Raw genomic sequence first — 144,179 nt, forward strand, 5'->3', positions numbered from 1 at the left:
GTCCTGTTGGAACAGCAAGTTCCCTTGCCGGTCTAGGAATGGTAGAACGATGGGTTCGATGACGGTTTGGATGTACCGTGCACTATTCAGTGTCCCCTCGATGATCACCAGTGGTGTACGGCCAGTGTAGGAGATCGCTCCCCACACCATGATGCCGGGTGTTGGCCCTGTGTGCCTCGGTCGTATGCAGTCCTGATTGTGGCGCTCATCTGCACGGCGCCAAACACGCATACGACCATCATTGGCACCAAGGCAGAAGCGACTCTCATCGCTGAAGACGACACGTCTCCATTCGTCCCTCCATTCACGCCTGTCGCGACACCACTGGAGGCGGGCTGCACGATGTTGGGGCGTGAGCGGAAGACGGCCTAACGGTGTGCGGGACCGTAGCCCAGCTTCATGGAGACGGTTGCGAATGGTCCTCGCCGATACCCCAGGAGCAACAGTGTCCCTAATTTGCTGGGAAGTGGCGGTGCGGTCCCCTACGGCACTGCGTAGGATCCTACGGTCTTGGCGTGCATCCGTGCGTCGCTGCGGTCCGGTCTCAGGTCGACGGGCACGTGCACCTTCCGCCGACCACTGGCGACAACATCGATGTACTGTGGAGACCTCACGCCCCACGTGTTGAGCAATTCGGCGGTACGTCCACCCGGCCTCCCGCATGCCCACTATACGCCCTCGCTCAAAGTCCGCCAACTGCACATACGGTTCACGTCCACGCTGTCGCGGCATGCTACCAGTGTTAAAGACTGCGATGGAGCTCCGTATGCCACGGCAAACTGGCTGACACTGACGGCGGCGGTGCACAAATGCTGCGCAGCTAGCGCCACTCGACGGCCAACACCGCGGTTCCTGGTGTGTCCGCTGTGCCGTGCGTGTGATCATTGCTTGTACAGCCCTCTCGCAGTGTCCGGAGCAAGTATGGTGGGTCTGACACACCGGTGTCAATGTGTTCTTTTTTCCATTTCCAGGAGTGTATTAACCGGTCCCTACTGAAACATAGTACTATGTTGAAAAGCACCTGGTTTTCTGATGGGAACCTTTAGTAAATTCTCCTGAAGGCAGTCACGGTCCCTTGTTAAGAATTAGCCATTTTTTTTTATCACTCAGTGTCTTGTTCGTGAAGTTTCCCAAGTCATAGGAAGACTTAGTTAGTTTTTCGAAGAGTGTGTAAGTCGACAGCTCTTCCCCTTTTTCGTATGCCATACAGATGTCGACATGATCGGTGGCTTCATCATGGCCAGCGGTATTTGAAATTGTAATTATTCTCTGATCATCTTCAGCAGGTTCCTTAACAGATGCCACATAATCTGAGTCACAGTCAACACAAATCATTGGGCTGGAAGTACTTCCAGAAGGCTGAGCAAAAATATTTGCCAATTTGGTCAATTTTTGTGTACTCTCTTCTTTTTCCTGACGTTGTTTCGCTGAAACGCAACACTGGGTTTCTTTTTTATATCCGTGATTTTAATTCACTTCAACAAACACCTTGCACACTAAACAAACAGTTCCAACGCTTTGTTACCCGTATATGCTTGAGTCGAGTACTCACTGCGCTGGTCCGACTGTATACGTTCTTAAAAATAAAGTGATGTAGACACTGTGCTATATGTACTTCCGCGTTTGCTGTGCCTTATTGGCCTGCCGCTACCGTGGAGCATTAAGCACGCCCTCTAGAGTACGCTGAAATCAAATGATAATAAGTCAAGTTGTCCCATAATGTCGCCGGTACCCCAGCTAAGTCATAGAAACGACGACAGACAGGGAAACAACAAAACAGCAAATGGTAGTTGATTTTAAGACAACGAATCAAAATTGGTAAAACTTCGGAAATACGCACGGTAACAGCCAATTGGAACTCATATGTCGGTTCAGAAAGAGCAGGTAAAAAACGTGATGTCACTGAAGGCAGTACACACCGTTATTAACTCATACGGTAATCTTTTAACTCCATCGATATCTGAATCTGATGGATACAACCATACTGGTCACCACTGAAGCTGTTATTTGCTACACTGATGACGAGCCGATCAGTAATACGAACCACAAAACCATCCAAGACCAAGATCCGCATTTTCTCTTCTTTTATGAAGTTCAAAGCGCAATTGGTCAGAGCACTTCATCGGGAACAGTGATTAAAGGTTATTCGCTTAGAGGAATTCCCTATACAAGCAATTGGGTTACCACGCTTAATGCCGTATTATTATTTGTCATCTACGTCGTGGCCCCTCGCTGTTTTCGAAGAATTCTGGGACCGTGCGGAGCAAGGCCTTGGCAGATGCGGGGAGGAAAGGTCGCGCAAATACCTATCGTTGTCGACGTTGGAACTGACGAACAGCAGTTATAATGTTCCTTATTAATAGGAGTACATTACAGAAATATTCAATCGTGGTCACACACTGTATTGTCAAGCACACTGCTAGTAATTCAGCGCCAGTCACTGTTAGTTCTCAATGGTTGGCAGCCAAGACAAGTCTGACTTCAACCGACGAGACCCGAACGGCAGCACGGCCCACGTCTTAGCGGACAGACCATAAACCCTGTTATGTTCATGTTCTGGAGGTGGAAGAAATTTTTGTCATTTCAATGACTGCCATTCGAGGTTTGTTGGTCAGGGTCCAAAAAGTTAAAATTCGAAAATTCTTGATTCAACTAACGTCGTTCATGGAGGCCGAACGGCCCCTTAACTTTGGATGCCCTGGGGCACTGCCCCGCTTAGCCGTATGGTAGCTGTGCCACTGGATATGCTCAACCTAATGTATCAGATTCACGAAAATAGAGAATGACGCTATTCATTTTTAAATACTTGTAAAATTTCGTGATATAATATGTTAGCAGCAAAATACCCGAAACTGAAGACCTCAGTTACCACGTGTGCAACTATAATCAAAGTTAGTGCAGAGTTCAAACCTTTCTCAAACGATCTAGAAAACGATATTAGCAAGCCACTCGGAGTGGTGAAGCAGTTTGAGGCGCCATGTCACGGATTGCGCGGCACGTCCCGCCGCAGGTTCGAGTCCTCTCTCGTGCATCAGTGTGGGTGTTGTTCGTAGCATAGTTAAGATAGTTTAAGTAGTGTGTAAGTCTGGGGATCTCAGCAGTTTGGTTCCTTAGGAACCCTCACTGCGGTGTTCCCCACGAGACAGTAGAGGAGCCGCTACGCACACCACGCGTGCGATAGACGTCCCTTAGCCGGAGGAGTCTGACGCAGGCACCGAACGTGCCCGCTTGCGGCGCTCCGAGCTGTGGTGCGCAGCGTCGACCACAGACGTATCGACTCGGGCGCCAGTCGATTGTGGTCGTGACAACCGCTGCAGGGCGTCCTGTCAGCAAGGCTGCTAGTGGCGCGGGTAGCTGTCGTGCCCCTGCGGTGTCTGCGGCAAGGTGCCTCAGACCATCCACCACACACGTCACCGCAGGAGGACGGGAAATACGCCGCTGCCCGTTTGGATAGCATCGACTGCGCTATAGCGGTCGGGATGTTCACGGGGGAGTCACGAGTCGATTTAGAGAAATATCTACTCTGAAATTCCGAGTCTCCTTCTTTCAGGATAAAAGTAGAGCTCACCGGGCTTTTGGCTAACCTATATATACATCGTGATTTCTTCCATCGTATACAAACTCCAGGGATTGTCGATGAGAGGACAGGGTACAAAAAAGGTCTAACGAGCTTATTTCCGGAAATTCATGGTTTCCATGCTAGCGAAAATTTATTCAGTCATACACTAAGTGTTCAAAAGTATCCGGACACCCCCAAAAACATACGTTTCATTCTAGAGAAGCTACACGGTCATCAATGGTATCTGTTCTTTCGAGCTCAGCTTAGTCTGGCGTGAGTAATGAGTGAACGGGCAAATATCTTTTAGGAACACTACGAATGTAGGTTGTGGAGAGTTGGGAATATGGTTCTCACGGGAGGCGTACAAGGGATAAGTCAATGTAGTCGCACTATCCTCTGTGTGCTCGGTAGTTCAGATGGATAGAGCGTCTGCCATGTAAGCGGGGGATCCTGGGTTCGAGTCCCGGTCGGGGCACAAATTTTCAGCTATCCCCATTCATGCTTATCAACAACATCTGTCGATAGCCAAGGGTATCGATTCAATTATCATTTCACATATTAGGTGCATTGTGTGGCTACCTACTGCCAGGTACTCCAAATCAGCGCCCTCAATAGTCAGTAGACATCGTGAGAGAGCAGAATGGGGCGCTCCGCGGAACTCACACACTTCTAACGTGGTCAGGTGATTTGGTGTCACTTGTGTCACTTGTCCACTGTCTCCGATATGATAGTGAACTGGAAACGTAAAGGGACACATACAGCACAAAAGCTATAGATCGATCTCGTCTGTTGACTGACAGAGACCGCCGACATTTGAAGAGGGTCGTAACGCGTAATAGGCAGACATCTTTCCAGACAATCACACGGGAATTCGAAAATGCATCAGGATCCACTGCAAGTGCTATGACAGTTAGGCGGGAGATGAGAAAACTTGGATATCATGGTCGAGCGGCTACTCAAAAGCCACGCATCACACTAGTAAATGCCAAACGACACCTCGCTTGGTGTAAGGAGCGTAAACATTGGACGATTGAACAGTGGAAAAACGTTGTGTGGAGTGACGAATCACGGTACACAATGTGGCGATCCGATGGCAGGGTGTGGGTATAGCGAATGCCCGGTGATCGTCATCTGCCAGCGTTTGTAGTGTCAACAATAAAATTCGGAGGCGGTGGTGTTATGGTGTGGTCGTGTTTTCCATGGACGGGGCTTGCACCCCTTGTTGTTTTGCACGGAACTATCACAGCGCAGGCCTGTATAGATGTTTTAAGCACCTTCTTCGTCCCACTGTTGAAGAGAAATTCGGGGATGGCGACTGCACCTTTCAACACGACCGAGCATCTGTTCATAATGCACGGCCTGTGGCGGAGTGGTAACATCCCTGTCATGGACTGGCCTGCACAAAGTTCTACCTGAATCCAATAGAACAACTTTGGGATGTTTTGGAAAGCAGACTTCGTGCCAGGCCTCTACGACCGACATCGATAACTCTTCTTAGTGCAGCACACCCTGAAGAATGGGCTACCATTCCCCAAGAAACCTTCCAGCACCTAATTGAACGTATGCCTGCGATAGTGGAAGCTGTCATCAAGGATAAGGGTGGGCCGACACCATATTCAATTCCAGCATTACCGATGGAGCCACTGTGAACTTATTCCATATCCTAATACTTTCTTTTACTGACCTAGCGAGGTGGCTTAATGTTAACATACTGGACTCGCATTCTGGAAGGATGACAGTTAAAACCTGCGTCCTGCCATCCTGATTAAGGTTTTCCGTGATTTCCGTAAACTGCTTTAGGCAAATGCCGGGATGCGTGCGTTGAAAATTCCCCATCCTTCATAATGTGATGGAACCGATGACTTCGCGGTTTGGTCCTCCTCCCAAATCAACGAACCAAACCTCTTTCACTGATGACAGCAATAATGTCAACGAATTTCATTTATCGTCCTATATTTTAGTGCTAGACTTGAACTTCTCGTTTATTATCGTCCATAGATTAGGTGCGAAAGACTAAGAAGCGTTCGGGTTAGAAAGGGTGTAAGACAGGCTTGGAAGCAAAATAACATAAGGTGGAAGACACAGGCAGGTCATAAAACGACCAACATATGGACAGAGGGTATTCGTCTAGAATCAACTATCAGTTTTAATTTCAGAAAGTACTGGTTAGCATGGCAGTGAATTATGGACACCGGTAAGAACAGAAACGTCCGCATCTCGTGGTCGTGTGGTAGCGTTCTCGCTTCCCGCGCCCGGGTTCCCGGGTTCGATTCCCGGCGGGGTCAGGGATTTTCTCTGCCTCGTGATGACTGGGTGTTGTGTGATGTCCTTAGGTTAGTTAGGTTTAAGTATTTCTAAGTTCTAGGGGACTGATGACCATTGATGTTAAGTCCCATAGTGCTCAGAGCCATTTGAACCATTTGAAGAACAGAAACAAAGTAAATCGAAACGTTTGAGATTTGGTCCTACGGAAGGATGTTGAAAATAGTGTGGCCTGGTAAGGTAAGAAATGAGGAGGTTTTCCCGTAAAAGAACGTAAGGAAAACGCTGACAAAATGAAGGGACAGGATTGATGGTATATGTCAAAACATTAGGGAACAACTACCGTGATATTATAATGAGCTGCAGACGCTAAAAACTGAAAGGTAAAGGAGACGCGGGATTACATACAACACATATGAAAAGGTTGGCACAGAAGAGGGATTCATGGCGGACGACATCGAAACAATCGGAAGACTAACGATTCAAAAAACAAGGTTGGGGATACCACTGAACGAATTTAGAATGTTTCAACACCAGTTTGTGGAAGTCATTTTGTACATTTGGAATAACTGAAGTGTTATAGAGTATTTACAGTATTACATCTAGTATTGCTTTGTGTTTCATGTTCGACGTGATGCACTCGTATATTTTCTTTACACCAATGTTTAGCGGCTCTCACCTGCAACGATATGTGCGGACAGTTTTGTGATGCTGGTGGTGCGTTTTATGGAGCGTTAAGCCACAACATTAATTTTGTCTCGTGCATTATTTCGAGAGGCGGTGGGGCATGTTTTCACATTGGGCTCTGAATGATCGGTAATCTCTCGATCGCTAAAACAGGCACCAGCAGCAGGTTGACATCGAAAATTTCGCCGTTTAACATTCATTAAAATAATCAGCACCATAAGGAGTATACCAAAGCGTGCTTGCAATAGATCGTAGACTACATAATGTTTTGTGAAAAGTGCCTAAACCAAAGAAAAAATAGTGAACTCCATGGAAATTTTGAGGAAGGTAACGAAAAAAATACACAGTGTTGAGCCAAAACAATATGAGCACTGCCCACTAAAAGACTGAATGCAGCCTAACGCAGTAAGGAAAATATACTGGCTGTATCAAAAGGTATGTTATAACACATGGTGTATGTGGGATGGGTAGCGTGTGAGTATATTGCACGATTCCACCTATGTTCGAGAACTCATCCAACTTCGATGCAGTTTGTGTGTAGCCTGATGATGTCTTACCAAATCCTTAGATATATTCCCGGTATAACAGGGATGACTCAAGCTGCTACTTCTATTCGTGCCTTGGGGACTCCATGGCCGTCTCATTTTTTTTTTAATCATCAGTCTTCTGACTGGTTTGATGAGGCCGGACATGTATTCCTCTCCTGTGCTAACCTCTTCATCTCAGAGTAGCACTTGCAACCTACATCCTCAGTTATTTGCTGGATGTCTTCCTCTACAATTTTTGCCCTCTACAGCTCCTTCTAGTACCATGGAAGTCACTCTCTCATGTCCTATAATCCTGTCCCTTCTCCTTATCAGTCTTATCAGTGTTTTCCACATATTCCTTTCCTCTCCGATTCTGCACAGAACCTCCCCATTCCTTACCTTATCAGTCCACCTCATTTTCAACATTTGTCTGTAGCACCACATCTCAAATGCTCTGATTCTCTTCTGTTCCGGTTTTCCCACAGTCCATATTTCATTACTATACAATGCTGTACTCCAGACGAAGAGTCTGAGAAACTTCTTCCTCAAATTAAAGCCGATATTTGATATTAGTCGGCTTCTCTTGAGCAGGGATGCCCTTTTTGTATTGCTAGTCTGCTTTTAATCTCCTCCTTCCTAGGTCCGTCGTTGTTTATTTTACGGCCTAGGAAGCAGAATTCCTTAACTTCATCTACTTTGTGACCAGCAATCCTGATGTTAAGTTTTTCGCTCATTTCTGCTACTTCTCGTTACCTTCGTATTTCTTCGATTCATTGTCAGTCCATACTCTGTACTCATTAGACTCTTCATTCCGTTCAGCAGATTATGTAATTCTTCTTCACTTTCAATCAGGATAGTAATGTGTTCAGCGAATCGGATCAATGATATCCGTACACACTGAATTTTAATTCCACTCCTGAACCTTTCTTTTATTTCCATCATTGCTTCCACGATGTACAGATTGAACAGTAGGGGCGAAAGACTACATCATTGTCTTACACACTTGGCTGTTGTAGATATTGTATATGACCCGTCTCTCCCTATAGCTTACCCCTACTTTTCTCAGAAATTCTAACATCTTGCACCATTTTGCATTGTCGAACGCTTTTTCCAGGTCGACAAATCCTATGAACGTGTCTCGATTTTTCTTTAGTCTTGCTTCCATTATTAACCGCAAAGTCATCTAGCGCATCCTCAATTTTCTTTTCCATTCTTCTTTATATTATTCTTGTAAGCAACTTGGTTGCATGAACTGTTATGCTGATTGTGCGGTAATTCTCGTACTTATCTGCTCCTGTCGCCTTCGGAACTATGTGGATGATGCTTTTCCGAAAGTCAGATGGTATATCGCCAGACTCATACATTCTACACACCAACGTGAATAGTCGTTTTGTTACCACTTCCCCCAATGATTTTAGAAATTCTGGTGGAATATTATCTGTCCCTTCTGCCTTATCTGATATTAAGTCCTCCAAGGCTCTTTTACATTCTGATTCTAATACTGGCTCCCCTATCTCTTCTAAATCAACTCGTGTTTCTTCTTCTTTCACATTAGCCAAATCTTCCCCCTCACAGGGGCTTTCAATATATTCTTTCCACCTACCTTCTCTCTCCTCTGCATTTAACAGTGGAATTCCCGTTGTACTCTAAAAGCTATCACACTTGCTTTTAATGTCACTGAAGGTTGTTTTGACTTCCCTGTATGCTGAGTCTGTCTTTCCGACAATCATTTCTTTTTTCGTGGTCTTCACATTTTTCCTGCAACCATTTCGTCTTAGCATCTCTGCACTTCCTGTTTATTTCATTTGTCAGCGACTTGTATTTTTCTGTGCCTGCGTTTCTCGAACTGTATTCGTACTTCCTCCTTTCATCGATCACTTGAAGAATTTCTTCTATTAGTCATGCTTTCATCGCAGTTAACTTCTTTGTACCTACGTTTTCCTTCCCAACTTCTGTGATGGCCCTTTTTAGAGATGTCCATTCCTCTTCAACTGTATTACCTACTGAGATATTCCTTTTTGCTGTATCTAAACCCGTAGAGAACTTCAACCGTATCTCGTCAATCCTTAGTACTTCCGTATCCCACTTCTTTGAGTATTGATTCTTCCTGACTAATATCTTAAACTTCAGCCTACTCTTCATCACTACTATATTGTGATTTGAGTCTATGTCTGCTCCTGGGTACGCCTTACAATCCAGTGATTTCGGAATCTCTGTCTGACCATGATGTAATCTAACTGAAATCTTCCAGTATCTCCTGGCCTTTTCGAAGTATACCTCCTCTTGTGATTCTTGAACAGATTATTCGCTATTACTAGCTGAGACTTGTTACAGAACTCAATTAGTCTTTCTTCTCTCTCATACCTTGTCCCAAGCCCATATTCTCCTGTAACATTTTCTTCTGCTCCTTCCCCTACAACTGCATTCCCGTCTCCCATAACTACTAGATTTCAGTAACCTTTTACATACTGTATTACCCTTTCAATATCCTCATACAATTTCTCTATCTCTCCGTCTTCAGCTAGGGACGTCGGCATGTGTACCGGAACTAACGTTGTCGGTGTTGGTTTGCTGTCGATCCTGATAAGAACAACCTTATCACTGAACTGTTCACAGTAACACAATCTCTGCTCTACCTTCCTATTCATAACGAATCCTACTCCCATTATATCATTTTATGTTGCTGTTGATATTAACCTGTATTCATCTGACCAGAAATCCCTGTCTTCTTTCCACTTCACTGACCCTTACTACATATAGACTGAGCCTTTGTATTTTCTTTTTCAGATTTTCTAGTTTCCCTTTCACGTTCAAGCTTCTGACATTCCACGCCCCGACTCGTAGAACGTTATCCTTCCACTGATTATTCAGTCTTTTTCTCATGGTAACCTCCCTCTTTGCAGTCCCCTCGTGGAGATTCCGGAATGATTTGCCAATGAAGAGATCATCATGACACTTCTTCAATTACAAGCCACATGTACTGAGGATACACGTTATGTGTCGTTAATGCAGTGGTTTCTATTGTGTTCTGCATCCTCATGCCGTTGATCATTGCTGATTCCTCTGCCTTTAGGGGCAGTTTCACACCCCTAGGACCAGAGACTGCCCTGAACTTCTGTCCTCTCCTCAGCCTTCTTTGACATGGCCGTCGGTGGAATGAGGGGTGACTTCTTATAACGGAAGTGTTCGGCCGCCAATGCTAATTATTAATCAAAATTTAAGCAGCGGCGGGATTCGAACCCGGGGCCGTAGACATTTTTATTAGGAATCAAAGACGGTACCCCTAGCCTGAAAAATGAAAATCTACGGTGTTGGGCCCCCATCTCCAATCTATCTGTTGTTAAATGTGTGATTCGAGTGGCCATCTACCACACTGTCGAGGTGTGATGGAACTCCGATCTTCTGGAGCCACATGCCACGGCAGATGTCCAAATGCATCTCTTCGGACAACCCAGATAAGACCTCATTGGGACAATCATCACTCACGGACATGAGGTATGGACCTATGATGTCATAAATGAGATCTGACCACACAATGAGAGCAACGTGATGTCGATGAGACTGGATATGCAGCCCTTTCCATCCAAACAAGGTTGTTTCTGATTTTGGTACACTCATCAGAAAGTGGGATACATCGTAGAAAATAGGAATCCTGCATACTTAGTTGAAGCAGCCACGGGCAAAAGTTGACACAACAAGGAAAGTCATTCCGAATCATCAAGCGAACTTCTTGAGTTTCTAGGGATGAAGGTGTTCACCATGCACAACGTGCTACATTGCCGTGTAGTTTATGTCCATGGTGTGTTTTGCAGCTCGGGTGCTTATTGAAGGCTGCTCTGCAAAACGTTGACGTACAGCTTACTGAGACTTTAATGTACCGTGTCTCTGCAGGCGACCCATGACAACCGTTAGGACGTAAGTTGCCCATCTCACGTAAACGTCTGTACAATCTTGCAATCGTGATCTGGGCTAAGTGACAACTGTCGTGGTAATGTTCTTCATAGAGTGGTCAAGCCTTTCTTTCTTTACTTCGGGATTCCCCATACACGTGACACATGTCAGTTCGCTCTACAGTTTTGTACACAACCGCCATTGTTCATTTCCGTTTGCGATAGCCACACGAATGACTGAAAACTACAAACAGAATGAAAGTATGGAATACAAAACAGTACCGTACTCTAAAGTTGTCTACTTGAGATTGTGGAGTGCCATGTGTGTAACTTCAATCCACCTGTTACTTGGGGTAGTGCCTCTGACTAGTAATCAAACCGTCCTGGGTCCTGGGTTCGAACCACGCCATTGTTTAAATTTTGAATTAAAATCATCAGCAATGTCGGGCGACGGCTTCTGGCGTAAGAAGTAAACCTCATCCTGACAACGGCCTTGACCAAGAGGGCGGAGGAGCAGGCAGAGGTTGAGGGCACTCTCATGTTCTTGGAGTGGGAAACCTCCCCTAAAGGCGGAAGAATCAGCAGTGATTAACGGCATGGGGTGCTGAAGGCAATAGAAACCACTGTGTTAAAGACATGTAACGTTTTTCCACAGGACATGTGGCCTGTAATTGAAAAAGTGTCATGATGATCTCTCCATTCGCAAAAGCTACTGGAATAGTCCTCCACTCGGATCTCTGGAAAGGGTATGCCAAGAGCGAGGTAACCATGAGACAAAGATTCAATAATCAATGAAAGGATAACATTCGACGAATCGGAGCGTGTGTCAGAAGTCTGAACGTAGTAGGGAAGATATAAAGTCCGGAAACTGAAATGCAAACGCTCAATCTAGATGAAGCAGCGGACAGTGAAGTGAAATGAAAAAAAAAAAAAAAAGGATTTCTGGTCAGGCGAATATAGGATAACATCAACAGCAGCAGAAAGTGGCATAACGGGGGCAGGATTCGTTATAAATAGAAAGGTAGAGCAGAGAGTGAATTTTAGTGAGCTTTTCAGGGATAGATTTGTTCTTATCACAATAGACGACATCACAGATAGAAGATGAAGAGATAGAGAAAGTATATGAGGATGGTGAACGGGTAACTCAGTATATGAAGGGAAATGAAAGTCTAATAGTCATGTGGGTGTGGAATGTGGCTGTATGGGAAGGTGCACAAGAAAGTATTACGCTAGAAAATGGGCTTGGTAGTAGGGATGAGAGTGGTGGAACACTAATTGAGTTCTGAAATAAATTTACGATAATAGCAGCGAATATTCTGTTCAGGAGTTACAAGAGGAGGAGACATATTTGGATAGTAAAGCATAACCAGGAGCAGATACAGATTCCGGTCACGATTTAGTAGTTTTGAGGTGTAGGCTGAAGTTTAAGATACTGGTCAGGAAGAATAAATGTGCAAAGAAGTGTGTCACAGACTGAGGAATGAAGAGGTGTGCTTGGAGTTCTCTGAGGCTATAGATACTGCGATGATGAATGGCTCACTAGGCTGTTTAGTTGAAGAGGAATTGCGATATCTAAAAAGGGCAGTCACAGAAGCTAGAAATAAAAACATGTGTGCAAAGAAGGTTACTGAGAAGAAACTATGAGAAACAGAAGAGATACTTCAGTTAATCGACGTAATTAGGGAATACAAAAATGTTCAGGGAAAGTCAAGAATAGAGAAATACAAATAATTCAGGAATGATGTAAATAGGAAGTGCAGGGCAGCTGAGATAAAATGACTACATGACAAAAACAGAAAAAAAATTCTAAAGGAAATGATGTAGGTTCGACTGACTCGGTATACTGAAAAGTCAAAACAACCTTCGGTTAAATTAAAAGGAACGACAGTAACATTAAGAAAGCAATGAAAATTCCACTGCTAAGTGCAGAGGGGGAACGGGTAAGAGGAAAGAGTACACTGAAGTGGGAGAACTGGTTAGATGACGTGGTTGAACAAGAAACAGGGATCGACAGAGAGGAGATAGAAGCAGAATTAAAAAAACTTTGGACGTCTCAAGGTCAAATACGTCAGAAGGGATGGGTAAAATTCTAACGTAATTACTAAAATTATTGGGGGAAATGGAAACAAAACGACTACCCTCGCTGGTGTGTGTGGAGAGTATGAGACTGGGGGTATACCAACAGACTTTCGGGAAAACATCAGCCACACAATTCCGAAGATAGCAAGAGCCTACAAGTGCAACAATTATCGCCCAGTCACCTTAACATCTCATGCTTGCAGTATACTAACATGAATAATATTCAGAAGAATTGAAAAGAAAATCGAGGGTCTGTTAGACGTCTATCGGTTTGGACTTTGGAAAGGTACAGGTAGCAGAGAGGCAGTTCTGATGCCACGATTCTGACTTTGCGGTTGATAATGGTACCCAGACTTACGAAAAATCAAGATACATTCATATGATTTGACGACTTGAATGAAGTTTTTAGCAATAAAAAATGGTGCAAGATGTTAGAAATTATGAGAAAAACATATGTCATCCATAGGGAAAGACGGGTAGCATACAATATCTAGAAGAACCAAGCGGGAACAAGAGCGAAATGCTCGTATTAAGAAGGACATAAAGCAGTGTGGAAGTCTTGGAAGTATGAATTAACAAACGCCTTCAGTCAAATTTTCGTGTTTTATTAAGTACACGCTGCATTTCGAACCCTGCGGATCCACCATCAGGTGTTAATTTGTCTTAATATGTGCTTCATTTTTTTCCCTTGAATGATGTGAAATGCATATCCCCGCCATGAAAAGTTTTGGTGTTAGGTGATGAATTTCGTCAGCCAAGAGCGGAAAACATGTGTGAAACAGTGGAAAAGATGGACAGTGTTAACTTAACACATAACCTAAGAAAAGCGTTTTTATCACTTTAGCAACAGCATACATTCTTTCTCCATCGTTTCTGTACACATCACTTCATCCAAGAGGCACATTTCTATATACACGTTTGTAAACACCTCACAGATGTGTTTGTACGTGGTGTGATCAAAGATGAGTTTATTCGTAGTGCTAAAGACATAATTATTAAACAATTCACATCTGCAGGAAGAGTAGGTATTTAAAATTACTGTTGTAACTGTAGCTTCCGAAATCTGTTTGTTCATTTAACATAAATTCTGATTTTGTTTTTTTATTTTGTGGATATCTCCAGTTGTTCTAACAGATTCATGGTCTTACCATTGGCAGCATTATGTAGTACTATGAAATTGCTTTCTAGACTGTTGATGACGTGTTCCTGAGGTGTGGCTGGCTCATGTATGTTATTCGTTGGATTGAACCTTGATTGCTATTCTGTGTTTAGTCTCCCGCAGTTATCGCGTTTATGTTGTTATCCTCTCTCTCCGCAAGTGGCGGCAGCGGTGTGTATCGATATTCGCACCTTGCACTATCGTTGGTCTGGCGCTTACAGTTTCCGGCTGTGCTGTATTCGAGCAGTTGGTCGGTTGGCGTAGAGCAGCGACGAAATCTCCGCGGCGCGTAGTTTGGCCGAGGCCTCTGGCGTCGTCCATGCGCGGTGGGAGTGTGTAGTTCTGTTCCCATTGCTACGAGGTCTGTGGCTCACCAATCATGGACACTAAAGTTGAGTTTTCACTTAATCTACCGGCAAGTCACAGCTGTTCACATTGTGTCGCTTGGATTACGTTATCGGCTGTTGGGACATTCCCGCGAGCAACAAAGTGTGTTTTCTTGTTGGCAATTTTTAGCCACCTTCCGGTGGAGTTTAACTGTACTTGGTTGTTTTTAATTGAAGTGTACCAGCTGAATCTTCTGCCTTGTGGCCGTTAACGTTACGGTTACCTGCCCTTGCAGTTCACGTAAGTTCAGGCAGTGTTGTCACTGTCCAGCATGGTGTGTAGTTTGACAGCTCAATGTACAATTGGTTGTAGGCGCCAATACTTTCTACGTTGTTCCATTGAACTCACCGTTGTGTGCTGGTCGGGTGGAGTGGAAGTTATCTTGTCGGTGGGTCCGTTGACTGTCTGTCGGGTGCGTTGTCGTCGGATCGAGAGTGGTTGATCCGACTGCCTGTCTCACCTAAGCGAGCGTTAGTGTTTGAATTCCAGGTCGACCCTCGGAAACGTCTGAGCGCCATTAGGTGAACTGCCTTTTGTTATTTGTTCTTGTTGTTTGTATTTGTATGGCTTATAGCCAAATTTTTAAATTAAGGTTGTTTTGCCCTTAAGGCGTAAGATTGTTTTCACCTTCAGCCTAATTTAAGGAACTGTTTTAAGGTAAGGTCATTGGCATGTTAAAAATTTATTTTGGTTTGAGTGTTGATGGGCCTTCAGCCGATTTTTAAATTAAAGTTGTTTTGCTATTAAGGCGTGAGATTGTCTTGGTCTTCAGACTAATTAAGGAACTGCTTTAAGATAAGGCCTTTTGCCTTTCAAAAATTTAATTTTGCTTTTGGTTTTAAGAGATGGGTCTTCAGCCGATTTTTTTAAATTAAAGTTGTTTTGCTCTTAAGGTGTGAGTTGTTTTAGCCTTCAGCCTAATGGAAAGAACTGATTTAAGATAAGACCTTCTGCCTTTTAAATTTCTGATTTTGGTCCGAGTCTTAAGTTATTGGCTTTGAGCCGATTTTAAATGAAAGTGTTCTTGCCCTTAAGGCATGAGATTGTATGGCGCATTCAGCCGGTAATAAAGTTCCAAAAATTAATGATGAATTTTCTTTTCATTTTCTTGCATCTTGTAATGTTTGTGTATTTGACCAAAGTTGTATGTTAGTGTATTTGACAGCCGCTTATTTTGACCCCTATTCACGACTTAAACTACCTGTCATGTCCTGCGGGTTTATCACGGCGTCTCACTGATAGCAGAGCGTGGTTGCCATTCTAGTTGCTGTCAGCTTCACTCTTTTTTCGTTTGTGTTCTGTCGTGCCATATTGTTTTGGCTGTTACTTGTTTCAGGTGCTTATCGTAATGGCAGTCACAGTATCTGGGGATCGACCTGCTCAGAAAGGACCACATCGTTTACGAGTTGGCAATAGGGCGCCAACCGATTGAGAGCAGTGTTCCGGAATTGGTAGGTCGTTTGCGCGCTGCCGTTCTGCAGCCGATTGACGTCATGTCGGCCGTGGTGGGTGAGACAGGAGCGGCAACTGAATTTTTGTTTGAGGCTATTAAACGCATTGAGGACACTATTTTGGAGGGAATCCAACCTAGTGACCGTCATCTGTATAGAGTTTGGGCACAGTTAATGCAATTTAACTAATCGGATAGGAGATTTAAGCACGTTTGATTTGGAATATCATCACAAAAAATTAACCGTTGAGTTGGGAACTTTGGTGAGCGCATTACAGTTTAAGCTTACGCGTTTGGAGTTGGATGGGAGGAATGATGAAGATAGGGACTTGCACTGTCAGGGATAGGGTGAGAGCTAGCCAGGGATGGCACTGTTACATCCTCTGTCAAGTTAGATGCTGTGTTTGTGAAGTTGCCAAATCCTCTGGCCTATTTCTTCCGTCATTTTACTGAATTGGTTGTGGAGCGAATTGATCAGTTGGAAAAATTACTGTGGTTATTGGTTCACCTAGAACAACACGCGGCCACCTTTCGCGTTCCGCACCAAGTGATTTTGTCGTTGTTGTACCCCTTAAGCCGGCCAGGGAGGCAGAGTGGTTCTAGGCGCTACAGTCTGGAACAGCGCTACCGCTACGGTCGCAGGTTCGAATCCTGCCTCGGACATGGATGTGTGTGATGTCCTTACGTTACTTAGGTTTAAGTAGTTCTAAGTTCTAGGGAACTGATGACCTCAGACATTTAGTCCCATTGTGCTCAGAGCCATTTGAACCATTTTTTTGCACCAGTTAGAGGCGAACTGCAGAACCTCCTCTCGCGAGCCATGGCGGAAGGGTTTCCCTTGCAGCAATTAAAGGAGCTCGTAATAAGGGAAGGGCTGACCACCGAAGTTCGTAAACAGCTTGGGTGTCGTTACATTTGGGAAGTGCAGCGGCATGAGGAGCAGTTACATCAGTATGTGCATAAGAGTCCAGAAAGCCTCGTTGGCCTTGCTAATTGATTTGGTCTCTACCGTTCTTAGGGGAATGCGTGCGGCGGATAAGTCACATTTTGTCTTCTGCAAGCAGCCTTCAACCTGGGAAGAGCTCCGTGACGTGCTCATAGCAGCATCCGCATTACCACTTGAGAACCATGAACGTCACGAGGTTAAGGGGCGAGACGTCGGCGCTGATTCCGTAGTTACTACATCTGCTGAAGTTACCAAAAGGGAACCCCGGCGTTGTTTGGTTCAAACGGTTCAAACGGCTCTGAGCACTATGCGACTTAACTTCCGAGGTCATCAGTCACCTAGAACTTAGAACTAATTAAACCTAACTATGGACATTCTGCCCGAGGCAGGATTCGAACCTGCAACCGTAGCGGTCGCTCGGTTCCAGACTGTAGCGCCTAGAACCGCACGGCCACTCCGGCCAGCCGGCGTTGTTTCAGGTGCGCCAGTACGGTTCATTTGGTGCGCTCTTGTGTGCAGCCACGTGCACCCATAGCCAACAGATGACGCAGGGGTGGGCCGCGAACTCGGGTTCAAGCTTTCAGACCTTGGCGTACTCGGGTGGTCGCTCCCTCATCACTCCCCTTGCCTTACGTTTGTTCTCGGGAAGGTGGCGAGCCGGTTTGTGCTCTTTTCAATTCTGGTAGTTCCTTTTCATTATTGAGCTTCGAGTGGTTTTTGGAATTTGGCCATCTTACGAAACTTCGGTCGGTCCGTTCGCGGGTGCTGAGACGTCGGGTGGCCAATGGCCATGTGTTGCCTCTGCATGGTTTGGTCCGGGGAAGTATATCGGTCGGCGATTTTTCCTGGCCTATGTCTTTGGCCTTGGTTTATGAACTGCCTGTTAATCTAATTTTGTGGCGTGATTTCAACAATAAAACCGGGTTGGTCTTAGATTATTCCGGACACACCTCTTCCTTAAAGGTCGCCCCTGAAGAGAAGTTTGGCCTTCGCAAATCCACTAAACCTATTGTGCATAGAACTATCGGGTCGTTGGACGTTGAGGCCGTAGGTAATGAGTTTGATCTGGCCCATCTCTTGCCCCATCAGGCTTCTCAGTTACGCGATTTGTTGCACAGTTTTCCCCGGCTCCTTAGCGATAACCTGGGTGTTACTAACGTTCTTGATATTCATATCCGTCAGTCCGATAATATTTCGGTAAGGCAGTCCCCATACCACCTCTCACACCCTAAGGTTAAGATACTCCAGGCTAAAATATCTCAGATGCTCCAACAAGGAGTGATTAGGCCTTCTACATCTGCTTATGCTTCCCCAATATTTCTTGTACCTAAATATCAGGGGCACGTTTTCAGACCTGTGGTTGACTACCGCGGTTTATCCGCTATAGTTGTCCTTGAATCGGTACCTCTACCTGATCTGCATAATTCTTTTACTTGGTTTGCCGGCGCTAATTGGTTTACGGTCCTTGATTTGAATCAGGCCTATTATCAGATTGGCTGAAGAATGTAAACTTGTTACAGACTTTTGTACTGATTGGAACTTGTTTGAGTTTAACAGTGTTCCTTTTGGGCTGGCAACTGGAGCGGCCGTGCTTACTAGTTTTTTGGATAATATCCTTGGCGACTTGTAGTTAGTCTGTTTGTATAATTATTTGGACAGCTTGGTTATCTATAGTCATTCGTTTCAGGATCATTTGGAGCACATCCAGCAATTTATTTTGAGATTACAGGGGGCTGGGCTGACCGTTAAGCCTTGTAAGATGACGCTAGCCAAGCAGCAGGTATCTTTCTTAGGTCATATAGTGTCGGGTCAGAGTATATGCATTGTTAAAGAGCGACCTAAAGCCTTACGGGCTTTTCTTCCGCCTACTGATAAGCGGGGAATTGCTAAATTCATAGACATGGCAAATCACTTTAAAAAATTTAATTGCTTTAAAAAAATTTAATTACTTCAAAAATTTAATTTTGGTTTGGGTCTTAAGAGATGGGCCTTCAGCCGATTTTGTTTTAGTTAAGGTTGTTTTGCTCTTAAGGTGTGAGATTGTTTGGGCCATTATCCAAATTCAAAGAACTGATTTAAGGTAAGGTCTTCTGCCTTTTAAATATCTGGTTTTGGTCTGAGTCTTAAGATATTGGCTTTGAGCCGATTTTAAATGAAAGTGGTCTGGCCCTTAAAGCATGAGATTGTATGGCGCATTCAACCAGTAAATAAGTTCCAAAAATTAATGCTGTATTTCTTTTTAATTTTCTTGGCTCTTGTAATGTTTGGTCAAATAAATAAAGTTGTATGTTCGAGTGTAACTGACAGACGCTTATTTTGGCCCCATTCCACAATTTAAACTACCTCTCATGTCCAGCGGGTTTAGCAGGGCGTCTCACTGGTAGCAGAGCGAGGTTGCGTTTGTGCTTGGGGCCTGATACTTTCTACGTTCCACTGTTGTTGTTTGTTTGCGTGTTTGATTTTAACATAAAATGATCGCAGTGTATCAGGCTCCAGTTTTCCTGCCTACTATGTAGCAAAAACAGGCAGAAACTTCAAAACCCGTTTTCAGGAGCACGTAAATGATTTCAGGCTAAACCATTCCGAAAATTATGTGATTGCACAACATATGTTGGAAACGAAACGCGTCATCAACAGTCTAGAAAAAAATTTCATAGTACTACATAATGAAGCCAATGTTAAGATCCTGAATTTGTTAGAACTGGAGATGTACCTCAACAAAATCTAATAATTCAGAATTTATGTTAAATGAACAAACACATTTGGCAAGCCACAGTTATTTCAGTAATTTGAAAGACCTATTCTAAAGTTCTTTCCTGCATATGTGAATTGTTTAATAATTATATATTCAGCACTACGAATACACTCATCTTTGATCACACCATGTACAAACACAACTGTGAGGTCTTTACAAACGTATGTTTAAAAATGTGCCTCTTGAATGAAGAGATGTGTACCAAAGCGATGGAGAGAAGAATGTGTGCTGGTACTGTAGTGATAAATCGCATTTCTTAAATTCTGTGTTGAGTTTACACTGTCCGTATTTTCTACTATTTCGCACATATTTTCCGCGTTAGATTCATGAAATTCATAACCGAACACCAAACCTTTTAATGACAGGTATATGCATTTCACCTCATTCGGTGGCGCAGTGGTTAGACACTGGACTCGCATTCGGGAGGACGACGGTTCAATCCCGCGTCCGGCCATCCTGATTTAGGTTTTCCGTGATTTCCTTAAATCGCTCCAGGCAAATGCCGGGATGGTTCCTTTGAAAGGGTACGGCCGACTTCCTTCCCCATCCTTCCCTAATCCGCTGAGACCGATGACCTCGCTGTCTGGTCTCCTTCCCCAAAACAGCACAACCCAACCCAACACCTCATTCAATGAAAAATAGCCTGTATTAAGACAATTTACACCTGATGATGGACCCAAAGGTCCGAAATGCATCGTGTACTTAATAAAACACGAAAAGTTTTGACTGAAGGCGTTATTTAATTCATACTTCCACTGTATTGAATACAGTCACGTTCGAAGCTGCTAAATAGGAAAAAGATCAAAGTGTTGTAGTCTTTTGGTAATATTGTTCAGTCTCTGTACACCGAAGAAATAATCACAGAAATAATAACAACAAAAAACGGTTCAAATGGCTCTCAGCACTACGGGACTTAACTTCTGAGGTCATCAGTCCGCTAAAATGTAGAACTACTTAAACCTAACTAATCTAAGGACATCACACATATCCACGCCCGAGGCAGGATTCCAACCTGCGACCGTGACGGTCGCGTGGATCCAGACTGAAGCGCCTAGAACCGCCCGGCCACCCCGGCCGGCACAGAAATAATATTTAAAGGGGATTAAGATTCGACGATGCCATTGCTATGGTCAGTGAAAGTGAAGAAAAATTACTTGTGTTGAATGGAGTGTACAGTCTAATGACTACAGAATACCGACTGAGACTAAACAGAAGAAAGGCCAAAGAAATAAGAAGCAACAGAAATGAGAACAGCGAGAAACTTAAGGACAGACGTAGCGCAAAATGCGTTCTTGTACATAAACATTTTCTCCAAAAATATTGGAACTAAAACAGTAATACTTGACACTTATGTAGAACATAAAGCTTAATATACATCGCATTTTTTTAAATGCGCATCGACATACATTTTATAATGAACTAAATAGTTCATCACTATTGTTTATATAATGTACCTTTCTCGTAAAACAATCAAGCAATAACACTGGTATTTCACAGTTCACATCTGCATAAGAGGCTAATAAAACCCGTGGAACAGGTTTACGGTCATAGTTGCTTTGAAATTAATATTTCAGTTCTGTGTTACCCGGCACTGCTCTATTTTTCTCAAATTATAAAGGAGAACTTTTCTCAGAGAAAAGATAGCGGAAAAGTCCTGCACATGATTATTTAGTAAATAATTCTTAAGAAATATGCCAAATTTCAGGATGTTAGCTTTTATAGCTCCTGAGATATGTACATATAGCTGAAAAAAGTCAGTTTGTAGTAATTCGCATTTAAAGTTTTGTTTTCAGTTTTTGACAATATTGCTATACCTCTAGTGACTAATGCTGTTCATTTCCATGATCTGTATTTTCTCCCTCGTCTTGCTGGGGTCATCTCTTCCCTTGCCTGCCTTACCTAGCCAATTTTTGCATTTTTTCTTCTGCTGCCTGAGCTTTGTCTAGTTTGACTTCATCGATGCTTCTGAGTATCTTCAGTGTAAATGGACCTGGGTAAAAGCGTAGTATCTGCAAGCACTTAATCCTACCAACATTTCCACTACTAAACACTAGAGGGGTCAAGTGAACAACTGAGGACACAAATACTGATTTCGGACAACGCATCCATACAAAGTGATTGTAGCTTTCATTTGTATTCTATGTTTTTGATGTACACACATTTACTACATGTCCACGTAATCTAAATCGTACGCGCAAGTATTTCTAATTCAGTTAACCTAAATCCACAGGAAATTTCGTCTTTGGCATTGGACACAGCGTCATCAAATCATTGATTAATTTTTTTCTTCGATGAACTCAGTGATTTTCTCGAAAATAGTTCTTCAGGCTTAGAGGCAGCACCTGCAACATTGTTATTTAATTGTCCTGTACCCATTTCGAGCAAAACAGATTGATATTCGAAAAACCACGAACTGAATTAAGGTTGTAGCACGCACTATTAAAACAACCTCGTCGTAAACAAAGAAACAAGCAAAGAGAATTTTTCTCATACACTTCTAGACTCATTTGCAGTTTGTTTCGATTGTGTGAGTGAAAAATTAAGGCACAAATATTTGTCGCGTAGAGAGGGTGCAGATCACAGCATAGAAAGAGGGGGAATGGCAGGTGCATACGCACAAAGTATTTTTTAAACATTTTTCTATCTAGAAGTAGATTATGCTACTTTGCGATTTTATTCTTAATGAATCTAATAATTTACGCGATAAAAATATTCCAATTATTTTGCAATTTTACCCTACTTCTGCCCTTAACAAGAGAATTGGGTATCACGAAATAGAAGTTCAGGAACTGTGCTACCTAGGTACAGTAAAATAGCCCATGATGGACGAAACAAGTAGAACTAAAAACCCAGGCCAGCACTGGCAGAAAGGGCATTGTGGCTTGGCCAAGAGAAGTCTGTTAGTATCAAACATAGCCTTTAATTTGAGGAAGAATTCTGAGAGAGTACGTTTAGAGAAAGTATTTTATGATAGTGAAATCAGGACTGTGGAAAAACCAGAACAGAAAAGGATCGAAGCGTTTGAGATGTAGTGCTACAAACGAATGTTGAAAATTAATTAAATTAATAAGGTATGGTTCTCTGCAGAGGAGGCGAGCAAAGGAATGGTTATAAAGCTCTGATAAGAACGAGGGAGAGGATGATAGGACATGTGTTCAGACATCAGAAAAAAAAGTGCCACTAGAGGGAGCTTAGAGGGTGAAAGCATAGAGGAAGAGAGGAACTGAAATGCATCCAGCAAATAACTGAGGACGTAGGCTGAAAAAAATGTCATGACGTATGAAGCAGTACCACTGGCAAACACTCCGACTTCGCAGTGCAAACACTGTGCTGCTTGTCTGTCTTGGTTTGTTTATCTACCGTCCCGTTTGGAATGGCCTAACACGTCAACTGTCCCAAAATAATATCAGTTGACATTGCCTCTTTTACTTCAAACTGACCACATCCTACTTCACATTTCAGAGACACTAGCACGCACATGAAGCGTTTCGGAACATATATGTACTGCTAACATAAGCTAAGATTATACCCATCAATCAACCACGACGATTTGTAAAACACCTTTTAATACAAACTGGATAAGTGGAGCAGAAGCAAATGATGAATCAGAAGTGTACGCATTCCTATTACTGGTCGCTAATTTGGGCGAGTACGAACTTCATCTTTATGATAGCTTGATCTTTGCTAGGGACACTGTCATGAAATTTCAATTTGTCTGTGAAGGATTGCAACACTTCCTTCCTCAAAAGCCGAATTCAGTGTTAGTAAATGATCGTGGACACTGAGTGACCGGAGCGAAGATTACGTTGCAACTCATCCCAAATTATTTTGTAGTTCCATCCTTGTAACAGACGGTTACTAGGATTTCGGCTGTTCAGTATAAAATGAATATTAAAACACCTGCAGCGCCCTCTTTAGCATTTCATCTATTTACGCAACCTGTTTCCGTGTTCCGATACACCATCCTCGGGCCCATTGATCAAGGTAAATTGGGAGGAATCCAGTCTCATGTTCAGTCATAACAGCACCCAATATTAAATAACCGGTGTCCATAGATCTCTGGTTTACACAACACTATCCCTTCGTTGTCTGTTGTTTGATATTGATTTCTGTTATGACTGCACACGAGACTGGATTCCTCCCATGCCTGGTCAATGGGCCTGAAGATGGTGAAATGGGAAATCGAAACCGGTTGTTTAAATAAATTAAATGCAAAAGAGATGGCTGGAGGTGTTTTAATTTTCGTTTCATGCGACCAGGTTCAGGCTGGGTCTCTATGCAGAGCAGTCCTTTCAGGAATATTTTGGTGGACAAACCATTGCCACTGGAGGCATTGTCATTCAAATACAGAGAATCATTGTCTCTGCAATTTTCCTCTGCTGTACACAGCACACAAAGCTGTACAATGTATTCATATTCTTTTCCGTTTAGCGTTTTCTGTTCTCAATAAAGAGACCATATTTTAACCACGAAAAACGCTTCCACACCGTAACATCACCTCCTCTGTACTTCTCTGGGCATTACGGATGACAGTTCTAGGCACTTCAGTCTGAAACCGCGCGACCGCTACGGTCGCAGGTTTGAATCCTGCCTCTGACATGGAAGTCTGTGATGTCCTTAGGTTAGTTAGGCTTAAGTAGTTCTAAGTTCTAGGGGACTGATGACCTCAGATGTTGAGTTTCATAGTGCTCAGAGCCATTTGAACCATTTACGGATGATGGCAGGTAAATTTCACTAGGCATTCACCAAACGCAAACCTTTCCATCGGATTTCGGAGGAGTGGAGAGAGTTTCATGACTTAAAACAACTTGGTTCCAGCGTCCCGCTGCCCAGCGTTATTGCCCTTTACATAATTTGAATCGTCGCTTTGCACTGGCTGCAGAAATGTATGACTTGTGAGGAGTTACTCTTTCTTTCTAGCTCCCTATGGACTCTCATTGTGCAAGCTGGAGTGTGGGCACGATTTTGGAACTCACGAGTTATTCCTTCCGCTGTTCTCATGCGACGTTTCTACTACCGCCCTCCTCAATGCGCGACGATCACCGTCCGTCAGTACGTGAGGTTTGTCTGGTCTTTGTTATTCTTTCTCGTCTCAACTTCACAGCAGCAACTGACTGGCGCAACCTTAAAAGGAAAAGTCTTCGATGTACTCAGGTGGCAACCGATCAGTACTCTACGTTCGAAGTAACTTCATTTTCCTGACCGAAGTTAGTCCTTTTCTGACGGCACAATAATCTCTCTACCTCTTCATACTGTCGACTGTGCTTCTTGTGACATACAGTGCTAAATTCCTCATTACACAGGATATCCGGATACTTTTGCTCAAATACATGCCAATTACATAAAACTGATCAACCTTTCATGCAATGACTGGAGAAGTGCGAATATCTGTATTTCTATGGACAAGGAAACAAAAGAGATAAAAAAAAACTATTCTCACGTGTGGATAGTTTAAAGCATCGAATGTGTGCCTGATTCTATCCAACTATCTTTTAAGACATTTTAGGGAGTCATGGGTTACCTTTCATCCAGACAGTAACCTGGAATTGGAACAATAATTCTCCAATGAGCAGTTGGCGTTAAAAAAGAGCGACTGCCGAAGGACGACATCCTACATGCGATTCGTCATTGTTCACAAAAAGCTGCAATATCGGTATATAGTTGCAGGGACGGAAACGCAACGAGAATTACCGAACTACATGTAGTGCCCTTGAGAAAACTTTTGCAGAGGTGCATCATCTTCGAATCCAGTGCACTTTGACACATAAAAGTAAAGGTAATAAAATTGTGTCGTTAAGTGCTGAGAGCTATTTTCTTTTCACGTCTTCTATGCCCTAAAAATATTTTTCTTTATGGTCACTGTGGGGAAAACGCCAATAAAAATATTTTTGTCGCTATACTCGTTTCATGTGATGCATGAAAAAGCAGCGTCAATTTGTTTTGAGCTATGTACCGCCTGATTGAATGCTGCATGATCTGGCGCAATGGCATGATTCTCTGCGGGGCTTCACGAATCATATTCTAGGAAGTTGGCAATCCTACCACGTGAAACTTATTCTTTGTAATTATATACTTGTCGGAAAATAAATTAACGAAATGGAGCGATGGTTGACATTGTATTGTGACTTTTATTGTGTTTTAAATCCCCATCTGGCCAACAAGATGTAGATTTTCGCGAGCTAGGATGGAAACCCAGCTTCGGAAGAGAAAGAAACCGTCACTCCTGATTTCGGCTTGTTAATGTCCAGACCAACCAAGGCAACTTCTGGCGTCATTCGCGATACCAGGTTGATGTGCCCGCGTATTCGCTAGAGACACATGTTGCACATACAGCCTCGGCCCCCTCTCAACGTCCATCTCTTCTTCTCCCATCTCTCTGTCCCCTCGTCCTCCTTCCTTCTTATATCCCTCCACTCTCTCTGACTTTTCATCTCCTTTCTTCCTCTTCTTTGTCTATCTCTTCTGCCCACTCTGTACTACCACACCCTCCTCCGCAGTTTGCCTGTCAATATTCTCCTCCTCCCCTCTCCAATAATCTCCTCCTTCCCTTTCCCCTGTAAATCTCCACTTCATTGTCTCTGTCAGATCCCTTCCTACCCCTCTCTCTTCCCCCATCTCCACTGCCCTCTCTGTCCATTACCTACTCCTCCACAGTCTCACTGACCACCTGTTCCCCTGACTGTCCTTCTCCCCACTCTCTTTGTCAACGTCATCAAGCCCCTCCCCACCCGCCCCCCACTCACAATCCCTTCTTTTCCTGTGCTTCCTCTCTGCTGACATGCTCGTGTGCATGTGTAGCCCCTACAGGATGTGCTGACACTACCTGCACAACACACCTGTTAAGAGTAGAAAACACTTTTATGCCTGTACTTTCGGTCACATATGACCTCCAAATACCTGATTTTCATGTAACAAGCGACATGTGTACCAAATGTGATTGAAATCGATCCACTGGCTTAGTAGGAGAAGGTCACTAAATGTGCACACACACACACACCTTTTCCCTTCTTCATGACTTTCTTCTCCTCCTAACTTTCTCTACCTTACACTTTTCCCTCCTACCCATGCCCATATCCTCCTCCCAAATACTCTCTCTGCCCATCTTCCTCTCGAACCATTTCACCCTTCGACCTCCTCATCCATCTTTGCCCTCCCACCTCTCTTCCCATCCCCTTTTTGACATCTCTACCTGCCTGCATCCACCTCCTAGTCTATCCACTTCCTCCTTCCGCCACCTTATAGCCTATCTCCTCCCCCCTCCGCATCACCTTTGTCCATCACTCATCCCCCTCTCTCCAATTCTGCCCATCTCTCTCTCTCTCTCTCCATTTCTTCCTCCCCCATCTCTCTACCACCTCGTTCTCCTACAGTTTCTTCTGTACATCCTGCTACCCTATCTCCATATCCAGTCCCTCCTACCCATCTCAACCTTCCGGTAGTCTGCATATGTAGTCATTCCAAGAGAGACCAGTACCACTGCCACGCAATACGACTATTGTCTAATGCAGCCCATACAGCAGATTCTCAAGGAAAACAGTTTTCCCCTATCTTTGATCAAATTGGAACGACATAAACCCTCAGTGCTGATACTCATGAAGCTCCCTGTTTGTGTTCCACATTTGGTTGAAGCTGATCGAGGATTAATCCTGCTTCCTGTCCATCTCTTCGTCATCCTCCTCTCTCTCTCTCTCTCTATCTCTCTCTCTCTCTCTCTCTCTCTCTCTCTCTCTCTCTCTCTCTCTCTCTCTCTCTCTCTCTCTCCACTCTCTATGAATCTTCTCATTGCCAATCTCTGTATTCATTTGCCTCAGCAGGGGTCAGGAGGAGATAGAGAGGGGGGGGGGGGGGGGGGGAAGAGGATATGGCCAAAGAGAAGGATGCAGGAGGAGATGGACATTCATAGGGAGAAAGAGTTTACAGTTGCCAAGAGAGGGGATAGGAGGAGATGGACAGGCCGGCCGAAGTGGCCGTGCGGTTAAAGGCGCTCCAGTCTGGAACCGCAAGACCGCTACGGTCGCAGGTTCGAATCCTGCCTCGGGCATGGATGTTTGTGATGTCCTTAGGTTAGTTCGGTTTAACTAGTTCTAAGTTCTAGGGGACTAATAACCTCAGCAGTTCAGTCCCATAGTGCTCAGAGCCATTTTTTAGGAGATGGACAAATAGAGAGATGGTAGAGGGGAGGTTGATAAAGACAAGGGGTAGGAGCAGATGGGCAGGGAGAAGGGGCATGAAAGATGGGTACTGGGAGATGTTGAGGGGCAGGACAAGATGGTGATAGAGGAGAGGAGAAGAGATGAACAGAGGTGGAGGTGATAGAAAATCTGGAAAGGAAGATGGGCAGAGAGCAGGAGGAGCAACTGGTGAGACAGGAGCAAAAGGAGGTGGGTAGAGAGAGAGAGACAGTATAGAAGGATTTGGAAGAAGAGAGAATGGACAAGAGGTGAAGACAGATGGATGGAGGAGCAGATGAGCAGGGAGATAGATTGAGGTGGAGAGCTGGAAGGAGGAGATGGACAGAAAAGGGAGAAGGAAAGTGACAGAAATGGGGAGGAGGAGGTGGACTGAGAGGAGGATGGAAGGGTTGGACAGAGGGATATGGAGGATTAGTAGCAGAGAGAGGTGTGGGGAGGAAGAGCTATACTCACAGACAGGGAAAAGGAAATAAATGTAATGTATTTGTTGGAAATGTATGCTAAAGAAGGCTGCCATATAAATCAGGGTGATGCTACTCCAACATATCACATGTTGTTCCTGACATGTAAGCTGACTATCAAAGCAGGTAGATAGGGGCAGATGATGATACTATTGTGCGGCACTGTATTCATGCATGGCAGCCTGTATGGCAGGGGCTGGATGCTGCATCGTATTTACAGAATAATCTAGGTTTTTCCTCTCAGCTTTGCTTGTGTACACATTTGAGATGTATATCCCATAAATCGCCTAATTCTCCATTTCTGTGTCTACCATCCGACATCACTCTTTCCACCTCCCTACCCTCCTCTCTGTCAATCTAGCTCGTCATCTCCTCTCCCTCTCTTTTTGCAAATCCTCATCCCATTACACTGTCCATCCCCTGCAGCCACCAATTCTATTTTCACATGCTCATTCTCTCCCCACCTACTCCCACTCTTTCCACCCCCATCCACCCTGTCTCTTTGTCCATCGCCTCTTCCTATCAGTCTGTTCAATTCCTGCTCCCCACCTCACACTATCCATATATTCCTCCACCTCCCCATCTTCCCTTCCTTGTCCACATTCACCTTACCCTCTCTCTACCCATATACACCTCCCTCTCTTACTTCTCCTCCTACTCACTACCTGTCTACACTTTCCACCCTTCTTCTGCATACCATGCTCCTCCTTAATCGCTCTAATCATGTCCTCCTCCCTCCTCTCTCCCCTCCCCCATTCTGTTCATCTTCTCTGCCTACCCCATCCTCAATCCCGTGTCTCCCTTCATATACCATTCCTCCCCACTCTTTCTTTCTGCCCAACTCCTCCTCCCCTCCTATCTATCCATCTACAAATCCCTTCTTCCTTCCCATTTCCCGCTATTTGTTTCCTTCTTTTCCTCCCCACTCTATCCATTCTCCACTCCTCTTTATTCATCTCCTACTCTGTCTTTCTCTGACTTCATGTCGTTGCCCTCCATCAGTTTGTCCTACTTCTTCTCTTCATTTGTCTCCTCCTCGACTCCCTATATCTGTTTGCCTGCTCTGTGCCCTCTCTCTGACCATCTGCTCTTTGCACCTCTGTCCATCTCCTCCACCGCTACCTCTGTCCACCTGCTCCTCAGCCTCTCTCTGTCCATCTCTCACCTTTCCACCAGCCCACTACCACTCTCCTTTCTTCAAAAAAAATGGTTCAAATGGCTCTGAGCACTATGGGGCTTCTGTGGTCATCAGTCCCCTAGAACTTAGAACTACTTAAACCTAACTAACCTAAGGACATCACACACATCCATGCCCGAGGCAGGATTCGAACCTGCGACTGTAGCAGTCGTGCAGTTCCGGACTGAGCGCCTTAACCACGAGACCACTGTGGCCGGCTCTCCTTTCTTCACCTGCTTCCTGCACCACCCCCTCATCACCCTTTCTCTGTCCTATCTTCTCTGTCCCCTCTCTCTGTGCACCCATTCCTATCCCACTCTATGGTCTCCGTATTCCTCTGTCTCTCTATCTCTCTCCCTCTCTCTCTCTCTCTCTCTCTCTCTCTCTCTCTCCGTTCCTGTCTCATACTTCCCCTTCTTGTCCCTCCTCCCTTTTACCATGTTTCTGTGCAATCCCTCCAACCACCCTCCCACCCTCAGCCCCTTTTCTCTGTACATCCTTTCCTGTGATATTCTTTCACGAAACCATCCCCTACTACCTACTCACTCTGTCCATTATCACTTGTATCTGACTCATCTGTACGTCAGCTGTTTCCATCTCTATGGGACACACCAGTAGAACAGGTCAAAAAATCAGTCTGATAATATTCCCACAATATGCCTGACAAGCAGGGTAGCTTAAAGGTCAGAGGCTTGAAAAGAGTTCTTGCCCACAACATGTTGGCTGGCCTGAAAAGTGTGTTGATAAAGCATGCTGACATTACACTCATACAACACGTCTATCATGTATCGTAGCTTGCACATAAAGAGCTTTAAAAACAGTTTTTGCCCATGTCTCCTATGGAAACTAGGGGGTTCTAAGCCCCATAGTACTGATTCTCATGAACTGTGCGGGTTGTCTGCCATAGTTTAATTCAGCAATTTAGTAAGAGAGTCTGAACACACATAACCAAGTGCTCCTTCATATATGTTACCCATGGCTTCAGTAGCATATGTGTTTAACACATATATTGATCATGTCTCTTCAGCCCCCCCCCCCCCCCCCCCGTGTGCTTCTCTTCTGCCACCAGTTTCTATGTCCATTTCATCCTCCTCCTGGCTGTCTCTGTTTGTCCATTTCCTACTCACTGTTACTCTCTATCCCTCTCCTACTGCCCTCTCCCACTCTGTGACCATCTTCTGCATCCCTAACCTCCCTGTCCATTTCATTCTGCCCCGCCCCCCACTCCCTAACCATCTCCTTCAACCAACTTCTCTTTATCCATATCTTCCTGTCCACCTTTCTCTATACATCTTACATCTCCTCCATCTCTATCTGTGTCGTCCTGCCCCTGCGCCTTATCCACTTCCTCCTGAACCCATCATTCTACCCATCACTTCCTGCCATCTCTCTTTGTCCTACCCTCCTTTCCCCATTTCCATTTTCTCCTGTTCCTTCTCCCTGGTCCTCCAATGCTTCCACTACTCTCTGTAGACATCCCCCATGACCTCTGTCAGTCCTTTCCTTTGTCAACCTCAAGTGTCCCTCAGCAATGCCTATCCATTGATGTAGCCCTTACAAAACAGCCTGATGTAGGCTGATGCTACTACCGCAAGATAACTATATTACACCCACAACACAGTTCATGTGTGGGGTAGCCAACACGTCAAGTGCTTGAAAAACGTTTTCTGTTGCTGATTTATAGGCTGCCCTGCAAACCAGGTCGATAAGGAAGGCCTATACTGATCCCATGCAACGTGCTACTTGAGCAGGGCCACCTATATTGCTGGGGCTGGAAAAACATGTTCTTGAAAATAACTCTGCTCCTGTTAGAGCTAATGGATTATAAGCCCCACACTGCTGATGCTCTTAAAGTTTGTGCCTAATTTGATTGAATCGATCCAGGGATTTAGGAGGAGATACTGCATATACACACATACCTGATGCTTTCTGTGTGTAGAGACTAGCCTGTTTCACCTGGCTTCACCAACATATACATCTCACATATATATGTATGTATCTCTATTCCTGCTCTCCATCTGTCCACCTCTGCCTCCCTTCATCTCTCTGTACACCACACACTTCTATCTTTCTGCCTACTCCCCCATAATCCCTTGGCCTGCCCAGCTTTTCCTTTCCCATCTCTTTATCCAAATCCCCTACCCAGTCACTCTGACCCCACCTCTGTCAATCCCCTTCTTCCCCTCTCTTTCAGCTCCTTCTCCTCCCCTACTTTTCCATTGCCAATTTTCCTACTACATCTTTTGCATGCCTCCTGCATCTCTGCTCCTCTGTCTCTTTGTCCATCTCTTTCTCCTCCTCTTTCTATCTTCTTTAAGCCCTGCTCTGTGTCCAACTCCTCCTGCAGCACACTCTCTTTACTGTTATCACTGAATACTTGTTATTCTGGTCAGCCTATATGACAGGGGCTCAAAACACATTGGCTCACATCTTTGCTCCCATTGGTGCTAGGAGGTTATAAATTTCACAGAGCTGATACTCATCACGTTTCCTGTATGTGCTCCATATATGGTTGAAGTCTATGCATGGGTTTGTGAGGAGATTCTGGTCACACACACACACACACACACACACACACACACACACACACACACACACACACTGAGTCTGCTTTATATGTATATGGAATGAGGTAGGAGGAAAGGTACGTTCTATTTGACTTTTGTACGCTTTTCTTCAATAACTCGAAAACCGCACACTCCAACGAAAACGTGTCTCGCTACACAATTAAACTAAATTAAATTTGCTATAGAAAGAGTCTTATTTATTTTTTGTCTAGGACTAATACATGTCTATCCAGACATTTAATGTAACTACACCCAAAAGGATAGGCGAAAAACCTCTAATAACTGTAAGGTAGATTGGGCCTGTTACTCTGTTTGCCAACAGATATGGCTCAATGATATGGTCGCCCAGATGTTAACATCTCAATTGTTTTGGTAGGTCTGAATCACCTATGCATGCGGATTTTCGAGTGCCCAAATATACATATTTGACAAGTTTAAAATGCCTTCTCTAATAAGCTGGCCGTGGTGGCCGAGCGGTTCTAGGCCCTACAGTCTGGAACCGCTCGACCGCTACGGTCGCAGGTTTGAAACCTGCCTCGGCCATGGATGTATGTGGTGTCCTTAGGTTAGTTCTGGGGGACTGATGGCCTCAGAAGTTAAGTCCCATAGTGCTCAGAGCCATTTTAACCATTTTTGAACCTTCTCTAGTAACGTTCATTCAACCATGAGTAGCACCAAGATCGGGGATCGTGACTGGAGCGTGAAACTGCTGTACATACCACTGCACAAAGTGCACCTGTTGTGGGTAATACTCCTCGTGTAATGCCTGGTCTTTCTGCAGATCATACGGATGGAGCCATTGTTCGTGGACAAAACACCACATGGCACTTTCACCCATGTGCAGTGCTTACTACTTATCGATTGCTAGTGGCTGGTTCCACTTCGAACATTGTCAGCATGTTGTTCTCCAATTGTTTCGTTCGAGCCGAGTGTGAATCACATACATAATATTTCGGTACCTACCAGACGATAAATAGTAGACTGGCGGTAGTGTTTGTAAGTACCAATCATAAAGTACTACTACATTACTATATAATGGATACATCTCAGGTAGAAAATACCTATGCACAACTTTCCGAGTCTGAGGGGTATCTCGATGGCAACGAAAGTGGTATTACGTGGGATATATCTGTTTGGAAAACGTTCCACAAAGAATTTTCCAGCAAATCTAATTGAAATACGCTTTGCATGAGCAAGCACCATGTCAATCATTTCAGTAGTTGTGCACAGGTACATGTCAAATTGCTGTCAACAAAGTCACTGCACTGGCAGACCATAGAAGGTCCGAAGTAGGATGCGCACAGTGACTGTATAGCAATGTAGTGCATGCAGGCTCAGGTCGGCCATCCGCACCACACAGTGGGCTAAAGGGATATATAGCTTCCGTATTGAGACAGAAATGACCAGGAACAAAGTGTCACAATGGTCTAGCCCTAGCCTTCGACACTCTCCAGCCCTCACGCGGATATGGGTTCCTTCTTGAAACTCGACCATCAGTACAAAATAGTTAGCGTTGCCTGTGTTTTTGGGTCATACTATGTATGTATAGTCATGCTCAAAAGTATCTGAACGACCTGAATTGCATTTCGCCTGATTCGCATGCAATCCACATAACGCAGCTGTCTAGCAGGTCCTCTAATCGCGCCTTGGTACAGTCGTTTGACTATTGAAAATGGCTCCAACAAGTCACCACTAGAAAACACTGCTCTGTATCGCAATAACTCAAGATGTAAAGTAATACTACGATACTACAAATATCAGGGAACACCTTATCACAGGTAAGACTGTTCTTAAGGCTTGTAAGCTCACATTTATTACAATAAATGACATACCTGAAATGTTAACACTCCCATTATTATGGGTTTGTTGCACCAGCAGCGACATGTGAGCGTGTTTGAACTAGAAATAATATGAGGAAGAGTTCAGTGCTGACTGGGAATAGAGCTCCACACATACCGTTGTTGACTACACACAAAGAGACGTCAGCTACCGAATTTTTCTCCACCAGCAGCTCAGAACAACATCTTGAACTTACAGTGATCTCGCAAATAGTTCTGTCTCTCACTGGGAGTCAAAAACGTCAAATATCGTTAGTGTTGACAGCGAATGAAAATACATTAAAAATGGAAATAATTATCCATCAGCAGATAGGTGTTCTCATGCTAGAGCTTGATAATACATAATGAAATCATTAGTGCGGGGCCAGGATTCGAACCCATTTACGCGCAATATGTGGAGATGTTGAGAAATCTGCAGTTTTGAACAAACAACAAATTGTAGCCGAGCTGTATTGTCACGAAGGGATCAAATTCCGCGTCAAGGGTGGTCTGAGTTACATTCCCAGTTCAGCACCAATTTTATCGACATACAGAAGCTCAGATAAAAGGTGGAATAAGTGTCCTGTGAGCCTACATAGCGTTTGTTTCATCACTAGAAATAAATAACTAGTATAATAAGGGTAACTGGTGATAGTTTCCACATGTCGCCACTCCAGACTTTGTGGCTCAACCTAACGTCTACTTGGTAGAGAAGGAATATCATTTTTAATGTGAATTTCAGACCACAATATCTTCTTCACTTGTTGTAGCCAGAAGAAAATGAAATCTGTCTCTCCCTATCTGAAATCATTCAACGAAGTTGGAATCGAACCCAGACCACAGATATATGAACCTATCATCAACACAACTTTTCTTTTTTTTTCGGGCCTCCTTCCTCCCCTACAGCCCGTCCTTCCGCTCGGCATCTGTGCCTTCTTCGGCTAGCTTCTGTGCTATGTTTGGTCCATACGAGATAGTTGACTGACGAAGTAAATGTATACAAATAAATAAAATCCCTTCTTTTGGGGTTGTGGAAAGGAAATAAGTCCGTTACATTCGTCCATCATTGTGCGGGAGCGATTTTTATAGGAGAACCAGGCGTACTTCAGTCTGCTGGCGTCTCATGTTTGCGTCAGCAAGCTATTAGTGCTGCTACACGGGGGCAAAGGATAAACGAAATAGCAGACTTGTTGACGTAAAATGAATGAGAAACTTAATAGATAATTTCACAAAAAAAAGAATCCTGAGATTGAACAAAATGTCGTTCGATCGTTCTTCAGCTCTGTCGGTAAGACAATGTTCGGTTCAAGAAATTTGCGTAATTATCTTTGTATTTCGTTTGTCGTTCGAGCTTTTGATGTTCTGTCATCAGGACATTCAATAATCTGCTTCACTCTTCGTCATAGCCGTTGAGATGTAATGGACTGTCAGTCCTTTGAGCCAGTTGGCTGACCTTCTTTTAGTGTTAGGATATGGCACGTCATCAGGCAGAAAGAGGTGTGTCGGTGTAATCGTATTAGGTGACGTGCGGAGCACATGTGCTAGTTTTTGCCTGAAGAGATTCCACACGTCTTTCACATCGTCAGAGACGAAGCGATGTTCTTCAGTGTCGACGACATTGCAGCTGGAACAGTTTGGTGTGTGTGCCAGACGTATCGCGTGCAATTTGGAGTTTGTGGGGATTTTTCTATTGATTGCGAGGTACCACGTCGATCGCACATTGCATGGTAAGATGGGGGTCAGATATGTTGTCCCATATGTTTTTCCAGTTATAATGTCGAAACTTGTTTTCTATTCGATTGCGCAATTTTCCTTCCAGCAAGGTGTTGTAAACCTCCTTAACCCGATATATGTCGTACATAGCTGTATTCCACAAGAAAATGTTTATAGTGGTACAGCTCGTGGGAGATGTGATGCACATCGATTGGTGGATCTCTGCTGACTGGGGTGATTTCACGTAAGAGATGAGCCACTAAGGTCTGCGGTGATCGTTGCCACTGTTTATAAGTTTTGCTACGTATAGCGCTTGCGCTTTAAGGTAGATCTCTGTCAGATATAGCCCTCCATTGCGTGTCGGTAGCGTCAAGGTATCATATGAAACCTTAAATATCTGACCTCTACTGACAAAATAACCAAGCGCTGCTTGCATTTGGTGTGCTATGGTTCGTGGCAGAGGCAGCACTTGAGCAACATAGTTGACTTTGGAAGTGATATATGTATTGGCCAGTTGCACTTTTTGTATTACGTTTAAATTACGCAAGCTGTGTTGTTTTATGCTTGTCCGTAATGTGGCAAGTAATTTTCTATAATTGAGAGCGGCCGTGCGGCGGATATTACTCGTATATTCTATTCCAAGGCATTTTATTTTTTCCACAGTGTTGATACGTCCAGCGGCTCTGATCTCTATACCCCGATCAAGAATCATAATATCAGATTTATTGCGCTTGAGTTTAGCTCCTGACGCCAGTTCGTAGGTCGCCACAAGTACCCCTACATCGTCCGCGTAGGCTTGACATATGATCTTCTGTCCGTGTATATGTAGTCCACGGAGTTGCCGAGTCAGGGATACTAACAGAGGTTCAAGCACAATCGCGAGAAACGTCATGGACATGGGGCAACCTTGTCTTACCGAACTCTGAATATTGATCGGGTGACTGAGTTGTCCGTTGACACTGATTCTTGACGTGCTATTCGTCAGTATGTTTTTCACGGAGGCTATAATTTTCTGGGGGAAGTGCATGGATGTCATACAGCGGAACAGGTACGAATGATTAACTTTATCAAAAGCATTTTCAAAGTCAAGCGACATCAGAGCACAGCGAATTTTACAGGCTTCCGATATCGCTATAATGTCTCTGTAGTCGCATAAGGTCTGAAATATCGTTCTATCCTTTCCCACACTTGTCTGGTAAGCTTCTGTCACTGTACGAATAACTGAATTGAACCTTTGCATCATGATACGGGCGAAGATTTTATAATCACTATTGAGAAGAGTTATAGGTCGAAGATTCTCCACGGTTTTGCCTCCTGGTGTTTTGGGGACTAAGACCACTGTACCTTCACAGAATTCCTTCGGAAGGTCAGTGTCGGCATTTAGTATTTCATTGCAGACGAGTGTCAACTTAGCAATTGTCTGTTCGCGAAAAGTTTGATAAAATTCAGCGGGTAGCCCATCTGGTCCAGGTGATTTATTCTTTGGGCTCCTCGAGATGGCATCTACGACGTCTTCGTCCGTTATTCTTGCTGAGAGCACATCAGCTTCTTCTGGAGTGAGTCGCTCTGTCGTCCTAGCAGTGAGAGCTTGCTGCGCTGTTTCATCTGTGTGTGTATTGGCCAGCAATGCACTAAAGTGTCGATGGATCTCGTCGCGTATTGCAGCTTGATCTGTCAAGAGTCTAACGTATGAAGTTTTGAGTTCCGTCAGAATTTTCCGTTTTTGTCTTTTCTTCTCTTGGAGGATGTAGTACATCGATGTTGTTTCTTCTCGTGTACCGTTCTGCAGACGCGTTCGTATTTTACAGCCTTCGAGATGGTGTCTCTGCAGGGTGAGTAATTTTGCTTTTATTCTGTTGATTTGCCCATAATTTGTTATGACTGTAGCATCCCGAACGCACAAGTCTCTCAGACAGCTGAAGTAAAAGTCTAATGTCCGCCTCCACCAGGCGACTTTTTCACGGGAGTAAGTTTTCATTGTCTTTATTATTGCGGGCTTCGCGCAGTTTAGCCACCAAGTCAGCGCCGTACCGTACAAGTGGAACTTCCTTTCACATTCTGCCCAAGTGGTGTGGAAGGCGGCGTGACAGCCAGGATCCGAAAGATGAGCAGCGTTGAGCTTCCACTGACCTCTCGCCCTGTAAGTTCCTCGTTTCTCTAAATTTACCGTACATATGTACGCGATATGATCAGAGAAAATAGTGGGCCATAGCTCGGACTGTAAAACGTGTCTCCTTAAATTGGATGTTGCGTAAATCCTGTCGATACGACTGGCAGAATGGCTGGTGATATAGGTGAAACCTAGCCTATCACCGTGTTTTAGTTCCCAAGTATCAAACAGATGGAAGTCTGACGATGTTCTCCAGCTCCAGAGATTTGTTAAAATTTGGCGTCTGATCTTTGGGACTCAGCACGCAATTAAAGTCACCCGCAAATATTATTTGTTCAAATCGCACCGCGAAAAGGGGGGCGATGTCCTCCTTGAAAATTTCGGCCCTGCGGCGCTTGTTTCCGGTTCCTGACGGGGCATATATGTTCATAAACCTGGTGTTGTTTATCGTGACAGCGAGACCTCTACTGTTCGGCAGTTTCTTCACGTCTGTAAGTAGGATCCCCTCTTTAGTCATAATCGCTGCTGTGCCGAGGCTATTGTCATTGCCCGGATTGATGACGGCGTTGTAGCCAGTGATGTCGTCCAAACGGATAGCCGTTACTTCTTGCAGCATTAAGATGTCAACATCAGCGGTGTACAGAAAATCTTGGAGATTTCTCGGATTGAGGGTGCTGCTAATTTTATTTATATTCAAGGTCGCAATTCTGTACGCCTGCAAGGTCGTCATGTCGACTATACCGTGTCAGGTGGGATACTGTTTGCCAGGTGAAGTGGATGTTTGCTCCACTTAGAAGAAGTCGGCATCATCATCTGCTGCACGAGCGTCTTTGATGGTGGTTTGTTGCCGGGTGGACACGTCTTGTCGACGGTCGGGTGCCGTACGTCCTGAATGAATGTTGTGGTATGTCAGCCACCTCTGCATCATGGCTTTGCTCCTCCATGTCATCCGCCCAGTCTCGCCTGCACGTAACTTTCCGCGTGTCCGGTTTTGGTACAGGTGGAGGGTCCTTCGGACTTGCTGTACCGTCTGGAATGTGGATTCCACGGTCGGGTTCAGTGTCCTCATTTCGGGTCTTCTTTTTTGTTGTTCGATCTTCCAGAGGAGTTGCCTGTGTCGTCTCCGCCAGTTCTTGGCCTATCTGTTTTGCCTTTTCACGCAGGATTGGCGCGATTTCTGCTGCTCCCTGACGGGCTATCGACGTTTCTTCCGTTTCTTTGGTGAAACAGTTGTAGGCTGCTGGTCATTATCCTCCGATGTTGCAACTGTGTCCTCTTTGTGGTGCCCGACTTCTTAGAGTGGTTTGCACATGCCTTCTTCTGCCGTCTTAGCCTGGTCTTGTTCTGCACACCTGTCAGTTTCCTCGTCTTGTGAGTGTGCTGGACCTGTAGCTTCTGTGCTGCTAGTATCCATGGCTACGGTACCATCGGGAACGTCGGCATAAGCAACTACCGCCCTGTCGAAACACATATCTGGGGCGACGTCACTGCGAATTGCGGCGGCGTACGTCACGGGTAGCGTGGCAATCTGACTAGGCGGGTATCGCTCCCCAGTCGGCAGTTGCGTCACACGCCGTTGAACACACTGCGCGCGGACGTGTTGGGTCGAACCACAACCCGAGCAGGTTCTCGGCTGGCCATCGTAAATGATGATCGCTCGATATCCACCAATCCAGAGATACGATGGGATATGTTTCAGCATGTCAATCTTAAATTGCCTGACTCCGTTTAATACTGGATACTTGTGCAAGCTAGGCCATTTTTCGGCAACATTGCTGATAATGGCGCCATAGTCTCTGTTTGTTGTTAGTCTCCTCGGGCGTTATTTCAAAGGGGAGCTCAAAGATTCGAACCGTTCTTATTCCCATTCCAGCAAGCGAACCCGTGATCTGCCCTATGTGTCCGTCTGAATGTTTGAATTTTGCCACCCCACCACATGCTTCACAATTTGGACGCACTTGTCAGAACTGGATAACTTAAGGAACACAGTGGGACTGACAATCGACAGATGAATTCCAATCAATTCATCCACTTTGATCTGAAAAGTTTCTTCGATAAATGCCTCAACTTCGTCAGATTTCGGTCGGGCGTAGTTCGGATCGAAAATCAATTTCAAAGTATCGCGTAGCGTTGTCTGTTCCATTATGTCATTCTAGAAATGTGATCGTGGACTATGACTAACGCAGAAAACGCGCACTCACCACACAGCGCCGGCCGCTCGCAGCGACGATGTAAACATCGCAACAGCCGCTCCGCACGTCCGCACAGCACGGCCGCCGGCGGCGGAATGCCCAACAGACCACCAAATCCTCTTCTCAACGGCTCATTTTTCTGTCATAACGCTGTTGTACCACACTGGCTGAGAATTCTGACACACAGGCTCCCTGTATCAGTTTGCAGCATGTTAGTAAATTCATTTACTTGGTTGATCGAATCACCATGAACCAGCTGCCTCGGCTACCCAGTGCATGCATTCAACTTTATTTTGTAATTACCAAAATAAAACCACGTAACTGTCACCAACACAGAACTGCCAACAGTGTAGGATGCAGAAATTTAAATAGGAAGTATTCTATCCCACTTAAGCTACTCTATCGCGCTATCTATTTGTTGAAAACGTCGTGCAGTGCAATCGAAAAGGTATAACTGTTTGTCTCTCATAAGTATTGACCTGGCGATATGCATTATCCCACAGCGCTGTGGAATGCAGAATTTCTGGAGGAATTGTTGTGACTTCTAGAGCTGTTGTAGCTAGGTGTCAGCTAGTGGCGTAATGGTAAGTATCGCACACGGAAGATAAGATGTCGCGAGTTCGAGTACATTTAGTGATATATTTTTCAAACGCAATTCTGCTGTCTGCTAAAATTATCAATCCACTGGAACTTGTAACATTATTTCCTTCACTTCTCAACCCAAAATAGTAGCATGTGGAAAAAGGGGTAACTTCTGCGTCATTTTGTTCGTTTCAGGTTTAATAGACAGCCAGACAGTAGATGCATCTCGAAAGTTTTGTATTACGTATGGGTAGAGCGCATCGTGCCAAAATACGTCGGAAAAGTATTTTCTACATTAGCTGTCGTCTGGTAGTGGCATTTTATTCTCCTTCAAACTTTGTTTGACAGCTTTAACTCAGAACAAGTTTTCTACATGCATGTAATCAATAAACTGCGTGCGCTTTTTCAGACTATTATTGATAACATTAGAGAATTCGCATATATCGTTGAGGATTAATTTCTCTCTCATGCTTACTATTGTTTTAACAACATTAAAGGAAACCTTACGAAAATTGTGAACCGTATCATAAAAAATGAAATAAAACTACCCACGATAACCTTGCGACGAAAGTCAGTTTTAATAAAACTGAGTATCTGTACACAAGCGTGGCTCTATCGTCACGAATTGGTAAAATACTACTCACCTATATTTTGATTGGGTCTATGTTTAATTGGTATGCTATGTCATACTCAAGACGTATGCAAATATGGCATTTCATAAATAACGTTATGTATTCCTAGAAACTCAAAATTTGCTTGTCAGCAGCGGAAAGAGGCGTTACCTGTCTTGCAGCATTGTAAGTTTTTCACCAATGCACTATGAGCTGGAAGTATTTTCTTGCGATTTCCTTATCGATGTTTGATCTGACTGCTTGTAGCTCTTACACAGAAGGGATAAAAACACTACACTCAGTGAGACTGGAACTGCGAACTATATCAAACGATTTTTCAGTTTTTTTTTTTTTTTTAAATCTCATTTTGCTCACTTTCGTTCGTTGCATCTGCTCGGGGCGGATGTCGTAAGACATCCGTTTAAGTTCGTTGTTGAACGATTAGCTCAGTTTTTTCTTTTTTTTATTACAGAGGGCTGCTTACCCTGTGACCGAACACGCTGAGCTACCGTGCCGGCATAGGTCAGCACGTTACCACAGAGCTGGCGAAGAAGTATGTGCTTGAGCTTCCTCTTACGAGACCAATAGTGGCTAGACCTCGTAAACCGCTATTTGAAGTACGAGATTAGTTGCGATTTCCACGTGCAACGATTTTCCTGGGCTGAAAACCGTAAATTTACAATCTTTTGTTACACCTCAAGCGATAATAACTCAGATTATTCAGTGGAAATGACAGGTAAAATCAAGTGAACTTTGAGGCTTCATTCCGTGCACACCAGGATGTAACTCGTCGATCACAGAGTTGCCAAACATACATTGCCTTGTTGCCAAATCTCAGTTACAGTACCAGCGGGAAGAAGACGAACCGATGTGATCCTACAGCGGGGTGGGAAGTGACCATAGCTGGTGTCTCCATGTCGCAGCTGCTACGGCCTGGAATACGTAACGCGTCTGATTCGCACTTCTGTAACTAGGTTTAGGGACTGGAGCGTAGTTACTAATCATACTCAGAACTGACTGCAAACTAAGCATCATAAATCAGTAACTCTCCTAGTTGTTTTTATATTTATTTCGTAAGTGTACTCAAAACTAAGAAACTCAGTCACAGAAGTTTTCGTGCCTCGCCAATAGTCGAGCACAACAACCAAATAAAAATAAAAAATGAATGAGTGTACGTGTGTGTTGCCAAAAGGCAGGAGATCTTACTGCCTTCCGTTATATGTCGCTGTCAGTTCTTCCATATGATTTGGATCAGAAACAATGAAATTAATTCTATGCCACATTGATGTACTGCATTCTAGTGTAATAAAAAAAATCATCAAATAAAAACGGTTTTGTGCCTCCTTTGCTATCAAGAGTGAAACACCAATCGTAGACAGATTTTGTGGGTCACCAATTAACAACATTAAAGCATTTTACATGGTCGAGAGTGCGGAGTGGAGCAGACGTTGTCGGCAGGGGGCGAGACAATGCAGTGCCTCAGCCCCCGCTGGTAGGCGGTAAACGGGTCCCAGAGAACTCAGACGCATGCGGTGTTCAGAGGCAGATGTTGGACCAAACTATTATTACCAGTGTGACAGAAAGCAAAATCTATTGTAGATTCGCTTGAATTACACTCTTAGCTTCAGAACCGAGAGGAAAGGGGCGATAAAAACTTTGTCGCAGTGTGCTTTTAGTTACCTGACGTCGTATTAGCTAGTCTTACGTTATACCTCAAGACTACGGTCGCAGTCAAGAATAAAGTACTAAGACTGAAGTCGAGACTTCCTCTGGGAAGAGCCGCAGTCTAGAATGTTGCCAGATCGAGCATATTGCCGGACATAGGATTCTGAGAGGAGCACGACTGTATTGCCCACCTTACGTGAACAACTCGGCAGTCAATTTTTTGCTCTAAGACTGTATCTACAACACATATGGCACACTGAAGACCCAGAAGAACTAAGAAACAAAAGTAGTTTATGAGAGCGACGTTAACTATAGCGTTCGAAGTATTCTTAGTATTACATACGTGTGTGTAAACGCCTTTCAATGCCCACTCAAGGAAGAAAAAGATACACAGTCAATATAAATACGCCTCAGTTTGTGGATGAACTCAGACTCAGGTTGATAATAATTTTGAATATTTAGCAGCACTGTACCCATTGGTGTTAAACTCGTTTTCAACCAATGATACCCACAGCTACATGAACACTACAGAAAATATTAGATACAGGCTCCCAGGTAGATGCTATTTTTCTTGACTTCCGGAAGGCGTTCAATACAGTTCCGCACTGTCGCCTGATAAACAAAGTAAGAGCCTACGGAATATCAGACCAGCAGTGTGGCTGTAATGAAGAGTTTTTAGCAAACAGAACACAGCATGTTGTTATCAATAGAGAGACGTCTACAGACGTTAAAGTAACCTCTGGCGTGCCACAGGGGAGTGTTATGGGAGCATTGCTTTTCACAATATATATAAATGACTTAGTAGATAGTGTCGGAAGTTCCATGCGGCTTTTCGCGGATGATGCTGTAGTATACAGAGAAGTTGCTGCATTAGAAAATTGTAGCGAAATACAGGAAGATCTGCAGCGGATAGGCACTTGGTGCAGGGAGTGGCAACTGACCCTTAACATAGACAAATGTAATGTATTGCGAATACATAGAAAGAAGGATCCTTTATTGTATGATTATATGATAGCGGAACAAACACTGGTAGCAGTTACTTCTGTAAAATATCTGGGAGTATGCGTACGGAACGATTTGAAGTGGAATGATCATATAAAATTAATTGTTGGTAAGGCGGTTACCAGGTTGAGATTCATTGGGAGAGTGCTTAGAAAATGTAGTCCATCAACAAAGGAGGTAGCTTACAAAACACTCGTTCGACCTATACTTGAGTATTGCTCATCAGTGTGGGATCCGTACCAGGTCGGGTTGACGGAGGAGATAGAGAAAATCCAAAGAAGAGCGGCGCGTTTCGTCACCGGGTTATTTGGTAACCGTGATAGCGTTACGGAGATGTTTAATAAACTCAAGTGGCAGACTCTGCAAGAGAGGCGCTCTGCATCGCGGTGTAGCTTGCTCGCCAGGTTTCGAGAGGGTGCGTTTCTGGATGAGGTATCGAATATATTGCTTCCCCCTACTTATACTTCCCGAGGAGATCACGAATGTAAAATTAGAGAGATTAGAGCGCGCACGGAGGCTTTCAGACAGTCGTTCTTCCCGCGAACCATACGCGACTGGAACAGGAAAGGCAGGTAATGACAGTGGCACGTAAAGTGCCCTCCGCCACACACCGTTGGGTGGCTTGCGGAGTATCAATGTAGATGTAGATGTAGATGTACTTGTTTTGTGGCGGCGTTCGTAGCGACAAGCAATTCGCTGTAGAAACGGCTTACGAAGTCACCGCCACACTTTTAATAGCGGGCTGACCGGTCCGCTGGAACAGTGAACAGAAAGATGAAAACCCAAACACTCTGATTAAATAAAAGTCGGTACTTATCTTTATTAACGAAGATACAGGAACACAGTAGTGAACTCCGTGTCTACAGAGATCTGTCTAGTTCGAGTCGGAGCGGCTAGGTCAGCGTCGGCTGACGACAAACAACAACTCTGCTGCGATGAACACACAACTGACTAGCAAGTACACAATTCGGTGGCGAGTATACAACTGAGCGGCGAATACAGAACTGTCCTAGCGCTCGCGACTCCAGCGCTTAAGAACCCAGAAGCCAGCGGTGGCGCGCGCAGACTTGCGGCGATTTCCTGTCTCGCTGGCGCTGCTTATGCGGACGGCGTCCGGACTTTGATGCTGCCAACCTTTTGGCAGCGGGCTCGGGTGGCATTACTGGCTAGGATATAACACTCCTCCCCCCCAAATCGCCGCACCGTCGTTGAATAATGACGTGGCGAGCGTCGACAGCGGGGGAGGGGTCTGGCCGCAGGCGTAGCAGAAGATACCGGGGCGGAGACTGTTGTCGGTGGCAGTCCCCGGTCCGCACCCCAGCATTGGCTGCGCGGGGCCTCGGGAAACACCGACTGAAAACCGAGGTCAGGGTGCACGCCTGTGACCACGGGCGCAGCTTCTGGTACTGGACGCCACGAGGCGTCGGGACACACGAAGTGGGCGTCGGACAAGGCGCTGCGGGGTCAGACTTCTTGGCGGTGCCCAAGGAAAGCGGCTGCAGGACAGGCTGCACAGCCACCGCTTGGGAAGGCGGCCCGGCTGAGGGGTCGACGTCCATCAGCTCCGAAGGCGGTGGCGACTGAAGAGGGACCGCAGGCGCCGGAGCGACCACCCGGGGCGCTCCCGGATGAAGCTGCGCGGGAGGCATCAACGGGACGGGCTGTCGGGGTGGTAGCGGCGACGGCTGCTGCTGCTGCCCTGGGGGCGGCAGCGAAGTCGGAAGGCGCGGCTGGAACCCGCCGCGGACCAAATCTGTGGACAAAGAACGAGCGGCAGAATGCGGGCGGCCAGCGCGGCGCAACTGGTTCTGATGCCTCCTGTGCACCCCAGTAGCACCTTTAACAGTATAAAAACCGCGACCCTGGACACTTATCACGGTACCACGTTCCCAACGACGGCGACCGTGATAAACTCTGAAAAAAACGGCGTCGTTGCGCTGAAAACGCGTGCGATGCTCAGAAGCGGCGGGTCGATCCGGGGGGTGCAACAACCGTAGTAGGGTGCGATGACGACGGCCGTGGAGAAGCTCCGCAGGCGAAGGGCCGTCGCGTGGCGTGGTCCGGTACGACGACAGGATCGTGATGAGGGCCTGCTGACGAGAGTGCGTAGCACGAAGGGGGTCCATATGATCCTTGAATGTGCGTACAAAACGTTCCGCTGCACCATTCGATTGAGGGTGGAACGGCGGAGTAAGAACATGGCGAATGCCATTGGCAGAACAAAAACTTTCAAATTCAGCAGAGGTAAATTGTGGACCATTGTCAGACACTAAAACTTCTGGAAGACCCTCAATACAAAAAATTTAAGTCAACGCCTGTATAGTTTGTGCAGACGTTGTAGACTGCATGGGCACAACAAACGGAAAATTGCTAAATGCATCTATCACGATGAGCCAACGAGAATTCCAATATGGACCAGCGAAATCAATATGTACCCGCTGCCAGGGACCGGCAGGGCGTGCCCACGCAAAATAGCGTTGAGGCGGAGCAGATTGGTGTTCGGCACACGTCGAACAATCTGTAGACATCTGCGTAATCTGCTTATCAATGCCGATCCATGTACAATGACGGCGGGCAAGCTGCTTGGTGCGGACCACTCCCCAATGACCTTGATGCAACAAGTCGAGGACCTTGGATTGGAGCACTTGGGGAACCACTACACGAAGCTGGTCATTCTCGGTGAGTAACAGCAAAACTCCGTGCGAAACAGACAACAGATGACGTTGCGGATAATAGCGACGAACCACAGGATCCGATATGTCCTTTGCCCTGGACGGCCAACCACGTTGAACAAAACGTAATAGTAAACTCAGGTGAGGATCCGTAGCTGTCTCACGTGCCACCTGACGATAATCAATCGGAAAATCCCGGAGGGATTGATGTTCATCGGCGTCAATCCGATGGCAAGAGTCGTCAGAGGAATCGAAGACATCATCCGCAGCAATCGGCAATCTAGAAAGCGCGTCAGCGTTTGCATGCTGAGCTGTAGGGCGATACAGTATCTCATATTGGTATTGTGATAACAAAAGAGCCCAACGTTGTAGTCTCTGAGCTGTCCGCTGAGGAACTGGTTTAGACGGATGAAACAGTGACGTCAGGGGCTTGTGATTTGTTACTAAATAGAATGGTCTACCATAGAGGTAGTGATGGAATTTTGTGACACCGAACACAATAGCCAACGCTTCCTTGTCCAATTGGCTATAATTACACTGAGCTTTGTTTAGCAATTTAGATGCGAACGCAATAGGACGTTCGATGTTACCGACTCGGTGAGACAACACAGCACCGAGGCCGAAAGAAGAGGCATCACAAGCTAACACCAGAGGCTTGTTAGGGTCGTAATGGACCAGACAACGATCATTCAATAAAGCCTCTTTAAGCTGCTGAAAGGCTGATTGGCAATCAGCTGACCACACAAACGGAACATTCTTACGGCGGAGACGATGCAACGGTGCAGCAATCTGTGATGCATTAGGTATAAACCTAATATGATATGTCAATTTGCCAAGAACTGCTTGCAATTCCTGCAGATTGCGAGGGGCGGGCAAATCACGAATAGCTGCTAAATGTGACTGGGAGGGATGAATGCCTTGAGCATTAATAACATGTCCCAGATACTCCATCTCCGTAAGGAAAAATGAACATTTATCGATGTTGCAACGTAGGCCTGCCTGAGACAACACTGTAAACAAACACTCCAAATTACGGAAATGTTCAGCAGGCGTCCGACCGGACACAACAATATCGTCTAAATAGTTGCAACACGATGGCACATTAGCCAGAAGTTGTGACAAAAAACGCTGAAAAACAGCTGGAGCTGACGCACAACCAAAAGGCAAACGCAGAAAACGGAACAACCCCAACGACGTGTTTATGACAAAATACTGTTGTGATTGCTCGTCGAGTGGCAGTTGCAAATATGCTTCACGGAGATCAATTTTGGAAAAGAAACGAGCTTCCCCTAACTTATCCATCAGCTCGTCCGGTCTAGGCAAAGGAAAAGAATCAATGACAGTCTGAGGATTAACTGTCGACTTAAAATCAGCACACAAACGTAACTTGCCAGACGGTTTCTTTATAATAACTAAGGGAGAAGCCCACTGGCTCGCTGAAACGGGTTGAATAACACCGTTGTTTTTCCAACGACGAAGTTCATCTGCTACAGGTGCCCGGAGGGCGTGAGGCACTGGACGAGCACGAAAAAATCGAGGCTGAGCATTATCTTTTAACGTAATATGAGCGGCAAAGTTCGCAGCACAACCTAGTTCGTCTTTAAATATGTCACTGTATTGTTTACACAAATCGGTTTTGCTGTCTTGAGGAACAACAACAGAATTAATTTGCAACACATTGTCTTGGACAGACAGGCCAAACAAGTCAAAACAGTCTAATCCGAAAATGTTTACACTGTCTGTAGCGCGGAGCACTGTGAATGAAACTGTTTTCGTATTGCCTAGCAATGTGGCTGGCACGCTACATACACCTAACACAGGAATTTGTTCTCCACTATAAGTAGCCAAAGAATGTTTTGCCGCTGAAAGTTTAGGGCGGCCGATAGCCGCATACGTAGCACTATTTATGAGAGTCACAGACGCACCAGTGTCTAATTGAAAATTGAAGGTCTTATCTTGGATGCGTAGCTTCACAGTTTATTACACTGTCTCTGGATCGGTGCAGTGGAGGCGGAAGACACAAAATCAGCGCGTTTAGCGCGTGTTCGCTGCTTACGACAACTCGTGGGTTGGGCGAGTGGAACAACAACTCCCGCTTCACTTGCAGTCTGTACATTACGTTTTACAGCGTTTGAATTACGCTTGGGTCGCATAGCAGAGGGCTGGGTGGGTGGCTTATTGCGAACAAGTTTATTACCCACAAGAAACCGTGGAAGAGTCTTTAAACGCGACCTTCTGGGCGGGCTGGCTTTGAAGAACATGAATATCCATGGGCTGGGCAGCACTAGAATTGTTGTTGCGTTTACGCAAACAAACAGTCTGGATGTGTCCTTTCCGTTGACAAAAGTGACAAACCGCGTTTCTTAACGGGCAACGTTCACGAGGATGAGCAAGAACACACTTAGGGCAAGACTTAACTCTATCATTTTGCACACGCGGCTGACGAATGTGTTTAACATGACGCGGCCGGCTAGTGTTTACAGTCTGACTCTGCCGGTGGGGCCGCGGGCGTGACATAACTTGCTTAGCACAGGCAATTTGAGAAATACATGGCTGATCTAACTCACACTCAGCATAGTCAAAAGTATCTTGGGCTTCAATGATGTTCATCAGTCTCTAATGACGGGTCAGGCAACTTTAAGATAGCAGCACGAATACGAGAATCGGCAATGTTTTGAGTAATAGCGTCTCGTAAGATGACATCACTGTAGGAAGCTCCACACACACACAATTAAATCGGCACTGACGGGTGAGGCCCCGTAAATCCGTTAACCACTGTTTATTAGATTGATGTGGCAGTTTCTTTAATCTGAAGAACTTGAATCTGGCTGCTGCCACATGAACTCGCGACTCGAAATACTCAGCAAGCTTGTTAACAACAACGTCATAGTCTAAAGCTTCTGGCTCGGATTCCGGGAACAACTTACAAAGTAGTCGATAGACTTCCACGCCTACAGTGGAAATTAAATAAAGCTGCCGCTCAGTACCCGTGATTTTGTAGACTGTCATGTGCGCCTGCAACTGCGCGAAATATTCTCGCCATTCTTCTCTTGATGCATCAAAAGCACGGAAAGGTGGTGCTGCCTGTGCCTGTTCCTTTTGTGTTGGAGGATTAGCCGCTTGTTTGGCGATTGCTTCCACCAAACTTTGTATTTGCTGACTCTGTAACAAGATCAACTGTTGTAATTCGGCAGACATAGTGAACACAAATTAAACCAGTCCCCAAAATTTTATCGCTATAATTAGTATAACCAGAAACAAGGTGAACCAGCCCTGCACACGAGTTCCGAAGCCCTCGTCGCCAGTTTTGTGGCGGCGTTCGTAGCGACAAGCAATTCGCTGTAGAAACGGCTTACGAAGTCACCGCCACACTTTTAATAGCGGGCCGACCGGTCCGCTGGAACAGTGAACAGAAAGATGAAAACCCAAACACTCTGATTAAATAAAAGTCGGTACTTATCTTTATTAACGAAGCTACAGCAACACAGTAGTGAACTCCGTGTCTACAGAGATCTGTCTAGTTCGAGTCGGAGCGGCTAGGTCAGCGTCGGCTGACGACAAACAACAACTCTGCTGCGATGAACACACAACTGACTAGCAAGTACACAATTCGGTGGCGAGTATACAACTGAGCGGCGAATACAGAACTGTCCTAGCGCTCGCGACTCCAGCGCTTAAGAACCCAGGAGCGAGCGGTGGCGCGCGCAGACTTGCGGCGATTTCCTGTCTCGCTGGCGCTGCTTATGCGGACGGCGTCCGGACTTTGATGCTGCCAACCTTTTGGCAGCGGGCTCGGGTGGCATTACTGGCTAGGATATAACAACTTGTGATACCTCTTAGACAAAATACTTAAGCAGTGTTATCAGACGAAAAGATCAACCTGACACAAACTGTGGGAAGGTTGTTTTACAACCTTCGTACCTGGATAATGAGCTTTTTCCTATTTGAGATATCTGTGAACGTTGCTGCTTAAGACGATTTAAGACAAAACTAAATTCCTTCAGCTACGACTATGTTTAAAGAAATCGTCTTCATTGAACTAAATCGTGGTTTCTGAATCATTTACCGGCCGTACTCTGCAGCATTTCGCTGGCTGGAAGGCAAACAGCTTACTGACAAATTTCACAGAAGAAAAAGAGGGACGAAATGTATCCCACTGGAAGGTCATGTTGTTTTATTTAAATGATTACAAAATCAGGTAAAACGAACAGTCAGGTCGTCAGTATTAGCACATTACTGTTGTTAGTATGATTTTGCACTGCCCAGGGCCTGTAATGATAAAGGGCCCGTTTAGGTGAGGCATATTGTATACAGAAGTGGAAGAGAGAGCACCACTAAATTCCAATCCGTATGCATTGCATACACAAACAAATTACTGTTACAGTGTACTTATGGAGCCCAATGAGTTAATTGTGTAATTTCTGGTGAAAAAGAGCACTGGCAAACAGTCTTCGCTACATTAGGTGACTTACACTGGTGTCACTCTGAGCTAGAATTTATGGTCAGCGACTAAGTGTAAGGATCAAATGGCTCTGAGCACTATGGGACTTAACATCTATGATCATCAGTCCCCTAGAACTTAGAACTACTTAAACCTAACTAACCTAAGGACATCACACAACACCCAGCCATCACTAAGTGTAAGGTCAATGAGTCAGATGCGAGTTCTGCAACTGTGAAATACTTTCCTACATTATAGAAGCGAATATTAAATTTGAACTAATATTGCGAAAATTTTGTACTTGGGTAGCCTAGAATGAAAATCTTTCTGTTTATTGCAATGGAAAACAAATGATTTTCTAAAACATTGTCTGACATACACAACTTGATACAGGTCTAACTATGAGAGTTACTGATTTATGATGCGTAGTTTTCAGTCAGTTCTGAGTATGATTAGTAACTACGCTCCAGTCCCTAAACGCGTTACGTATTCCAGGCGGTAGCAGCTGCGACTTGAAGACACCAGCTATGGTCACTTCTCAGCCCGCTGTAAGATCACATCGGTTCGTCTTCTTCCTGCTGGTATTGTAACTGAGATTTGGCAACAAGGCAATGTATGTTTGGCAACTCTGTGATCGACGAGTTACTTCCTGGTGTGCACGGCATTAAGCCTCAAAGCTCACTTGATTTTACCTGTCATTTCCACTGAATAATCTGAGTTATTATCGCTTGAGGTGTAACAAAAGATTGTAAATTTACGGTTTCCAGCCCAGGAAAATCGTTGCACGTGGAAATCGCAACTAATCCCGTACTTCAAATAGCGGTTTACGAGGTCTAGCCACTATTGGTCTCGTAAGAGGAAGCTCAAGCACATACTTCGTCGCCAGCTCTGTGGTAACGTGCTGACCCGTGAAAAATCGTCTGATATAGTTCGCAGTTCCAGTCTCACTGAGTGTAGTGTTTTCTATCCCTTCTGTGAAAGAGCTACTAGCAGTCAGATCAAACATCAGCAAGGAAATCGGAAGAAAATACTTTCGGCTCATAGTGCAATAGTGAAAAACTTACAATGCTGCACAACAGGTAACGCCTCTTTCCGCTGCTGACAAGCAAATTTTGAGTTTCTAGGAATACATAACTTTATTTATGAAATGCCACATTTGCATACCTCTTGAGTATGACATAGCATACCAATTAAACATAGACCCAATCAAAATATAGGTGATTAGTATTTTACCAATTCGTGACGATAGAGGCACGCTTGTGTACAGATACTCAGTTTTATTAAAACAGACTTTCGTCGCAAGGTTATCGTGGGTAGTTTTATTTCATTTTTTATAATACGGTTCACAATTTTCGTAAGGTTTCCTTTAATGTTGTTAAAACAATAGTAAGCATGAGAGAGAAATTACTCCACAACGATATGTGCGAATTCTCTAATGTTATCTGTAACAGTCTGAAAATGCACACGCAGTTTATCGATTACATGCATGTAGAAAACTTGTTCTGAGTTAAAGATGTCAAACAAAGTTTGAAGAAGAATAAAATGCCACTACCAGACGACAGCTAATGTAGAAAATACTTTTCCGACGTATTTTGGCACGATGCGCTCTACCCATACGTAATACAAAAGTTCCGCGATGCATCTACTGTCTGGCTGTCTATTAAACCTGAAACGAACAAAATGTCGCAGAAGTTACCCCTTTTTCCACATGCGACAATTTTGGGTTGAGAAGTGAAGGAAATTATATCACTGAATGTACTGGAACTCGCGACATCTTATCTTCCGTGTGCGATACTTACCATTACGCCACTAGCTGACACGTAGCTATAACAGCTCTAGAAGTAATAACAATTCCTCCAGAAATTCTGCATTCCACAGCGCTGTGGGATAATGCATATCGCCAGGTCAACACTTATGACAGACAAACAGTTACACCTTTTCGTTTGCACTGCACGACGTTTTCAACAAACAGATAGCGCAATAGAGTAGCTCAAGTGGAAAGGAACACTTCCTATTTAAATTTCTGCATCCTACACTGTTGGCCCTTCTGTGTTGATAGCAGTTACGTGATTTTATATTGGTGATTACAAAATAAAGCTGAATGCATGCACTGGGTAGCCAAGGCAGCTAGTTCATGGTGATTCGGTCAACCAAGTAAATGAATTTACTAACATGCTGCAAACTAATACAGGGAGCCTGTGTGTCAGAATTCTCAGCCAGTGTGGTACAACAGCGTTATGATAGAAAAATGAGCCGTTGAGAAGAGGGTTTGGTGGTCTGTTGGGCTGATGATGGATTCATATATCTGTGGTCTGGGTTCGATTCCAACTTCAGTCTATGATTTTAGATAGGGAGAGACAGATTCCGTTTTCTTCTGGCTACACCAAGTGAAGAAGATATAATGGCATTGTGGTCTGATATTCACATTAAAAATGATATTCCTTCTCTACCAAGTAAACGTTAGGTTAAGCCACAATAAAGTCTGGAGTGGCAACATGTGGAAACTATCACCAGTAACCTTTCTTATACTAGTTATTTATTTCTAGTGACGAAACAAACACTATGTAGGCTCACAGGACACTTATTCCACCTTTTATCTGAGCTCCTGTATGTCGATAAAATTGGTTCTGAACTGGGAATGTAACTCAGACCGCCCTTAACGCGGAATTTGATCCCTTCGTGACAATACAGCTCGTCTACAATTTGTTTTTTGTTCAAAACTGCAGATTCCTCAACAAAGCAACATATTTCTCGTGAATGGGTTCGAATCCCTGCCCCGCACTAAGGATTTCCTTATGTATTATCAAGCTCTAGCATGAGAACACCTATCTGCTGATGGATAATAATTGCCATTTTAATGTATTTTCATTCGTTGTCAACACTAACGATATTTGACGTTTTCGACTCCCAGTGAGAGACAGAACTATTTGCGAGATCACTGTAAGTTCAAGATGTTGTTCCGAGCTGCTGGTGGAGAAAAATTCGGTAGCTGACGTCACTTTGTGTGTAGTCAACAATATGTGTGGAGCTCTAATCTCAGTCAGTCCTGAACTCTTCGTCATATTAATTTTAGTTCAAACATGCTCACATGTCGCTGGTGGTGCAACAAACCCATATTTAACGTTCGTTTTCTCTAGAATATAACAGCGATAGGTGCCGGGTTGCAGTCCTGGGAAGGAAAAAATTAATGTTTCGTCTCGTCATTTCAGTTAAAACATCTAGCTACTGCCGAGAAAACTGATATGTCACTGTTGATTGTGCTTCGATATCTATCTTATTAGGTTATGGGTTCGAATCCCTGTCCATCACAAAGCTTTACCTCAACGCATGTCAAATAAGTTACTTGTCAAAGAAGCAATATTTAACATCTTTCGTACTTCGTTAACAGGGACAAAAGCTGCTGGGTAGGAATTCGCGTCCGTTGAAAATGTTTGCGTTATGTAATTTAAAGATGGTATTTGCTAATTGATACTGTCTAAAATCTAGGTATATCATTCTCTGTATGCCTAGTCAGGAATGACTGCTAGTTTCCGTCAGTCACGAAATCTTTGCTTAGTCTGCATGACCTGGGTTTGAATCCATATTCAGTACGAGCCGGTTCGTCGTGTCATTTGAAGTTCATAGATATCCTCAACTAGATGCTCGTGAAGAACTTAAATTTTTTAATGTCATTTTGTGTTAAATAATAAGTACGGTATGTTACTTTGAAGAGGAAATCATGAATACGACGAACTTACTAGGTGCATTACCTATCTGACGTAATAGTGAAAGTGGTAACATTTCATGTATGTCATTTATTGTAATAAATGTGAGCTTACAAGCCTCACCTGTGATAAGGTGTTCCCTGATATTAGTGGTATCGTAGTATTACTTTACATCTTGAGTTATTGCGATACAGAGCAGTGTTTTCTAGTGGTGACTTGTTGGAACCATTTTCAATAGTCAAACGACTGTACCAAGAAGATTAGAGGACCTGCTAGACAGCTGCGTTATGTGGATTGCATGCGAATCAGGCGAAATGCAATTCAGGTCGTTCGGATACTTTTGAGTACGAGTGTACATGAGGGTGAACCAAATACAAACATGATTTTGTTTTTTTATCCTTTTATTTAAGCCTCAGGAAGTTGACAAAAATTTATTTTTTTGCATAGTCTCATGTGTTGAAAGGAGGATATAAGATGAAAATCAACAAAAGCAAAAGGAGGATAATACAATGTAGTCGAATTAAGTCGGATGATGCTGAGGGAGTTAGATTAGGAAACGAGACACAAATAGAAAAGGAGTTTTGCTATTCGGGGAGCAAAATAACTGATGATGGTCGAAGTAGAGAAGATATAAAATGTAGACTGCCAATGGCAAGGAAAGCATTTCTGAAGAAGAGAAATTTCTTAACATCGAGTATAGATTTAAGTGTCGGGAAGTCGTTTCTGAAAGTATTTGTATGGAAGTGAAACATGGATGATAAATAGTTTGGACAAGAAGAGAATAGAAGCTTTGGAAATGTGCTGTTACAGAAGAATGCTGAAGATTAGGTGGGTAGATCACGTAACTAATGAGGAGGTATTGAATAGAATTTGGAAGAAGAGGAGTTTGTGGTACAACTTGACAAGAAGAAGGGACCGGTTGGTAGGACATGTTCTGAGGCATCAAGGGATCACAAATTTAGCATTGGAGGGCAGCGTGGAGGGTAAAAATCGTAGAGGGAGACCAAGAGATGAATACACTAAGCAGATTCAGAAGTATGTAGGTTGCAGTAAGTACGGAGATGAACAACAACAACAACAAACATAGTCTCAAGATTGCTAAATACACTTGACCACGATTTCGTAAGTTGAACACGGCTGCGATAGCAACCAGTTGCATATGAACTCTTCGATAGCGCCATTGTCATCACATGTACACCCTCTGATTGCCTCCTTTAGTGTTCCAAACAGATGAATAAGTCCAGAATGTAGGGAGGATTTTCTTGTGTGGTCCAGAACAATTCCGGATATTTTTAGCTGACATCAGAGAACTGTACGTCTTCGAGCATTGCCATGAACCATGATGGAATCCTGGATTGGAAATGTTTGCTTTTCTAACGATATGCTTGTTCTGTTTCGTTCGAAAGTTGTAAATGGTTTGTAGCGTTCACAGTACGACGTTCATGGAGAAAATCTATGAGAAGAACTCCTTTACAATCAAAAATCGCTGTTACAAGAAACTTCCTTTCAGAGAGATGTTTTCGGCGACATCGGTGAGATGCACTCTCAACTGTTTCTCGTTCTCGTGAAAACTGTTTCTAACAGGCGTACACATGAGTACTTGTCAGGCTGTTTTCTTCGAAGTGTGCCGCAAGTCTTTTCAAAACGTCGAACAGTTCTACTCCTACTGTTGTGAGAAACGTGTTTATAATACATTGCACAATAGAGCTAGGAATAGGTCTGAATTGCAGCTACAATATAGCAGGTCAGCAACTGGAAGCAGTTAATGCCATAAATTATCTGGGAGTACGCATTAGGAGTGATTTAAAATGGAATGATCATATAAAGTTGATCGTCGGTACAGAAGATACCAGACTGAGATTCATTAGAGGATTCCTAAGGAAATGCAATCCGAAAACAAAGGAAGTAGGTTACAGTACGCATGTTCGCCCGCTGCTTGATCCGTACCAGATAGGTTTGACAGAAGAGATAGAGAAGATGCAACGGAGAGCAGCGCTCTTCGTTACAGGATCATTCCGTAATCGCGAAAGCGTTACGGAGATGATAGATAAACTCCAGTGGAAGACTCTGCAGGACAGACGCTCAGTAGCTCGGTACGGACTTTTGTTGAAGTTTCGAGAGCATACCTCCACCGAGGAGCCATGCAATATATTGCTCCCTCCTACGTATATCTCGCGAAGAGACCATGAGGATAAAATCGGAGAGATTAGTGCCCACACGGCGTCATACCGACAATCTTTCTTTCCACGAACAATACGTGACTGGAATAGAAGGGAGAACCGATAGAGGTACTCAAGGTACCCTCCGTCACACACCGTCAGGTGGCTTGCGGAGTATGGATGCAGATGTAGATGTAGATGTAGACGTCTCCTCCTGCTCTGACAACGCTATTGTGACTAAAGAAACATCACGTCAAAGTTCTAGCTGTGGCGAACAATCACTGGAAAAGGAAGCAACAATGACCACAGATCGCGGCCCCCTCCGTTTACAAAAAAAGGCATGTGAAACAAAAATTCGGGTACATATTTGACTCATATATATATATAAATACGGGTGTCCATAAAGTCTGATTACCTACAGAATTCTAAATAATAATAATAAAGTACATTTTAGTCATTTTAATGTTATTAAACAATATTTTCAACATGGTCCCCATGCTTTTCAATGCATAGTTCGATCGACTTTGCAAGATTAAGGTGAATTCTATGGAATAGATCTGAATTGCCGTCGATTTTAGCACACTGTCTGATAATTCGTTCTCTCAGGTGGCTTCAATTTATGATCTTCATCGAGTAAAGTTTCTCTTTCAGCATAGCCCGGAAAAACAAATCAAGGGGAGAAAGGTCTGGCAAACGAGGAGAGCACTCCACGTGACCATTCCTCCCAATCCAGAGGCGAAGATTGTCGTTCAAGCAATCTCTAACAGCTTGTAGCAAAATGGCCAGGGCAGCCGTCCCGCTGCAATCGGTCTGCGAGTCCCTTACCAATACGCTCAATCTGAGGCATCAGTTGGTCTCTCATCATGATCAGATAAGCCTTACCCGTTACATGGCCACCGAAGAAGCAAGGTTGTAGCACATGAGCTTCCCACAAACCACATCACACCATTGTCTTTCGGCAGCCCTACTGTTTGGATATACTCACCCAGTGTGGATTGCCTCGAAACCAGTATCGAAGATTTTGTCTGTTCACTTCACCATTGACATAAAATCATCACTGAACAACACGCAGTCTGTAGTAAAATAGATATTTTCATCCAGTTTATATACAAACCATTCACACAACATACAATGAAGGCTTTCGCGACTGGATGTTTCAGCTGCTGAGAATTCTTCCGGGTTGTATGTCCGTGGTCCACGGAACTCTTCTATCCCTGACGTTTCGTCCAAGGCTACGTTGGACATCTTCGGAGGTGCTCCTGGCTGTGCTGAGTCTTGCCGACTGAGACAGCAGATGACCGGCGTCGCCTGGTGAACCGATGTTGTGATCCCTCGAGTAAGGAGGAGAAATGCGTACCATCACGTTTCCGACTTTGATAAAGGTCGGATTGTAGCATATCGCGATTGCGGTTTATCGTATCGCGACATTGCTGCTCGCGTTGGTCGAGATCCAATGACTGTTAGCAGAATATGGAATCGGTGGGTTCAGTAGGGTAATACGGAACGCCGTCGAGACAACAGGCATCTTATCCGCATGGCTGTAACGGATCGTGCAGCCACGTCTCGATCCCTGAGTCAACAGATGGGGACGTTTGCAAGACAACAACCATCTGCAAGAACAGATCAACGACGTTTGCAGCAGCATGGACTATGAGCTCGGAGACCATGCCTGCGGTTACCCTTGACGCTGCATCACAGACAGGAGCGCCTGACATGGTGTACTCAACGACGAACCTGGGCTCACGAGTGGCAAATTGTCATTTTTTCGGATGAATCCAGGTTCTGTTTACAGCATCATGATGGTCGCATCCGTGTTTGTCGACATCGCGGTGAACGCACATTGGAAGCATGTATTCGTCATCGCCATACTGGCGTATCACCCAGCGTGATGGTATGGGGTGCCATTGGTTACACGTCTCCGTCACCTCTTGTTAGCATTGACTGCACTTTGAACAGTGGACGCTACATTTCAGATGTGTTACGACCCGTGGCTCTACCCTTAATTCGATCCCTGCGAAACCCTACATTTCTAGCTGGATAATGCACGAGCGCATGTTGCAGGTCCTGTACGGGCCTTTCTGGATACAGAAAATGTTCGACTGCTGCCCTGGCCAGCATATTCTCCAGATCTCTCACCAACTGGAAACGTCTGGTCAATGGTGGCCGAGCAACTGGCTCGTCACAATACGCCAGTCACTACTCTTAATGAACTGTGGTATCGAGTTGTAGCTGCATGTGCAGCTGTACCTGTACACACCATGCAAGCTCTGTTTGCCTCAATGCCCACGCGTATCAAGGCCGTTATTACGGCCAGAGGTACTGATTTCTCAGGATCTATGCACACAGATTGCGTGATAATATAATCACGTGTCGATATAATATACGAAGGCTATCCACAAAGTACATTACGTTTTGGAATTAAAAATAAATCAAGTATTGGAAATTTTTTTTATTATACGCACATGAAAGCCACAGTTCAATACTACTTTTCTGCATAGTTTCCATTTAAATTAAGGCACTTATCGTAGCGATGGACGAGCTTGGAAATTCCTTCGACGTAAAATTCGGCCGCCTGCGCCTTCAACCACGTGGTTACCTCTTCTTTAAGCTGTGCGTCGTTATCAAAACGCTGTATAGCCAATCACTTCTTCATTGCTGGGAATAAGTGGAAGTCGCGCGGTGCCAGGTCGGGACTGTACGGCAGATGAGGAAACAACTCCCACTTAAAAGATCCGAGAACTTCACGAGTGGCATTTGCCTTGTGGGCCCGGGCGTTGTCGTGAATCAGCAAGATATTTGAGCCCAACTTTCAAAATGGTTCAAATGGCTCTGAGCACTATGGGACTTAACTTCTGTGGTCATCAGTCCCCTAGAACTTAGGACTACTTAAACAACTAACCTAAGGACATCACACACATCCATGCCCGAGGGCATTCGGGAGGACGACGGTTCAATCCCGCGTCCGGCCATCCTGATTTAGGTTTTCCGTGATTTCCCTAAATCACTCCAGGCAAATGCCGGGATGGTTCCTCTGAAAGGGCACGGCCGACTTCCTTCCCTAATCCGATGAGACCGATGACCACGCTGTCTGGTCTCCTTCCCCAAACCAACCAACCATGGCCGAGGCAGGATTCGAACTTGCGACCGTAGCAGTCGCGCGGTGTCCAACTTCCCCCTGCGCTTGTTTTGTATTGCTCATCTGAGGTTGTGCAGAGTTTGGCAATACCTTTGAGAGTTTATAGTAGTGCGTCTTTCCAGGAAATCCACAAAAGTCGTATTTCTACCGGGTTACTGATTAACCACGTGGTTGAAGGCGCAGGCGGCCGAATTTTACGACGAAGGGATTTCCAAGCTCGTCCATCGCTACGATAAGCGCCTTAATTTAAATGGCAACTATGTAGAAAAGTAGTAATTAAGTGTGGCTTTCATCTGTAAATAATAAAAAAAATTTCAATACTTTATTTATTTTTAATTCCAAAACGTAATGTACTTTGTGGATAGCCCTCGTATTTGTCCAATAAATAGCCGTTTATCATCTGCATTATTCTTGGTGTAGCAGTTTTAATGGCCAGTAGTGTATTAACCATAAGATATCCTATTAACGTTTATTCATGTAAGTGAGCAATTATTTTTTTACTGACGAGTAACGAATAGCTATTTTTCTCCTTACTTATTATTCGTCATTCTAATAAATTTCTACCAACTATGGTGGCAAGCGAGCAGTCTCCTTGCCAATATATAAGTGAATGCAAGAGCACAACATATACATAGCTGTTAACAAGTGCTCACTCGGCTGTGCCATCTGCGTGACTAAAAGTGCTCAGACGGCTGCCATTAAGGGGGAACGACGAGGTGACCGTCGAAAAAAGTACTGCATTAATACACTTGATAAATGCCCTTCAAAACAAAATCGGAGATGAAATGTGCCGATTCTGTGAACACAGAGATGCCGGCGGGCATGCGTTCAGCGACGAAAAGGGTTTCAGGACAATAATGAGCACTTATCAGATCAAAGTAGCAGAAAACGGCGATACACAAGCAGGGCGAAAGCTATTATGGACCAGGCATCGATGATATCCCGTAAGCTTCAAGCTTTGTCCCCTTTTTTATATGATAAATATTTGTCAAACTATAAACGCGTTTTTCTCATATCCATTTTTCTCGGCATGGTTGTCGTCGCCCGCGCTACAATTTTCATCTGATTTTATTGATTTGGGGCCTCTCTTGAAGCAAATTGAATTCTCTTCAGTTCATGGTAGCCAATTTTTCGTGTGTTATTTTCGTCCGTCATCCTCTCTTTCCCCCTTACGCAAAGCAAAAAATCGTTGGTAACCTTCAGCAGCGTACGCCAAAGTATGCGAAGTGTATTCGTGCTACCTCTCACGCACCATAGCCGCGTGAACGCCACGCAGGTCAGGCAGTGCTCTAGTAGTATCTAACGTAGTGTGTGTGTGTGTGTTCAAATTTAAAACCGACTGTCGTCATAATTTTTTTTTTTTTTACATTTTCTGACAAGTTTTTAAATTTCCTAGGTTTATCAGTTGATGATATCACCGAAACGTGAGTGAGGTTTTTGAGCTATGAGGTGATGAAAAAAGAGATACGGGTAGACGACGTTATGAAACGGTCAGTCAGTTCATCTAAGGGTCAATGACCTGAGTCACATACCATCACTAATGTAAGCAAATTGCGAAACAACTAGTATAGCTACGTTATTCCTGATCATACATCAACAACATCACACTAATCAGTCAATAACTGTACTACGTTAAAGAACAATAGCAATATGAGCCTGTAATTAGAAAAGAGATATTTCAATTTTCTACAACAAACGGAGAGTCGGAGGAAAGTGCGTGATCCCCCCTCTGAGCATTAGAATCTGGTGGCGAGGCACTGGGCACAGCTAGGTCTTCGGAGAAGTCACGTAATCTCACTGTCATCGGTACTAATGAAAAAGTGACGGAACTCAGTTTTCTACTTCAAAACGTAACAAATATCGTTGATATGCGTATCGCACGTATACTTGGTCGGCTGCTGCGGAAATAGTGTCAAATGAGTTTGTGATACTACTGGCTGAGCAGAATAAAATTTTTTTATATTAACATTTAAAAATCGCGGAAGCGCCAATATTTTATTTCTAACGCCTTTCGGTAAGACGAGGACCACATGGTGGAAATTAATGAGGAATTTTTGCTTTTGTCATCTAATCACATTAAAGTGTATTAATTCGAGAATAAATTTGCATAAATCTTTCCAAGAATTTGCTCATTTTCTATTGGCCATTTATTAATTCGTTATATGTCGGTCACGACGATCTCATTTCGGCATTTTTGCCGTTCTCAAATGATCCTACAATGTTGGCAAAATTTTTCCTAAAAATCTACGACAGAAGTATATTGCTTACGTCTACATTATAATATCGAATTATATAGTTTTTGTCTGTGTTGGTAGCTACTTATTTTACGCCTCGGATGTTATGATGCATATAACACAATGACCTTTGTTACCTGTGCCTGTGGTCGCTTATCAATAGTTTTGTTATGATGGGTAATAATACGTAAGTAAGCCGGTAATTCTAGGTGGTGCAGCAACTCAATGTCCTAAAGCAATCGCAAAATAAGATTGAATTTGTGGAAATTTGATAAAACTTTTATTTTTATTTTGTACGTCTCAGTTGAGTGAATGTGAAATTTTTGCTTCAGCGGCTTTCGATTTGAGTCTGATACGACCACTCTCAAACCGCACAACTCAAAAATACAAAGTATAAACAATGTTTACATACAGTGTGCATGCCCATGTTATATGGACTTATATGCTCACAGACATACCTCGTTATTCACCATAACTATTCAAACAATATAGCGCCAAGAGGCAAAAAAATGGTTCAAATGGCTCTGAGCACTATCGACTTAACGTCTGAGGTCATCAGTCCCCTAGAACTCAGAACTACTTAAACCTAACTAACCTGAGGACATCACACACATCCACGCCCGAGGCAGGATTCGAACCTGCGACCGTAGCGGTCGCGCGGTTCCAGACTGGAGCGCCTAGAGCCGCTCGGCCACACCGGCCGGAGTGCCAAGAGACAGGAATACCTTCTGTACAGAAGCCAAACTGTGAATAACAAGTACTCTCATTCGTAAGCTAGTCTACGTGTCTACTGTTGCACGTGAATGACACAACCAAACCGACAAATATTACTGTCATTAGTCAACAGTCCACATTGGAAGGTGCATACACACGCGTACACGCTTCTGCATACGATTGCCTATTAGTTCCTATGGTACTATCGCATTCACTGTCATTTATTGATGACTTTTTGAAAAAAAGTAGAAAACTATCAAATTTACACTACAGTAAATATTAACAATTTTATTTTACAAAATAACGTAGCATTTAAATAAAACATACAAAGGCTGGAGGTGACGACATACTGCGGCCTCCTGTATATAAACTAGTATTTTTATTTCAGGGTACAGTACCAAAGTTACTACATTCCATACGTAGAGTCAATGCTTAAATCTAAAACATGCTTTTTTGTATGTTACCAACATACTGTGTAAAGGATTAAAACAAGATGAAAGACATTAAACAATCTTCTCACATTGTATAATTCATGTTATGTTTGGTACCAAATCCAGAGTGACGCAATAAATAAACAGTATCCACAGCATACTAAGCATCATCCGACACAGCCATTATCAATGACACGATGACTGCATTCAAAAACAAAACCTTATCTGTACATTGATCATAATGCGTAAAATCGTAGCTAAAAGTATTGTATAAAAATGCCAGTAATATGAAATAGGGGTACATTACAAATGAGCCTGTTACAAATAATATGCAACATCATGACACGTGCAGATAACTTTGATGTACACATTAGAATAAATGTATCAAGAAACTATGCATGCACGCACCCTGTATGCACTACCAATGTAGCAACGCATCCCTTTCACTCTTATAAGTTATAACCATAAGTACCATTGACATATACAGCACGGCACATTTTTGTGATTGAAAACTACGATTTGTGTTGGTATGGAGTTTGCGCCTAGTGCGTGCAAGTCACTGCTGATATGGATTACAGCAACGTTGTGTAGTACATAGATAATGAGTATATGTAGGTGTTACGTTTGTCTACTTTTTAGAAATGTTATCAATAAATGACAGTGGGCATGGCAGCACCATAGAAAACCAACACCTACCAAGGTGTCTTCTTGACTACTGAAAGTAATCTTTGTTAGTTTGGTAGTGTTATTCGGGTGCAACAGCAGACACATACGCTAACTCATGAATGAGAGTACTTGTTGCCCACAGTATGACTTTCTGTGGAAAAGGTGTTTATGTCTTTTGGCACCATATTGTCTGATAAGTTACGGTTAATAATGAGTTATGTCTACAAGATACAAGTACCTGTAACATGGACATGCATACTGTACGTAGCCATTGTTGTATGACTTCATAATTTTTCGGTGTGTGGTTGTGGATAGGCGTGTCAACCCTAAACCGGTAGCCTCTGCAGCAAAAATTGTAAATTTATGCAACTGACAAGCACAAAAAATATTAAATACAACATCTGCGACTTACCATCCAGAGGCAGCATGCCTCGAACAAGCAAGCATTGTATTTGCATTGACGCAGAATAATCTATAAAGTATAAACTCTAAGTGTCACCGACTATCGCTCCAGTGTCATCTGAATCCCACGCATGTATATCGTATTGAAAAATGAAAATAATGCACAAAAATATAATACAAATTGCTACAGTAGCTTATGAGCGTCCTCAAGAAGCTATCTGCGTACTAAATTTTATCAGAATCGATTCAGTGGTACAGTCGTGAAAACTTAACACACACAGTTACTTTCACATGTATGATATTAGTATGCAATTACGGATTAGAATGGCTGAAAGCAAGGGGAAACTACAGCCGTAATTTTTCCCGAGGACATGCAGCTTTACTGTATGATTACTGACGGCCTTGGGAGAGCCAGTCCTGACAAAACTCTACCATCTGGTGAGTAAGATATATGAGACAGGTGAAATACCCTCAGACTTCAAGAAGAATATAATAATTCCAATCCCAAAGAAAGCAGTTGTTGACAGATGTGAAAATTACCGAACTATCAGTTTAATAAGTCAGCTGCAAAATACTAACGCGAATTCTTTACAGACGAATGGAAAAACTGGTAGAAGCGGACCTCGGGGAAGATCAGTTTGGATTCCGTAGAAATGTTGGAACACGTGAGGCAATACTAACCTTACGACTTATCTTAGAAGAAAGATTAAGAAAAGGCAAACACGTTTCTAGCATTTGTAGACTTAGAGAAAGCTTTTGACAATATTGACTGGAATACTCTCTTTCAGATTCTGAAGGTGGCAGGGGTAAAATACAGGGAGAGAAAGGCTACTTACAATTTGTACAGAAAGCAGATGGCAGTTACTAGAGTCGAGGCGCATGAAAGGGAAGCAGTGGTTGGGAAAGGAGTGAGACAGGGTTGTAGCCTCTCCCCGATGTTATTCAATCTGTATATTGAGCAAGCAGTAAAGGAAACAAAAGAAAAATTCGGAGTAGGTATTAAAATTCATGGAGAAGAAATAAAAACGTTGAGGTTCGCCGATGACATTGTAATTCTGTCAGAGACAGCAAAGGACTTGGAAGAGCAGTTGAACGGAATGGACAGTGTCTTCAAAGGAGGATATAAGATGAACATCAACAAAAGCAAAACGAGGATTATGGAGTGTAGTCAAATTAAATCGGGTGATGCTGAGGAATTAGATTAGGAAATGAGACACTTAAAGTAGTAAAGGAGTTTTGCTATTTGGGGAGTAAAATAACTGATGATGGTCGAAGTAGAGAGGATATAAAATGTAGACTGGCAATGGCAAGGAAATCGAGTATAGATTTAAGTGTCAGGAAGTCGTTTCTGAAAGTATTTGTATGGAGTGTAGCCATGTATGGAAGTGAAACATGGACGATAACTCGTATGGACATGAAGAGAATAGAAGCTTTCGAAATGTGGTGCTACAGAAGAATGCTGAAGATAAGGTGGGTAGATCACGTAACTAATGAGGAGGTATTGAATAGGATTGGGGAGAAGATAAGTTTGTGGCATAACTTGACTAGAAGAAGGGATCGGTTGGTAGGACATGTTTTGAGGCATCAAGGGATCACAAATTTAGCATTGGAGGGCAGCGTGGAGGGTAAAAGTTGTAGAGGGAGACCGCTCCTGCACTCGAATACGAGTAAAGCTGAATCAAATGCGCGTGTATGGCCTTAGTGGCTGAGAGACCCCGGACGAGATGTTCAGAGCTTGATGCAAGTCTTTGTATTTGAATCCACGTCGGTGACTTGCCCGTCGATGACTATAAAGTGGTGATGAAAACAGACGCGTGAAGTCGCGAGAGGAAAGAATCAACCCGGTCGGCAATCGAAGCGGGGGCCCCAATGATAGAGAGCCAATAATACTAACCGAGTGACCACGTGCTGTACACACAAATCGCGACACGGCTCAACTGTTACAAGAGACCCGTGACGCTCAGAGGCTTAACTGCGACGGGTATGTAGCTGATACGAGCGTAGGAGTGTGGATTAAACACGCAGAGGATTGTATAAGCATTATATTTATTACGTTGAATCGTATCATGTAGAACTTATCAAATTACAAAAGCGTTTCACAAATATAATAAAGTTCAAAAGTCCAACAGTAAGCAGCTTTTTCGAAGAGTAATTATTGTTCCACATTTCGCATCATAGTCATAAAGTCAATACATATGCTGTGCTATACACTTTATAAAGTAGCTTATGTTTTTCCTCAGCGTTCAAGCTATCTCCACACCAAATTTCATCAAAATCGGTTTACCAGTTTAGTCTTGAGAGCGTAACAGCCAGAGTTATTTCAGTATTTATCATATTGTAACGAGTACTAAGTAAAGTATGGATTGTATCCTGGAGTGTTGTTTTGCTTATCTCTCGTCATATTGGTAATATTAGTAATAGCATTTACATACCACTTATCTATGTTTCATAATTTTTTCCAGTGATGCTTACACTCGTATATCTACAATTATAAACGTGACAAACAGCACTGAGAGATAATGAAAATACACGTTCCAGGATGTTGTACGCAATATACGCCACAACATCTGCGATGTAAAACAAGTAACTATTAACATATGTATTAGGCATATAATTCAATATTATACTATAGGCGTAAATAACATACTATCATTGTAAAAGACTTGAAAATCGCAAAAATGCCGAAACGAACTCGTAGTGATTGATGTATAACGAATTAATAAAGTGTCAATAAATATGCAGCAACAGCTTCGATTTGATATGCGCTGTGGGCCCATCGGAAAGGAAATTTTAGATTCAGTATCGAGAATAAATGTGAAGGTCTTATAAACTATTTGCCAAGTGATATAAATTTTTGACTTATTAATCATTAGTAAAGAAACAAGGGACATTTGTTTTTACCCAGTGAAATATGTGTGTAAAAATTAACTTCAGTCCCAGAAAATTATTTATTACGACATTGGACGCACTGTTTTTGTTGTTTGTTCTTTCGCTACTTGGCACTGCAACAATATCATTTGTAACCAATTTTATAACGTCGTTTGTTCGGCTTTACGTACAGCAAAAGTCAATTACAACAGTGAACAATTTTGATTCGAAATTTGGTTACATTTCTGAATGTGTTACTTCGGTAAAGAGTTTACGTTTCAAAGTAATTCTACCCGGATCAGTCGCATAATGCTATTAAAACGTCCAGCAGTTACGTATTGTATTGCTGCAAAATGGTAGCCCAGCACTCGGTTACGAATCAGGACTGACGGAAATCAAATTAACACATACGCAATTATCTCTGAGTAACTGAGAATAGGCTGTTTAGAGTTAATACTATTTCAGCGACGTGCGCTACACAAGAGGGCAGGAACAGAGTTACAATTGGTACGTATTCACTAGTGGCAAGCCGTACATTGCACGCCGCATTTAGAACGTTCATATTTCGCCTGGATGCAGCGGTTTGCAGCGACCCTGCAAGTTTGGATTACCTGCTATTGAATTCTGTGCTGTACATGTGCGGAGATGAGCGAACCGCCAGTCCAGCGAGCGAACGCTAGACACAGCAGACGGAGTACTGACAACTCGAATCGTCAGTTCGTCTGCGTGAAATAAATCTAACAACAGTGTTACAAAGGGCCTAATCGAAGTATGTGGTGGTAGAAATGATAACATTGACAGTACAGGCAATTTATTTGACCTGTATAATAGTTCAGCAGTGTAGTTAATTCGAGGTATAGCATGGTATTTTAATCCTTACAGAGATAAGACTGTTTCTGCAATATTATGACACAGGTGTACAGCAATATTAAGACCCCTGGCAGTCGATTTAAGTGACAGATATCTTTTAGCATTATGTAGATGAATATTTAACAAACGTTAGTTCAACTTATTTCCAGATCATGCAGATGTTTAACAAAGTAAGGCAGGGGTTACCTGGTGACAGTCTAGAAACATAGAAATTCGGATATAGGCCTAAAAACAGCTAGCAGCCACTAGTTTTCTGACTTATTCTCCATTACATTTTATCGTTTTTTACCAGTATTAGCTCCAAACGTTTTGTTCATCACCAAGCTGTTGCACTGCATTACCAGGACTTAGGGTAAATCGTCTGTTGAATAGTTTGAACGCCATTTTCTCCTAAGGCAGAAAAATATGACAAATTTTCAAAAAGGAAACGTAGCTATAGAGTAAGTTCAAGATTAAATTATATGATAATCATGTGAGACATGATATCTACTGACAAAATAGCTTTATAAAGGTTGAACTGGTAGCGAGTGAATTGTTAGCTTCTGTTGATAAGAACGTCCCACAACTGATGTCTCACACGTTAAATGTAATAGATATTGAATGATTGTTAGAAATTGATCATAAGTTTATTAATTAAAGGCATACAGAGCAAACTAAAAAAAGTTAAAATGAAGTGAGCGACAGGTAACTGTCAGAAGCAGAAAGAGATTTTTTCGAATAAAACGAAAGGAATATAGCTTCTGAAACATTCAGACAATTTCTAGACCCGTGGTCTAGGGGTAGCGTCTTTGATTCATAATCAAAACGTCTTCGGTCCCGAGTTCGATCCCCGCCACTGCCTAAATTTTGATACATAATCAGCATTGGCGGCTGAAGACTTCCGGCATAGGAAGTCAGCCTCATTCTGCCAACGGCCTTGTCAAAGAGGGCGGAGGAGCGGATAGAGGTTCAGGGCACTCTCTTGTCCTAGGGGTGGGAAATTGCCCCTAAAGGCGGAAGAGGCAGCAATGATCAACGACATGAGGATGCAGAAGGCAATGGAAACCACTGCATTAAAGACACGTAACGTGTATCCACAGGACATGTGGCCTGTAATTGAAGAAGTGTCATGATGAGCTCTCCATTGGCAAAAGATTCCGGAATAGTCCCCCATTCGGATCTCCGGGAGGGGCTTAGGTTACCATGAGAAAAAGATTGAATAATCAACGAAAGGATAACGTTCTACGAGTCGGGGCGTGGAATGTCAGAAGCTTGAACGTGGTAGGGAAACTAGAAAATCTGAAAAGGGAAATGCAAAGGCTCAATCTAGATATAGTAGGGAAGGAAGACAAGGATTTCTGGTCAGATGAGTATCGGGTAATATCAACAGCAGCAGAAAATGGTATAACAGGTGTAGGATTCGTTATGAATAGGAAGGTAGGGCAGAGGGTGTGTTACTGTGAACAGTTCAGTGACCGGGTTGTTCTAATCAGAATCGACAGCAGACCAACACCGACAACGATAGTTCAGGTATACATGCCGACGTCGCAAGCTGAAGATGAACAGATAGAGAAAGTGTATGAGAATATTGAAAGGGTAATGCAGTATGTAAAGGGGGACGAAAATCTGATAGTCATGGGCGACTGGAACGCAGTTGTAGGGGAAGGAGTAGAAGAAAAGGTTACGGAAGAATATGGGCTTGGGACAAGGAATGAAACAGGAGAAAGACTAATTGAGTTCTGTAACAAGTTTCAGCTAGTAATAGCGAATACCCTGTTCAAGAATCACAAGAGGAGGAGGTATACTTGGAAAAGGCCGGGAGATACGGGAAGATTTCAATTAGATTACATCTTGGACAAACAGAGATTCCGAAACCAGATACTGGATTGCAAGGTGTACCCAGGAGCAGATATACACTCAGATCACAATATAATAGTGATGAAGAGTAGGCTGAAGTTCAAGACATTAGTCAGGAAGAATCAATACACAAAGAAGTGGGATACGGAAGTACTAAGGAATGACGAGATACGTTTGAAGTTCTCCTAACGCTATAGATACAGCAATAAGGAATAGCGCAGTAGGCAGTACAGTTGAAGAGGAATGGACATCTCTAAAGAGGGCCATCACAGAAGCTGGGAAGGAAAACATAGGTACAAAGAAGGTAGCTGCGAAGAAACCATGGGTAACAGAAGAAATACTTCAGTTGATTGATAAAAGGAGTAGTACAAACATATCCCGGGAAAATCAGGACTTACGGTCAAATAAGGCAGAAGGGATAGATAACATTCCATCAGAATTTCTAAAATCGTTGGGGGAAGTGGCAACAAGACGACTATTCACGTTGGTGTGTAGAATATGAGTCTGGCGATATACCATCTGACTTTCGGAAAAGCAGCAGCCACACAATTCCGAAAACGGCAAGAGCTGACAAGTGCGAGAATTATCGCACAATCATCTTAACAGCTTATGCATCGAAGCTGCTTACAAGAATGATATGCAGAAGAATGGAAAAGAAAATTGAGAATGCGCTAGGTGACGATCAGTTTGGCTTTAGGAAAAGTAAAGGGACGGGAGAGGCAATTCTGACGTTACGGCTAACAATGGAAGCAAGACTAAAGAAAAATCAAGACACTTTCATAGGATTTGTCGACCTGGAAAAAGTGTTCGACAATATAAAATGGTGCAAGCTGTTCGAGATTCTGAAAAAAGTAGGGGTAAGCTATAGGAAGACACGGGTCATATACAATATGTACAACAACCAAGAGGGAATAATAAGAGTGGACGATCAAGAACGAAGTGCTCGTATTAAGAAGGGTGTAAGACAAGGCTGTAGCCTTTCGCCCCTACTCTTCAGTCTGTACATCGAGGAAGCAATGATGGAAATAAAAGAAAGGTTCAGGAGTGGAATTAAAATACAAGGTGAAAGGATATCAATGATACGATTCGCTGATGACTTTGCTATCCTGAGTGAAAGTGAAGAAGAATTAAATGATCTGCTGAACGGAATGAACATCATAATGAGTACACAGTATGGTTTGAGAGTAAATGAGAAGTAGTAGAAATGAGAACAGCGGGAAACTTAACATCAGGATTGATGGTCACTAAGTCAATGAAGTTAAGCAATTCTGCTAGCTAGGCAGTAAAATAACCAATGACGGACGGAGCAAGGAGGACATCAAAAGCAGACTCGCTATGGCAAAAAAGGCATTTCTGGCCAATAGAAGTCTACTAATATCAAATACCGGCCTTAATTTGAGGAAGAAATTTCTGAGGATGTACGTCTGGAGTACAGCACTGTATGGTAGTGAAACATGGACTGTGGGAAAACCGGAACAGAAGAGAATCGAAGCATTTGAGATGTGGTGCTATAGACGAATGTTGAAAATTAGGTGGACTGATAGGGTAAGGAATGAGGAGGTTCTACGCAGAATCGGAGAGGAAAGGAATATGTGGAAAACACTGATAAGGAGAAGGGACAGGATGATAGGACATCTGCTAAGACATGAGGGAATGACTTCCATGGTACTGGAGGGAGCTGTAGAGAGCAAAAACTGTAGAGGAAGACAGAGATTGGAATACGTCAAGCAAATAATTGAGGACGTAGGTTGCAAGTGCTACTCTGAGATGAAGAGGTTAGCACAGGAAAGGAATTCGTGGCGGGCCGCATCAAACCAGTCAGTAGACTGAGGACCAAAAAAAAAAAAAAAGAAATAAAATTTCTAACTACTGTCGAAAACAGTAAGATTTGTAAACCGAGGAAAAATTATCGATCAGTGCAGTAAGATGGGAAGAAACAAAAGAGAATAGTCTAAAGGATTAGTTTTCACCATTTGTAATGTAGTCAAATGTCAGTTCTAGTATAATATATTTGACCAATGAATACCCGTTTATCATCTGCATTTCTTCTTCGTGTAGCAATTTTAATGGCCAGTAGTATATGTGAGACACCAACCACTGAGTTTCCGGCGCTTTATTTCCAAATGTGTACTAGGCTCTGTTGGTACCGTCCTAACCCCAAAGACATACAGTAGATAAACAAATGAGTAGGATTATTTAACTTGTGGTCTAGGGATAGCGAGTTCGACTAATAATCAAATGATCCAGGGTCCTTGTTTCGAACATCGTCATTGCTCAAATTACGAGTTAAAATTATCAACAGTGGTGGCCGGAATAAGAAATTCCCCCGGTCTGCCGACGGCCTTGTTAAAGAGGGCGGAGGAGACGACGGAAGTTCGGCCACTCTCTTGCACTCGTGGTGGAAAACTGCCCCTAAAAGGTGAAGAGTCGGCAATGATCAACAACATGAGGATGCAGAAGGCAATGGAAACCACTACATTAAAGACACATATCGTGTATTTACAGGACATGTGGCTTGTCATTGAAAACAATGTTATGATGATCTCTTCGTTGGGAAAAGTTTCCGGAATAGTCCCCCATTCGGATCTCTGGGAGGGGACTGACAACGGGGAGCTGGCCATGAGAGAAAGACTGAATAACCAATGAAACCATCACGTTCTACGAACCGCGACATGGAACGTCAGAAGTTTGAACGTGGTAGGGAAGCTAGAAAATCTGAAGAAATACATCCGAAGATTCAATACAGGTATTGTGTGGGTCAGTGAAGTGAAATTGAAAAAAGACAAGGATCTCTGATCTGACCCATATAACGTAATATCAACAGCAGCAGAAAATGGTATGACAGGAGTAAGATACGTTATGAATTTGCAGGTATGGTAGAGAATGAGTTACTGTGTTCATAATCAACAGCAAACCAACACCAGCAACGATAGTTCAGGTATTCATGTAGATGTCGCAAGCAGAAGATGAAGAGCTAGAAAATGTGTATGAAGATGTTGAAAGGGGAAGTCAGTACGGAAAGGGAGATAAACATCTGATTGTCATGGGTGATTGGAGTGAGGTCGCAAGGGAAGGAGTAGTAGAATGGAAGAATGGTTTAGAGAGAGAGAGTATGGGCTTGGTAGTAGGAATAAGAGAGGAACAAGACAAAATGAGCTCTGAAACAACTTTCAGCTGGTAACAGGGTATATCTGAACAAGAATATCAAGAAGAGGAAGTATTCTTGGAGATACATCATAGTCAGACAAAGAGTCTGAAATCCGACATTGGACTGTAAGGCATACCAAGATGCAGATTTAGACTTGGGCCATAATTTAGCAATGATGAAAAGTAGGCCGAAGTTTAAGACACTAAGTGATTAATCTGGAAAAATCAGTGTGCAAAGAAGTAATAATCAATGAAGAGTTACGCTTGACGTGCCCTGAGGCTACAGATACAGCGATAATAAATATCTCAGTAGGCAGTGTAGTTGAAGAGCAAAGGACATCTCTAAAAAGGTAGTCACAGAAGCTGGAAACAAAAACATACGTAGAAGGAAAGTATCTGTGAAAAAACTATGGGTAACACAAGAAATACCTGAGTTGATATACGAAAAGGAAAATTCAGGAAAACGTAAGTAAAACTCACTGAGGTGTGAGAAACACAGGAAGTGCGGGGAAGCTAAGGCGAAATGGCTACATAAAAAACGTGACTCAATCGAAAAGAAGTGATTGTCGGAAGGACTGACTCGAGTACAGAAAAATCAAAACAACCGCTGGCGAAGTTGAAAACAAGGTTGGTAACATAAATATTCCAAGGGGAATTATGTTGTTAAATGCAGAGGAGTGAGTGAATAGGTGGAAAGACTACACTGAAGGCCTCTATGAGAGGGAGGACTTGTTTCATGACATGACAGAAGAAGAAACAGCAGCTGACTAAAAGGAGATAGGGGATTCAGTATTAGAATCAAAATTTATAAGACCTTTGGGTCATTTAAGAACAAAGAAGGCAGAAGGGATATATAGATTTCCATCTGAACTCCTAAAACCACTGGGGGAAGTGACAACATAACGAGTATTCAGGATGCTCTGTAGACTACATGAGGCTGGCGATATACCGTTAGATTTTCGGAAACACATCATCCACACAATTCCGACAAGGGCGAGAATTATCGCAGAATCAGATTAACAACTCATGATCCAAGCTTCTGACAAGAAGAATATACAGAACAATGGAAAAGAAAATTAAAGATTTGTTAGATAACAATCAGTTCGGCTTTAGGGAAGGTAAACGCGCCGAGAGGCGCCTCTGACGCTGGGGTTCAGAACTAAAGCAAGCGTGAAGAATATTCAAGGCATGTTCGTAGGATTTGTCGACTTGGAAAGAGTGTTCGACGATGTAAAATAGTGCAAGATGTTAGAAATTCTGAGAAAAAATGTGGGTAAGCTATAGAGGTAGGGGTGTAAATGTGGAAGGGTGTGGGTAATGTGGAAACGTCTAGTATCTGGCCTGTAGAGTGCTGCACTCTAGTGGGGCAGCCAGAAATTGTTGCAATAGTTCCTATTTGTCACGGAAGAGGGTTGGCAGTCAGTTGAGCAACAGACGCCGTGACAGTGATGCAATTTACGTTCGCGCATTTTCTAAACGTTTTTCGGGGTAAGTTCTGGTATTATGTTTATCTATATACTTTGTAGTTATCTTTCTTTAAGTCTGATAGCTTATAAAGGGAGGTGCATAGAAGGTTTTAGCAGTCCTTTGTCAACTTTAAATGGATATTTGGTTAATGTAATCTACCGAAATTTAGAAATGGCCATTGTGTTCATAATGTGGAAGCATACATACGATGCCATTGTGGAAACGTATCCACAATACCAATATCAAATACATTACTTCTAATACTTTTTCGTCTGTTTCTATATGCCACAAAAGCTAACTCATCGGAAACCGAGAGCTATTGTGAAGAAGTGAGATGCTGAAAACGTGATTAAGGCTATAATAGCCTTAAGGGAAAGCAGGTGGGGTTAAGAAGAGCAGTAAAACCTTTCACTGTACCTCAGACGACACTTCAAAGGTTTGTGCACAGTGATATGTCACCTGAGGAATTTGTTTCATTGAGACTTGGACATAAGCTTGTACTACTTGATGCTATTGGGAAACAGTTGGTACACTATCTCACTGAAATGGACAATCGCTTCTTTGGCCTCACCAGATTAGAAAGAAAGAGAATGGCATATCAGCTAGCGGAAAGAAATAATATTAATCATCCTTTTACTTCAAATGCTGCAGGTAGAGCTTGGTTTGACCTTTTTCTTAGATGATGCAGAGGTAAACTCATAATCCACAGACCTATGGGGACCTCATTCTCGAGAGCAAAGGGTTCAACAAAGAAGCTGTAGACAAGTTTTTTGACGTTTTGGAAGCTGAGTACAGTAAACACTGCTATAGTGCTGATCGTGCGTACAATGTGGACGAGACGGCTGTCTGTTGTCCAGAGCAGAATACCACATGTAATTGGACTGTAAGGTAAACGTCAAGTAGGTGCCCTCACATCAGCAGAGGGAGGATCCCTGGTGACTGTCATATGCTGTATGAGTGCTGGCGGTACTCTCATACCACCAATGATGATCTTCCCCTCGAAGAACTGGACTGATACTCTACTGAAAGGAGCACCACCTGGAACAATTGGTAAATGCCATCCTTCAGGCTGGATTCAAACTGAGCTCTTCTCCGAGTGGTTTGACCTCTTCATTTCTAAGACAAATCCATCAGAAGAATCTCTTGTGTTGTTAATTCTTGATAGGAATAACAGTCATTTCAGAAACCTTCAAGTTAAAGAACGTGCAATGGAGAACCAAGTTACAAAAGTGAGCATCTCGCATCACACCTCTCATACAACTCAGCTGCAAAAGGATTTTTGGAGACTGGAATTTTCCCATGTGACAGGACTATTGCTGCAGAAATCGACTTTACAGTTGCCACATCGGATTCAGATGAGGCCAGAAGTCTGAGTGGAACTTACGAGAATCCAGCATCTCCAGGTGAAAGCAATGACCTCAGACAAGAAGACAGTCACAACACATTCAGGCCTTTGACAACTGACACCCCAAGTGAAGATGGCCAAAGAGAAAGCAGAAGGTCAATATCGTTGTCAAATACTTCATCAAACACGGGTGTGTCTCCACAATATATCATGCCAATCCCTCTTCAAAAGAGGAAGGTTTCCAACAGAGGTCGTAAGCCAGGTTCATCAGCTGTTTTGACTTCTTCGCCTTATAAAACACGCCTTGAAGACTCCTTACTGAAGGATAAACAAAGCTTCCTAAGGCACGTGGAAAAAGCAAGAAAAAACGTGGAGCTCCTCCTAGAAAACCATGCATAAATGGCTTAAGTTATCTAAGGATTCAGATGAAGAGCTCAATGCACCAACTGTCTCTCCAGGTGAGTCAGATTTGGATCTCCCAGTTGGGGAAGGAAAACCTACTGAAGAAGATGCCATTTGCAGTTTTTGTGGAGGCGCATTTTCTAAAGACGTTCGGGGAGAATTGTGGATTATGTGTGTAGTGTGTGAGGAGTCACTCTTTGTGTGCCAGAAATGAAGGAGATATTTACATATGCGATTTTTGCAAGTGCACTTCGCTTATGAAGAAGCATTTCTCTATTACATTTGCGTTTAAAAATACAGGGTGATTCAAAAAGTATACCAGAACTTTAAAAATGTGTATTTAATGAAAGAAACATAATATAACCTTCTGTTATACATCATTACAAAGAGTATTTAAAAAGGTTATTTTTCACTCAAAAACAAGATCAGAGATGTTCAATATGGCCCCCTCCAGACACTCGAGCAATATCAACCCGATACTCCAACTCGTTCCACACTCTCCGTAGCATATCAGGCATAACAGTTTGGATAGCTGCTGTTATTTCTCGTTTCAAATTATCAATGGTGGCTGGGAGAGGTGGCCGAAACACCATATCCTTAACATACCCCCATAAGAAAAAATCGCAGGGGGTAAGATCAGGGATTCTTGGAGGCCAGTGATGAAGTGCTCTGTCACGGGCTGCCTGGCGGCCGATCCATCGCCTCGGGTAGTTGACGTTCAGGTTTCATAACTAACCTTTTTCGTAAGACTCTCCATACAGTTGATTGTGGAATTTGCAGCTCTCTGTTAGCTCTGCGAGTCGATTTTCCTGGGCTGCGAACAAATGCTTGCTGGATGCGTGCTACATTTTCATCACTCGTTCTGAGCCGTCCAGAACTTTTCCCTTTGCACAAACACCCATTCTCTGTAAACTGTTTATACCACCGTTTAATACACCACCTATCAGGAGGTTTAACACCATACTTTGTTCGAAATGCACGCTGAACAACTGTCGTCGATTCACTTCTGCCGTACTCAATAACACAAAAACTTTCTGTTGAGCGGTCGCCATCTTAGCATCAACTGACGTTGACGCCTAGTCAACAGCGCCTCAAGCGAACAAATGTACAACTAAATGAAACTTTATAGCTCCATTAATTCGCCGACAGATAGTGCTTAGCTCTGCCTTTTGTCGTTGCAGAGTTTTAAATTCCTAAAGTTGTGGTATTCTTTTTGAATCACCCTGTATTTTTGTGTAATTTAAATTTAATATAAAATAAAACAGTTTCTAACATTTTAAATAGTTTTAGTTTGAAGTAGTCAGTTTCCCACAATTTTAAGGCGCTTCCACATTAACCGCACTTCTTGAAAAATTAATGAGTTATTGTGCAAGCAGAAAATGTCTTTTAATTTTTAACATATTTGGCTCTTGTGTTTCATAATAATACATTCATTGCTAAAACATTATCAATTAGTTTTGGCTAATTTTTGAAGCTGAAAGCTAAGTAAACATTTCTTTTAGACAGCAGAAAGAAAGTGGTTTTCCACATTTACAACCCTACCTCTACATAATGACGGGTAAGATACAATATGTACCCGCACTAAGAGGGAACAATATGAGCGGAAGACCAAGAACCAAGTGCTCGGGATAATGTGAGTGTAAGATAGGGATGTAGTCTTTTGCCCCTGTTGTTCAGTGTACATATTGAAGAAGCAGCGACGGAGATATAAGGAATGATCGAGAGTGGAACTAAAATTCGAGTTAAAATGATATAAATTTTGTGGTGTCACCGCCAGACACCACACTTGCTAGGTGGTAGCCTTTAAATCGGCCGCGGTCCGTTAGTATACGTCGGACCCGCGTGTCGCCACTATCAGTGATTGCAGACCGAGCGCCGCCACACGGCAGGTCTAGAGAGACTTCCTAGCACTCGACCCCAGTTGTACAACCGACTTTGCTAGCGACAAAATACAGTCTCATTTGGCGAGACGATAGTTAGCATAGACTTCAGCTACGTCATTTGCTACTGCCTAGCAAGGCGCCATTATCAGTTGCTATTGATATTGTAAAGAATGTACAGACAAGAGCTACGTTCAACATTAATGAATTAAAGTTAAGTATTCTACCAGTTACCTCCTTTTTTCTAAGTTCTAATTACCTTGTCCTGTTCCAGAACTCACGCCAGCCTGCGTGAGCTTAAACGCGAGCCTTTCGGTTTCCTCTCAATTTAGTGGGTTGGTCTCCTGCCAATCCACAACAGATTTTTTTTGTTGTTGATGACATCTCTACCCTCAGTGAAAGCGAAGAGGGACTGCAAAACGTGTTGAATGGAATGAACAGTCTAATGACTGCAGAGTACGGATTGAGATTAAGTGGAAGAAATAAGAAAGTACTGAGAAGTAACAGGAATGAGAACAATAAGAACCTTAACATCAGAACTGGGTCTCACGGAGTAGACGAAGTTAAGGTTTTCCGTTACTTAGGCAGCAAAATAACACATTGGTCAGGTGTCTAGGTACAAGGCTTTTGTTGGCTGGCGTTGGAAATCTGTCATGTAGTGGGAGAGATTTTCTGCCTTCATTCCTGTGGCAGACCATTTGGTTAACCATGAAAAAATCAGCGAGGGCAGTTATTTCCTGAATTTACTTATAAAATTATTATTGATCTCAACGTGCAAGATCTGCTGCAATTGGCCGGTGAGAATCCTACACAGGCAGAACCAGCTAAGGCAGACCACTTAAGGCAGAGAGGTCGAGGATAACAGTTGCTTCAGGGATAGCATCGAGAACACACTGCGCTTTTGGCAGCTTCAGAGATGGGTGTCTCTGACTTAGAATAGAGTATAAAGATTGAACTGGGTTGAGATATCTCAGCCACTACTACAGCGTTCTTCCCCAATTTAGGAGAGGTAGGTTCAAATGGCTCTGAGCGCTATGGCACTTAACTTCTGAGGTCATCAGTCACGTAGAACTTCGAACTACTTAAACCTAACTAACCTAAGGACATCACACACATCCATGCAAGAGGCAGGATTCGAACCTGTGACCGTAGCGGTCGCTCGGTTCCAGACTGTAGTGCCTAGAACTGCTCGGCCACCCCGACCGGCTTAGGACAGGTAAATGTGATCTGTAGATGCAGTCATTGAGGCAAGGGGAACAAGAAGCTAGTTAGTTTCCAACAGGGTTTAGCTGTCCAGTTTTAACATACGTATCTGTTGGCGTTTATTCTTGCTTTCCTCCTGCAAATCATCAACCACTTGCACAGTGACTGGCCACGATCCGCGATTTAGTTCCATGTGACGTGTTCATGTGTCCACCCAACTGCACGAAGGCTGTTTATAAGTGCAACCTTTTGTCCAGTCACTGTCTACATGCCTGGCTCAGTGGATAAATATTTGTTTTCATGTTTTATGGTAATAAACCAAACTGTTGTCGTGACCGATAGCTTTATTTTGTACTTAGTGTCCCTTCACCTAAGCCCCTTCATCCATGTGATATGTAATACACTTTCTTTCTGTTGTGAGCTGGAATACAATCAAAGACACCGTTACAAGAAATCCACAGTTTATTAGGTCATGGAGTGACAGTACAACAGTTACAAGATCGTGGAGTGGCGACATGCAGAACGAGTACACGCAGGCCACAGTTACAAGCTGGTTCGTGCATGCAGACTACAGAAAGGTACAGACTTGTTGGTCCATAGAGACTGCGGCCAGAGCTGGTGCGTGGCAATATAAAAAGCATTTGCCTGCCAGGGGCCGCTGACTATCGGCTGCAGGCGGCTGAGGCACCGGACCGCGATCAGCGCCTTGTGGTGGCGTCTGGAGCCGCCAAACGGTGCATCACTCAAACGACAGTAATAGCGGCGCAGGTGTAGTAACGCACACAGGTTACTACACCTCGCCTTCCTTGAAGGGAAAAGCAACTAGATGCCCTTCCCTCACAACCTGCTGATAGATGATACATCCATGGTATCAGAAGCAGTTCTCCTGGGCATGCATAGCGAGCGCCAAGTCTGTGTGGGTAGGGTAGGAGGCGCCAGTGTCATTGCAGCAGGCGCCTGGGTATTACGGTAAGAGGGCCACGCATCAGTGCAGTAAGCACACGGAAACGTCTGCATAGTTGCATTAGGCTCCAGTAGCAGGTAGGAGGTATTTTAAAATTGGATTGCAAACAGCCTCGACCATCCGCAGACCCTCATATCATGATGACTGGTGACGGCAGTGAACGGAGTGGGAGTCGTAATTCCATGAACGTCAACTGCTCGTAAATTTATAAAACGCACTTCATTCACTGCGACCGCCCACCACCATGATGTAAGGGTCTGAGGATGGTTGACTACTGATCGAAACCGCGTACCATCTAAATAAATGTTTTTGCTGTCGATATTGTTTGTAACCCATTTCTAAAGTACTTTTATCCAGATCGCTGTTTCTCCACCAGAAATGTTCTCAGAATTTAGGGTAAGAGGTGCCTGTCTTGGTGCTGGACAAAATTGGAGATAATTCCGTAGGTGCAATAGGCACTTGTGTCGGGGTGAGGGGTGCTGCTGTAGATAGAGGGCGGGCCTGTAGCATAGCAGGACAGGAGGCGTCGGCATTGGTGCAGAATGTGGCAGGAGTGCTTGCTTTGGTGGAGGTGCCGAGTGGTCGAACACCATTCTCCCCGTGGGGGCAGTCCACCGGTGGGAAGGTGAACGGCCGCGCCGGATTAGCCGAGCGGTCTGGGGCGCTGCAATCATGGACTGTGCGGCTGGTCCCGGCGGAGGTTCGAGTCCTCCCCCGGGCATGGGTGTGTGTGTTTGTCCTTAGGATAATTTAGGTTAAGTAGTGTGTAAGCTTAGGGATTGACGACATTAGCAGTTAAGTCCTATAAGATTTCACCCACATTTGAAGGTGAACGGGCACAGCCGGGGTGGCGTGTTGCCACAGCAAACTGCAATGGCAGTGGATACGGTTGTGGAAGGAAAAATAGTAAAAGGAGATTAGCCTAAAAAACCACTGTACAAGTGAGGTCTTTGAGAGTTTAAATGTATGACACCGCCGCAATAGTCGTTTCTACTGTAGTAGATGGACAAATATCAACTAAACATGGAGGGCATCAAATGAGCAACTGCAAAAAGCACATAAGAAGATTCAACAAAGGGAATAAGGATTCTATCCCAAAGTTAAATGGCGACAGTGTACTAACGGTCGGTTTACTATATTTCCATGCTTACTTGGGCCATTGCTGGTAATAATCATTTAAAAGACTTTATCTCTTAGGCGTCATTTTTTCTCCTAAATTTACATGATCTTATGGGGAAGTTCCTTTCGCTGCAATTCTCCAGGGTTTAGACTTCTAGTATCTTAATGGTACGCTATAGGGGTCAATTGATACGACGCAATGGGGATAATAAAATATATCCGTTCATGTGAAATCTTACTTAAAGTAGCTGGTCCTTGCAGTACTAAACATTAATGGTCATGCTAAACGTATTAATTGTAAATTTCCAGAACAGCTGATCATCTCATTAACTGTCCCTCACTTGCCCTCCCCCCCCCCCCCCCCCTCTCCATGCAGGTGATATCGATGGAATATTTGTTTATACTAGCGCTCATGTTGCAACCAGGAGATATTATTGATCAAAGCTAGAACGTCCTATAATGATATAACTGGAAACGAACCTGTACTGTCGTTCCAATCTGTCTCTTATATGAAAGGAGACACCTATAAACAGCGGTGCATGCACTTAACACACATCCTTCAGACCTCTTTTCTGTGTTTCAGCCACTCTTGTAAACACACATGGCTGCATTCTGATCCCATTACATGCATTTATCATACGCTCCCATAACATCTACGGATTTTCGAGGGATGGGTATACACCAACGCCGGTAAATGTCCCCGAAGCAATAAATGCAACGGGATCAGGGCCGATGAACGGGGAGCCCATCCTGGCAGAACTCCTCGACCAATCGATTGTCCATTAAACGTTGTGGTGAGTTGCTGTGTCACGACCCGTAGAAAATGGGTGACCCCCGTTGTGCAAAGCCACAGTCGTTGTCTTTCTGGCAGCGTAACTTTTTCCAATAGTACTGGTATTCGTAGCACATAAATCGACGATACAAAAAACCTGTTAACGTATTTGACAAAGTGTACGTCCCTACGAGCCTGTCACAAATAATGCCTTCCCATACATTGACAATGGAGCGATCCTATTGCCTCACCTCTATGGCTGCTCGAGGGTTTGCAACGGCCCACACGTGTGTGTTGTGGCAAATTTCTATATCAGTTTTTTTTTGATCCTGGCCTATCCATAAATAAAATGCAGGCTGTGAACTGGGGACCTTCGACGGCTCACACCTGAATAGCAATGCTTTCCAGACATGTCATTAAAGTTACTTTTTTTCTAGTCTTGACCAACACACCCTCCTCTAGGAATTTTTGAAAGTATATTTATTTATTTTAAAAGAAAACATGTAATACATGTAGTCTGTAAGTGCGCACGTCCTGCCCGTGTGTAAGGTGTTTACCGTTTGTCTGAGTAAGGTAACAGTCGGGGCTGGTCCTTGAGTTACTCTCCTTAACAAGGTGGTGGGTGATTCACGCAAAAGGCAAATTTGAAAGGCGATACTATAAAGCTTCCAGCGCCTCCTTGACAGATCAGTTCGTCAGTCATTCTCAATCCGTCTCTATCGACGCTGCCGTGCCACATAAGATGAGACTGTCTCGTCGTAACTTTCCCTTGCCGCATACACCATCCTTTTCACTCAGGGTAGGCCCTTGGAAGTGCGCTATGTGCTGACGAGCTATGAAGAGCAATGTGGTATTTCTAGTTGTCCAATAAAACTTATGTGTGCTCCATTGTGTTGTTCCATTTAATTTGATCGCATCTTTTGCCCGAAATAAGTGCTAACTTCAGCACAACGAAGTTTTGATTGGTTTGCTTCAGTTTCGGAATGCTATCGCCCCTGAAGGCTTCAGCAAAATTTTATTTGTTACTCTCGTATAAATATGACTTTCTGTTTTGCGAAGTGCTGAATTAGGGTGATAATTTACCCTTTGAGGTCACAGTAAATAGGAAATACACTGTCAACAAAAGTAAAGGAGACATTACTGTCCCTATCTGCTTTTAATTTCACTTATTGTACTAAATCAAATATTACTTAAAGTTATAGGTAGGAAAACCTCTTTTCTCAGTCTTGCTTGATGACTGACAATCAGCAATACTGTTGCAACTTCATCCTCTGCACCAGCAATTCTGCCACCATGTGACAATAGCTACACGTACAATTCCTCCCTCACACCATTAGCGATTGTCCTTAGGTTACCACTTCGACAGCACGAAAATACTTTACCAGTATAGATTAGTTGGAGAATGGATTGCTATAGTGAACTAAAGATAATAAGAAATCATCTCTGGGCCCCTTTTCGCTTTATTTGCTTGGCATTGTGCATTACATCAGTATGAATATACTGAAACGTCAAGTTGCGGGTCGACGGTTCTTAGTAGTACAGAAGCAATCGGAGGAGAACCACTCACTATCTCATCGCAACCAAGACGAGGACTGGCAAAAGACGGAACAACCTGTAGAACAAGTACTAGGACACGGATTAGCAATAGCGGCAGCTGCGTCTTGGTCGACGTGACCAGGCATCATATACAGAGATATCACAATTGGTCAGTGAGAAACTTAATTTCTCAATAATTATTCCATAAATTTAAGCAAAACTGAAATGAATATTAAAACACGATTCTTTCCTGAAACTATGCAAAGAAGTCCTAAAAGCTTGTGCCAGGGACGAATTACACAACGATTCCTGTTGAAAGTCAATTACTGTCTCACACACACACTAAAGGCCCCCGTAAACGACGAACCATTTTGTCAAACTTAACTATGCTTGGGAAATATTTGACTGTGTACGGTGCTGTTTGACGTGTTTGTCAAGCACAGATCGTGTCTGACGTGTTTGCCAGAAATTTTGATTCATGGAAAGTTTGACAAAATGGCGGACACTATTTGTGACGACGTTTCGCCGCATATGTTTTGTGAAAAACTGTTTTAATGTAATATATCTCATTTTATAGTGAGTTTCCACAACCATGGGAACTGTGATCAACTATAAAAACAAAATAGCACTGGCAATTACCATAAAAGCAGAGTTCTAGCATTTTTTCCAGCCACATATTACGCATGAAGAGCTTATGAACAAAATCAGCACTTCATGTTTACAGTCACATACAAGCGGAAGTGGAATAAAATAAAAGAAATCGAAGTTCTCCGGTTCTTACACAGAGGATGAAGGCTATATGTTCCTAGGTTGTGGTATTTTAATGAACAGGCATTAGAGGATGAAGCAGAAGAGAATAAATTTTTACATGCTTGAAACCTCTTTTTCAGTGTGAGGGCGTAGTAATGCTAAACAGGTTATTTAACACTTCACTGTCCATCCGCAGAGAGTACATGATATCATCGGGATCTAAATGTAACATTTCGATCGATAGATTTTCAGTTGTATATTTCTCTCTCGTTTTAAACCATTCCCTGGACTAGCGCCTTGATTTCTTCTCCTTTAAACACAGTGCCAGAGTCAGTGTTGTTCTTTTTGTGGTCTTCAATCTGAAGAGTGGTTTGATGCAGCTCTCCAAGCTATTAAAATGTTTCATCTGCATTTATAGCCATTTCCTCTAGTGCCAAAATAGAGCACTAACGAAAAACTTCAGCTTCAAAAGTAAGGTTAAATTGACAAGCTTTCTTGGCACATGCGTGGGCTTGTTTGACACATCCTTGGCTAGATAAGAGCGAACTCCTCAGACAAGTTTGCTCCTTCAGGAGGGCCTTAACAAGTGTTAAGAAATTCCATTCGAAAAAAGGGATGTAATCATCGGGTTCTGAGGGCAATATTTCCTCTAAAAGATGTTCATGGGCAAATCTCTCATTTTAACCCATTCCATGGACAACAGTCTGATTTCTTCTTCTTCAATATCTCTCATTTTAACCCATTCCATGGACAACAGTCTGATTTCTTCTTCTTCTTCTTCTTCTTCTTCTTTAAACACAGTACCAAAGTCAATCCGAGGAATGGTTTGTCTGGATTTGTGATCGTTCTCACTACTGTCAAAATACTTTCGAAGACGAACGGCGTCAGCGACTGCTTCACAGTAAGGTTAAGCTGACAAACGTTGTTTGATCGTGTACGGGCTTGCTTGGCATATCCGTGGGTAGAAAGAGCAGTTTTATCAAGCACGTTTGATCGTTTACTGGGGCTTCAACATCTACCACTAGACTAATCCTCTCCCACAACTGCCATCACCCACTCAGCTCCTCAACCGTTCGTTACTGAACCCTCTCTCGCTGCCACTGATAGTGCTACGGTTATTGTTCCGGTGGCGGGTCCAATGGAAGGCTGTTCTTTGTTCACAGATTCCAAGCCACGAGACAGAGAGCTTCCGCTTCCCTCCCTGCTGGCCGGTGGGTCTAATTTCGCCGGCGGTGCCCAGCCCTGGTCGCGCAAACACTTGCCGAGAGGCAGGTGGGCCTGTTTACAGCCCCCGTAAATAGAGGAACCGACGGCCCCTCGCACCACTTGCCGCTACTCGTCGCCCCTTTCCGCTCGACGCTTTTACGCGTCACCGTCGTAAAAAACATCATACGGCGGTGTCGCCAGGGCTTTCTCTAAGCTCGGTGTACCGCGAAACGGCCGTGTTAACAGCCGAGCGCTGCGGGGCAAGACACCACCCTCCTCCCCCTCCCCCCCCACTACCCCTACCCGCGCCACAAACCCCAATCCCTTTCACAATGGGTCACAACGTCCAGCAGGCCCCCCCTGCTGTGGAGTTTACTGTCTCTCTGGCTCGTTTACTACCGCTTCATAAGGAACCTGTCTCCTCCCTCATTATACGCTGGGGGAGCCAGCCTACTGCCTTCAATGGTCGTTTCTTTCCATACTTCACTAATGCTGCACCCATCATGTAAATATCTCCAGTACATCGCACTGCGTCACTGCTGACGATTGAAGTTTAAATAGTACCATAAAATTCTCCTTTTCTTGATATCGCAGCTACATCCATGCTCTACAAATTACTGAAAGTTCCATTACGCGGAATAATACGGTTTCTTCCCGTACCATTCACGTATGGAGAGCGGTAAGAATAACACATCTACCCTAGAATGATGTCTGGGGTCTTTTTAGACCCCAATGCTCGTTTAACTACAAATGAACAGTTGTAGTGTGGGTGTAGACTACTCATCCTACAGTTATACTATTCCCAGACTTTTTATTGTGACTGGGTAAAACATTTATGCGTTTATCACAGTTTGTAGTACAACAAAAAAATGGCTCTGAGCACTGTGGGACTTAACTGCTGAGGTCATCAGTCCCCTAGAACTTATAACTACTTAAACCCAACTAACCTAAGGACATCACACACATCCATGCCCAAGGCAGGATTCGAACCTGCGACCGTAGCGGTCTCGCGGTTCCAGACTATAGCGCCAAGAACCTCTCGGTCACGCCAGCCAGCTGTAGTACAACAATTTGAAAATTTGCAGTGGGGTCAGAAAATGGCCTAGCTATACAGTATGTGATTTTCAGTATTACACATAAGTTTTGCTACGAAAATAAATCTTGGCGACAATACACCTTATAAATCGACAATCATTTGTAAATTGTTGTAAACAATGAATAAAAAATACATTAACGTGCCTTGTTACGACAAATTCACAGTTTGGAATTGAGTTTTGTTGAAGGAAGACGTGGTGTTATAGTTTACTCGTCATGGATGATGATATACGTTTTTCAAGGGGCTATAGCCTCGAGCAGGCTTTGGCATATTTACATCAAATTTTGGAATGGAGGATGTCAGTGATACTGATAGAGATATGTTAGAGGAAGATATACAGGTCAGAGATGAAGGTGATGTGAGTGACTCAACAGGATGATAATGGTATTGAGGTAACGAGTGCATCTACTTTTGTGTCTAGAAGTGGACAATAACATAAAACACAGTACCACCTGTGGGCGCAAGCAGGTTTAAAGGAATGTAAGACGTGAAACTGCGCATATTCCACGCCACCTTAGACCACAATTACACACAAGGGCAGATTCTTTCAGACTTTTTATCACCAATCACATGCAGAGTGTAATGGTAATCCATAACAATAATCATGCAAGAGATACCCATGTCTTGAACGCTGGAATAAACTTGACTCTACAGATCTGCAAGCATTCTTTGGTCTACTAACAGCTGGCTTGCATAAGCACATGGGAAGCCTTTGACTGAATTTTGGTCAGAAGAGTATGGCTTACCTAGTTTTCGAACCACAATGAGCTTTTCAAGATTTCGTGATGTTTTAATGTGCGTCCAGTTCGTTGATAAACTTACAAGGGAAGAAAGAAAAGTTGCTTCCAGATAAAAAAAACCTCAGCCTATAAAGGCTGTGCTTGAAATGTTCATTGATGCATGTGTTTCGCCTTATGTAACTGGTCCTTATATTATGGTTGATGAGCAGAGCATCTGTGTACTTTCAGGGGACAGTGTCCATTCAGGGCGTACATCCCTTTGAAACCTGGAAGGTATGGGATAAAAGTGTGGGCTGCTGTAGATTGAGATACCAATTGTGTCAGAAATGCACAAGTGTACACGGGGAAATCTGCTGAAGGAAGGGAAATAAGCCAAGGGGAACGAGTGGTACATGATTTAGTTGATCACATGAAGGGAAGTGGTAGGAACATTACCACTTATCACGTTTTTACAAGTTTTAATTTCTGACAAGAACTTCTTGCTAATAAATTGACACTTGTGGGACCTTTCTGGGCCAACCGAAAAGAGATACCAAAAGAAATGTTCCATCAAAACCCAGGCATCCATTGTCGACCACTTTTGGGTATGCACAGAATTCTGTTTTAACTTCATACATAAAATAATGAATCATTTCGTTGCCTACTTTACAACAAACATTTGATAAAAGTGAGCATGAGCACAAAAAACTGGAAATAATCATGTTTTACAACCCAACAAAGTCAGGAGCTGATACAGTCGATAAGATGGCTTGGCATTATTCATTGAAACGTGGAACAAGAAGGTGGCCACATGCTGTATTTCTTGATTACTAGATTTAGCTTGTCTCAGTGCTTACTTCCTGAATTGCAAATTTTTACATGATATGAGAAGTAAAAATGCAAGGAGAGAATTCCTCTCAGAACTATGAAAAGAAGTAGTGAAACCTCACATTGAACGACGGATTGAGTTGCCCCAGTGCAGAACACAACACATTCGTTCAGCAACATTATCTTCAGGCTTAAAACAACACGACAACCAGGAAGCCAATGTTCCACTTCTGAGAAGAAAACGGTATGACTCCTGTCCAAGGTGAAAGGACAAGAAAGTGAATCAACATGAGATGGGTGTCATAAGTTTGTCTCTAAAGAAGATGCTAAGATAAGTGTGTTGTGTAATGTTGGTCGTCAAATGACATGAAGAGCGAGTAAGTGATATTACACATAATATTAATAAGACAGTTTTGTTGCATGATGCGTGGGTTATGAATATTTCGTGTTAAAATAATTTTTTGGAACTAAACAAACGAAACAAAATGTTTTCTTATTTCAAACAAAGGTAGTAAATAATTGCAACTTACATGTAACTTAATTATATTAACAAACTGTGGAGTTGTAATATCAACATTGTGCATATGTTTCTCAATAAATTATAATTACTGTAGTGGACATAATTCAAATTTTATCGCCATATATCTTCTCAGAGCTGATATCATGCGAGGATTAAATGCTTTTGCGTGTGCTGTAATTAGTCTGATCTCGTCTTCACGGCTCCTGTAGCTGTGATACGTAAGGCAAAGGGAGAGAGGGTTGAAGTATCTATACATACTATAAATTAAAGACCCTACCACTTTTTCTGGCTGTACATGAAGCTGCTGTCTTGTCCAAACTACTGTAATATTTCAATATGATTGTCACTAGTAACTAAACAGATACATGAAGAAAGTATTTGTTTATAATTTATTACCACTTAATAGTGATGAGTGTGTAGGAAATGCATTGCTATCTGTTTCATAATTAATTAACTTTTGGAGTGACATCTTGTGACAATGTTTGGAGCTGTGATTGGGTCAGCTACAGAGGAGGTGATCCTTGGTTGCGAAACGGTAAAGCAAATACCACCACTGCCACAAAGATTAGTGATTATCGGCCATAATTGGTATGTACCAACCGTCACAAATCTATACATGCCATGAATTATAGTCTTCTGTTGCGTTTTTCTGTCTGTATTTCAAGGTTAATCTCAGGAAAAAAGGGAGAGATTGGATAGGGTTGCCAGTAATACTCAAATAGGGGAATAAGAGCCGAAGTCTGCATTGGTGCCAAATTTATTCAAGATGGCGGCTCTCCCTGGGTGGTCAGCCCACCTCATCTCCGTTGGTGCAGATGCAGCAACGACGCATTGTTGACATTACTGCCTCCAGTCCTTCCACCTCTCACGCATCCCCTCCTCTCTCCCTCTTCCCCTCTCCTCCCCCACTTGGGAACTTTTACTAAAAATGCTCTATCTGTTTTGAGTTGTTGATAAGGCAGGTACTGTGTGTGTACGTGCAATATTACAATTGATGAGATATGAGTCTGTGCAGAGAAGAATTTTATACCGACTGCAGGCAGACAAACGTGGGTTATGAAAACTTGTGTCCAATAGATGTCCAGATTCATCACACTTGCGTTTCAGACCATTAGCAGAGGGAATGTAGCAAATGATTCCACCAAATTTGACAGATGCAGCTTAACTAATGCCAGACTCTACCTGAACTTCGAATTCTATCTCTATGATAATTTATATGTGCAGTGGAATGAAAATGTGTACAATCAAGCTTTTCACGTGTATGTGAGGTTTCAAGCTACTTACTATGAAGCAGAAGAATGTCCAGTAAGTCCCCAGAAACTCAAGGAGCTGAGTCATTCATCATATTGGACTTTTCAAAACAGAACGAAATAATTTTATCTGAACCTATATATGTACATACTGAACTTGAATCCTTGGCAAATTTCCAAGAACACTCTGCATCACTGTATGCTCTAGCCATTCATGACCTGATTGACTGCTCACTGGTGTTCTACAATAAGCTGTGTAAATGAACAACTGTTGTACCATACCCAGAGTATTTCTCAATGGCATCTCAAGGGGTGCACACCATTGCTAATGCTCAGTGTTTCTATGATGATGTGTGTAGACAGCGCATATTTTAAAATGTTGAATACATAGCAAACACAGAAAATACCACTATAACAGTGACATTCTTAGCAAGCATTGAATCACCCAGGCATTTCAAGGACATGAAGTGTGCTAAAATGCAGAAGAGTGCAAAGCGGAGAACATGTTTTTACCATGGAATTCACTGGGGTGACCTTGGTTTATCCTATAAAGGCATGGTGACGTCACTTTGAATATTCGACCACATGCATACCATCATCTATGTCAAAGGCAAGGACAAAATCACATGGATGCCTGAAACCTGCTGCTTTGCTCCTTTCAAGACCTTTGCGGGCTTAAGAAGAACGAGTTGCATGAAAATAGTGTGAAATCTGTTATAAAAATGTAAAATTACTTTTAAGTTGGATGAAGAAAAATGACATTTACCTCACAGTCTCTATATGATTTCTAATATTTCAATGCAGACACACTTTAAATTTACACACTATTATTATTATTATTACTAGTAATAACTATGAGTAGAAAATACCTTCCACAGTCCATCAAACATCAGCCCTGGTTGAGAATACTTACTATTTTTAGCAGCACTGGTTGAGAATTTTTTTTACAATTTTTCCAGGGCACAGTGTCATCAGTTGAGAATATTTTTACTATTTTCCAGGGCATAGTAGCAGAGGCTGAAAATATTATCTAGATGGACAACACTCTACCTGTACTAAAAGTTGCACTGGATGGTTGGCAGCAGGCGAGGCTTAAACACTAGACCGTTTACAGGAACAATTTACACTGTAAACACACAAGTGGGTGCAATTATTTACATATACACATAGTGCACAACATTGAGAAAACCTACACATTGTGTGGATATAGTTACTTACACACACACACACACACACACACACACACACACACACACACACACACACACACACATGTACACATGAACACTGCAATATTTACACTATGATACATGGGGCATAAAATTCCACACACATACATATGTTCATGCTCTCACTTATGCACAACTCTCATCAAGTGAATAGTGTGAGTATGGGTGAGTTTCAATAGCATCATCACATATCATCATGAGCCAACAAACTGATTTTTGACTGCAGCACAATGTACACCTCATGCCTTCGAGACCAATGTGAGCAATGTGCAGCTGCTCTGGTGGAGCACTGTGATCACCTCCATACAGACACTGTGTTCAGTCTCAAGGGCCACTGACGCCACACAGTGCATGCACATTCCCCACCTATGCATGACACCTTCCAATCTGTGATATGCATACATCATCGATCTTAGACCCAAAAACTCCACAATCAATGGACCATTCATCTCATCTTTCAGTAAGGCAATAACCTTCTTGTTCTGTGAAACAAAACCATCAGGACTGTTGATCGTACATGAACAGGTGTTGAATTCTTCACTGTGGTGCCTCATTAGTTCGCACAGATCACAGCTCTCACCCAGTAGATAAAGCTATCTGTATCGATATAAAGTAACTTAGGATCAGCGAACTGAGGTTTTACAAACTAATAATCAAACCACCACAAGGTTTCATGAATTCTACTGCAGTTTGCGACATATCCACAGCAACTAAGTTCTAGTTGAAAATAGCAACCCATTCGAAATTTGCTGCGGTGCTACACACCCTTAAGCACAAACGTGCATCCCAATCACAGTCAACAAGAATTTTGCAACGTTTTCTCAAATTTTCCATTTCCTTGCCAAAAACAGCGTTATTTATCAATTTATAAAAGTGTTTTTCAAAATCATTTTTCATGAATACCCTCTTTCCGATATTGAAGATCAATATATTTCATCAACCAGAGCGCCTGCTTGAAGAGAAACTGTGCCTACCTGCTATTAGCTCCATGTCTAAACTGAGACACTGCTGGATGTATCTCTGCTTTTGTCCTGTGCACTGTCATCAACTTAGAGATTTACCTGCCTGTGGAATTAGTTGCTCTAGCCATAACAACAAATTGCTTTGAGCATCATGCAAACTACTAGAGTATCTGAGGTCTGCCACCACTACATACCCTACACCAGACTCAGTCACAACACTATGAATAGTTTCACGTAATCATGTGCATTCAGGTTTGGACAGCTATTGAAACTCGGCAATTGGCAGTAAATTGTTGCATGGCTTACCCATACAAGGTATTCACTTCCAGATACATGATGTAGCTTAAATCATTGGATGTTGAACCTCTAACCGTAAAGTAAGTTATTTGCTCTGGCATGTCTATGCACACACTGGATAAGGCTCCCATGGATCACTCGCTCAAAGAAAAGAAGCAGGTCAGCATCAGTGAAAAGCTCGATATGGACTTTCGTTTTCTTTAGCATGACATCCAAAGACAATCACGGTGCTGTGTAATAGGACGAGCGTCCAGAGAATATTTGGTCAGGCATACACCCCGGATTTTCTTGAAGACATCCACTAACAAGTGCTCATCTATGCCCATATGAAGTCTTGCATGCTCCCCCAAATTTTGGATGTTTAACTGCTGCCAAATATTCACAACATGTTTACACACTGCGCCCAATAGCATAGTCTGCAAGGTTACTAGAGAATAGAGGTATGTCTGGTGGTCTGTTTCTTCCTTTTTTTTTTTTTTTTTTTCTTTTTTTTCTTAGTTTCCCCATACAAAGCAAATACTCACATGGGGCAATAACCCCTTCTTTGTCACAAGCTGAAACTTTGCATCACCAGGACATGCACCTCTGGTGGTGTGCATTTCCTCCTTGGGCAGAGTTTCAACTAGTCTCTGGAGTGGTGCCTGCAAAAAGTTCAGTGAGTCCAGGGACGAGAACAAAATTCTTCGCGTCATTCGTTTGGTGAATGAGGTGTATTCCTCGACTCTATCAGGCAGGACGCTGACCTGATCATTCTCCATACCTAATTTAGCCAAACACTCAATTATAAATGGAGCATCATACCCGCTTAGATTGTGTATTCGTTGTGTTAACTGAAACTTCGGGCTAGATGTATTATGGGCAGCACCACGAAACTTACCTGTTTGACGATAATGGTCCCTATGAGGAATTTTCACTTTCCTATTTAACAGATGTCCACAGATTTGAGAGTCAACAGCCTTCATGTACAAATCATCATTCTCCTTAGACTTGGTCATGGGACTGTTGATGATGTGAAGTTTATCGACCTCCCACAAAAGTTTCTCGAACAGTGAGCGACCAAATTGCAGGCTTCTCCCAGATGTACGATTTGTTATCGATAAAATCTAATGTACACGGGATCTGATACACTGGTGCATATGGTTCTGTGAAGTTTGTATGTGAGGGCGCATAGTCGACTTTCAGCTTGTCATGCGAGTAAGGAGGCACTCAAAATCAGTGTAAACATTAAAGTGGAATCGCCCCTGGTGCTGGGCATTCTTAAACTTTAAGAATTTGTTTTCCATGGTAGGCATATGACATGTAATGGTTTCCTGGTAGAACAATCAACCTGATGCTGTGCTTAGAAGTCTCTTGTGGAAATGGCGTTCAGACACCTTAGGCAAATATGTTGTTTACCATTGTCCTTACTCATTTTGGAGGAGAAAAGGTGGGATGTGTCTTTGATCCAGCAGTAACAATATTTGCCTTCCTTCTTATTTTCCTCAGCTGAGAATAAAAGAATGTTCATATGCATCTTATGCTGACAGGCAGATTCAGAGAAATGGATGGGTCTGACGACTCTGTTCGAAACTTTACCATCGTCTGACTTTCACCTATCCAAGGTATAAACAAGAACCGATATATCTATATTCTGTGCCTCAAATTTGGGTATGTCCTTTGGTTTATGGGGAACTCGATATTGCCAATGATATAAAATGCCCAATGTGAACACCTTTTCCATATAGAGATGTGTACTCTATATGAATCAAGTAATTTCTTTTACAAGCCAGGATTGAAGAAAGCAACATTGATTGTAACTTTTGTCACTAATATATAACTTCCTAATAGTTACATAATAAAGAAACTTGGTATAGCCGGATCCTCCATGGAGTACATCATGGAGATGTGTATGGGTGTTGAGCTGTATTACTTGGCTGAGTACTTTTCTGAGCCTCCGAACTTCCATTTCAGAAAACTTAGCTCGTATAGCAATCAAGGTGCAATGTTCAAATCATGTAGTGATTGAGGTGCTCTGCAATATCACTCCTTTTCTCCCCAAATGTAGACAGTGCTCGTTTCCTCAGCAGCAGCACCTTGTATTGGGGGACACATGAGCTTGCAGCACAAAACTGCACTGCACTTACTGAAGAGTTACCACAGATGATTAAGAACCCAAGTGAGTTCTCTCTCCAGCACGGGAAGGCACCTTTTCAGAAACTCTACAGTGTCTTTGCACCCTTCTGCTGGTTTCTCAATCTGTGATAATGAAATTTGATCATCGAAAGTGTCCTCAATAACCATGCAGTTTAGCTCTGGAATGACATTACTAACCTATGGAGATCGCTAATAGGATGGGAGACGGAGCCGCTGCACGCACAGAAACACTATAACTAGTCACAGAATGGGTAAGACGCTGCTGATGGTCTTCCTTTCTCGAGTGGGGGCAACCAGTCTGGGGTGATGCAGGCAAATGAGAATGACATGTACCAACAGCAGTGCCTACACGTTCTTAAGATTGTTGTGGTGGTAGTGTGTCAGAGAAGCTGGGCATCTGCATACGACCAGTGAGAGTAGCTGGGATGTGGTGAAACAGGTTGGCAAGATGGTTCTTGTTGGGTTGGAAGTGGTGTCTCAGAAACCTGTAATAATGTCTCCTACAGATGCCAGAGTGGGGTGGGGACTTCAGCAGGTGTGGTGGGGTCTGTGTTGGCAGAGGTGGTGACAGTGGCCCATGCAGCTGCAAGACTTATGCTGCAGTATGGGGCACATCAGATAGGAGAGGGTTTTGTTGGTTTTACTACCTGCTGTTGCGCCCTTGCCACAGCATGCAGTCATGGTGTAAATGTCAAGAGAGAGAGAGAGAGAGACAGAGAGAGAGAGAGAGATGGAGGGAGAGAGGGGGGAGGGAGATAGAGAGAAGAAATAAGTAGATATACTTGCATGCTGCTGTTATATTGGAAGAACATTGATTATGTATGTGTAAATGTAGTATGGAAAATAAAGATAATTATCGATATCTCCCTGCCTCCACAATGAAACCATATAAGTGAGCTCAATGGGAACCTTTTCCACTCATTCTGGCATCAGTGACTGGTTCCCTCCACTCACTCTTGCCTCTCGTCGTCATGCACCCACTGGTCTAGCTCCCCAACAACAACACAAAGACGAATTAGAAACTCTTTCTTTCTAAATGAGAATATATAATAAAATCCACCTTAATAAATGTACATGTACATACATAGCTGTTGTGATAGGTTTATTGGGGTGCTGTAGCACACCGCTTGACTTCCTTTAAATCACCTACAACAGCAAGGACATGTTGATATAAAAATGTATATAGTGAGGATGCAAATACCTGAAATACAACACTACAAAATAAATTTAACTAGAATATGTACTTACCTGGAGGAATTTCCGCTGGAGAGTGTACAGACTCTTTGACATGCTTGCCTACAAGTTCCACCAACTGGTCAATCTCATCGAGATCACGTACTGTCGTTATAAAAAGTATTGTTAACTTCCTCTAACATAACAATTTACTACGAAATTCGAACGCTAAATTATGGACTTACGTGGCTGATGTGTTAGTGTAATGGCAGCTGGAGGCTGTTCCACATTGTGAGGAGCCTGCACACCCTCATCAACCCTCAGCCCCCAGCACCCAAACTAAATCCTCCTAAATTTGATGAATGGATGCTTCAACAACAAACAAAATATTTCTAGCGAAAATATACTACGAAGTCTGAACATAATCGACGAAAATATACTACTAAATTTGACCGTAAACTCAATACCTGATCTCACTCACACACAAACACTCACACACACACACACACACACACACACACACACACACACACACACACACACACACGAAACACATGCACAGATGGTTTGAACAGACAGGGTAGCAGACTATCACCGAAGGGTAGGAATAGTAGCCTCCTACCAATCTAGGAGTCGAAACAAGGCCCCGGAGTAGACAACATTCCATTGGAACTACTGACGGCCTTGGGAGAGCCAGTCCTGACAAAACTCTACCATCTGGTGAGCAAGATGTATGAAACAGGCGAAATACCCTCAGACTTCAAGAAGAATATAATAATTCCAATCCCAAAGAAAGCAGGTGTTGACAGATGTGAGAATTACCGAACAATCAGTTTAATAAGCCACAGCTGCAAAATACTAACACGAATTCTTTACAGACGAATGGAAAAACTAGAAGAAGCCGACCTCGGGGAAGATCAGTTTGAATTCCGTAGAAATACTGGAACACGTGAGGCAATACTGACCTTACGACTTATCTTAGAAGAAAGATTAAGGAAAGGCAAACCTACGTTTCTAGCATTTGTAGACTTAGAGAAAGCTTTTGACAATGTTGACTGGAATGCTCTCTTTCAGATTCTGAAGGTGGCAGGGGTAAAATACAGGGAGCGAAAGGCTGTTTACAATTTGTACAGAAACCAGATGGCATTTATAAGAGTCGAGGGACATGAAAGGGAAGCAGTTGTTGGGAAGGGAGTAAGACAGGGTTGTAGCCTCTCCCCGATGTTATTCAATCTGTATATTGAGCAAGCAGTAAAGGAAACAAAAGAAAAATTCGGAGTAGGTATTAAAATCCATGGAGACGAAATAAAAACTTTGAGGTTCACCGATGACATTGTAATTCTGTCAGAGACAGCAAAGGACTTGGAAGAGCAGTTGAACGGAATGGATAGCGTCTTGAAAGGAGGATATAAGATGAACATCAACAAAAGCAAAACGAGGATAATGGAATGTAGTCGAATTAAGTCGGGTGATGCTGAGGGAATTAGATTAGGAAATGAGACAGTTAAAGTAGTAAAGGAGTTTTGCTATTCGGGGAGCAAAATAACTGATGATGGTCGAAGTAGAGAGGATATAAAATGTAGACTGCCAATGGCAAGGAAAGCTTTTCTGAAGAAGAGAAATTTGTTAACATCGAGTATAGATTTAAGTTTCAGGAAGTCATTTCTGAAAGTATTTGTATGGAGTGTAGCCATGTATGGAAGTGAAACATGGACGATAAATAGTTTGGACAAGAAGAGATTAGAAGCTTTCGAAATGTGGTTCTACAGAAGAATGCTTAAATTAGATGGGTAGATCACATAACTAATGAGGAAGTATTGAATAGGATTGGGGAGAAGAAAAGTTTGTAGCACAACTTGACCAGAAGGAGGGATCGGTTGGTAGGACATGTTCTGAGGCATCAAGGGATCACCAATTTAGTATTGGAGGGCAGCGTAGAGGGTAAAAATCGTAGAGGGAGACCAAGAGGTGAATACACTGAGCAGATACAGAAGGATGTAGGTTGCAGTAGGAAGATGAAGAAGCTTGCACAGGATAGAATAGCATGGAGAGCTGCATCAAACCAGTCTCAGGACTGAAGACCACAACAACAACAACCAATCTAGAAGTGAAACAGCTGCTGGGGCAACTTGTACACACACACACACACACACACACACACACACACACACACACACACACACACACTCGCACTCGCACTCACACTCACACTCACACACACATACACACATACAAACACATTTACATGTTGTGAAGGAATGGGGCATCAAACTATTACTGAAGTGCATGAAGATTAACCTCCTACTGATCTGTAAGTGTATAGCTCCTGAGAAGCTTGTACACAGATACACAGTTTTAGCGAAATCTGAATTATTGAAGACGATTATATGAATTTACAGGGCAATTCTTCCTCATCCAGCCTCAGGCATTTTCCGCTAGCAATAGTGATGGTTGAGCAGTGCTTCATGGCGATCACAGAAAGGCAAGCAATCACGGCTGCGGACTAAGGCAGAATAAAGATGACTGTGGAAGGGGTATGGTTTATATAACCTCAAGCTCTTCTCCCTATTTTGGTGGCAGCCAATAGGATGGCAGGAACGCTAGCCAGCAACTTGTGGCAAAATTTGTTTTGTAAATGATGGCCATGCAAACAAAGTTGGAGCAAGTCCACTAGTTTGTCTGTCTGAATATTTTAAACAGAGAGCCTTTATTCCTGCCAACATGCATGTTTCAAGTTGTGGATTTGTACTGCGGAAGTAATCATAAATTCAATGGTTGTAATCACAGCTCTATAAATTAATTAATTGAGAAATAGATAAAAGTAATCAGTGTATTTATGCATTCAAATCGGTTTTCCTCGCACAACTTGAACTGCCGAAGGCTGGCCTGAGTAGCGGATAATTGAATGATTTGGGTGGAGCACTTTTCATGTTGACCAATCAGTTAATTAGGAAAATTCACAGGACTGTGAAATCTGCGTAAGTTCTGGCCCGTTACTTCCAAATTCATGCTGCAACAACAGTGGCACTTAAGGACACTAGTTCCGCCCTCGTTCAGAGAACTGGCGCCAGTGCAGTGTAGCCAATCTCAGCGCTGGGAGGCTGAGTTGCCCCAGTTGCTGAAAGCAGGATGAATCGTCTGTATTGCCAACCCCCTGTCAAGTTGGCTACAGGAACCTTTCTCTGTCGAAGGAAGCACACAGCCGCGCTGCGTACGAAGCTACAAAACTATAGAGGATCGCTTTCCTAGGCCAACTTCTTTGCCGTCTTTAGTCGTCTTCATTCTGATATTAGTAGTGGTGCAGGAGTTGCCACCATTTCAGTTTTCATTTGTTGGCTTCCATTGCTTGGGACGCAACCTAGTGCAGATTTAATCAGCCTTAAAAAAAGTTTTTCACGGTTCGATATTGGTGGTCACTTCAGCCATGGTTAAAATAGAAATAATTTGTACCGCAAACAAATGACACCATTATTCCATCGATGCTAAGCCGGTAAACTTTATCTCGTTTTCCCTATGTATATATTCATCTTATATGACTCTGCATAGCTACCTGCTTTCTTTCGTCATATTCTATTCCCAAATTCATCTCATTTTTTTTTATTATTCTATGAAATGGACGAGGTATTGTTGTTTCTCGTTTCAATCTCGATGTTTTTCATGTTTGACTGGTCTTACATCAAGTCGGTAGCTGGGTGCCACCATATGGCTCACAGATGTGGAATCGCTAAATTACTTTCTTCATGACAAGGCTACCTCTCATTTACCTGTTTTTATCGTAGATAATTTCAGTTCATTGTCTGTTAATGGTCTGTATATTTGTCCCGGTCCCCAACATTAATTCTTTTATGCATTAACTAGAATACCTTTCAGTAAGTGATGAAGCCTGATGTCTTCACAGTCTAAAACACGAAAGATTAATCAGTGAGATTGCTTTCACCTACTGATAGGGCAACAGCAATATGCCGTATATCCCATTTCCATTCGCTCGATCTGCAGTCCCAACCGAAACTAAACGTCAAGGAGCTACAAAAAAACTTACGGAAATATGACAAAAAAACTGCTACGCCTCACTTAGGCCCGACATAGTTTTGTACACTGACGATTCAGTAGCTTCATCGATGTTACAAGAGATAAGATAATGCTTTAAGTGGTGTATTTTTCGTTGTGAAATATTTTATACCAGAACAAAATCTGTTCCTCTGTCGTGAATTATAATCAAAACCTCTTGCGCATTGTTTCAGTATTTAATTAGTTGAAGTATTATTCAAAATCCCTTCAAATAGTTTTTGGCTCACAATTTACACTAAAGACTTACAGTGGAATCATTATTTTTTTGCCACTAAATTTTAGATTGCTCTAATTATTTATGATCAATGTAATATGACTGCAGCTAGATGATTACAGTGTTACTGTGCTGCACCGGTGTAAAAGTCAGTAAGTTTCTGGTTTTCTTCTTGTTCTTCTTTTCTCTTCTTACTGCTACGTTCCATTTGCTGCTATATCACTGTGTCGGGATTAAATCAGCGTTGCGGATCACCGCTGGAAAGACTAGAGTTCGCTCAAAATACATTTTTGTGAAAAGTGTTTCACTAAATCTGTTTGCTTTGTTGTGTTGTAAGTTTTTGTGTATTTATTTGGAGGGGGATAATTTGGTACAATTTTTGTGTCTTGTTGCGTGACTGCGTCTAGTGAAAGTCAGGACCACAACAACTCTCGTAATAGCTTGACTGCATTCAATAATGAACTCTTCGGGTGAGAAATAAAATCAAATTTGTGTATCTGCGCTTCACTCAAGGCGTGACAAGACTTAGGATATTTAATTTGGTACTGTTTAACTTTATTTTAATACGCTCTCTCTTTTGTTACGCAAAAGGGAAACAGCGATAGGCAGTAAATTTCCAGTCGACAAATCTGTAGCCCCTAACCATATCGAACGTTAAGGCAGTTTTCAACACGGATTTCATATGCTACAAAATAATTCGTACATTACGTGGGCGTGCTGGAAAGTAGTTGCTTAGAATTTCTTACACGAAAACTCTTAAGCTTTTTAAATAAAACAAATATTATTAACATTCTACATCTTTATTCTTCATGTCTATGTATTTGCAGCCCTCTGCCGTTAGAGGGCTCCGGACTGTAGCGCGTAATATGGCGGTGTGTAACGTGAGTATGTCGGAGGGTGAGAAACAGCGTGTTGTAATGGAATTTCGAGTTGTTCGGCCACACGTGGAGCACCCTTTCCTTCGGAATGACAATGCTGGATCACATTCTAGCGCTGCGACATCTGCAATAATCTGACGCTTAGAGTTCACTGTCATACATTATTCTCCATACCGTCCCGGTTTGAAACCATTCACTTTTCATCTGTTTCCAAAACTTAAAGGGCAGCTTCGAGGACTTCGCTTTGATAGTCATGCGTTGGAGCAAGCAGAGATGAGGTAGGGCCTCCATCAACAATGTCAAACATTCTACAGTGACGGTATCAACAAACTGGTCTCTCGTTGGAAGTTTGTAGTGTTCCCCAGGGTGACTACGTTGTGAAATAAATATGCTGACATGAACTATAACGATGAGAAATGTTAACAACGTTTGTTTTATTTAAAACGCTTTGAAAGACTTCACACAAAGAATTTAGAGGCATTACTCTGCAGCATGTTCTCGTACATTTTATGTTGTATGCGAGTTATTCCACTACAAACTGTGTTACAAATTACGGAAAACAGCGACGTAGATGCATCTGATGTTCTTATGAGCGCTCGGAGCAGAAGCATCGAGTAGAAAATCTGTATAATCACTGCTTCAAACCCTTTCACTGACTCGAAGACATGTGGAGGACTTATATTCATACATACGTGTGAGCACAGTCTCGCTGCACTGATATACACTATGTGATCAAAAGTTTCCGTACACCCCAAAAAACATACGTTTTTCATATTAGGTGCATTTTGCTGCCACCTACTGCCAGGTACTCCATATCAGCGACTTCAGTAGTCATTGGACATAGTGAGAGAGCAGAATGGGTGGCTCTCCAGAACTCAGGGACTTCGAACGTGGTCAAGTGATTGGGTGTCACTTGTGTCATACCTGTACGCGAGATTTCCACACTCCTAAATATCACTAGGTCCACAGTTTCCGATGTGATAGTGAAGTGGAAACGTGAAGGGACACGTAAAGCACAAAAGCGACAGGCCAACCTCGTCTGTTGACTGACAGACACCGCCGTCAGTTGAAGAGGGTCGTAATGTGTAGTAGGAAGACGTCTATCCAGGCCATCACACAGCAATTACAAACTGCATCAGGATCCACTGCAAGTACAATGACAGTTAGGCAGGAGATGAGAAAACTTGGTTATCATGGTCGAGCGGCTGCTGATAAACAAACAATCACGCCTGTAACTGCCAGATGACGCCTCGCTTGGTGTAAGGAGTGCAAACATTGAACGACTGAATAGTGTAAAGACGTCGTGTAGGGTGACGAATTACGGTACACCATGTGGCGACCCGATGGCAGGGTGTCGGTATGGCCAATTCCCGGTGAACGTCATTTGCCAGCGGTTGTAGTGCCAACTGTAAAATTCGGTGGTCGTGGTGTTATGGTGTGGTCGTGTTTTTCATGGAGGGGGCTTGTACCCCTTGTTTTGGGTGGCACTATCACAGCACAGGCCTACACTGATGTCTTAAGCACCTCCTTGCTTCCCATTGTTGAAGAGCAATTCGGTGATCGAGATTGTATCTTTCAAAACGATCGAGCACCTGTTCATAATGCACGGCCTATGGTGGAGCGGTTGCACGACAATGACATCCCTGTAGTGGACTGGCCTGCCCACAGTCCTGACCTTTATCCTATAGAACACATTTGGAATGTTTTGGAACGTCGATTTCGTGCCAGAACTCATCGATCGACATCGATACCTGTCCACAGTGCGTCACTCCGTGAAGAATGGGCTGCCATTCCCCAAGAAATCTTCCAGCACGTGACTGAACGTATGCCTGCGAGAGTAGAAGCTGTCGCCAAGGTTAAGAGTGGGCCAACAACATACTGAATTCCAGCATTACCGATGGAGGGCGCCACGAACTTGTAAGTAATTTTCAGCCAGGTGTCCGGATACTTTAGATCACCTAGTGGACATTCAATCATATTACTCTGGTCATAAATAGTTAAAACAATTAACAATGTAGCAGCACAAAACAGTAATTCGGCTGGTGTAATGCAAAGTAACTTTTTCATCTAGTTTGGAGCCAGCAGAAAGAGGAAAGGGAAAGTTTTGCTCTAGTTCCTCATTTAGATGTATGGTCAACAAGCATACCAATATATATAAATGACCTAGTAGATAGTGTCGGAAGTTCCATGCGGCTTTTCGCGGATGACGCTGTAGTATACAGAGAAGTTGCAGCATTAGAAAATTGCAGCGAAATGCAGGAAGATCTGCAGCGGATAGGCACTTGGTGCAGGAAGTGGTAACTGACCCTTAACATAGACAAATGTAATGTATTGCCAATACGTAGAAAGATTTATCCTTTATTGTATGATTATATGATAGCGGAACAAACACTGGTAGCAGTTACTTCTGTAAAATATCTGGAAGTATGCGTACAAAACGATTTAAAGTGGAATGATCATATAAAATTAATTGTTGGTAAGGCGGGTGCCAGGATGAGATTCATTGGGAGAGTCCTTAGAAAAGATAGTCGATCAACAAAGGAGGTGGCTTACAGGACAGTCGTTCGACCTATACTTGAGTATTGCTGATCAGTGTGGGATCCGTACCAGGTCGGGTTGACAGAGGAATTAGAGAAGATCCGAGGAAAAGCGGCGCGTTTCGTCACAAGGTTAGTTGGTAAGCGTGATAGCGTTACGCAGATGTTTAGCAAACTCAAGTGGCAGACTCTGCAAGAGAGGCGTTCTGCATCGCGATGTAGCTTGCTGTCCAGGTTTCGAGAGGGTGCGTTCCTGGATGAGGTATCGAATATATTGCTTCCCCCTACTTATATCTCCCGAGGAGATCACGAATGAAAAATCAGAGAGATTCGAGCGCGCACGGGGGCTTTCCGGCAGTCGTTCTTCCCGTAAACCATACGCGACTGGAATCGGAAAGGGAGGAAATAACAGTGGCACGTAAAGTGCCCTCCGCCACACACCGTTGAGTGGCTTGCGGAGTATAAATGTAGATGTAGATATAGAGGTAAACAAGTTGCAGTATTATTCTGAGATGATTGCACAATATCAGTAAGTACCTCTATGATTGATAGAGTTATAATCTGGGATTAGCTACAACGGTGGCAGCGACGAGAAGGACGAAGACTGGAGTAAGCTAACAATGTGTCCCCTTCATTTCCACACGACCGCCGAGTACGAAGAGTGGTAGGATCGCTGATGTTCTCTGTGAACATAAATGATTTGGCGGACAGTTGAGAACCAATTTGCGGTTGTTGGCTGATGATGCCGTGATGTATGGTAATGTGTCGAAGTTGAGCGACTGTAGGAAGATATAACACGACTGAGACAAAATTTCCAGCTGAATGGCAGCTAGCTCGAAATGTGGAAAAATGTAAATTGTTGCAGATGAGTAGGAAGATCAAATCTGTAATCTTCGGATACAGTACTGCAAGTGCCCAGCATGACATCTTCATGTCGTTATATACCTGGGCGTAGTGTTGTGAAGCGATATGACATGGAAATTTCATTGTCACCTACGATAAAGTTACACATCCTCTGCAGACCACCATAATAAGAGATTGTCCTAGTAGCTCTTATCAGTTTAAGCATCAAGTTTACGTCAGTGGAAAGATCTCTGGTTTTCCCCATTCCAAAAATTGTTCCCCTCAAATATCAACATCAGTATAGCGTTCAATACATTTCTGAAATACTGCGACAGCATCTGTGTCTGATTAGTATCGGTAGACTAGACGACTAGAAGCTTAATGATAGCTTCTACACATCCGTACAGAGCTGTTTTGTCGTGTAACCGCTCCACCATAGGCCGTTCATTATGAACAGGTGCTCGATCGTTTTGAAAGATACAATCTCGATCACCGAATCGCTCTTCAACAATGGGAAGCAAGGAGGTGCTTAAGACATCAGTGTAGGCCTGTGCTGTGATAGTGCCACCCAAAACAAGGGCTGCAAGCCCCCTCCATGAAAAACACGACCACACCATAACACCACGACCTCCGAGTTTTACTGTTGGCACTACACCCGCTGGCAAATGACGTTCACCAGGAATTGGCCATACCGACACCCTGCCATCGGGTCTCGTGCACTACAGCGCCCGTTGTTACATATTCAATGTATAACTTTTCGCGAACATTCATCCATTCCTCCTGCATCTACGACTAACAGACTTCGTTATGTTCCACAATCTTCGCTGAGAGACACATAATCTGTGGAGTTACCTAATGACCAGTTACGTTTGATCTATGTTGGCAGACTCGGTAACATATCAGATGCTGCCCAGTGAAACTTGTGGCCTATGAACTTTTCTTCGGGTGTGAATAAAAGTATTCTGATCATACCATCTTTTTTGAAATACGACTTATTTACAGTTTTGGCGTACCTTTCATTAGTTCTGCGGATGCTAAACTGCATAGGTATTACTATTCACTGTTTTGAAATTTCCTGATATAATCGGAATTTGTTAAAAATCATTCAGAAGCCAAGACAGCACAAAACATTTTTTGTTCAAGACAACCGGTTTCAACAATGTTGGCTGTCCTCTTCACGTCTAAAACATTTTTTCTAGTGAACCATTTTCTTCTAATGCTGACCTCACGCATAAGATGTCAACTAGATAAAACTCAGCACACTATAAACATTTCACATCGCTAAAATGTTTAAAATTGATGCATCCAGCATATGTAAACAGCTGTGCTATTGTACTCGTATGTGTTGCATGTGACAAGCAACTTTGTGAAATACGTATATGCTCATGGCCTTTTGAAAAAGATGCTGCGTGATTTTACATATTTTAGCTATGACAAACGTTTACAGTGTGCTGAGTCTTATCCACTTGATATCTTGTGAATGACGTCAGAGTAAAATGAACGTGTTTTACTACAAAAGATATTTAAGACATGAAGATGACAGCTAGGACTATTGAGTCGGTTCTCTCGAATAAAAAGTATTTTGTGCTGTCTTGGCTTTCGAATGATTTTTAAGAATTAAAACAGATCTCCCTTCAGTATTCTGATAATGAGAAAATTCAGTTCCAAGTTGACCACAGCGTGAGAATTATTGTTATCCTCCTGAACTTAATACCCACCTTAAATGCAGTCGTATCCTATTCCATCAACTGAACCTCACAATACGTACTTAAAAAATTGACCTCTTCCTATCGAACTCTCACTACATTTTCCGCACCCATATCCCACCTTTGTTATCCATCCCATAACTCCATTCTGTACTAGGCATCTTACCTAAGGTTGGTAACTGAGCCACTGAATGGAACCTGCAGACAAACTTGAGATTCCCCAAAGTCAGTACCATTAACAGCATTACAATCCACCTTCGACTCTATCACACACATTGAAAGGTAACTCTGGTGGGACTATTTAAATGATTGAGAATGTAGGCAAAATTTAGTGTACTAACAACATTTAGTTTTCCAAAACACGTCATAAATTATACTAAACAAGTTATTGATTGCATACCCTCAACAACTAACAGGTTATTTACTACTCCACTGGGTGGATCCTGGGTGGCAGAGACAGTTTAACTGGGTGAACAGTGAGTCAAGTACTCTGACCCTAAAAATGTTGATAATGCAAGCTGAATTAATCTGACGCTGAGCAGACTTTGGCTGATCAAATGTACTCAAGTTTCTCGACATATGTGCAGCTGAGAGCAAGTGGCGATTGAGATTTGTACGCCCTGACAATGCTAGAGCGGCAGTATGTTACTCTGTTTGCTTCGTGCGGTGACGTAACTTGCAGCTGGCGAGATGTATGTGGCGGAGGTGAGACGTAGAGGCGGTAACTGTGAATCGATCGTGGCCACGAAAGAAATGCAAAAATCTCATGGTCTAGCGATCAGGCAAACAGATCGCAATTTACTCTCTACCAAAGCCCTGAAATCATGGTAGATTTCAGTGTGTGGCACACCCAATCGCTGGTGGCATCAAGGACCAATTTGGCTCACTTATACGACTGAGCACAGAAGGATACCAACCGGGTAGACTGGTAAACCAAAAACGAATAAGTGTGCCCTTGGCAAGCGACTAGTCCGAGACTTTTGAAGTGACACTGTCGGTACAGTAAGAATGTAACCACACGCTCCCCAGTCTAAACTATTTGCAGTCTCTGGATAGGTCGTAAGTACCAACCACACATGCCAGATCTTCGACCAGAAGTGCTTACCAGTCCAAAGTCCTGCACCTGAGTGCTTTACACCATTCCTGAAAAAAATTCCGTTTTTCCAAGAAAGTGCATGAACGACACCATCTTCACACCATCTTGAGCCAATCACAGGACTCTAGAGGCGCTTAATCTTCCCTCCCACAAAACAGCACAAACTCATGACGAACCAAGGCAAGAGTTAAGAAACCTGCATCTGTGACAAAAAGGGAAACTGTCAATTACTGGCTGTTTTAAATTTTTGAGGAGGGGGGAAGAGACGATTTTCTCTGAAGTCATGTCGCTTCCCATAGCAACAAGCGAACATATACAATCTTAAAGATCATTATCTAAATCACCTGTGTCTTGGAACTTGTTTCTCATAGCTGTGAGGTGTAATAAAGATTCAATTTCTAAACGTTTCTCAGACGCCAAATTTTTCTTATACAACTGAGGTGGCTGGGGGAAGTGTTTCACTGGCCTATTTGCACTGTTGGTGAACACAAAAACATGTGAATTTTTTTATTATGCGTGGTTCTGCACACAATGTACACTTTACGACTACACTGTGTAGATGCAATACTTGAGTCCATCGCCCTAGCCCAGGCTTCTACTGGCGCCGGTGCAGGTTGCGTGGCATTGTTCTGCTGGAGAGCTGTCTTAATGAGAGGCTGCTCTGTCTGCCCTGTACAGCTGTGGGCCTGTCTGGCAAGATTTACTAACGGATGGGCTCGCTGACAATTGCTTTCAACTCCCAACAAGTCGTTTGTAAGAGCCAAGAATCATAAAAATACCATGTGCTTTTAGCGCCCTACCAGACTCCATCAACGTCTGCTCAGGCCGTTAATTTCTAGAGTCTCGCTGAAGAAGCGGCAATTTGTAATAAAATCTTTAATAATTTTCCGCATGCGAGAAATAGGTGGGAGAGAAACTTATCCACTCTCAACATCCATCGGTCACAACAAGATCAATCGATTCACTTTACGAAATTCTCACTGCTTTACCATTATTTCGTATTTTCGTACCACTATTTATCTCAATTCCTGTGCAGCTTGTTCCCTTTGGGTAAATGAAATATCGATAAATAAAACTAAAATTGCAGGTGTGAGTAAGTTAGTTCGAAGGTAGGACCTGTATTCCCTTTATTAAATACATAGTGTGACCGAGCTCTTTAACACAGCCTTTGCCTTTTCCTCAATAATTAGTGATAATTACAGATAAAAGAAGGGTAGCTTAAGTAGAGCAATTTTGTTCACGTAATTCAAGTATGGTGACGTCATCGACAACAGCCGACATTTCGACAGGTGCACACCCTGCCTTTTTTCTTAGGCAAAGCTGGTGCAAGTAAACACTGTGCAAGACAAATTAAGATATCGGCTTGCAGAGACACCAGAAAAGATACCTCTCTCTCTCTCTCTCTCTCTCTCTCACACACACACACACACACACACAAACTCTGTCGTCCTTATTTTTGATAACGGAAAGAGCAGTATTCCATGCAGAATTTAAACGAAATTCATCTCTGTTTGTAAGGTTACTTACTAATTTCATTTGAGCTAATTCCTTTGTAACACTATCCCAGTAGCTGAAAGTGCATGCCAGAATTCAAATGTGTGTGCAATCGTATGGGACTTAACTGCTAAGGTCATCAGTCCCTAAGCTTACACACTACTTAACCTAAATTATCCTAAGGACAAACACACACACCCATGCCCATGGGAGGACTCGAACCTCTGCCAGGACCAGCCACACAGTCCATGACCGCAGCGCCAAGACCGCTCGGCTAATCCTGTGCGGCGCATGCCAGAATCCCCGTGTTTTTATACTGCACAGGATGAAAGGAGCCAAGAGAAAGTTTTGCAATGGCGCGTTTTCTCGGCTATTGTAAGCGATTGTGACGCGCATGCTCAGTAAACCGGTCCTCCACACTTCTGACAGTCTGGCCTATATATGACATGGCACAACTGCCAGGAATACGATAGACATGCACTTACGCAAACCAAGATCATCCTTTACGGAAACTAAAAGGCGCCTGATCTTAGATGGAAGTCGAGAAACATATAGCACATCATATTTTCACAAAATACGACCAATCCTGTTCCAAATGCTCTCTGCAGATAGCAAAAAGGCCGTAGTTGCCCAAATATGACGGAAGGTGACCTCGAGATGGGCAGTAGTAGCCGTCCGAGACAGACGCAGCAACAGGGAAGTAGCCGCTTTTGTGACATTTACGAGTTCCTAACCAGAAGCAATTTTATTAGATCATGTGTGTGCTTTATTTTCTTGAGTTTCTGAATGTAAAATTAATAGCTAATAACCTCAGTTCTCGCGTTTTCATTTGCGTCGGAAAGTGTATTACAAGTTCCTAATCAGGGGCGAATTCTTTAATTTCACCTGTGTGCTTCAGTAGTTAGGTTTTTGATTATCTGTGTATTATTAGACACAGTTCCTGCGTTTTCGTGAGGGTCTATAGTGGAGTTGCACAGCATGTGCCGATAGTCCGTTTCTCTACATAGTTTAGGTTTCCACATCTTCAGTAACGACATGGACTGCGATTATTGTGTGCGGATGCGAGCCGAGTTGGTGACACTCCGTTCTCAGCTTCAGGCTGTGATGGCTTTGGTTACACAGCTTGAGGGTGCAGTGGATGGGCACCACTGTTGTGGGCCGGCCATGTGGATCCAATGGACGTTCAGCATGGCCGAGTCCTTTGATCAGTCCTCACCGGTGGACAGGCCAGTTACTGCTTACACTGAGGCTGACCCCTCACCTGTGGTCGAGTGGGAGGTTGCAGTGGGGCGAAGCAGGCGGCGAAAGACATCCCAGGCGGCCGGTTTGTCTGACAAACAGGTTTCACGTGCTGTCTGTTGTTGACACTGCCGCTTAGCCGGATGCTGTCGGCTGTCCTGTTTCAGAGGATACCACTCAGCCTGCAAGATGCGGGCAATCGTAGAGGGTGGGATTATTGGTAGTTGGAAGCCCCAGCGTTAGGCGCTTTATGGGGCCCCTTAGGGACTTGGCTGACAAGAAGGGAAAGAAAACCAGTGTGCATACTGGGTGGAGTCGTTCCAGATGTGATAAGAGTCCTCCAGGATGCCATGAAGAGCACAGGGTGCAGCCAAATGCAGGTGATTGCTCACGTCAGTACCAATGATGTGTGTCACTTTGGATCAGAAGAGATTCTCTCTCGTTTCGGGCGGCTGAAGGATATGTATGGTAAAGGCTGCCAGTCTGGTATAGAGTCGAGTGTAGGGTCTGAATCAGAGGCTCAGACAGTTCTGCGACGGTGTAGGCCAAAGGGTGTTTGGGTTTTTGGTTCCTCTGAATAGGTCAGGAGGCTACAGGGGTATTAGGGACTGTGTGGCGTGGACTGGGCGGTTTTTTAGGTTAGAGGGTCTCGGGAAAACACAAGAAGGGCTTCAGTCACAAAGAGCGCCGGCCGAACACAGGAATAACGTAGATACAGGAACCACTGGTATATCAGTTGTAAATAGTCGTAGCTGTGTTGGGAAAGTATCAGAGGTCCAAGCGCTAATAGAAAGCACTGATGCTCAAATAGTTGTATGCACTGAGAGCTGACTAAAGCCGGATATAAGCTCAGCCGAAACTTTTGCGAAGAACCTAACGGTGTTCCGAAAGGATAGGCTAAACACGGTTGGCGGTGACGTGTTTGTTGCTGTTGGAAGTTGTTTAACTTGTCACGAAATTGAAGTAGATACTTCCTGTGAATTAGTATGGGTAGAGGCCATTGTTGGCAACCGGAATAAATTATAATTGTATCCTTTTATCCTTTTACCGACTTCCCAGTTCAGATGATACAGTTGGTGAAAGGTTCAAAGAAAACTTGAGTTTGATTTCAAACACGTACATGACTCATACAGTTGATGGCGACTTTTGCTTCCCTCGATATGTTGCCGAAAATACATGTTTAATTCCAGAGGTACGCATAAAATATCATCCGAAACTGGGCTAAACGCATTCTCTGAAAATTATTTCGATCAGTTAGTTCATAAGCCCACGCAAATAGTAAACGGTTGTGAAAACACACTTGACCTCTTAGCAACAAATAACCCTGAGTTAATAACTAGCAGGAAAATCGATACAGGTATTAGTGAACACAGGGTTGTCGTACCGAGATTGAATATTGTAATCCCCAAATCCCCGAAAAATAAGCGAAAAGTATACCTATTCAAAAAAGCAGATAAAAATTCACTTGACGCCTTCCTGAGAGACAATTTCCACTCATTCCAAATTAATAAGTGTAAAGCAGATGTGGTTTGAATTCAAAGAAATAGTATCGGCAGCGATTGAGAGATTTATACCATATAAATTAACAAACGACGGAGCTGATCCTGCTTGGTACACAAAACGGGTTAGAACAATGTTTCAGAAACAATGAAACAAACATGCCAAATTTAAACAGGCGCAAAGTCATAAAGATTGGCAATCTTTTACAGAAGCTCGAAATTTAGCACTGACTTCATTGCGAGATGCTTATCACAGTTTCCACAACGAAACTTTGCCTCGAAACGTAGCAGAAAGTCCAAAGAGATTCTGGTTGTATGTGAAGTATGTAAGCGGCAAGAAACAATCAATGTCTTCTCTGCGCAATGGAAATGGAGATACTATCGAAGACAGTGCTGCCAAAGCAGAGTTACTAAACACAGCCTTCCGAATTGCCATCACGAAAGAAGACGAAGTAAATATTCCAGAATTTGAATCGACGGTTCAATCCCGCGTCCGGCCTTCATGATTTAGGTTTTCCGTAGTTTCCCTATATCGCTGCAGGCAACTGCCGGGATGGTTTCTTTGAAAGGGCACGGACGACTTCCTTACCTAATCCGATGAGACCGATGACCTCGCAGTTTAGTCTCCTCCCCCCAAATCAACCCCAATTCGAATCGAGAGCAGCTGCCAACATAAGTAACCTAGAAGTAAACATCCTCGGAGTAGTGAAGCAACTTAAATCACTGAATAAAAGGAAATCTTCTGGTCCATACTGTGTACCACTTATAATTATGAATTATCTTGAAGAAAACTGTCTGAGAAAACTGTCTATTGACACACAGTCAACATGGGTCTAGAAAACATCGTTCCTGTGAAACACAACTAGCTCTTTATTCACATGAAGTCCTGAGTGCTACTGACAAGGGCTTTTAGATAGATTCCGTATTTCTGGATTTTCGTAAGTCTTCTGACATTGTACCACACAAGCGGCTTGTAGTAAAATTGCGCGCTTATGGAATATCGCGTCAGTTATGTGACTGGATTTCTGATTTCCTGTCAGAGAGGTCACAGTTCGTAGTAATTGACGAAAGTCATCGAGTAAAACAGAAGTGATTTCTGGCGTTCGCCAAGGTAGTGTTATAGGCCCTATCCTGTTCCTTATCTATACAAGCGATTTGTGAGACAATCTGAGCAGCCGTCTTAGGTTGTTTACAGATGACGCCGTCGTTTAACTACTATTAAAGACATCAGAAGATCAAAACAAATTGCAATACTATTTAGAAAAGATATCTGAATGGTGCGAGAATTGGCAATTGACCCTAAATAACGAAAAGTGTGAGGTCATCTGCATGAGTGCTAAAATGAATTCGTTGAACTTCGGTTGCACGATAAATCAGTCTAATCTAAAAACTGAGCGAGGTGGCGGAGTGGTTCGAGACTGGACTCGCATTCGGGAGGACGACGGTTCAATCCCGCGTCCGGCCATCCTGATTTAGGTTTCCGTGATTTCCCTAAATCGCTCCAGGCAAATGCCGGGATGGTTCCTTTCAAAGGGCACGGCCCAATTCCGTATCTGTCCTTCCCTAATCCGATGAGGCCGATGACCTCGCTGTCTGGTCTTCCCCAAAAACAACCAACAACAACAATCTAATCTAAAAGCCGTAAATGCAGCTAAATACCCTGGTATTACAATTACGAACAACTTAAATTGGAAGGAACACATGGAAAATGTAGTGGAGAAGGCAAACCAAAGACTGCGTTTTATTGGCAGGACACTTCGAAAATGTAACAGATCTACTAAGGAGACTGCATTCACTACGTCTTTTAGAATACTGCTGCGTGGTGTGGGATCCTTACCCGATAGGACTGACGGAAATCATCGAAAAAGTTCAAAGAAGGGCAGCACGTTTTGTACTATCGCGAAATATGGGAATGAGTGTCACAGAAATGATACAGGTTTTGGGCTGGACATCATTAAAAGAAAGGCGTTTTTCGTTACGACGGAATCTTCTCACTAAATTCCAATCACCAACTTTCTCCTCTCAATGCAAAAATATTTTGTTGACACCTACCTACATAGGGAGAAATGATCACCACGATAAAGTAAGGGAAATCAGAGCTCGTGCGGAAAAAAATACAGCTGGTCGTTCTTTCCGTGCGCTTTACGAGTTTGGAATAATAGAAATTGTTAAGGTGGTTAGATGAACCCTCTGCCAGGTACTTAAATGTGATCTGCAGAGTATTAATGTAGATGTAGAACTCAGCTGGGAAATTCTCAGGCACCGAGTTGACATGGACCCTGCAAACTGAAGTACGAAGTACCCCTTCACGTTGACCCGGATGGTGACAACTACCAGCCTGCAGATACAAGTCAATGTGAGTACGTTGCCTATAAACGGCATGTCCCAACGTACCATCAACCTTCCTCCTGACCAATACACCAAGCAACGGAAGAGAGCCTTCCCTTTTCACCTCCACCGTGAAACAAATATTCGGGTGGATTAAATTCAGGTACCTTAGAAAGTTGTTCAAATTCTCACAGCTATGAGGCCAAACAGCAAAAGAATCGTCTACATATTTGAAAAAAGACGCAGATTTCAAAGTCCTCAACTCAAAAGCACGTTTCTCGAAGTCTTGCGTAACCAATTTTGCAATAAAAGATAAAATCGCTCTACCCTGTGCAACACCAGCTCTTCGCTGGTAGCACTGGTCATTCAATAAAAAGTACGTGAAAGTCAGTGCACGTCGAAATATGTTCGTTAGTTTAACACCAACCTAACCTCAATCAACGAATGAAAGGAAAAAGAGTGAAGAGAGAGACCGCATCAAAACTTACTACACACATCAAAAAAGGTTTCACCACCCCGATTCCTAGAACTACAGAAGATAGACGTTGACTGTGAATATTGTATCATAGACACGGTCCCTTTGACTGTTCAGCGATGTCACTAAACACGCCCAAAGATGTAAACAAACATGCACGAGCAGCGCCTATTAGAGAGAGGGGGTCCGACAGCCGATCAATTCGTGTCATTCCATCAGGAAGGATGTACGCGGCTCGTGTTGTCTGTAGTTCAACCGTGCCTAGACGGGCAATAGCGCGGTTCGATCGCGTCTGCATTGTTACTTTGTACCAAGAAGGACTCTCTAAAAGGGAAGTGTACAGCAGTCTCGCAGTGAACCAAAGCGATGTTGTTCGGACACGAAGGTGATACAGAGAGACAGGAACTGTCGATGACTTGCGTCGCTCTGGCCGCCCATGGGCTACTACTGCAGGGGATGACCGCTGCCTAAGGATTATGGCTCGCAGGAACCCTGACAACAACGCCACCATGTTGAATAATGCTTCTAGTGCAGGTACAGGACGTCGTGTAACGACTCAAACAGGGCGCAGTGGGCAGCATGATGCTCAACTTCACTCACGACGTTCATGGTGATGTCCACGTTTGCAATCACGACACCATGCAGCGCGGTACAGATGGGCCCAACAACATGCCGAATGGACCGCTCATGACTGGCATCACGCTCTCTTCACAGATAAGTTTCGCATATGCCTTCAGTCAGAAAATCGTCGGAGACATGTTTGGAGGCAACCCGGTCAGACTAAACACCTTAGACACACTGTCCAGCGAGTGCAGCAAGGTGGAGGTTCCCTGCTGTTTTGGGGTGGCATTGCGTGGGGCCGACGTATGGCGCTGGTGGTCATGAAAAGCGCCGTAACGGCTGTACGATACGTGAATGCCACCCTCCGACCGATAGTGCAACCATATCGGCAGCATACTGGCAAGGCAACTGTCATCATGGACGACAATTCGCGCCCCTATCGTGCAGATCTTGTGAAGAACTTCGTTCAGGATAACGACATCGCTGACTAGAGTGGCCAACATGTCCTCCAGGCATGAACCCTACCGAACGTACCTGGGATAGATTGAAAAAGGCTGTGTATGGACGACATGACCCGGCAACCACTCTGAGGGATCTACGCTGAATCGCCGTTGAGAAGTTTGACAATCTGTACCAACAGTGCCTTGATAAACTTGTGGATAGTGTGCCACGACGAATACAGGCATGTGTCAATGCAAGAGGACGTGCTACTGGGTATTAGAGGTACCGGTGTGTACAGCAATCTGGACCACCACCTCTGAAGGTCTCGCTGTACGTTGGTACAACATGTAAGGTGTGGTTTTCATGAGCAATAAAAAGGGCCTTTCTCTTCGCAAGGGTGTGTTTATCTCATACATGTTTTAACGGCGTCTCTTATAGAGTTTTTTTCTATTCAGTGTTCTCAGGTGGGCGTTGCAGATATTTTCTTTGCTTGTGTGTTTATTTTTATTGCTTGCTCCATACTGCGGCGTCGTGATGACACCCCCCGGCGGCTGCTGTGGCCACGCTGTCCTCGGGATCCGTGCATCTGGGGAAGAGATGCAGAAGGATCACCGTACACATGACAGTGAATAAAATTATTGTGATGTTGGCGCTGCAATCAGTCAGCGCCTGAAATGAGATACATGCATGCGCCAAGTCGACGATGAATCTCACCCCGCACCCACAGTCTGCTGCGGAACAAACCCTGAAAAATACAATATCGTGAGGTGCGAAGCAGTGTTTGCGGCCTTCCTTCGGCGCCGGACGCTGAGAAGCTTGGTGCAGGTGGTGCAGTGTACGATGGCTGCGGCCGTGAAACAATTGCGCCGGCGATGGTCCATCTCGTGAACGATAGGAGACGAGAAACAGTTGCAGTGCTTGGTCCCTGGTGTGTGTGGTGCGAATGTTGGACATCTGCTGCTTGAAGGTTCTGACAAAACGTTCTGCTTCGCAGTTTGACTGTGGATGGAAAGGTGCACTAGTTAGATACTGTAAGCTATTGCGATCACAGGATGTTAGGAGTTAATTTGACGTGATCTGAGGGCCGTTATCCGGCACTGTGACTTCAGGCTAACCTTCCAGGCAAGAAAATAGAGGACGATGCCTGAACTGTGCTACATGACGTTGTAGAGTTCAGTGGCACAACAGGAAATTTGCTATAAGAATCTACCACAATCAACCAACAAATATTCCAAAAAGATCCTGCAAAGTCTATGTGTACACGTTGCCATTGTGATTGCGACTTAGACCAAGCACAGATTTCTGTGGTGGGGTGGACTTATTTCCTGTACATACGTGACACTGTGACGTTATCTGTTCTACTTGGGTGTCCGTACCATGTCAAGTACAGATGGTAGAACCCAGTTTGCTGTCCTCAGTGACGATTGTTCATCAGGGAGAAGGGTACCGTCAGGACTGCCCCCGGGAAGTGTTATAGGACCGCTGTTGTTCTCTCCATACACAAATGATTTGGCGGACAGGTGGGCAGAATTTTGCGGTTGTCTGCTTATGATGCTGTAGTCCAAGTTGAACGACCGTAGGAAGATATAAGACGGCTTACACAAAATTTCCAGCTGGTGCGATGAATGGCATCTAGCTCTAAATGTGGAAAAATGTAAATTGATGTGGATGAGTAGGAAGATCAGATCTGTAATGTTGGGATACGGTGTTAGTAGTGTCTTACTTGACAGTCACGTCGTTGAAATATCTGGGCGTAACGTTGCAAAGCGATATGAAATGGGACGAACATGTGAGAACTGTGGTAGGGAAGATGAATGGTCGACCGGTTTATTGGGAGAATTTTAGGAAAGAGTGGTTCACCCGTAAAGGAGACCGCAATAGGACGCGGGAACGATGTATTCTTGAGTACTGCTGGAATGATTACTATCCGTAATGGGTTGGACTGAACGAGGTCATCGAAGTAATTCAGAGGCGGGCTGCTACATTTGTTACCGGTAGGTTTGAACAACACCTAAGTGTTACGGAGATGCTTCGGAAACTCATATGGGAATCCCTGGTGAGAAGGTGACGTTCTTTTCGAGGAACACTGTTGAACAAAATTTAGAGAACCGCTGTGTGAAGCTGATTGCCGAACGATTCTACTGCCACCAACATACACTGCAAATAAGGTCCACGAAGGTAAAATAAAAGAAATTAGGGCTCATACGGAGGGATATAAACATTCGTTTACCCATCGCTCTATTTGCGAGTGGAACAGGGAAGGAAATGACTAGAAATGGTACAGGGTACCCTCCGCCAAGCACCGTACGGTAGCTTGTGGAGCATCTATGTAGAGGTACATGTAGAAATGAGAACATTTGGTTCTAATGCACTGCACATGTCAGGATGGCAGCAGGTAGACATCTGGAGTGTTTTTCCTACACGTAAAATGACAACTGCCAGGATTCAGGAAAAACATGTGTTTTATTCCCAAGATAACGGATACAATGTACATGAAAACTGGCTACGACGGCGGAGTGAACATGGTACGGAAAGAGCATTTCGCCCTCAAGAAGAAGAACTGATGAACACCTCGAGAGGGTAAGGAAACTTGCAGGCAAGAATGCGACCTGCTGTTGCGGCCGCTAAATCGCCGACCCTATCGCATATCTCACCTGACGGCACCCGGTCCTTCCACTGGCGGATTTGTCGCAGAAAGTTGGCGTCTCTCAGTCAGCAACACCGTGGTGGCGTCCCTAGCTCAACGTAATAGCGTGGGAGCCAGCCACAAGTAATGCGGAGTAGTTTACGTAACTGCACACGACACTGCCTGAGGCCAAGTTTAAGTGGTGGAAGTACACTTATGCTCATAAATTAAGGATAATGCTGATACATGGTGAAACAACATTTTGGTGGGAGGTTTGCAGGTTTAAATCACCCCAGGGTATGACCATGCGATGCATTTGACCTGCGGTAGTCGCACGATGGGCGCTGGCAGCAGTCCACATACACAGAGGTGTGTTGGTGCATGTCAGAGTACGGTGCAGTGAGTAAGTGGGCAGACGTTTTCAGACGTGCTAATGGTGACTGTGTGTTGAAAATGGCTCAAAGAAATATTGATGACGTTATGAGGGGTAGAATACTAGTGCGACTTGAGGCTGGTCAAACACAGGAGGCCGTAGCACGGACCCTCCGTGTGCCACAATCTCAAGATTATGGCAACGATTCCATCAGATAGGAAACGTGTCCGGGCGCTACAGTACGGGATTCCCACAGAGTACAACACCACAAGAAGATCGATATCTCACCATCAGTGCCCGCAGACAGCCACGGAGTACTGCAGGTAGCCTTGCTCGGGACCTTACCGCAGCCACTGGAACAGTTGTCTCGAGACACACAGTCTACAGACAATTGAACAGACATGAATTATTTGCCTGGAGACCTGCAAGGTGCATTCCACTGACCCTGGTCGCAGGAGAGCCCCTAAATACTAGTGTCAAGAACACAGTACATGGTCATTATATTAGAACAAATAAGCCCTCGGTCACAAATATTAATTAAAAATTGACCAAGTTTCGACGATACTCGGAGCGTCGAAACCTGGTCGATTTTTGACTTAATATTTGTGACCGAGGGCTTATTTGTTGTAATATAATTCTGACACGGTCACTAACCTTAGCAGCTGTGTTAAAAGTTTTACAGTACATGGTCATTGGAACAGTGGTCCCAGGTTATGTTCACGGACGAGTCCAGTTACAGTCTGAACAGTGATTTTCGCCGGGTTTTCATCTGGTGTGAACCAGGAACCAGATACCAACCACTTAATATCCTTGAAACGGACCTGTATGGAGATCGTGGTTTGATGGTGTGGGGTGGGATTATGATTGGTGCATGTACACCCCTGCATGTCTTTGACAGAGGAACTGTAACAGGTCAGGTGTATCGGGACCATTTTGCACCAGTATGTCCGCTTTCTCAGGGGTGCAGTGGGTCCCACCTTCCTCCTGATGGATGATAACGCACGACCCTACCGAGCTGCTATCGTGGAGGAGTACCTAGAAACAGACGATATCCTGCGAATGGAGTGGCCTGCCTGTTCTCCAGACCTAAATCGCATCGAGCACGTCTGCGATGCTCTCTGTCGACGTATCGCTGCACGTCCTCACCCCTAGGACTTCAGGAGTTCCGACAGGCACTGTTGCAAGAATGGGAGTCTATACCTCAGCAGTTACCCGACCACCTGCTCCAGAATTTGCCAACCCGTTGTGAGGCCTGTGTACGGGTGCATGGTGATCATATCCCATATAGATATCATGGTATATGTACAGGAAACAGTGGCGTTTTGTAGCACATGTGTTTCGGGAGGGTTTTCTCAACTTATCACCAATACCGTGGACTTACAGATCTGTGTCGTGTGTGTTCCCTATGTGCCTATGCTATTAGCGCCAGTTTTGTGTAGTGCCACTTCGTGTGACACCACATTCTGGAATTATTCTCAATTTATGAGAATGAGTGTAGAATGTAATAAAAATCTTTTACCATTTTTACCTGTTACCACCCTCTGACTACCGCCCCATCTGCCTTCTTCCTGCACTATCAAAGGCCTTAGAATATATAGTTCATGACCAGCTCACCAACTACCTAACTACTAACAACCTACTAGACGAATACCAATCAGGTTTCCGTAAACATCGAAGCACAACATCCGCTCTGATAAAGGCCACAGATGACCTGAAACTTGCCATGGACAGACAATAAGCGACTATCATTTGCTTCTTAGATTTCAGCAAAGCGTTTGATACTGTCGACTTCGACATCTTACTAGCCAAACTTAGCGGTCTAAATTTCTCACCAAGCGCACTGCAATGGTTTCGCTCATACATGACGTCTCGTCAGCAACGCGTCCTGTCTGGGAATATAAAATCACAATGGCGGCAGGTAGCGTCAAGCGTTCCCCATGGCTCAGTATTAGGTCCTATACTCTTCTCTCATTATGTCAATGATGTGTCATCGGTCCTGACCTATTGCAAATACCATATGTATGCTGATGACCTTCAGTTGTATCTAAGTGCGAAACCAAGCAATCTCAAGAAAGCTATTGAAAATTTCAATACTGATCTCGATGTACTGTCAAAATGGGCACAGGACATAGGTCTAAAATTAAACCCATCTAAAACCCAAGCGGTACTTGTGGGTCACTCTAAGCTCATTAGCCCAAAACATCGGGAATCCGCACCACCTCTTATCCTAAATGGAACAAATATTAAATTCTCTCCCTCAGCAAAGAGTTTGGGAGTAATAATAGATGAAAATCTAAATTGGACAGAGCACGTAACTGCAGTGTGCAAAAAAGCATCAGCATCCCTTCATGTCCTACGAAAATATAAAATACTCTTCCCTTTCGATCTGAAAAAGAAATTAGTACAAACGCTTATACTCCCAATCATTGACTACAGCGATATTATCCTACAAGGCCTCTCTCAGGAAAATTCCCGACGTCTAGAACTGGTCACGAATGCCTGCGTCCGATATATCTGTGACGCTCGACTTTTTGATCACATTTCACCAGCATATGCAAAATTGTCCTGGCTGCGTGCAGACAAACGCAGAGATTTCCATACACTCTGTCTCATCTACTGCCTTATAAATGTACACTGTCCCTCATATCTCTCCTCATCCCTAACACTCATGTCGGAACAACATGACAGAAACACACGTTCCCATCATAATAAAATCCTCTCCGTTCCACTGCATCGCTCAGTCACCTTCTCCAAGTCCTTTACAGTAGCGGGAACCCGACTCTGGAATAACCTCCCTCGTTATGTTAGAGAACTTAAAAACATGACCGGCTTCAAAAAACAGTTAATGACGTATCTGCTTAAGCAACAGTAATGCTTTCCTCTGTACATGAGTGCACTTCACCTCATTAGTTCCCTCTTTCCCCCTCCTTAAACCTCCTTTACCCCAAACTCGCAATACTAGTAAACATCTACTTTACACACCAAGATATTAATGTACATCTGCACAAACCTTCATTACTATTGCCAATCTTTCTCATGTTTGTCCTCACTATTTGATTTTTTTTTTTTTTGCTGTTATTATTATTGCTTTCAGCATAATCTGTATGTATAGCACCTGATGTAAAAATACTGCCAGCATTTACTTTATTAGGTCTTAGTCATGTTTCTCATTATTATTTGATTTTTTGTTGTACTGTTATTATTATTGCTTTTATCATAATCTGTATGTATAGCAACTGTTGTAAAAATACTTCCGCATTTACTTTATTAGGTCTTAGTCACTACTCTTTATTCATATTGTCACTAGAGTAAGCTAATTTTCTCATTTAAACTATGTTCATGATGTAACTCTGATTTGTGAAATGCTGCATGTGTGGAACACTGGTCCGATGTAAGAGAGGGCCTGATGGCCCTAATCTGATCAGGTTAAATAAATAAATAAATATACAGCAGATCTGTGGCTAAAGATCGAAGGCATCTTAACCCTTCGTCTGTATAAACGCCTACCTAATTATAAAAAACTTTGAAAAACCCTGCTCAATTACGCTGATGAGACAAACGCAATACAGTGGCGGTTTTGCGTGGTAGTGAATTGACAAGTCCTCTATGGGACTGCAGCGGCGTGTGGCAGCACATCTCTACGCACGGATCACTCACTTCCCAAGAATTGGAACAGTTCGTTTCTGGGTGCTTAAGCTTGCGTTCCAGGGTGTGTTCTAAGGATTGCGGTTGCAAAACTAAAGGTCACTATAGTGTTTACCGCCTTTCACGACAGCTGTGACACATCCACAAGGAATAAGAATCAGAAGACCATATAATTAGAAGACTAATAGATGCTTCTACACACATAGTGTGGCCGTCTGGCGTCGTACTGGAGTGGTAAAACAGAACCCAGCGCATGACTGCGCCCAACATGACATACACGATGCGTAAATGCTCTCGGACACCCAGCGGCGCGGAGTGGCCGTGCGGTTTGAGGCGCCATGTCACGGATAGCGCGGCCCCTCCCACCCAAGATTCGAGTCCTCCCTCGGGCATAAGTGTGTGTGATGTTCTTACCATACGCTAATTTGCTTAAGTAGTGTATATGTCTAGAGACCGATGATCTCAGCAGTTCGATCCCTTAGGAAGTCATATACGTTAACGTCGAACATCCACAGAATGCGAATTTCGATTTGTTCCACTGTTTCTCCTGAGGCAGGCGCACAACCTGCAGAGATACATGACAATCAGTTACGTTTGAAATTAATCGATCATTCGAACAAAAGTGCCTTTGTTGTCAGTTTATAGTCTGTTACTAAAGTCATTATAGTGAGTCTTTCTACTAACGAAATTTGCATTGAAACTCAACAACATTTTTTTAAATTTTTTTCTTTTTCTTTGTACACTCCATCGACACCATATATCAAGCGCTGTATTGTGTGTGTGTGTGTGTGTGTGTGTGTGTGTGTGTGTGTGTGTGTTTGTAGTCTCCGTTTCCTGTTTTAGAAAGTTGCAAAGTTGCCGGGAGCAACCGTCTCGAGCATACATAATCTCCCAGCCGTTTAATTGCAGCCGGCAAGTTAGCCGTGGCAGCCGCCATTCTCGGTCGCTTACCCAAGTTCGCCAAGTTGCGGCTTCGCTTACACATCGATCGGTCTGACGAACTTGCCCGGCAGTCGACTGCAGGAACCGCACATCTGCAGACCTCAGGCGTCTCAGCAGCAGCTGGTCAGTCCACCGCGAAAAACAGTCTCCATAACTTGGTGTCTCCTCACAGAAACAGAAAAAGATGGCGCGGTGGCGTGACGGCTTGCATTCTGGAGACAGTCATTCAGGTCCCTGTGTGGCTGTCTAGAGTTAGATTTTCTTAATGCAAACGCTGGCATTCTCAAGCGAAGAAAAGAGTTCGGCCGATTCCCTGACACATCAGACTTTGTACCCTGCCTCTAATGTCATTTTCGTTGACTGGACGTTAAACAATCTGCCTTCCTTTCTCCACAGAAAATGTTACCCACTAGTCGTTGTCACATTCATGCAATCCCCATATCAGCTACGAAAACAGCGTCCCATTTAACTGGACACTGGGCTGAGTCTAGCTACAGAGCCACAATTAGTGTACTATATGAAATTAAAATCCTCATAACTCCTGAACGGTTTGCTTTAGGACATTCAGACTGCACGCTTGGCCGCGGGGCGTGATGGAGGTTAGTGTGAACATGCCCCCCATCTTGTTGCTGTCGACCATTTGCACATGGAAATGTCACACTGAGTGCATTTGGGGGACTGAGAATCCCTATTTCGCATTCTAGAAGTCTCTTCACTCCCAGTGGTTGACTGTGCGGTGTGCAATGTCCAGTCGCGGAATAACACTTAACCTAACCTAACCTAACCTAACCTAACCTAACCTAACCTAACCTAACCTTGATATTCCTTTATGGCACGGTGGATACCGAACTGTACATGAAGGTTCTGGGAAATGACTTCATCCCCATTATCCAAAGTCACCCTGATTTCGACAAGATGTGGTTCATGCAAGACGAAGCTCGACCCCATCGAAGCAGGATAGTTTTTGATGTCCTGGAGGAATACTTTGGGGACCACAATCTGGCTCTGGGGTACTCAGAGGCCACTGACAAGGGCCTCGATTGGCCGCCATATTCTCCGCGTCCGAGCACATGCGACTCCCGTTTGTGGGGTTGTGTTAAAGACGAGGTGTCCAGCAATAACTCCACAACCATACTTAGTGTGGAAACAGCCATTCAGGAGGACATCGACAACGTCGATGTTCCAACACTTCAGCGGGTGATGCAGAATTTCACTATTTGTCTGCACCACATTATCGCCAATGATGGCAGGCATCTTGAACACGTCAGAACTTAAATCCGAATATCTGCAGTGACGTTAATAAGTCGAGTAAAGTGTGTGCACGCCGTAGGTTGTAATCAGTTTACGTTTTTTTCCTTTCGATATAGTTCAATAATGGCCAACCTGTACGTACAGAAGTAAGGCAGTGACTTTGCTCCGTTTGATACTGCGAAACCCTAGGCCTGGAAGACTGTGTTGATCAAAGCATCCCAGTATGGAGTCAGAGGTAAATTATGTAAACAAAACTTCGACATCTCCTACTAACCAATAAATACGCCTCCAAGAAGACACTAACACAAGCCCACAAAAAAGTACCTGAAGTTTAAGAAGGAGCTCGCAGCTGTATCTTTACTGCAACATAAAATGAGCAGCGTTCATGACGATCAAATGACGTTACCATGCTGAGCAGGTAAATGAATGCCGCATCGATACCCCTTAGGTCTTAACAACCAAAGTTTAGGTCTCCTTCTCTCCTAACAGTATGTGGATAACCAGCATGATGAGCGTGGTTCAGAGGAATGTGCATTGGGCTTAGAAACGATACTCAGAGTTTGCAGGAGACAATTGGAAGATCAGGCTTATTTCCTGAGGACATTACTTCCCGGCAGAGCTCCGTGAAAGATAGGGTAGAGCTCGCAATGACATTGTGAGTTCATTTCTTACCTCAACGTGGATGATGTTTGTGGATGATTTGTTCAGCTATCACAGACTCATATATTTCCTATATACGATTCCAAAGGCCATCTGCGTGCAGTTCTTTCATTAGTAATCGAAATGATCCGTCCCGCGTTCGAACACCGCAAGTGCTTAACTTTTGAATAAAATTCATGAGCAATAACGGCAGAAGACTTCCGACATAAAAAATCACCCTCATTCAGCCAATGGCCTTGTCAAAAAGGGCGGAGAAACGTGCAGAGGATCAGGGCAGTCTCTTGGCCTTCGGGTGTGAAACTGCCTCTACGGGTGGAAGAATGAGCAATGACCAACGGTATGAGGATGCAGAAACCAATGGAAACCACTGGACTAAAGACACATAATGTGCATGCACAAGACATGTAATTGAAAAAGTGTTATCATGACCGCTAAATTGACAAGAGATTCCGGACTAGCAGCCCAAAACGGATCTCCCGGACGGGACTTCCAAGCGAGAGCTGACCATGAGTCAGGTCTGGATAACCAAAGAAAGGATAACTTTCTATGAGTCGGAGCGTGCAATGTAAGAAGTTTGAAAATAGTAGGGAAGCTGGAAATCTGTAAAGGAAAACACTAAGCCTCAATCCAGATACAATGGACGTCAGGGAAGTAAAATGGAAAGAAGACAAGGATTTGTGGTCAGATGATTGTAGGATAATATCAACAGCATCAGAAAGTAGTCTAAGGGAAGTAGGAATCGTTACGAGTAGGAAGTTAGGGCACAGAGTAAGTTACTGTGAACAGGTCTGTGACTGAGTTGCTCCCATTAGAATCGACAGCAAGCAAATACCGACAACGATATTTATTTCGACGTCGCAAGCTGAAAATGAAGAGACAGAGAAAGTATATGAGGATATTGTACGGGTAATTCAGTACGTAAAGGGAGATATAAATGTAATATTCGTGAGGGACAGGAATGTATTTGTAGCAAAAAATTAGAAGAAAAGTTTACAGGAGAATATGGTTTTGGTACGAGGAATGAGAGAGAGGAGAAAGACTAACTGAGTCGTGCAATAAATGTCAGCTAGTAATACTTTCAATTGTCTTTTCACATAAAAAACGTTCCATTAAACTTGAACGATTTTGGTTTGTCAAAAAAATCTTTGCTTTCCCATAGTTTATCGGAAAAACCAAAGAAAATTGACTTGATTTCATCGTGGCGTGTTAAAAGGGCAGTAGTCTTCGACCTTTAAAAACATCTCTCAAATAGAATGCTTGAATTAAAGTTAAATTTTTTCAGTGACTAACTCACTGAACGCTGTTTCCACAGACAGTTACCACCCGATTGAATAATTTGCAAATATTTTCGGAAAGAGACAGTTTTGTTCATTTTAATGAAATTTGGCGTCTGTGGATTACTGCATCTTTAAGATTCTCCATTTCACTTATGAATGAATAAATAGGAAGTACAGGGAAGTTAAAGAATGGTGACTGCATGAAAAATCTGAAGAAATCGAAAAAGAGTTGTTTGTCGGGAGTACTGATTAAGCATACACAAAAATCAGAACAATCTTCGGTGATATTCATAGCAGGGATGGTATCATTAAGAGTTCAATGGCAATCCCACTGTTAAATGCGGTGGACACAGAGGATAGTTAGAAAGAGTAAATTGAAGGCCTCTATGAAGGGGAGGACTTGTTTCAGACGTGATAGAAAAAGAAATCGAAGCACATATAGAAGATACAGGGGATCCAATATTAGAATCAGAATTTAGAAGAGCTTTGCAACACTTAAGATCTAATAAGGCAGAAGGAATAAATAACACTCCATCAGAATTTCTAAAATCATGGAGTCGAATGGCAAAGAAAAAAGACTGCTCACGTTGGTGTAGAATGTATGAGACTGGCGATATACCATCTGACTTTTGTGAAAACATCATGCACACAACGCCGAAGATTGCAAGAGACAACAAGTGAGTGAATTATCGCAAATTAGCTTACAAGTTCATGCATCCTTGTTGTTAACAAGATTAATACGCAGAAGAATGGAAAAGAAAACAGACGATGTGTTAGATGACCATCAGTTTCCCTTTAGGAAAGATAGTGGACCTGAAAAAAGCGTTTGACAATGTCAAATCTTGCAAGATGTTCGCAATTCCGAGACAAATAGGGTTAACCTATAGGGAAACATGAATAATCAATATTATATATTAAAAAACTAAGTGTATAATATGCGTGCCGCTAAAACTCACCGAGCGAGATGGCGCAGTTGTTACCACACTGGATTCGCATTCGGGAGGACGACGGTGAATCCCGCCTCCGGCCATCCTGATTTAGGTTCTCCGTGATTTCCCTAAATGGCTTCCGTCAAATGCCGGGATGGTTCCTTTGAAAGAGCACTGCCTACTTCCTTTCCCATACTCCCCTAATCGAATAGGACCGATAACCTTGCGGTTCGGTCCCCTACCCCATATCAACACACCAACCATCTAAACCTCAGAAACGAGTTCCGGTATGATCGAGGGAGTTATATCGCATTGGAGCCCTCTGTCCCTACCCATGAAGAAGGTTCCCTTTTTTGCCTGAAGGGCCTGCTTTTGCAGATACAAGTACTGGGAAATTTCGCCCTCTAGAAATTTCAACATTCCAGAACGTTTTCGAGAACATTTCAGAACATTCTAGAGTACTCTAGAGCATTCTACAACTTTCCAGAATGTTCCGGAATGTTTCTCAATGATCCGGACTGTTGTGGAACGTTTAGGGACAGTCTGGAACATTCAGGAAGATTCCAGAAGGTTCTGGAACAACCCAGAGCACTTCAGATCATTGTGGAACATTCCAGAACACTCTCAAACGTTGTGGAATATTCTAGAAAACTGTGGACTATCCGAAGCCTCTCTGGTATGTTTTGATTGGGCTTCCTATTGATAGTGGTACACAAAGGAAGACCCGCTGTGGTTTCGAAAGTCAGTTTCTTATCCGTAATGAAGGGAGGAACTGAAAAAGTTGTGCAGTGAGTGAATAAAAACAAACAGTGACATGTGAGTATTCAAAGTGATTATGTGATTGAATATAAATCGAAAATAAAGTGCGAACAGTGTGCAAAGTGTCCTCAGAGTATTTGCTAATAAAATTCTATTTAATTTACATTTTAGACAATGCCCAAACGTAAAAGAGGAAGAGATCTTGGCAATTCTGAAGCAAAACGACGAAAACAGAAAGAACAGCGAAAAACGAAAAGGTGAAGCACGTTTAAGTTCCCAACGAACGACAACGAGCACCGTGAGAAGCAGAGAAACCGAAGAACAAGGAAATGAACGGATTGAAGAATCATGAATTGCGACACAATCTTGTAATGACAGACTGCGAACTCAAGCCAGCCATGAAAATATCACACTACGAGAAGTGAGCACGAGGACAAGTTAAGAGTACAACATAACAAATGAAGCATTCCACTACGACCCGACGAAGGAGGATAACAAATACAAATACGTCATAATCGAAAAAAATAGATAACATCTACCAGTTTTACAATGCGAAAAAATTCATTAGAGATACACCAGGTTTCTGTTGCATGAATGGAAAAATTCGATTACCACCACTGTAAGCATCTCCGCAGGAATTTTTGCGTTACACTGCCGGGGACACTCCGGAATACAAAAACTTTCTTCAAAATATAAAAGCCTGCTTCCTAATGACTTACATCGATGTCACTTCCATTAACACTAACAGAGATGAAACCCATTATGTTTTCTCCATCCAAGGATAAATCAGTCAAAACATGGGATCATTACTACCACTACCTGACGAAGACCATGAATTTCTGCAAGTGCAGTGTATTTCTTTGGAAATGAGGAAACAGAAATTGATCAGCGATGCACAAATATCTGTAGATTGAGACGGGAAGTAGCCCAAGATGTAAAGAGGAACTTACGCAAACACAATCAACCGATTCACATTTTAAAAAGAGTACTAGATCGAATGATTTCTGATGATTGTACAGTTGTAGTTCGAGCCCAAAAAAGACCACCAGGAGAACACGAACGTCGGTTAAATGGACCTGAGGTAGACGAATTCGCCATCATAACTGTGGATAGTTAAAACACAGGCCGTTACGAAATTGTACAACAAAGAAGAGAACGACTACATTGCTTTGCAGAGACACACCGTTCACATCATGTCCTCCAATATCCATTAATATTTCTGCACGGAGAGGACCAATATCATTCCAAGCTGAAACTGGCATAGAATCAAACAAAAAGTCACTTCCAAGGAGTTCTAAGCTTACCGCTTAATGATCACATCATGTCCTCCAATATCCATTAATATTTTTGCACGGAGAGGACGAATATCATTCCAAGCTGAAACTGGCATAGAAACAAACAAAAAGGTCACTTCCAAGGAGTTCTAAGCTTACCACTTAATGATCACATCACGTCCTCCAATATCCATTAATATTTCGCCACGGAGAGTACCAATATCATTCCAAGCTGAACCTGGCATAGAAACAAACGAAAAAGTCACTTCCAAGGACTTGTAAGCTTACCGCTTAATGATCAGAGGCAATGAAACAACAACCGTATTCTCAACACTAGCCATTTATTCCAGCAACTCCTGGTAGATGTGTACAGAAAAGAGAAGTGGAACTGGTGATTTACATAAGACTGAATCACAAGAAACTACGAACGGAATCATACGTCCACCTTCGAGACACAGTCATAAATGATGGAAACATTGATGACAATGGAACAACGGTAATCTTACCCTCATCTTACATAGGGAGTCCGAGACAAATGCACGAATGCATTCAAGATTCCTTGACTACATACGAAAATATGGACAATCTGACCTCTAAATAACATTCACGTGCAGTTCGTCCACATGCAACTCGTCGTGGCCAGGAATCAGAGAATAACTAACACACGGAGCATCGCTTGGATTTCCGCCCCTCCCCAGTTCTATAAAGCTCTCCAAATCCTCGAACGCCATGCACTCCGCCTCGCCTTCCGCATCCGCCTTCCGTCCCCCACGCGCATCCTCTATGACCTCATCCCCTTCCCCCACCTTCTCCTTTTCCTTGAACACATCCGCACACTATATATTGTCCGCCGCCTTGATCCCCCTCACCCCCTGGTGTCTCCCTTCCTCTCCACTCCCAACCAGTTGCTGCGTCTTTACCGTTGTGTCCCTCCCTCTCTCCATCTCCACACCCTCCATCTCCTTTCCCAAAACAACTTCCAACGTCTACCACTCCCGGATGATGAGCTTCGCCCTTACATCTACCCTTCCTACCAACTCTAACCCCCTCTTCCTGCCTCCTCCTCAGGGCTCCCTCTCCTCCCCCTCCCTCCTTCTGAGCGGATTTCCCCTCCTACTCCCCCTCCATCTCTTGTGCCTTCTTTCAGTGTCTCTGCGCTCCCTCCTGCCCTGTCTTTCCTTTTCCTCTCCTGCCCCATGTGTCTCCTGCCTCTTCGTGAACCCACGGTTGCCCCTCCTCTCTTCATCCCGCCGCTTCCCCAGCTGCCCCATGCTCTCCCCTCCTTTTCCATCCTCTCTGCCCTTTCCCTCGGCAGGTCCCACCTGGTAGTTTTATTCTTCGTCGTGTGTGCTCCAAGTGGGTTTTAAGTGTGTTGTTTCGGAGTGTTTTTAATACTGTGGCCAACTTTTAACCTGTGCATGCGCATCCAGTGCCTTCTCTATGTTTTAAGAATAGCCAACTGAGTTTTTTAACTTTCTGGTGACTTTTTTAACTCTCCCCAATGAACGTCTACATGTCAGTGTATTTTTACCTCCATTTTCTCCCTTTACTCTGTTTTATGTTCCCCCTTTTTACCTCCTTATGTATGTATTATTTTATTCTTGTTTTAGTTGACATGTCACTCGGCTGAAGAGCGGCGTATTGTGCTGCTGACAGCCCTCCCCTGCCCATATGGGCAGGGGAATGAAATCACAATAAAGAAAAAAAAAACTAGTCCAGTCAGTCTGGTACTCGCTCTGGATTGCATCTCTATCTCGGCGGTACTGCTTTCTGGTCCTTGCTCGTTGTTGACATAGGCCTGGCTCTGGTTCCGAGTGGATTAACTGTTGGTGTTTGGTGTTGTGGTTTTTACAAGCCTCCGTTGTTTATCTCGTCCTTGTTGTGTCGGTCATAGTCGGCCGTTGTCGGTTGTCTTTGGTCTGTCGTCCGACTCGTCCTTGTGTTTACCCGGTGGTGCGTGCTCCACCACCAGCGGCTTCCCTGCCTGGTGGCTCCGATCCGCAGCCCAAGGCGTTCCTGCGGTAGGTTTTGGTTACTACAGAGACGACAGCACATTTTGCTCAACAACCTATACAAACAGTCGAAGGCACATGTCCCACTGAGCAGACGACCGGTCTTGTTAAACTCAAGGGTCATTTATGCAACATAGCGAGTGCTGAAAACGAAGTGATCGACCAAGTTTATCCAACAATTGTTCACAGCTATACGCATCTGGACTCGCTATTTGAAACAGCAAGTTTGGTACCTAAAAGTAATATTGTCGCCTATACCAACTTTAATATTCAAAAGAAAATTCCCGGTGAAGATAGAATATACAAATCGATCGGCACGATGGCAAACGATGAAGGAAGTATGAACTTCCTTACAGAATTTCTAAACTCTTTGCAAGTATCAGGACTGCCTTTTCACTGCCTTCGACTTAAAATTTGATCTCCCATCATGCTACTCAGAAATCTCAAGTCACCAATGCTATGTAATGGAACAAGGATGATCGTCAAACAGCTATCGAAGCCGAACTTGTGACTGGAAAGTGCAAAGGACACACACTATTTTTCTCTCAAAATATCACTGATCTCTACTAAAGAGCCATTCCAGTTTAAGACTGCAATTTACAATTAAATTAGCCTAAAGTTTTAACAGTTTTATTTACAGTTATTAATTCCTATTTCTACTTGAAACCAAATTAGTATTCCTTTTGTAATATTTCGTGAGCAGATGCCCCCATACCACGTCGAGCTGTTGCAGTGCGCCGGTCAAAAGGAGGTCAACACGTTATTATGCGGTATCCCATGACTTTTGTCACCTCAGTGTACTAACAGAGCAATTAAAAGTAAAAGAACGTAGAATTATGAGAAAAATATTACGAGCGAGAATAAAGATGAAATGATATTTCTTCGAAACGCGATTAGTCCACAAATGAAAATTTTGCAGCAGAAGCAAAAAACTAATATTAGGGAAAGTTGTGGAGTAAATTAGGATTTCTGCATGAGAGATTATTAAACTTCAAAAGTTAGATAAATGGAATGAGTGAGACTAATCTCATTCTTTATATAAAGGCAGTGTTGCCAACTGAGTTCTTGAAGTCTATGGTCATTTCACGTTTTGCACCAGCCGAGTGGACATAATGTGTTTCGAAATAAATTTGCATATAAAAACACCAATCCAACCATTGTCTTTCATTTACACCAATAAGACGCAACACAAGCGAAACAGGAATAAGTGCCCAGTTGTAGTTGAAAGAAAACAATCTAAATTAGTTATTTGACTGAATGGTTGCTTACTATAACGGTTTACATATTGTCTTTTGTAGCAAAGTTACGAATCCTACATTCTTTAACAACTCACTCAAAATTAAAATTAAGCATGCCACATTCAACAATTGTTAAAGAATATAGCCGTAATTTTTTTCGAACTTGTAAATTATAATATAGATTGTTTTCCTCGAAATTATCTAAAATTTTGTAAGCAATTAAACTGAAATTATTAATAATTCTTTTCAAATCTTAGTTAATTTATTGTTTGAAAATAATTGTAAAATTCATTTTTACAAGATATTGGAACGCGAATCATATTTTGTAATCACTAACGTAAACGTAATTTCGGTTTTCCCATGTTTTAATTAAAAAATAGTGTTGAAAATGTACTGAGTATTATTCTTTCAAACGTTATTCAAAGCATCTGACATCCTGGTTCCTCCTCCAAGCAATCACACTTAACATCATCAGCTTCGTCTTCCACATTGGCTACCACACAATCTCTCTTAAGTATGTCAACATAAAATTTCAAGAAATCCTCTTCAATCCAAGTGTTACCAAATCGTTGTTTCAGAAGGTCGAATAAATCCTCTTTTTAGCAAGGTCATATAACTTTTCGACGGATCATCCAAACCATATGAGGGCTCTATCCTTCAGTTTCATGTCTCTTATTCCCACCGGCTTCCTCAAATTTTGACAGAGACCCTTGAGTTCAGAACCTTGAAGTTTCCCAATTTTCTGATAAATCCTGTGACATTTTTCAGGAGTTAGTATTTCAGATTGCTTAATAAGGCTGTTTTCCACAGCACTAAAAAGTCGATCTGCAGGTAATGTAATGCGTATATCCTTTACTGAGTATGGAGATTTTTTAACCGCAAAATAATCTTATTGTTAAAGAGTTTTCTTCACATCTATGGTTGCTCAGAGCGTCTATCAAGGCTGAAGCTACTTCGTTTGATCCTCTATGAACCTGGTCGTCAGTCTAGCAGCAAAAGTTTGGAGATTTATCGTCGGTATCCGTACTACAGAGAGCATAAAATGACAGTTTCCGTGCGTAATAAGCCTACCAATTGCGAGTTTTGGCAGAGGTTGGACTTGCTGCAGATCAAAGAATAAAGACAAGCTGTTGGGCAAATTCTCTTCCATAATTTTGCAAAACTGTTTGGCTCTCATTTTATGAGCAGCGAGCTGTGCTCGCGCCATTTGTCTTTTGACCAACTCTCTAGTTAGTTTTATTTCAAGTTTCATTCTACAGCTGTAGCTACAAACATCCACTGCAGGATCACCAAACCCCAAATTAAATTGTTTATGAGAATATGTTGCTGAAGAACCACTTTTTTACTTTTAATGAATCAGGGCACATTCATTACACATTTAAATTTTTTTTTTATATTTAAGTCTGAAGAAAGATACAGACTATTACTATTTTGTCTGCTATAGTGACTTTCTCTAGCCTTCAAATTTGCAATGAATTGTATCACATTATCTTTCTTTGCAAAGTTTTGTTTTGTTCTGCGATCCCCCCCCCCCCCCCCCCCCTCGTTTTTCACAAATGGCATTACCAGCAATTGCCGAGGAAGCAATGCTATTAAGTCGAGCTGTTCTTATTCCAAGCAGAGTTCTAAAAAACTTGGAACACACAGGAACGTACATACTGGCTAATCTAACATGAAACTTTGTAGTTTGAGTCTTGTGTTTTCCATCCTATTACCGCGAACGTCATCGTTTCGGATTGGAGACAGCCACAAATGAAGACAGAATCCTGTCCTCTGTAGTTTGCTTAATTATCTGTAGACTTTCATCCTATTTCTGATTAGATGGTATACGGGGATGGTACAGCAGTTGAATCTTCCCTCTTTGTGTTCACAAGGAGGCTCAGACTCCAACATTTCAGGTTTCTTATCACGGTATATGAGAGAGTTACATAGTACACGTTTAAGTGGATTCCTATCCAGAAATTAAAGCGAAACACGTAGTTAGCATATGTAGTAAAACCTATTTAGCAGAAAATATCATAAAAAATTATCTTTTAAAACATCTTACCTCTCCATCTGTGCAATCTTCCTTTTCACAACGCCCTTCTACCGCTTCCTAGATCCAGAGCACTGGACCCCTACACATACAACTTCTTCCACGTCAGTCATATTTTTCACGAACAGTAAGCTCCCACATAAAAAAGATACTGGCCAAGCAGTCTGTTTTATGCGATAGTGCGCTGGCTACAACAACAAGTGGTACTGGTATACAACAGATACATTGCAGTCAATTTTCAAAACTCATTCTTTGCTGGCGCTACAGCTTTTATTTACCTTACTGAAAAAAACTTTCGTTAGTAATCGGCAGTAAATGAACTCATCGCGATTTCAACCATTTTCACTGATGGACTTCCTGCACTTTGAACTGAAAGTCATATTTTGCTCGTGATTCAAACAGTTATAAATATCGTTTTGAATGAAAACAACAGCATAGCTCGATATGGCACACTCTGTACAGTAGAAATTAGCTTCAATTTAATTTTTGATAGCAAGTGAACTTATCGCGTTTTGAAACGTCACTCCTCAAATACGTCAGCCGCAACCAAACGCAGAAATCTGTGGCCAACCACTAGAATATCATTCTTACAAAGACTATGTCCGATTCATGGGCTACAAGAAAAGACTGGATCGAGAGAAGCTATCCCATCAGATTTACATATTCTTGGAAAATAAGGTTGCTGGACAAGCTTTTAAAAACAAAAATAAAACGGGCTCACTGCAGTAAGATCGATAGACGTACAGGACCTAGATGCAATCTGAATATTTCCAAAAGCATGTGAAGTTCCGAGGAAGAATAGAGAAGGAGCAGACAACATATGTTTGGAGTAATGAAAACATGTTCACTCGTTGCGCATGAGAGAATATTGGGAGGGAAAGAAGGCCGTCAAGTTATGACTTCACATTGTCCAAAGACAGAGTCCTAAACCGATTGCCGTGGCAGACTGGCCTACCGCCAAAAGGTAAAGGGTACATGCGAACATTTGCATATTGTTGTGAGAAATTAAGGGAATTCGATTTTACAAAAATGGAGAATTTCTGTGATTTTGAAGAAATTAAATGTAATTGATTTCCTTCGAATTTGAGATGGTCCTCATTCACTCTTTTAATTATCTGATATACGCTGATAACTGATACACTAGCATAGAAATTAAACGTGATTCATTTACTCATTATTGTTGTCATTACTTTGCTTACCTTAAGTTAATTGTATTCTCGGCTGCGCCACTGCACTGGCTACGCTACTAGGGTGAGAACACTTCGTAACACCCCATGTTTTGAGTGCGGCTGGCTGCACGTGTTTTTTCCTAAAATTCCGAGGATTAGCAAAAATATCTTCCGCTTATTATTTTTATTGTTTGTTTTGGTATTTGTTACAGTTTGTAGCCGATTCTTAAATTTTATTGCTGTTTTCTTTCGCCGCCAAAGGACTACCATGTCGTCAAACAACAATACCGTATATCAATTCAGCAAAACCGTTGTCATTCCATCCGGGACTTTGCACTGTTTGAGTATTTCAGTTATTACAGTTGTGCTCTGCAGCAGCGCAAATATTGCGATTGAAACGCCAGTATTTTCTATTACAGTGAAACCAAACTTCAGATATGAAGTTTTGATTGCCTTGGTTGTGTGTAGGTACGCTGGATTACTAGTTTCGACTGGACTAAGCTGCCATTTTCAGATTCACAGAGCGCAGGCTGTGAAATCATGCTGTGCGGTTAACCGCACATTTGTTATCGTACCTTCGTAACGCACTCGTAATAAAAAAAAGAGTAGAACATTAAAAATATAACTGCGTCTTCATGGCAAGACATGGAGTATGGAGCCCGTAGCCAACACAGACATATGCGGTACTTCTTGATGTGCAACACTTGTATGCCAGTCTTGCCATGAGGACACAGCTATATTTTCTAATTTCTACTCTCTTTTGATTACTATTCACATTTAGATGGTCCAAAAACAAATGTGCACTTTACTGCAAGCATGATTTCATGACCTGTACACTGTGGGTCTGAAGATGGCAGCTTAGTCCTGTCGAAACTAGTAATCAAGAGTACCTACTCACGACCAAATGAATAAAAAAATTTATATGTCAAGCTTCCTTTACGTTGAATTCATTGATATATCTCTAGCCGACAGTGTCAGTTATTTATAATACTCTATTGCCGTGCTACTAAACATTTTTTCCGATAGAAAATAGTTCACTTTAGAGAGTGATTCGTCCTCGAACCCAGCTTGTGAAACAATCGAGTGTTAAAAAACGAAAAGTGCGCGATTGGAAATTTAATGTAGACTCGGGCGGCAGCGAGAATTTGGGTCGGGAGGGAGGATTCGATTTTCAGCCTTGGTACAAATTTTCACTCACTGCTTCATTCTACATGCATAAAACCTGAAAGTAGTTCAAAGGCCAAATATTGATAATTATTTACCTTATCATTTTTTTCTCGTGGTGAGAAAGCATGTCTAATTTCCGAATGTGTTTTAGGTGGTGGAAAACTCAGTAATCATCCCACTAAATTGAAACGATATTTGTGAATAAAATATTTCTCTATGTCAAGTAAAGATGTGAACTATTTTCGTCTGTTTTCGTATCAAAATAAAAAGCAAATGAAGCTCATGACCACGACGGGGTATGTTTCGCAGGAAGTACATCAGTCATCTCTAAGATAGTCTAACCTATCGCAAAGGTTAGAAAGCCACACACAAAGCAGAAGCTCTGTTAAAGTTTACGTGTAAAGAAATGGCGGAAATAGTACTTGGTTCAGAAGATGCGACTGAAATTTCAAAAATACCTCTCTCTGCTGACACGATTAGCCGCCGAGTTAGTAACATGTCCAGTGATATCGGGGGCCTTTCGAAGAAAAAAATAATGAGCAGTCGTTAGTTACCACTAGAGATCGATACCGGTACTTACGTTCACACAACTTCTTTCCTACATAACGTACGTTGATGGGTGTGTAGTTGCAAGTAATTTCCTTTTTGCAAACAACTACACTAAAGGCAACCGCCGAAGAAATACTTCGAGCGAAAAGTACTCGAAGTACATCCTAATTTACGAACGGACAATTGCCTCACTCGCCACAAAACTACTGTTGCCATCTCCTCTGAAAATTTTGATGGATGAATTAACCAAAAGCTGTCAACTGCATCAAACCATGGTCCCTAAACATGGGAATTCTTAATGTTTTGTTTCAAGAAATGGGATCATAGTACTATACACTTTTGGTGCAAAAAGACGGGCGATGATTATCCGGAGGTAAAGTACTAATGCAATTTTTTGAATTTACAGGTGAGATACTTGCATTTTTCAGTACCGAGGGTAGTGAGTACGAGATTTTATTTGCGGGTGATGAGTAAGTATCAGTGTTGGCATATCATCATGAAATTTTCGTACACTTACATGAACTAAACAGAAAGGTTCAAGGTAGAAACGAAAATACTGTGACTTGTTGTTGTTGTTGTTGTGGTCTTCAGTCCTGAGACTGGTTTGATGCAGCTCTCCATGCTACTCTATCCTGTGCAAGCTTCCTCATCTCCCAGTACCTACTGCAACCTACATCCTTCTGAATCTGCTTAGTGTATTCATCTCTTGGTCTCCCTCTACGACTTTTACCCTCCACGCTGCCCTCCAATGCTAAATTTGTGATCCCTTGGTGCCTCAAAACATGTCCTACCAACCGATCCCTTCTTCTAGTCAGGTTGTGCCACAAACTTCTCTTCTCCCCAATCCTGTTCAATACCTCCTCATTAGTTACGTGATCTACCCACCTTATCTTCAGCATTCTTCTGTAGCACCACATTTCGAAAGCTTCTATTCTCTTCATGTCCATACTAGTTATCGTCCACGTTTCACTTCCATACATGGCTACACTCCATACAAATACTTTCAGAAACGACTTCCTGACACTTAAATCTATACTCGATGTTAACAAATTTCTCTTCTTCAGAAACGATTTCCTTGCCATTGCCAGTCTACATTTTATATCCTCTCTACTTCGATCATCATCAGTTATTTTACTCTCTAAATAGCAAAACTCCTTTACTACTTTAAGTGTCTCATTTCCTAATCTAATTCCCTCAGCATCACCCGATTTAATTTGACTACATTACATTATCCTCGTTTTGCTTTTGTTGATGTTCATCTTATATCCTCCTTTCAAGACACTGTCCATTCCGTTCAACTGCTCTTCCAAGTCCTTTGCTGTCTCTGACAGAATTACAATGTCATCGGCGAACTTCAAAGTTTTTACTTCTTCTCTATGAATTTTAATACCTACTCCGAATTTTTCTTTTGTTTCCTTTACTGCTTGCTCAATATACAGATTGAATAACATCGCGGAAAGGCTACAACCCTGTCTCACTCCTTTCCCAACCACTGCTTCCCTTTCATGCCCCTCGACTCTTATAACTGCCATCTGGTTTCTGTACAAATTGTAAATAGCCTTTCGCTCCCTGTATTTTACCCCTGCCAACTTCAGAATGTGAAAGAGTGTATTCAAGTCAACATTGTCAAAAGCTAAGTCTACAAATGCTAGAAACGTAGGTTTGCCTTTTCTTAATCTTTCTTCTAAGATAAGTCGTAAGGTTAGTATTGCCTCACGTGTTCCAACATTTCTACGGAATCCAAACTGATCTTCCCCGAGGTCCGCTTCTACCAGTTTTTCCATTCGCCTGTAAAGAATTCGCGTCAATATTTTGCAGCTGTGACTTATTAAACTGATAGTTCAGTAATTTTCACATCTGTCAACACCTGCTTTCTTTGGGGTTGGAATTATTATATTCTTCTTGAAGTCTGAGGGTATTTCACCTGTCTCATACATCTTGCTCAGCAGATGGTACAGTTTTGTCAGGACTGGCTCTCCCAAGGCCGTCAGTAGTTCTAATGGAATGTTGTCTACTCCCGGGGCCTTGTTTCGACTCAGGTCTTTCAGTGCTCTGTCAAACTCTTCACGCAGTATCGTATCTCCCATTTCATCTTCATCTACATCCTCTTCCATTTCCATAATATTGTCCTCAAGTACATCGCCCTTGTATAAACCCTCTATATACTCCTTCCACCTTTCTGCCTTCCCTTCTTTGCTTAGAACTGGGTTGCCATCTGAGCTCTTGATATTCATACAAGTGGTTCTCTTCTCTCCAAAGGTCTCTTTAATTTTCCTGTAGGCAGTATCTATCCTACCCCTAGTGAGACAAGCCTCTACATCCTTACATTTGTCCTCTAGCCATCCCTGCTTAGCCATTTTGCACTTCCTGTCGATCTCATTTTTGAGACGTTTGTATTCCTTTTTGCCTGCTTCATTTACTGCATTTTTATATTTTCTCCTTTCATCAATTAAATTCCATATTTCTTCTGTTACCCAAGGATTTCTATTAGCCCTCGTCTTTTTACCTACTTGATCGTCTGCCGCTTTCACTACTTCATCCCTCAGAGCTACCCATTCTTCTTCTACTGTATTTCTTTCCCCCATCCCTGTCAATTGTTCTCTTATGCTCTCCCTGAAACTCTCTACAACCTCTCGTTCTTTCAGTTTATCCAGGTCCCATCTCCTTAAATTCCCACCTTTTTGCAGTTTCTTCAGTTTTAATCTACAGTTGATAACCAATAGATCGTGGTCACAATCCACATCTGCCCCTGGAACTGTCTTACAGTTTCAAACCTGGTTCCTAAATCTCTGTCTTACCATTATATAATCTATCTGATACCTTCTAGTATCTCCAGGATTCTTCCATGTATACAACCTTCTTTTATGATTCTTGAACCAAGTGTTAGCTATGATTATGTTATGCTCTGTGCAAAATTCTACCAGACGGCTTCCTCTTTCAGTTCTTACGCCCAATCCATATTCATCTACTATGTTTCCTTCTCTCCCTTTTCCTACTCTTGAATTCCAGTCACCCATGACTATTAAATTTTCGTCTCCCTTAACTACCTGAATAATTTCTTTTATCTCATCATACATTTCATCAAATTCTTCGTCATCTTCAGAGCTAGTTACATTTCATCAATTTCTTCGTCATCTGCAGAGCTAGTTGGCGTATAAACTTGTTCTGCTGTAGTAGGCATGGGCTTCGTGTCTATCTTGGCCACAATAATGCGTTCACTATGCTGCTTGTAATTGCTTACCCGCACTCATATATTTTTATTTATTATTAAACCTACTCCTGCATCACTCCTATTTGATTTAGTATTTATAACCCTGTATTCACCTGACCAAAGGTCTTGGTACCCCTGCCGCCGAACTTCACTAATTCCCACTATATCTAACTTTAACCTATCGATTTCCCTTTTCAAATTTTCTAACCTACCTGCTCGATTAAGATCCGTAGAACGTCAGTTTTCTTTCTCCTGATAACGACGTCCTCTTGAGTAGTGCACGCCCGGAGATCCGAATGGGGGACTATTTTACCTCCGGAATATTTTAACCAAGAGGACGCCATCATCATTTAACCACACAGTAAAGCTGCATGCCTTCGGGAAAAATTACGGCTGTAGTTTCCCCTTGCTTTCAGCCGTTCTCAGTACCAGCACAGCAAGGCCGTTTTGGTTAGTGCTACAAGGACAAATCAGTCAATCATCCATACTGTTGCCCCTGCAACTGCTGAAAAGTCTGCTGCCCCTCTTCAGCAACTACACGTTTATCTGCCTTCTCAACAGATATCCCTCAGTTGTGGTTGCACCTACGGTACGGCCATCTGTATTGCTGAGGAACGCAAGCCTCCCCACCAACAGCAAGGTCCATGGTTCATTGGGGGAAGTGTCAAATACAACTTCGCAAAACGCCTCGGGTTGATTGCTAGAGTAGTCTCATTGCTCAGAGGTAAAATGCGAAGTTCATTTCAGTAATCTGAGTTTATCCAGTCATTTCACTCGTTTTACTACGTCTCTAAAATTTATGGCATATTGCGCTGAAAGGCTCAGCGCACTCGAGTCTGATAGTCACATGCGGTGGGGCAGATCCTTCCCCACTCCGTTATTCCGATCTGCGATGAATTTTACACAGCAGACTACCAACCTTGGTCATTCAATGAAATTTGAGCATTCTCCACATACGTAAACTGCAGTCTTCTACTACTCACTCAGCGAATACTAATATGCCATTCTTTTATCTACAACTGATGTGTCTAAGCACTCCATTTCACATTTCGATAAACTGTTGCTACTAAATTCTTGCTACTAGCGGTTAATTCCAACTGCTACTAACTGATTTTGTTTGAATATTGAGGGTTAGCTAGCACTCCTATTTTTTTTATTCATTATTAAACCTACTCCTGAATTACCTCTATTTGATATATATATATATATACGCTCCTGGAAATTGAAATAAGAACACCGTGAATTCATTGTCTCAGGAAGGGGAAACTTTATTGACACATTCCTGGGGTCAGATACATCACATGATCACACCGACAGAACCACAGGCACATAGACACAGGCAACAGAGCATACTCAATGTCGGCACTAGTACAGTGTATATCCACCTTTCGCAGCAATGCAGGCTGCTATTCTCCCATGGAGACGATCGTAGAGATGCTGGATGTAGTCCTGTGGAACGGCTTGCCATGCCATTTCCACCTGGCGCCTCAGTTGGACCAGCGTTCGTGCTGGATGTGCAGACCGCGTGAGACGACGCTTCATCCAGTCCCAAACATGCTCAATAGGGGACAGATCCGGAGATCTTGCTGGCCAGGGTAGTTGACTTACACCTTCTAGAGCACGTTTGGTGGCACGGGATACATGCGGACGTGCATTGTCCTGTTGGAACAGCAAGTTCCCTTGCCGGTCTAGGAATGGTAGAACGATGGGTTCGATGACGGTTTGGATGTACCGTGCACTATTCAGTGTCCCCTCGACGATCACCAGTGGTGTGCGGCCAGTGTAGGAGATCGCTCCCCACACCATGATGCCGGGTGTTGGCCCTGTGTGCCTCGGTCGTATGCAGTCCTGATTGTGGCGCTCACCTGCACGGCGCCAAACACGCATACGACCATCATTGGCACCAAGGCAGAAGCGACTCTCATCGCTGAAGACGACACGTCTCCATTCGTCCCTCCATTCACGCCTGTCGCGACACCACTGGAGGCGGGCTGCACGATGTTGGGGCGTTTGCGGAAGACGGCCTAACGTTGTGCGGGACCGTAGCCCAGCTTCATGGAGACGGTTGCGAATGGTTCTCGCTGATACCTCAGGAGCAACAGTGTCCCTAATTTGCTGGGAAGTGGCGGTGCGGTCCCCTACGGCACTGCGTAGGATCCTACGGTCTTGGCGTGCATCCGTGCGTCGCTGCGGTCCGGTCCCAGGTCCACGGGCACGTGCACCTTACGCCGACCACTGGCGACAACATCGATGTACTGTGGAGACCTCACACCCCACGTGTTGAGCAATTCGGCGGTACGTCCACCCGGCCTCCCGCATGCCCACTATACGCCCTCGCTCAAAGTCCGTCAAATGCACATACGGTTCACGTCCACGCTGTCGCGGCATGCTACCAGTGTTAAAGACTGCGATGGAGCTCTGTATGCCACGGCAAACTGGCTGACACTGACGGCGGCGGTGCACAAATGCTGCGCAGCTAGCGCCATTCGACGGCCAACACCGCGGTTCCTGGTGTGTCCGCTGTGCCGTGTGTGTGATCATTGCTTGTACAGCCCTCTCGCAGTGTCCGGAGCAAGTATGGTGGGTCTGACACACCGGTGTCAATGTGTTCTTTTTTCCATTTCCAGGAGTATATATATATATATATATATATATATATATATATATATATATATATATATATATATATATATATTGTGACTGGTAAGGTTAATATTCAAGGATTTATTAGAGAGTTAGATTTATGGGTACAAACAGTTGAAAATCGATAGAGTGAAATGTTACCAACAGGATGGATATCTTCCAAATAACTTAGATTTAGGCTTACAAGATGAACTGGAAGAGTTGAATGCAAACACAACATTTCAATCAAAATTTTTCGAAATGCATTTAAAAGATTTTGTGTATCAATGAGCAGTACATCGTCGGCTATCTCAGAGATGGCAGGTGATGTGTTATTACCATTATAACTACATATTTGTGGGAACTGTACTTCTCTATGTTGCCTGAAATTAAAACATACAAAGAGAGAGAGTCGAATCCATCGCTGAAGAAATGAGGCTTGCTTTATCAATTATTCAGCCAGGGAACAGTCATCTGTGTGCAGCTAAGCGGATTCAGGTATCACATTGTAGGTACGAGTAGGGTTATTCTTATTAAAATGTACGATTTCTACTGCGAATTAATGTTAAAACAGTGGGGTGACTTAGATCATGCGATACCTCCGTATATCCTGTCGGACCTTCCTTTGCTTGGCGTGCTGTGGCAACTCGACGTGGCATCTTCTCAACAAGTCGTTGGAAGTCCCCCGCTGAAATATTGGCCCATGCCGCCCCTATAGCCGTCTATAATTGAGCGAGTCATGCACTACTGGCTCCTGTGCACGAACTGACTCCTCGATTATGTCCCGTAAATATTCGATGGGGTCCATGTCGTGCGATGTGGGGGCGACCAAATACTTGCCTCGAATGATCCTGAATGTTCTTTAAATCAATTGCGAAAAATCGTGGTCCGATGACACGTTGCATTGTCACCCACAAAAAATCCATCGTCGTTTGGGAAGCAGAAGTTCATGAATGGCTGTAAATAGTCTTATCGGTTCAGTTGGACCAGAGACCCACAATATTATGAAGCCTCCACCAGCTTGCACAGTTTCTTCTTGTTAACTTGGTTCCATGGCTTCGTTGTGTCTGTGCCACACTCTAATCCTACAATCAGCTCTTACCAAATCGAGACTCATATGACCAGGTCACGGTTTTCCAG

This window comes from Schistocerca americana, chromosome 4 (assembly GCF_021461395.2).
Source record: "Schistocerca americana isolate TAMUIC-IGC-003095 chromosome 4, iqSchAmer2.1, whole genome shotgun sequence".
Lineage (NCBI taxonomy): Eukaryota > Metazoa > Arthropoda > Insecta > Orthoptera > Acrididae > Schistocerca > Schistocerca americana.